The 133,973-nt window shown below is 41.9% G+C and overlaps 1 protein-coding gene across 7 annotated transcripts; it reads right to left on the bottom strand.

Moving 5' to 3' along the window:
- Window positions 1-47,431: 47,431 nt before the first annotated feature.
- On the bottom strand, window positions 47,432-118,734 carry mef2cb (myocyte enhancer factor 2cb). 7 transcript variants are annotated; one of them, XM_080499321.1, is made up of 12 exons: window positions 118,483-118,734; window positions 111,448-111,579; window positions 86,829-87,053; window positions 76,670-76,873; window positions 62,312-62,455; window positions 61,967-62,104; window positions 59,574-59,751; window positions 58,701-58,748; window positions 53,818-53,990; window positions 52,214-52,343; window positions 51,703-51,838; window positions 47,432-51,313 (listed from the first exon to the last, which is right to left on the bottom strand). In XM_080499321.1, exons 3-12 carry the CDS (start codon window positions 86,880-86,882, stop codon window positions 50,965-50,967), a joined length of 1,554 nt encoding a protein of 517 aa, XP_080355447.1. In that variant the 5' UTR covers window positions 86,883-87,053; window positions 111,448-111,579; window positions 118,483-118,734; the 3' UTR covers window positions 47,432-50,964. The 7 variants fall into 7 exon arrangements, with proteins under 7 accessions (XP_080355447.1, XP_080355445.1, XP_080355451.1 ...); XM_080499319.1 differs by having other exon boundaries at window positions 59,574-59,754; XM_080499325.1 differs by lacking the exon at window positions 62,312-62,455.
- Window positions 118,735-133,973: the final 15,239 nt, after the last annotated feature.

A 133,973-nucleotide genomic window follows, 5' to 3' on the forward strand; every position in this document is an offset into this window, starting at 1 on the left:
CTTTTGTGATGTGATGATTACAGAGGAAGAAGGCAGAATGCTAACTCACCAATGTTCTTTAAAGTCAGGAGGACACAGTGACGTATTATAGCCAAACAAAGGTCTCGTGAGTAGCACTCTGGCGTCTCTGCAGGAAGATCCCTGGTCCAGTTCCAGCTTGTATTTTCTGTCTGTGTATAGTTGGGTTTCCTCTGGAGACTCTGGTTTCCTCCCACAGTTCAAAGACAAGAGGAATTAGTGTTTCTATGTTCACAGTTGATGCGACTGTGTGGATGCACTTCCTGTGTTTGCTCTGATGAACTTACGACCTGTTGAGTTCAAACTTTGCCTTAATACAATGTCAGCCGGGTATTGAACCAGGGATGTCCAGTCAGGAGAGACAGACGAGGCCTGATTGGGTGGATTAGATAGTTATATGTATTCAATGGTTTGAACTCTAAATTTGTATTCCATTTAACTTGAACAATTTTGATTGTTTTTCTAATTAAAAATGGTCAGATTTTCACATTTCCTCGTCAAATGTAGGGAAGAGACGCCTAATGCGGCAACTGCAACTTGAGCCTCACCATGACTTGCACAAACTGTGTTGACACGTCATGCAATAAGAGTGTGCCACTGTCTCGGCATGTCACCAAACAAATGTTTCACACATTTTAATAGATGCCCCCTGACTTCCTATAGTTTTTCTGAGATTTATGATGTTTATTGAAAACTGTTTTATATGTTCGGTGCTCAAACAATGGCAGTGAAGACATGCGAGATGAGGCAGGGAGTTCTTCTGCCTCATGGTAGGGGGCACTGCTGAGTTCAGAGATTCTTTTTCTACAATCACCAAGTTAAGAGCGGTTCCATTTTTTTTCACAAACTGTGACAAAAGATTAACTCACATTTTTGCCCAGAAGGATAGGCGTATGGACTTAATTTATAAGTAAAGGTCAGACCATAATAACACAAAAAGGACCCAAAGACCACTTGGACTAGCACTGGAGACATCCTCAGTGTGATGACATCATCGTTTTCCCCAGCTGTTTTCCTCACAGCTAAACCGATGTTTTAGAATTTCCAAACTCTGGAACCAGCTTAAAAAAAAAGACTAAACGAACGTTGTCGGGCTCCTAAAACGCTGTGCCGTGTCGATGATCGGCCAAAGATGTTGCGTTTATGCGAAACGACGTTCTCGTGTGGACAGGCCCTCAGTTCTGTTGTAACAAAATACATCATGAACGTCCCATCGTTCTTATCATTTCTGAAGAAAAAAGCACATTGCAAAATACTCTTTACCACAGTGATTCATTTTAAATTTAGATTTGCATAAAAAAGACTGCTGCTTGTTTAGTTGTAAGATTTTTGCAGCTGCCAGGATGCTTGTTTTTACAAACTCACACTCAGAATTACTTTCATGCTAATGCTAGTTTGTTTGGATAAAGTTTTTTAAGCCTCACTAGGGCATTATTTAATTTATTGCTGCTATCAGCTATTCAGTTTTGAGTGCCATTGTGTTGTGAGCTAAACTGTGGCAACATATCAAGAATATCAATTTCCTTTTGTTGTTGTTTTTTGTTGATACGTGAATAAAAACAATTTTTCCTGCATTCAATCATATCAAATGTAAAGTCTCTTTAACCTCTACCTTTAACCTTGACTAGTGAAAACAAACTGCTATTTTAAAATCCACACACAGAAGTCCTACATTTTGTAGCATTGAAACATCATGCAACTTATAGCAATGCTTTTCAGGTCTTTCTTTAAAAAAAAAAAAAAAAAAAAAAGAATTAAATGGAGTTAAATGCACAGAGGAGGTAGTTTCAGTAAGACCTCATTTTTCTCACCGTGAAGTTTCCAGACTTGGAGTTCTGTATCTTGCCGTCTGCAGGGATCATGAGGTGGATAGTACTTGTGAATCTTTTCCCAAACAAAATAAGATAACACAAAGTCCTGCTATCTGTAGATAAAAGTGAAATACTGTGCCGTCGAGAGGAAAAAGAAAGAGGGGGACAAAGGAAGGAGCAAAAAAGTTCTCACACATAATAGAGTTTAGAAGTTTTATTTTCCCCACTCACCAAAAGTTCCCAAGGTCATGTTCACGGGCCAAGAAAATCAAGATTTTTATCAAGTTTTGTGTCAATAATGGAATTTGTTTAAGAATATTCACACATTTGTATTCATTTTTTAAATATAATTGGTGACTTAGCCAATGGTGCCTATTGACAAGAAATAGCTTACGGTAATTCTAAATACTCAATATACATTGAAAGATAAAGACAGCTGGCTTTCAGGAAAACACTGACATACACTTCCCCATGTCTGTTGTCACTTTTAATTTTAAATCCGAGAGTAGGAATTCATTCAGCACTAAATTTGATATAAATTCATTCATCTAAAATTCTCTGCACCAACATGCACACTGGCCATTGGGCTGATACGTTGTGCAGTCGAATGTGATCCAGTATCACAGCTGTGCCATTAAGTCTCTCTTCACAATTGTTCAGGTTTGCTTGAGATTGTCATCGTTTTTAAATTTTATCCGAGTGTTTATGTTTGAGGCTGCAGTTGAAGTGATAGTAAGCAGACCTGCTCCTCTCATGTGTAGTGATGAAAATGGCCAAGATATTAGAAAGCAGATAAACTAATGCTCTCCAACTTCGCATGCACCACAAACAACCTGCAAATAACATTCTCCCCAAAAAACTGTGGCATTGAGACTGTGGAAGTGTATCGAATAAAGTTGCCAGTGTGTATCGTTAAATCTCCCTGATGAACTTGAGCAAAACGAAAAAAATTTTACCTTTATGAAGGTAAAATAGCACAACACTGTTACTTATAATATGAGAATATGCTTAAATTTGTTGGCTGGGGAATATAAACAGATCAACAACACCATATAATGGAAACCACTTTGTCATTGGATTGCACCTTTTTACAGAGATCTCAGAGAAAATCATTGAAACTTGCACATTTGACTTCTATGCGTGTCAAGTATTAAGCAGCATATGAACATCTGTCCTCAAAGTTGATGCATTGAAAGCAGGACAGATTAACATGTGTGATGATTTGAGCGAGTTTAAGGAACACCATTTTGCAGTGACTGGATGACAGGGTCACAGCATCTCCAAACTGCAGCTGTAGTGGAGTCTTCCTGTTCTGCACTGATCACAAGTGGTCCAAGGAAGGAGAAGTGGTGGACGAGCAACAGGGTCAGTGGAGGCCAAGGTTCACAGACGTGCATGGTGAGGTCAGTCAGTGTGGTCCGATCTGGCAGAAACAGTTAAAGTAGCTTCTGATAGAAAGGTTTCACAGAACATGATGCTTCCCACTGTGTTTTATATAGGGAGTAAATACACTGTATTATGCTCTTTTTTTTGTAATGTTATATCTGTCTATATATTCCTAATAGGACTACTTGTGCAAACTTTTGTCTGATAGTAAATGCACATAGAATGATATCTTTTTAAAGAGAATTTTTTTTTAATTCTAATTAATTTTCTATATTCCCATCGGTATTGCTTTGACTGCGTGCCATCATTGTACTTTGAAGGCATAATATTAACGTTTTTTTTTTTTTTTTTTACTATTTTGTCAGGATTAAGAGAATATGATCATGATCATGAAAAGCTATCGGCTTTGTTACTATTATTGCTATACAGTATAGTGATATTATTCTCGACAGAAACATTTCTGCCAGCAGCAGGAATGACTAGATAGCTTGCACTAGGTTTCGTGTTGTATCCTTTCGGTTGATGCCAAGACAGGTTTGAGCTATTTTAACACTCCTGAGACACTTTTTTTTTTTGTTGAGACACTTTTTGTTGACATTCCCTTTATTTTGCAAGTTACCTGTAGATGTGACACAGCTGGCTCCAGGGCATCCTTTGTCTCATCACAAAAGCCACTAGCAGTTGATACAAACATCATTGGACACTCTTGGAATACACACCATCTCACCTGTCACACTGTAGCAATCACCGGCAATGTGCTGCAAACATGAGGTGCAAAAAAATGTACACAGACTCAGCCATCAGCTTGAATTCACGTCCCATCTGACCGCTGACGTGTGTGTGTGTGTGTGTGTGTGTGTGTGTGTGTGTCTGTCTGTCTGTCTGTCTGTCTGTGTGAGTGGATGGGTGGAGGCCATCTTTCATCTCTTGCTGTGATCAGGTATTCTACATGATATGATATGATAATACAAGCCCAATTAAGGGATGGGGCTGTGTGAAAAATGTGATGACAGGGCAAGCGGAAGACTAGACTGTGATCTGACATCTGAGAGGGGGAGAACGGCACAAGAGAGAGAGAGAGAGAGAGAGAGAGAGAGAGAGAGAGAGAGAGAGAGAAAGAGAGAGAGAGAGAGAGAGAGAGAGAGAGAGAGAGAGAGAGAAACAGTAAGGGAGGTAGCAAAAGAATAGATCAGGCGAGGGGAGGGGAGGACAAGCAGGGACAGATGAGCCTGGGAGACAGTTGTAGGAAAGAAGGGAAGAGTGATGCTGGGAAAGGAAATGAAGATGGGAGAGTGAAGAAAAGAGTGAGAATGAATGTTAAGTAGGGAGGGACAGTGAGAATTAATAAGATAAGGAAGGAGAAGGGAAAATGTAGAGGCCCGTAAAGATGAATGAAGAGTAATAAAAGATAGAAAAAGGGAGAAAAATTAGGATTTTTTTTCACGTAATAAAAAAAAAAGTTATTATCCTAATTTTTGCACTCCCGAGTGTGTGAATACGATTTTTGTGCAACTTTGAACCAAATAAAGATTTCAAATTCTCTCTAGAAGAAAGGCATCTATAATCTGTAACTTGCATGTACAGTTACATTTCATTTGACAGATATGGAGTAGTACACAAAAATTGCACACACCAAGGAACTGGAGTAGATTTTAAACAAGAAGCATTGCTCATGCTGTCTGAAATTTGTTTCCCTGCATTTCGTAAGTTTGTCTGGAAAAGGTACCACTGTGTCAGGTGTATGATTTTGATCAGGAAGTGAGGCGCTTTGATCACATTGCCTGCTTTTATCAGCGTGCATGCTCTTTTCATAACCAAATAGGACCCAAATATGTCAAGCACATTGTTCTCTGCCTGGAGTGCCACAGGACTGCACAGAAAGGAGGAAATAACTCACATTTAAAGCGTCACTTAAAGGGGAAAAAAATAGTCTTTATTTAACTGTCAGAAAATGTAGCAGTTCGACTCAATCACTTACATGAAATAAATGCGAGTTTTCTAAAGCTTCGGATATTTTCATGTTATCTTGGGAAGTGTTCTTCCATCGAAAAATTTAAAAATAAATACATTGAAGCCTGTTTGAACAAAGTCACAGCAGGTGTTGAAATGACTATTTTCAGGCCTTTGCTGAGAGTATTTGTCAGGTTTGGTCAACACTCCCATCAAACTGGTGGACAAAAATACAAAAATAAAGATCACAGTGCAGGTTTGAGCCTTGTAGGAAGATGAAAACATCTTGAAACTCTTGCTCCGTGGATGTCTGGCTCCTTTCTGCTTGATCAGATGAAGTCATCCACCTGAATCGGGAGAAAAAAACAACACAAACGCAATTTAAATATTTGTAATCTCAGCTGATGATTTACACTGCAATACATTTTATTACAACAGATACTCTTGTTTCATTCAAAAAGAAAAAAACAACCACAGCATTGCAATACTGTGAAACATACACCTGACAAGGGCGCACGAGTGTTAGCTAAACTCTAACCACAACAAATGCATGTCATTGCAAAAGTATGAAGGACGGCACTTCTTGTAGCATTTCATCACATTCCAAAGCACGTTCTTCGAATAAAAGGAGCTCAGTGAGCTGTGAGTTCCCAGTGTACTTGAATGCGACAAAGGCCTCAGCAATATCCATTGACATTAGTCCCCCTCATATCACACTGCACTTTCCTCCCATTGTTCCCTCTGCACTTCTCACATGTATTGTCTTACATGATATCCTTAGAACCTGATAAGACGCCCAGTGAAGGTTTTTGTAGCTGAGGACACAGGCCTGGGAGTGTCTCAGGGTTACAGCTGCTTATTATTCTCCCATAGAGGAGACTGGAAGACTGTAGGGTCTGGGGAACGCCTTATCGGCTCCCCTGTAAACTCAGTCGTACCTGAGTTACCTGCATTTCCAGCCCTTCCTCCATTACTCCTGCCATACCTGACACTCCCTTCCTCCAAAAGAACATTATGCTATTGCATTTCCACTCAGCTATAAAGCTTGTTGACAAGCCTGAGAGGTATCCTGAAGCCCAATATGAATCTATAAGCTGTGCAGACCAGCTGTGGTCATTTGAGACAGTAAAGATGGCAGACTGGCTCAGCTGAAATGTGTCGTACAACAAAGACAATGTGCCTCTGTAAGGTCCCATGACTTTTACATAGGTTTGCTGATCCAGCGTGTCAGAAACTTAAAAGCTGAACATTCCTTTACAATCTCCCATAAGTCAGTAACTCGCTTAGTTTATTTATTTATTCATTTTTAAAGCTGATACAAGACTACTGTTTTGCTTGGCTTTCTCCTTCAACAAACTTTCCCTGGCTGACAGTACAGTACAGTTGTGGGTTGTCGGGGGTCCCTTGGCCATCACCAGAAAAACTCGGCCCAACTCCAAAAGAAGAAGGGAGGTGGATTCGAACAACTCAGACAGACCACCCTGTCTTCTTATAGCAACTCGAGGGCACATACTGGCTGTGTTAATATGTGTGGCAAAAATAACTGTGCCTCTCTATGCATCCTCCTTTCAGTTGAATACCTATATGTCTGGATGACGTTTCTGTTAGTGGCCAGTTAAGATTTTAAAAAACACACAAAGGAATATACAATTAAGTCATTGCAAGTTAAGAGGTACACTTTGCAAAACACAAGACTTATCAAGATGTAAAATTAAATGCATCATTCTCCCAAGCTGCTAAAGTCTTTAAAAAATGTGACAGAGAAATGGCTACATCAGTCAATATGCCTTACAAAAAGTAAGTTTTCACATGAATAAATGTGTTTGTAGTATTGACTTTTGTTCTACCAGATTTCATCAGTTTAATAAAAGAGAGATCCATAATTTACAAAACTGTTAACCAATTGTTTTTTTCAGTGACTGAAGACACCTTTCATATTCTGAAGTGGAGGGGAAAAATAGAATTTAACACAATATTATTAAAGTGTATTATATCTTGTTGTATTCACATAGTATTCAAACTTGATGTGTAATATGAAAAGAGCCTATAAAATATTTTTAAAATTGTAATTGTGGGTATTCTTCAGTGCCAGTGGACCCAGAAATCCCAGAACGCATCTGCAAACATGGATGGTTGTCATGCACTTCGTCACAATGCGCATTTATGTGGAAAAATTGTTGGAATTTTTGGGAGTGCTCTCCCCTCATCCACAAAAAAGGATTTCATGTCAAAGTGTCCCTCAGGAAATTGACAAAGGCAGAAAGTAGTGTCTGGTGTTGCCCCAAGTCTGATAACAGGGTGGAGGAGTTGTACGCCTTTGTCTCCTTCTGCTAACTACTCCCAGGAGTCAGCAGCCAGATGCCTCCACTCTCCATGAGGGGGAAACTGATCCTGCTGCTGTGCAGAGAATCAGGCTCGATTGAAGCCCATCACTACTTGAAGTTACAACTCTACACCGACTCAGCTGCAGGAGAAACTTAATGCACATATATACATGAGCAAACACTGAGGACGACTTTTTCATTTTCATTTTATAATCTAGGACTGGATGGGTACACATAGATGCCAACAAAGAAAGGCTGGGGGCACCAAATACACACACACACACACACACACACACACACACACACACACACACACACACACACACACACACACACACACACACACACACACACACACACACACACACACACACACACACACACACACACACGCACACACACACATATACACACATATAAATGCACATAGATGAACACCGCCCCTACACAAGGATGTGACACACAAAACAAGTCTCTCCACAACCCCATTCTCTGTCTCTCTATCTTTCTCTATCTATCTCTGTCCATGCTTCTGAACCTCAGGGAGACATATTCTTTTTCATCTGTCAGTATGGATGGAAACAGACATGTTCAAAACACACAACAATGGCCTTGCCAGCACCAAGGAGGCTCTATGTTTTGTATGCTTGAAGCACTGCATTATCTCCTAAGTGTCTAGCAACCCCAGTATAGTAAATAATGGATGCTCCTCTTCCTTCTGAAAAACCCCTCTTTCACTTCAGGGACCAGTCATGGTTTACCTGTATAAATGCCCTTTCTGTGTCTTTGGAGAAATGGATAGCACTAAAGGATGTGGGTCAGACGATTTCATTAGCACAGCATTTCTCTCTGTGTCTCCTTCAATCAACTATTTGACAGAAGCAATGTCACTCAAAATGTCTTACAGACACTTTCATATGAAATTCTCTGAGAAAAGGGATGCAGAGACTACTGATCCAGAGCAGGAGTTTGTGAAATATAGTCCACGTAACAAGAGGGCAGAGACAGCAGAGCTCACTCACCTCTGCCATTAGCTGAATATCTTGGCATCTGTGGTGGAGACACGACAGCCCAGCTGCTTATGGGTTGCAATCGGTGACGCTCATCCAACCTAAAAACACACGAAACACATATTGTTTAGTATTGTGATAATACAAGCATGCACATCACTCAACACATCTGCATCGTGCTGCATGTCATGAAACTGTGCATCTTCTGATACGAGTCGTGTCTGGGTAACAACTTTTTGACCTACTTGTTTCCCTCGATGTTGTATTGTATTGTTGATTCAGACTTTAAGTAGGTTTGTGCACGACTACATCGTGCCACATAACTAAGTCTCTTTGGTCTCCCTCCCCCGTTCAATCTGAGGTTACATTGAAAGAGTTTCAGCTTTTGTGAATTATTTACTTGATTCGCCATTCGGCCCTTTAACCCTTCAGCAAATGCACAGGCAGTCAGGGTTAAAAATACACTCCCACAGGATCTGAGTTTGAGTCTTCATCCATATATGTGTGAGTGTGTGTGTGCCTGTGTGTGGACGGGGAGGTGGATTTAAAAACAGTATATAACCTCTGTCACAAAAAGTACCCTCCTCTTACTATTATTATCTCTCAGTTTTTACACACACACACACGCACAGACACAGACACAGACACAGACACACACACACACAACACAAGTTCTCATCAGAGCATCATTATATGGGTACTTCCTGCGTGAGAATCCAGGCCGGCCCAGATGGGATTATTATAACACAGCTTGAGCTGTCTGAGAGCTATGAGTGTGATTTTTGCAAGCCTGCGCTTGACAGTGTGTGTGAGTGCGTGTTTGTTAGACAGTAAGTTCGCCTGACCTCAGTGAATGTGGGGGCGAGTCTGTCTGTGTATTTGGAAGGTATGCAATATATAGCATTAAAACTGTGCTGTGACAAACCATTAGCAAGAAGGTGTTTTCACTGACAACTGTGTCAAATGCAAAAAAAAAAAAAAAAGCTTCGATGACATGAGAACACGTGTACAGAAGATTCAGGTTATGTTTGCGAGTCAAAGGACACAATGAAGGTATTGTAAGTAGTTGGGGATACAACAGCTACTGACTGAGGCTTCCACAGCTGCCTTGTCGGGCTGAATGAATATTAATGTCAGAGAAATGTGGCTCTTAATGGATTCACACACACACACACACACACACACACACACACACACACACACACACACACACACACACCCCTCGACCAACTTTGGTTGGCCATGTTGCTGTGGTGTATCCCCACATATTACAAGGTTGTCATGGATACACCCAGACACATCCGCCATCCCATAAGCGGGGGGATGCTGAGCGCTTCAGAGGGGTTGGCGCCGAACACCCCCCACCCCTCCCGAAACCCTCAGTCACCCCCTTCCCCCAAAATGAATCCTTCCTTGTCCCTTATTCTCCCTGAAAATGAGCTCAACATTAAAAAAAAAAAAAAAGCTGTCAGATGGGTAGACCTGGATGCACGCCGCTCTTTACAGAGTAGTGGCCTTCTATACTTTGGAACAATGAAGCCAGAGCTTACTATAAGCATAACAAAAAATGTGGTGGCTTTTTACTTTTTCCTTCGAAGAAGTCCTCAAAGGATTGAAAAAAAAAAAAAAAAAGCCATATTAGACCAAGAAATTATGTCTGCTTTTGTGCGTGCGTGTGTGTGTGTGTGTGTGTGTGTGTGTGTGTGTGTGTGTGTGTGTGTGTGTGTGTGTGTGTGTGTGTGTGTGTGTGTGTGTATGTGTGTGTGTGTGTGTGTGTGTGTGTGAGTGTGTGTGTGTGTGTGTGTGTTCAGCCTCAGGGCTGTGGTTAAGCCTGGAGTTCATCCTGAACTGATCCTTTTCATTAGCCATTATCAATAATTCAACATTGCACTTGCTTTAATGGTTTAATGTGGGCAAACCTTCAATCCAAACACATCCACACTGACACGCATGCACAAACGCGCACACTATGCTTAATAGCACTCACTCTCTTGGCCTGCACCTTGTGCCACCTAGGTGGATATAGACATGTTAACGTGCACATAACACAGTCAGTGCACCTAAAGCTTTCAAAAGGTAAAATACCCATCAATCAGAAACACCATTTTGCACAACCACAGAGTCACAGGATTGCTTGATTTAGAGAAGAAATCATTTATTATTTCCCTACAAAAGTCTCTTTTACTGTATCTCATGTTATATTTGCAATAAAAAGGCACATCAAATCCTCTAGGCTGAGATGAGGAAATGAAAGGGTTAATCTTTTATGACACCCCCTCCTCCTGTTTCTACTCTCCTTGCCCTCCCTTTCATATTCTCCAGTATGGCAGTGTTCACTGCCTGCACATATGCTGAAAAAAATAATCCTCTTTGATTGGAAGGCTAATTTGAAGTGTCAATTATTCTTATGCAAATGAAGGTACAGTTTCTCACGTCTGAAATGGCTTTGGAGCACCAGTGTGTGTGCGTGTGTGTGTGTGTGTGTGTGTGTGTGTGTGTGTGTGTGTGTGTGTGTGTGTGTGTGTGTGTGTGTGTGTGTGTGTGTGTGTGTGTGTGTGTGTGTGTGTGTGTGTGTGTGTGTGTGCGCGTGCGCGTGCACTTGCATACATACACAAATCCCCCTCCAAAAACATACAGCACTTTTCTACCCTCCTCCAACTCTTCATCTATACCTCTTCAGGAAGAAAGCTGACATACAAAGAGAGCTGGTGTAATGGGACGAGGTTATTTGCATGTACATTGTCCAGCCCGAATGCCAAACGGATCATACATTTTTTTGCGTACAATGTCAAAACAGTAACAAATGCACAGAAGTGCAAGTCAGCTCCCAAAACATCCAACAATGCAGCAGTGTGGTTCTATGTTGTAATGTAAATAATGAAATGATGTTGGGTAAACAAGAACACAACAAGAGCTTGGATGTGTCATGGGAAGTATTGTGGTTGAACAAAACAATTTGCTGAAGCTTTTGTCATCCAAACACTTTCCGGTATTGTTCTACTTTGCTATTGCCATGCAAGACTCGCGAGCAAGGAATATAATGTCGGTGTCTTTACAGAGGTAAAATATGACCCTGGTAAAATAAAAGAAGGGGAACAAAAGGAGAAACAAAGTGCAGCAGTGTGGGCCTTAAAACATACATTTCTGTCTAAGTACGTGAATAAGTGTGCGCTCCAGTCCATTGTAACTAAAGGCAAAGGCTTAATCATAAATCGGGATGATAAATTTAGACTGACAAAGAGTTACAAAGTAAGGATGGGGAAAAAGAAGCGCATAAAAAATACAAACAGACTGTTGTCTGACCCTCTCAGCTGATGTAGCAGTTCAAGTAAGAAAAAGGCTTTTCAGGCCCAAAACAGGATCAAACAACCTGCTGTAGAGTCTAGTTACACCATAACAATGGCTTACATTCACTCTCAGCCTCAACACACAAGCTTTTACCTCAAAGGGAGCGGAGTAAGTGTGGTGAGAAGGGTGGGTTCATGCGGGTATAGAAGGGAGTATAGCGATATCTTAGACGATAATGGTGCTCAACAGATTAGATGGTATCAGCCTACCATGTTTGTTTTCAACTTCTGCAGCTCTACTGAGATGTATGGTCAACCCTGCAGGCACTCTCAATCTCATGGAAACCTTTAGATACTGTCGGAGGAAGTGAAATACACTGATAGATGGAAGCTCTGAGATGTATAAGACAGCTAGTGATGCGAGAGCGGCTCAGGAGAGAGTGTTTTATATCAAGTGACATCCTTTGGAACCGGATACCCTGCATTTTGAAAATCAGTTCATTTCAATTGGTCACGTGAAACATTTCATGGACTTTAATTGACTGGCGAATGAAAGACATTTTTTCAACATTGTTTTATTTTCCTTGGATGATGATGAAGGTGCATTGACAGATTTCGAATAATCCAATGCAATCAGCTGCAAACGCTAGTGAAGACAATCTAATTATTGGCATTTCCGTAATAGACAAATACTATCTAGTAATCAACTAAGAGCCAGCTTCTGGAGCCACGAACAGTAGCCCTAGTAGATTTGTATTTGTTTTACATTGGCTCAGTAGCTCGAGTGAAATTAGTATGCAGTGAGGGATGGGAGGGCTTGTCAAGATCAGGAAGAAATCTCTACCCACCCACTGGGTGGATCTACATTCATGAACAAGGTTGACAAGAAAGCTGACTTGTGTAAAGACAAGAAGCAAATAAAATGGCGGAGAACACCCGGAATATTCTTTTTCATATGAGTGCACTGAGAACACCATCATAGGCAGGCCTGCTCTCTATCTGTCTGTCTGTCTTGTGTGTCTGTTCATCTGTCAAGACTCTTGCTGTCTCCCTTTTTCTTTCTTACACCCTCTAGCCCCTCTTCTCTTTTCGAAAACTATGTGTCATGCACGTCAAAATGCACGGGCCAGTCCTTTTGAGGGTGTTCTGCTGGACCATGGAGCGAATAAACATCCATGGCAGGAGAAAGCGATCTGGGGCCCTTCTCTCGCTGAGCCCGAGCTCTCCTGGGAAACACACAGCTCATACAATAGATAGAGGAGGCCTTTTGTTGAGTCTCTGGGAGCTGCAGGGCTAGCTCTGGATCAAACAAGAGTTTGTGTGTGTGTGTGTGTGTGTGTGTGTGTGTGTGTGTGTGTGTGTGTGTGTGTGTGTGTGTGTGTGTGTGTGTGTGTGTGTGTGTGTGTGTGTGTTTGTGTGCGTGCGTGCGTGCGTGTGTGCGTGTGTGTGTGTGTGCGTGCGCGTATCAACTGCAGTGACAAGCGCACACCTTTGCCCACACACACAAAATCACACGCTTTCCTCATCTGCTTAAAGTCAGTGTGACTAAGTAAACTTCTTCACCCTTTTGCAGCGGACAGGAGGATGAATCTGAAATGGGCGGCGGGAGAAGAGAGCAGAGACAAAAGGGAGAACAGTGACGTTAAATCAGCGTTGCGTAGATTTAAACTGGTTTAGTGTCAGTCCAAAGGGCCTTTCTATTGCACAATGTACAAATCACAGCTCAAAGCTTGTGGCCAAACTCCCTCGTGGAATCTAACATGGGGACATTTGCCATGAATGTGTCTAATGCTTGTGGGCATCCTATGTGAGGCAGTTGTTTATCATATAGGCTTTTTGACGTTTCTCAAATATATGAGCTCATACTGGCATGAGTTAATGGCAGAGGGCCACGGAACTGTAACACAAGAGAACAATAACTGCACACAAGATGCACATTATGGACATCAGCTGTTATGTCACTGTCTGAAAACTGTGTTTATGATCACTGAATAGTATGATTAAATATGGTGACAATGCAGACACCAGAATAGAAAATTGCTACAGTTCCTCCCTTTACCCCAGAATACATTTTAATAAATTTCCATTGAGGGATGCTGCCTTGCTCCTGGCCGTCCGCCCCTCATTTTCGATCTGTGGGAATTCTCCTCACAGAAATGAGCTCACACTGTCTGACCCTATTCATCCCTAAGACTGCACTTTCTCTTGGGCTCCCCCTTTTCCAGTCCCCCAGTTTCCCATAGACCCCCCCCTCTCTCTCTCTCTCTCTCTCTCTCTCTCTCTCTCTCTCTTTCTCGCTCTCGTTCTCTCTCTCTCCCCTCCAAGTTTCTGCCGTGCTTTCAACTCCAATTTTGTGCACAATGAAGTTGTTCTGGCTGACAGTTTGGCCAGTAGAATACGTGTTGTTTGAGCCTGCTGTGTGGCCCTGTAGTTGGCCCATTCTCCCCCTCGCTGGCTCAGTTACTGAGAGCCTTGTTGGTGGGACACGGAAGATATCCATCCCATACTCCCACCCTGACCCTGGCAATTACACTCAAGTTACACTGATGCTCCCTTGCACCTTGTCTTTTTAGTGATTTGTTTTTCATATACTTGTTTTTTTTTTTTCTTTCTCTTTAACAAAAGCAGTTTTTCTTTGAGTTGGAGGACTGCACAACGTCTTTAAAGTTCATGTCGTCCATGTGATGAATTCATATTCTCTTGCATCTGTGGGTGCAGTTATTGCTACACCAAAGCCAGGTTGGCCTGATTTACTCAGTTACTCCATGTCTTGTAGGATGTGTCAGAAAGGATTCTGTATTGGGGTCAGCTGGAAAGACAAAGCCTGCAGCCCTCTCTCCTCTGTCGCTTTCAGTAAGCATCACCCAGTCTGCCTTTCTCTCTCCTCCCTCTGCCCCCCTCAGTCTCTCTGTTTCTTTCCCACTTTTCTCTCGCCTCTATGTTCCAACGAGTTATTGAACAAATACAAAAATGCACACTATAAATATTCTCTCTGTGTGTATCACATCTGATGGGCGCACACAAAAGAACAAACATCCATACAGAAGCCAGGACATGAGAAAGTGGCTGGGAGAGGCCCTGATGGGGGGACCATATGTCCAGGCGTTGTATATCAGTCGGCTCGCCCCCAGCACTCTTCCAGACCACCATAACTTAGTTTGTCTTCAGCACAAAGTTTGGTCCAAGCTTGGCTGGGTTCATTAGGAACCTATTCTCTGAAACCAATGAAGCTCAACAGACCTCCAACAAAGGAGCTAATCACACCCACTGACCCCCCCCCCCCCACCCCCTCTCTCCCATCCTCTCCCCTTCTTTACCTTCACTTTATTTCTATCATTTACAGTCTCATTCTTCTACAATGCAGACAATCACAAATAAATCATCTATTAATGCCAAACAATGCTGCAGAAAAGAAACTTGATAACTGAACAGCAATTTTCCAATAAACACACCTCATATTCTTTCCCGTCTGGACAGACGATAGTACAAAACCAGAAATGGATAATTGTATCTCCTGTGAAGTTTCACACATGGAGCTGTTTATTGATGTAAATGGGCCAAAAAAGTGTCATCCTCTCACCTGACTCTGTTTTGACATTTTCTCAAATTTCTGTGTCTGTGTGTGTATAAGGTGAATTTGTTGCCTTGACTCTCTTATTTGTGAATTTGAGTGCATGTGTGAGTAAAAGGATGTGGTGCACTGACAATGGAGAGCCCCAGGGTGCAGAATACTTGAAATGACCTTGAACCTCAGCATTCTCCATTCCCATGGCTGCAGGGACGGTGAGCATGTCTGTATATTTCTGCAAGTGTGTGTGTGTGTGAGTGTGTGTGTGTGTGTGTGTGTGTGTGTGTGTGTGTGTGTGTGTGTGTGTGTGTGTGTGTGTGTGTGTGTGTGTGTGTGTGTGTGTGTGTGTGTGTGTGTGTTTGAAAAGAACAATGAAGCTTTGCACAATTTTTTTTACACGCACAACAGCTCTACCAAAATCAACCCGATAATCTATGGAAGCATATGTTGCTCATATTTTTTGCTCAAGTGAAAGCTGAGACTCAAATCATCTTGAACAAGAACGACAGTTTATGACCGATCGTCATCAGTGAGGTTTCTATTGTCACTGTTTCTCTCTCCTCTCAGCTTGCAATGACTGTATTTGCTCACCCTGCATCCAGCAGAGAAGGAGGCTTGCTCAATACCATGTCCCCTACTGTGCACACAGGCTAAAGGCAAGCATGAATGTGGTTGATCTGGACATGGCTTAAACACACAGACACTGCTCACACAGGATGGTCCCAAAGCACACAAACACACCCACAAACAGACACACACCGCCGTGAACGCAGATGAAGAGGACTTGGTGGGTTAAGAGCGTTGGTGGGGGGTACCGTTGGTGACGGGAGAACCAGCGAGGGGTGGTAAAGGCCAGGCCGCTTGGACACAAATGTCAGCAGCATGACTACCTATAGAGACACCCAGCAGTGAGAGAGTGCAGCAGATGATCAAGGACAATCTGATAAGGAGGAGAAGAGTGGACATTACATCTCAGAACAGGCAGACATTCATGAAGAAGAAGAACACTTTTATAATATTTGGAAACTTGGAAGAAATATATCCACAGAAGCCACATCCTATGGTTTTCTATGAAACCATGTTAATGGTAATATCTGTAACTTAACCAACCACCTGAACTGACTTCAAATTATTCAAGTAACATGCATGCTTGGGGACTTTTTTCACCTTCAGTCAGATAAACAACTCAAGTAAACTGAATAATATGTGCCTCATGGTGCCATTCCCACTCCACATTCATTCAGAAGTGAACATTTGAAGAAGTAGAGAGAGCACCATGCCCTCTTCAACCTAAGCAAAGTGAAAACATCATTGGGATATTCCAGCAGATGCAAACATAGAGGCAACACAGAAATATACAGAAAATCTAATGTTTTATGAAGTTCTTCTTTAATTTTTTTCAGATTGAAAGGTTGAAAAATCAGAGCACTTTGAAGGCCAATAAAATACTTCTATACAACTAGCCAGTATTAAGGGATAAAAATCCACTTCATATCTCCTCTGGTAACACTGGAACGCATACATTGTGAGGTCGTTTTTGTTATTATCATTACTTCTGTCAAGTTTGTGAGGATTTCGAACCCAAAAGTATATAATGGTGCAGTGTAATTAATGTGTATGCATATATTTATGTGAAATGCTAATTAAATGAGCTAAATGTGTTTCGTGGGAGTCATCAACACAAACAATTATTAGTAGCATGGGTCACAACGCACAATGAGTAAGAACTGCATCGTATTCTGCTCTTATTTTAACATAAAACATCTCATAATGAGATTTTAAAATAAAACTTCTCATAATTACAATGGCGAGAAGTATTGAAAAAGGCCTTGCAGACTAATCCTGACTCACGAATGAAACATGATGTTTAAAGCGTGTCTTTTCACTGTTTCCTATGCAAATTCACTTCTCGTAAATACTCTTAGATAACTGACAATCAAACATTTGTGTTATGTCGTGTCATTCATGTCACTGTAAACACAGTTTCTTCTGTTTGTTGACATAAACCTGTGTTTTCATCAAAAGGACTGACATCTAAAGCAAATTGACATTGAAAAATCATGTCACTTATCTAGAAACCTTTTTTTTCAGGAATCTTCTTGTTTTTCCCACCTATTTTCAGTGATGTGATGAGCTGAGTTCATTAGCTTACACAAAAAGTTGATAATATATTGTGCAAAATACAATAAACAAGCAGCTGACAAACAAGGCACGTACAATAATGCTGTATGTACTTCTCTACTTGTTTAAAACTTGCTTTGATAATAGAAAAAAAAAGATGTTTTCCATAAATACTTGATCATCACTGTGCAAGTTATTTATTGTCCAAAGTTTGAGACTAAATTTGCAGATCAAGATTCCCCCATTACTGAGTAAATAGCTTTTCTATTTGACAACTAAACATGTACAATTGGTATATCGGTTGTAAACAATTCTGTGAGATTAAGACAGAAAACATAGCACATTAGATATAGTAATTCCTTGTTTAGGTGAGAAAGTGGTTAATGAATATGACATATTTCAAACAACACAGAATACACACAGACATGCAGTGTGAAGAGTATGAAGGCAGCAACAGCAGACTTCCTGAACCCAAACCCGAGGCCATTTTTCTCACTGTGTGCTCTCAAAAAAAATAGAAAGAAAGGAAGAAAACAACCAGTCCGGCATCTTGACGCTTAATACAATTTTTCCTTTCTCCCCTGTTCCTTCAACCTCTTTTGTTTCCTCTATTTCCAACGTCTGCCTGGAATCACAGCAACAATCCTCAGTGAACGCAGTCAGTTCTTCTCATCACAGACACTTCTACAGATCCTCAGCCAGACGCTGGTGATTTGTCCCTGTGTTAAAGCTGAACTACTCCTTCCCTTTTCCACAATAAAGATTGCTGCCATTATCTGGAGCCATTCCTCCAGATGACACGGTAAAGAAGAGGAAAACATGGGAGGAAGAGGACGAAGGAATTTCAAACCAGCCACTGTATGAATTGCCGATGGAGCCTGAGTGACAATTTTGTATGCAATTGTCAATGTCACTCACAGATTCATTGTCATGTTTCGTTCCCATCTCTCGGAAGCAAAATTTAGTGTGCGCAATGTGTCATCATCTTCAATAGGCCAGTCAACATCACACACATTTTAAAGTTATAATTAATGAAGGCTATTGTGGGATTAGCTTTGCTTAAAATAAAAGAAATAAAAGCTTTTTGCATGTATTCATACAAACGTGTGTATACACATTACACACACACACACACACACACACACACACACACACACACACACACACACACACTTCCGACTTGGCTGGGATCTTCTGCTGTGGCAAAACCTGAGTAACGAAAGTCGAGTGAATGTGGCAAAAAATGCAAATTCAACACCCTCCCCCCCCTCCCACCCGACCCCTTTTTCGCGTTGGGTAACGAAATCATATCTTTTGTGGCCACTGGGTATTGAGGGTGGGAAAAAACAGCAAGGAAAGGGGGCTTCCTTCGACCACTTGTTTGGGCTGTGAATGAGCCAGTGCCCAAGCACGAAGGATGGTGTGCCAGTGGTGTGCTCCCTGCTAATTGATTGCCTCTACTAACAAGAGCATAATGTATTCTATTGTGATCATCCTCTGCTCGTGTTCATTAAGGCAGGAAGCAGCATAATCTTTCTTTTTGTCTCCTGCCTCTTTTCTCTTCTCTCTTCCCTTCTCCACTCTTCTCACTCCCTTCCAATACTCGCTCTCTCTACCTCTCTCTCTCTCTCTCTCTCTCTCTCTCTCTCTCTCTCTCTCTCTCTCTCTCTCTCTCTCTGCTGGATAGAAAAGGTGATACAAAGGTGATATGACAGGCAAAACATCCCTCACCATCCCAAATGCAAAAAAAAACAGAAGAAGAGGAACAAAGGACAGATGGGAGAAATGGAGTAGATGGCTGGTAGGAAGGAAGTATCTCTGAAAGGATCTGTGGAAAATACGGGGAGGAGAGGAGTTCGAAGGCAGGAGGTTATGGAAACAAGAGGAAGATGGTGAGAAAGAAGACACAATGAAGTGCGGAAAAAAAAAGATCAGCATCAAAGAAGCATCGCTCTCCATACCTCTCTTTTCCTCCACTTCCCCCACCCACCCCATCTTCTGTTCCTGCCAGGTTCCCACCTGCTCCTGCTCCACCACAAACCTCCTCTTTCACCCCTCCCCCTTCTCTGTTTGTGCCCCTTTTATACCCACTTTCCATCCCCACTTCTGCTCCTCGCCCTATCTCTGATTCGGCTGTTAATTAGAGGCGGCGGGACAATGGTGCCATTGTTGCCCATGTTTGGAACCATAGACTGAAACAATCGCAGTTTATTCAAGCATTTGCCCGACCTGCATCGTTCCCTTAGAACGGGGCCAAGTCTGATTAAGTCTCGACCGCAAGTGCAACAATGAACCTTCAAGCTTGCCACTAAGACTCATCCGCTCTCCTCTCTCTTCAGCCATAACTTCAGCTGCTTCCAGTTTCCAGCTTGCGTTCCCCTCTCATTAGCATATCCACTACCAACGACCAAGAGAATCACATGTTCTAAAAGAGAAGGGGAAGAGATATCAAAGAAAGAGAGAAGGCAAAAGAAACAGAGACTTGATGTAGAAAAGGGACAAACTATTTTTTTTAAAATCATTTGATGAATCCGATCTATTTTCAAAATGACCTTCTTAAACGGGAACAAAGATAATTTCTTTATTAGAAATTCCCACAGGGGTTGTACATGCTGCAGGCACAGGCAATATGACTGACTGCAAGAAATAGGAGAAAGCTCTCTTTCCATAATGGTCTCAGTTCATAAAAAAAAAAAACGGGCATGGAGGTACTGTTATCAAGCTGATGCTTGTGGCAGCGACACGCTGAATCAGTGGATTGAAAGCCTTTTCACTCAACCACATCCCTCAGCTCTGTGGCTTGTAGCAGAAGTTGCTACCAGCACTATGCAAAACAGCATCATGAATATGCGTAATTAGGTGAGACTGGTGTAATTTCTCTGGGTTATGGGATGTGACATTTGTGGGGCAGGAGCATACATCAGTGTAAGCACGACTGACAAATGCAAATCCCTTTCTCCGCAATGAGGCACTTTACACTTTGCAATACAAAAATATACAGATTGCCTTTATACACATAACAGCTGCATGCAAAGTGCAGAAAAGCATTCAGATAAACATGCACGCAGGCACCACCCATCCATACAGTCATGCAATCATCAACAGCGCCGCTGGATATATATGTAATAAAGACACTCAAGAAAATCATGTTGTAGCGCATCATGTGCATTTGAACACAAACAGAAGCTCTGGATCAAAGTCCACTTTTAGCAAAGCTGTGTAGAAGTCACAGAAGACACAGACAGAGGCAACATTAATGCGTATTAGCGGGAAATAATGTATTTAATTGTATTTAAGGGTAGTAAAGGCATGGGTGTATTAGAGAGGAATATTAAATGTTTGTAAAAAAAAAAAAAAAAAGAAAGGGAGGGGGGGGGGGCTGAATAAATTGTAGGGCTTTCAAAGGCACAAAGATACAAAAGACTGCTTTCATCAAGCAGCAAAATTATCAGAAGGTAGAAACCAAGAATGTTTGACATAACATACCACGAGGATATGAGCTGGTAATGAGATGGTTAGACGTTGGCAACCAGCACAGGCTCACAGCAAATGCCTCCTCAATGGACAATTCTGTCCTGAAATGCATGTGAATACAGAAATATCTTAATATTTTGGCCTTTCATTTGAATGATGTTCAATTTCTTTGCATCTGGTAAAATCCGGTCTGTTTTTGTTTTTTTGTTTTTTTTTGTTTTTTAAATTAGTATTCAATTCAGGCGAACCTTCAAAAGGACTGAGCGCATGAATTCACAAATAGGGACAGGTACATGGTCATGGGTACACTGCCAAAAGCGTCTATTAATAATTGGATCATATTCTTACACACACACACACACACACACACACACACACACACACACACACACACACACACACACACACACACACACACACACACACACACACACACACACACACACACACACCCATGCGAGCACGCACACTTTCAACACACCTTTCAAGCTCTTCAGAGAGAACCAATTTATACATACTGTACTGAACCCCCCCTCACCACCTTTCGTTTCTCTCTTTGCCTTGCCATGCCCCTTTCCCTTTTCCCCATTCACCCATACAGGCACTGACACACACTCACACACACACAGATGCACGCGTACACACATACACATGCAGGCACACTCATGCAAAGACCCACACGTAAACACACCGGCACGCACAGCTCCCTGCCACAATCCACCACCCTGCCACACATATCGAAGGGGAGGACACATCCCTCATCGCACCCAGGAAATTAACTTGACATTTGATGCAGACAGAAAAAAAAAGGTATTTTGGTGGGGGAAGGAACAAAAAAAAACAAAAAAACAAAGTGTACCAAAGCAGAGATAGCATAAACCCATCCCTTGTTCCCCCTTCCCCACTCCACCCCCCTTAAGCCCAGGGACGCATTTGAGGGGGATTTCAGCGATCTGCAATGCAGACGCCACTGGGTGCCCATGAAAAAATGAGCTTCATCTTTTGCCTGTCCTTGTCAGTGTATGCTGTCTGTCTCTCTTTGTTTCCATCTTTTATGATGCTGGCGCTCCATTTTCATATCCACAGTGCCTATGTGAACAGTTCTAGAGAGAGAACCCGACACAAAAATAAATAACACCAATGGAGGACTACTGAAGGGTGCACGTATTTGAAAATTAAGCCACTCTCTTAAGCCACTCCTTGCCAAAGCATCAATTAATGATGATGTTCAACATTTTCAGACTCCTGAATGCCGAATCTTTGCTGATTTAATAGAAATATAAATGTATTCACTCTTAAACTAATAACATATAAACATGTCCCCCTGGTATTTTCTTTTTTATTCAGAGCAATAACAATTCAGTGACTCCTTTTAGTGAGATTACAGTGTACCTTCTCTTTCATACAAACAGTGGTGTAAATCAAACGCACTGGGATCATGCATAATATTAACGATCATATCAAAGACCTTGAAGTAACCACAGCGAGGAGCCCAAATACATAATGAGAGCCAGCTACAATTAATACATCATTATGCTCTACTACAGTTTGCATCTGCCAACACATACAAGATGCAGTGAGACCACAGACCAGCTAGCGTCTGTCCCAATATCCCCGGCATTAGACATGCAGTAATGTTAACATCATTATGCACAATTGTGAGTGTCTGTCTGTGTGTTCCCTCCCCCTTTTTCTCTCCTACCATTTTATGTCTGGGGGTTGGACCATGTGTGTGCCTGAAAAGGGGTGCTGTGATTTAAATATGATTGTTTGCATGACCCTTGAAACAAATCGCTGATTGTTATATGAGACTCTCCGAATATTGTGTTGAGACATCATTTCTACACTTTTTTTTAAAAAACACGTTGGGTGTGGGAAAGAGGTTGATGCTGCAAAAATATATTCTGTGCACAAATGTATATGTTTATACAATGTTTACATGTATATTTGTACTATCCATTGCAGGATATATGTCAAAATTAGATCTCAAACACTGAATTGATCAATAATAAAACACACACACACCTGCTATAAAAATACTGCAAAAGTGTGTTAATCCTTAAAAATGACTTGTATTATTATTATAATTATTATAATTATTATTATTATTTTCATGGGGGGGGGGGGAAGACCTAGACTGTTCATGGTCATTAAAATGTAATGTCTGATAAAGTGAAAGTTTTTACTTTAGGTGGTAATTTAGAAGTGGTGCATTTCCCTGGCAGTGTATTGCATCATCTTAAAACACACACACACACACACACACACACACACACACACACACACACACACACACACACACACACACACACACACACACGTACGCACGCAATCAATTACAGTAAATGCAGCAGCATGCAACGTCTGTTTGCACTCATTGATTTTAGGGCAACATCTCCAATATGAACACAGAACACTTTAAAGGTATGAATTAAAAAAAGAGTGCATTACTGGAATAATACAAATTCACATATTTTTTTGACAACGTGTGTAAACTGGTGCAGAAAACACGTTTTGAGAGGAAATTCCAAATCACATTCAAAAGAAGTCCATTTTTGTTGTCTCATAGAACTTAAAAGAAGATTGTAGATTGAAGAAGTGCTGTATACAAAGTACTTGGCATCCCTCTCTTCGTTTACAAACCCTCCTCCTGCCAGCACGTTATTTCTTGCTACCAGCAATTTGCATGCATTTGCATGATTTTTTACGATGTGCATATCCTTTGTTCTGAGTGTATGATGATGCAGAAGAAACCCTCCCCGCATCACGCTGCTGCACACACAGGCTACTGAAAGCCACTTGGATAGAACACATCAATATAATATGAACTCAAACTTTATATGTTTTAATTATATACTGATCAGACAGGATTCGCTGAAATACCAAACATATCTCCAGATACACTCATGATAATGTAGTGCATCAGAATGAGGGGGACGGGATGGGAGGGGTTGGTATGAATATCTTATAGTTTTGTGGAATTTTTCAGCAACCATGGAAAAGACATATTGTGCTATCGCTAAGAGGCATGAGCATCTGCAATATATAGCATGGGGAAAGGATTGCATCCAAGCATGAAATATGGAATTACTTGACAAATAGGAAATAGGAAAATTATTGATGGAAACTAAATCACTGAAAAGGAAGAAAAAAAAATCATATTTTACCTTTTTTTTTCTGTAAATAATTCACTATTTTCTCCTTCTGTTGCATCTCTGATTTTAGTCATTTGCAAGTGTGTTTATTCATATTACATGATTATAAGGAACTGAGGCTATTGTCGTCGCTTTGGTGTTTGTGATTATACCTACTGCCTTCCAAGATGCTAACATCTTTTGTTCCCTGTTGTTGTTTTAACCATGCAGAGCAGAGAACACACACACACACACACACACACACACACACACACACACACACACACACACACACACACACACACACACACACACACACACACACACACACACACACACACACACACACACACACACACACACACGCACACACACACGCACACACACACACGCACGCACGCACACACGTTAGCACCCTTTAATCATATAGACACATGCAGATGACTTCATTAATCGCTGTGAGCAAGCACTGACGATACAGAAGCCGGCCCACAACACTGGAGGGTTTATATTCACCGAATGCGGGGGCCATATTATAAATACTCACTCCCGCTGGCAACCTAATAGTAACCAGCTGTACCGCAAATCTGCATGTCTGATAGATGATTATGAGTATGGCATAGCAAATGAGGTGATACAATATAAACAAACTGTTGTGTTTAGTAAGCATTGTGTCTTTTCCTTGGTGCTTTTTAAAAGCACATTTTATTCTGTAAATGTTTTTGTTACTGTTTGACCTATAGTTTGATGTATTTCAGTGGATATCTTGTATGCAACGAAATGTATACTAAATAGGCAACTCACTGACTATCACAAAACATTTTATTCAAAACTTTTTAAGGAGATTTTTTTTTTTTTCAATTATTTGTTATTTGAAGCTACTGGCCTCGTTCTAGTATTGAGAAACAAAATTGTAAAGTTCGAGATAAAAACTTCATCTTTTGTGTTTTTGACTATGTGTTGTTATTGTCTTTGGTCTTGCTTGATTAGCACTAACCAAAATAGCCATGGCCTTATATGGAATATCACAGAAGCACAGTATTGAAGTAATGTTAGAACAACAATGCATATGCATCAACGTCCCCCCAAAAAACCCAACAAATTCTAAGTTACATTTGGTTTGTTCTGGAGGCAGAAGCATTATCTCTGTATAAAAGTGTAATTTCTCAAAATGTACAGGCTTTAATAGACACTACTAAAAAAATCTATCTGTCTATATTCTGGTTGCAGAGTTGAGCATTGACTTCCAACAGCTGTCTTGCTCTGCCCTTCTAATTGGTTCTTTTTGAGAAGTTCACCCAATGTATCTGAGTACAGGGAGTAATTAAAACCAGTAATACCACAGTACACTGAGACCCATGGGTGCTGACATATCAACCCCTTCTCTGTCTTTATATCCCTTTTTTTTTTTTTTTAATCATCACCAATAAATAAACTTTTGACATTAAAAACCTGAATGCAGAGTATTTTCAAGGAGGTCACGGTTTCGTTTTCATAAAATTAGAGTTGATAATGATGGTTTGGGTATCAGGCACGACTGTATATTTTTGCAGATAGTGACCCATGTCAACCATTTCGGTCCGTTAACAACGCATGTCTTGTATATCACCATATCTCACACCACTTAAACCTCTCAGGTGATCACAGAATTTTGAGGAAAAGAAAGGCGTCAAAGTTAAAGTAAAGAAAGCCGAGGTGAAAATCTCAAAGCTGTTTCCAGCTACTGTCAGCAGTATTTTCTTCCTATGAGAGAGCACTCATTAAAATGTTTAGCTGTCTTCAATAACATCAAATGTCACATGTAATAATGGCGAGAGGTCTAATTGATGGAGCAAGATGCATTGCATGCAAAACACTCTCTGTCAGTGTGCGAGGCAATTACTGCCCTCCACTGCATGGCGAGAGGAGATTTTACAAAATCACTTCCTGGTTGTTGTGTGTGTGTGTGTGTGTGTGTGTGTGTGTGTGTGTGTGTGTGTGTGTGTGTGTGTGTGTGTGTGTGTGTGTGTGTGTGTGTGTGTGTGTGTGTGTTGCTCTGGTGATGAATACTGAACAGTAACCTCTGTTTCCCCCATGCTCGTTGTCTTTGGTATGGACCACGGGGCAAAGAATGGGTCATGGGATTTGATATTGCCCACGATCACATCGCCTGAGCTCCCTTCAAACCGCTGTTATTCTGTTTACTGTGTCCTCTGGACTACTGCTAACATCTATGCCTTCATCCAACACACACGGGCCAACTTTGCTGCAGGCGTACACACACACACACACGCACACACACACACACACACACGGACAGAGCCTCACACATTATCACATGCTACCACATTGGCCAAAAGACTCAATAAAAAACACCTGCCAACAAAGAAATTTTCCATTTTCTGTATCCTGCTCATCCACATGAAAATCAGATTCTTCATAAGCCTAAAATATATGTAATAGACCTGTAATAATTAGGAGAGCGTTTGATTCTCGGTAATAAAAAAATTATAAATAAATAAATCATGCACATGCTTTTGCTGAGATTTTTCATCCTTGAAAAGCTAAAAGTGAGAAAAAAAATGTTTTGTATTGTAGCTTCCATTAAGCTGCATTTCAGGTTTTGACATTCTCTATATTCATGCATAGAGCAAGCAAGTGCACCAAAACTAAATGGGATTTCAGATGAGGCCAGCAATGCTAACCACACACACACACACACACACACACACACACACACACACACACACACACACACACACACACACACACACACACACACACACACACACACACACACACACACACACACACACATAGTTGGTTAGAAACCGAAGCTCACCTCATGGGGGTCCAGAAGAGAACAAAATCCCAGAGATCTTAAGTTGACCTCTACTTCCTGCTGCCAGCAGTTCTTCACAGTTTTCCTTCTCCATCACTGCAGTAATGAAACACACACACACACACACACACACACACACACACACACACACACACACACACACACACACACACACACACACACACACACACACACACACACACACACACACACGCACACAAAGCAAAGAGTGAATAAGTTTACAAGGTGGTAACATTTACATGTTGAACAGCTCTGTGAGATATTCACAATTAGGATGTATCCACCAGAAAGGAAGGAATGACAGGTAGCATTTGCCAAAGCTCAGTTTGCTTCACATTGGCAATAACTTTGTGCAAATGTCTTCTCAACCTTTACACTCTGCTGCCACAAATAGCAAGTCAAACCTGGAACCTTTGCAGAACATAAGCAGATCATTTGAAGGTCATGAGAGGTCGTTTTTTCATACTTCAAAATATCAATATGAAACTTTGCTTAAAGGTGAAGAATATACATTTTCTTGAGGAAAAAAAACATTATCAATATCATTCTAACTTGTCCTGGTAATAAACTTCTGCAGTGTGCCTGTGCTGTCTCAGCATGAGCGTCATCGTGTCTTTTGAACTCATGTGCCCTTGACCTTTGGCTTGTTCTTCTATGTCAAAGGACAAGTCCATTTAAAGTCCAAGGGAATCATTAAAAACTGCAGCAGCGTATGGTTAGTGTGTCTCTTAGCTTGTGACCTTAAACAGCAACATGGCTGCAAACCTTCATGTTCTCTGAATCCATTTTATTTCTTCTTTTTTTTTTTCACATTTGTATCCTTTTACCCTGTGAATAAACCTGACTGCTGACATTCTCCTCATGTGAAGAAAGATTTGAGAGAACTCAGTCAAAATCTGGTCAGATGTCAAAAACACTGCTGCTGAACAGGAATGACAAAACATGCACGTTTGATCTCAGGAGAAAATACTTCTTTTTGTTTTGTTTTTTTCTAAATTTACAAAAAAAAAAAAAAAATCTTCTATTTTTGATACTCATGTACTACTTATACGCATTTGGGAGACCTATACAATATATAGCCCACAGTATATACTTTTCTTATTCTGGCCTGCTTTGCTGCTGTGCTCCCAAGTGGTTGTGAGGCGCTTTCACTGTGTCAGTATCAAACTGACTGATGCCACATTTTATTAGAGCTCCATATGAAAGCACATGCACGCATGGAAGGACACACAAACACGCACAGGTGCACGCACATTCTGTCAAGATGCTATAAGTCAGTCATTAATAATACAAAAACACAACATTCTTGAGTTTTCCTTTTATTTCACTTTTTTATTTTTTTTTATTTTCATTGAGTACAAGCTCTGGAAATGAAATGAATCAAGAAGAAAATTGAAGACTCCATCACATAGCTCTAAATTTAATGAAAACCTTACATAAATTATATTGGATAGCCTATGAAAACACTGAGAGTATCTTCATAGAGGGCATGTTCTTGTTCCCCCCGTTATAATGTTCGACATACTGTGGTTCTGTGCATGTCTTGCGGTTGTGTTGCAATCCAGTGTGTGTGTGTGTGTGTGTGTGTGTGTGTGTGTGTGTGTGTGTGTGTGTGTGTGTGTGTGTGTGTGTGTGTGTGTGTGTGTGTGTGTGTGTGTGTTTTTCAAGCCCTACGGCAGAGTTTAGGGTAACTATATAGCACCCGTACCCACCTACCCCCATCTCTCTACCTTCACCCCCGTTCCCTTTGCGGCTTGTGTGGCTTGTCTCATCCCATCTCGATCCTGCTCCTCTATCTCCCTTCTCCGCTCTGCCCCCACCCCTCACCATCACCACCACGCTTCCAGCCTACGTGTGTGTAGGGTGGGTAGGGGGATGGGAGGCCTACACTGGCAGCAAGCGGTGCCAAGATTCAACCCCTGCTTTCTCTAAAGCAGCATTGAAATGATGCATGGAATGCTAAATGTAATGCAAATTGCATATGTATGCATATCACACACAATCGCACACACACACACACACACACACACACACACACACACACACACACACACACACACACACACACACACACACACACACACACACACACACACACACACACACACACACACACACACACTCACGCAGGTAATATAAGATAATGTAGAGAGGAATATAAATAAGCCATACAAGGATTATTGCACGCGGAAAAGTAAAGATTATGTTTAAGTGAGCTGCACTGATCTGAAACGGAGTGTAATTTAAAATTGAAAAAATTACATGCATCTTGACTAAAGCGATGCAGTACTGTGTTTTTCTCGAATCGTGTGACTCCTTACCAATTCCACCTACCTATATGACAAAGGAAAGTAGTCACAGAACAAAAGCATTTCCTTTTTGAGAGGTGTGTCTTCTCTCCACCCCGGTGGCTTACAGTTTCATTATCCAAAGTCGAGGTCTGCTTTGCCACCCAGCTCCCCCATGCTGCCTGTCTCATTTCCTCTCAGTAACAATCCATTAGCCAACGCCAGGCTCAAACTCACAGCCGTTTAATTATTCTCCCTTCATTGGCAGCACGCCGGGGCGTACCACTCATCAGAGGAAACAGGGAGGAAGGAAAGGCGAACAGCTGATATTGTGTGTATATGTGCATATAAAAAAGGGACAACAGGCTGACGATGCAAGGACACAGGCACACATTCAAGTAGTTCGAGCTCCACATACATGATCCCACATGGCAAGAACGGCGACTGAATGAACACATACAACACAAGAGTTATTTGACAACCAACCCAAAAGGAAAGTTAATGTAAGATAAAATAAAGCGTCTTAAAGCGTGCATGTGTGTCTGTCTGTGTGTACGTGTGTGTGTGGGAGACGGCTAGAAACTGGGATTGATGCGTGGTATAATTCATTTTGAATAATTTCCTGCACACTCTTTTCCATGCTCAGGAGCACTTCACGATGAAAGGGAATGCTAATGCTGTGTCTGTAGCTCACCGAACAATGTGTGTTTGTGTGCTGTAAGTGTGGCAGTGTGTGTACGTGCCACCTCGCCAAGCACATTTATGATAATTAAGAGATTGGAGAGGTCAGCTACAGTGTATGTGTGTGTGTGTGTGTGTGTGTGTGTGTGTGTGTGTGTGTGTGTGTGTGTGTGTGTGTGTGTGTGTGTGTGTGTGTGTGTGTGTGTGTGTGTGTGTGTGTGTGTGTGTGTGTGTGTGTGCGCATAAGGATTAACATAAACCAGCACTACTGTCACCAACTTTCTTTCTCTGCTCGGTGGATATTGTGTTGTTGTTTTTAGTGCGAAAGCTTTAAGAAATGTACATCTATACTCTCAATGCAAAAAGTCTGTTATCCAGGAGGTGAAAAGCATACACTTCTGTCCTGAAGGTTTAGTTAAGTGCACTGACACGTTTATGATACCTACAGTATACAACTTTTAGACAAGCATATGTGACAAAAAAAAACAACATAATAATAGCAAATGAAGAATATTATTACAATGGAAACTTAAATTCTCAACAGTTCAAACATGAAATACTTTGTGTTCCTACATTGCAGGGTTTTTTTTTTGCCAGGCAGACCTCAACGAAGGCCTGAAAATTGTCTCTTGGGATGATTCAGCACAGAAAAGATTCCATATTTGAATTGACAATAAATTAGCAATTAAAGACTTGAGTTAGGAAAGCCATGGGGCTAAGTCTTAGCGCTCGTACACAATGGGCGGCGAGTGATACAAAGCTAAGCAGAGGCCGATCTTATAAGTGACAGTAATCGAAGGAATTAATACATGCAAATGAAATGCTCAGCATGCATCGCGGCCGGCGACAGTAATTGAATAATTGACTTCCAGATCTCTCTCCCGTCTACATACATGCGCTGAAATTCGTATGCGTTAATGTGCATGCGTGTGCGTGTCTATGCCAGCGGACATTTTAGGTCTACCCTCCCCACACTCTCACTACTGCCAAACGCCTTAAGATGGTGGCACCTTGAGGCAGAGAGAGACACTCATACAGAAAGCCAATCTCCTCCTCCCTTTCCCCCTTCTTCCACCTCAGGTCCTCACGACAACACAGGACAGCCCCCCACCCCCCCCACCTCCCACCCCCACTAACCCTTAGCCCCCCTAATAAATATTTAATTCATCCTTCTCTAATAAGGATATTAGGCGAGTACACCCCAGCCCTGGCGTATATGCATGAGTCCTTTCTCATCAAATTTACATAAAAGGGCCAGATGCTAATGCGAGCAGAGCAGCGACTGCTCGCCATTCTATATGCACTGGTCCTGGCTCTCGAGTCCAAGTGCCCATATGATTTAATTGCCGAACAGCATATATTTTTCAAACGATTCGCCATATTCAAATTGTATTCAGGCCTCAGTACCGCACGCTTTTCAAAGACCAGAAAGATGGGCGTACTTTAATTGTAGTGCAGACACGTCGACGGTGTTTATGCTTATTTAATGTTTTCTGAAGCCCCTCCTTGATTATCGAACGGTCCCTTATACAGATCGGCTTATGCATAGTGTGGAAAAAAATAAAGAATAAAATTCTTGATGTTGAGACAGAGAAAACAGGGGCACTGCCATTTACAGAGTCAGAGCGAGTACAAACAATCATTTCCATTCAGCGTTAAAAGCCAATTAAGTTTTGGAAACTGTTGACGTGAGCTAATAAGAAACAACAATTAGCATTACGATGCCGTTATTGATAGATCACGGGTGAATACACACATTGTGATGTAAATAAAACAACAACTTCAAACCACTTAAATGTAGAGTATCGCATAAAGCATGCAGGGACGGAGGCCAGTGTTTGTAATTAATAAAGGATGAATAATGCAGTGACGCAAAATGTATTATTTACACCCTTTCATCTTTCGAGGAAGCATTTCCAATGCAAGTATACTAATTCATTTATAATGCATAGCATTTACATAATCAAAATCCAGCAGAGCTCAGAAATCCAGGCAGACAGGCTGACAGCCAGCTTCCGACTTGTAGGGCAAAAATAGCAATTGTGCACACTGCTGCCGCCACTGCATTTACACGTAATCATGCAGCCATGAGGCTGGACGTATGCTTTGTGAATTGGATATTGTCGACATTTTTGGAGCTTTTTGAACATTGTTATAGGCAAGCACAATGTCTCTGTCATTACATGTTACACGACATATATTGGTTAAGATGCACCAACATAAGATAACCAATATGTTACAGATCCCAATATTCAATTTAATAACTGAATGAAATGGCTTTTTTTTAAATCTCAGTGACAAGAAATCTCAAATTTGGATTACCCTCCCTTATGATCTCATTGTGTACTTTTGTACAAAATAGCATTTTCATGTGAAACATCATTGTGAAATACATGAGCATAGTGATGGTTAGAACAATGGTTTGGGTATCAATATGTATTTGCTAGCAAATGTTTTTCTTAACATTTATATATCTGCTGCCTGTGTCAATTAATTTGTAACGATTCCAAAGAGACCAAATATATCTTCTGGAATTCATAAGTCATTTTAGAGGATCTGTCTTGAATGTATGAATTCTCCAAATTTAATTTTAGCTTTTTTTTTCTTTGTGCCACTGGATCTCAATAATCCCATAATTCCAGACAACAGGAAATCTATCTTATGCCGACGACATTAACTGCCACTTACAAGAATTACAAGCCCGATCCGCTCACGTTACGTATATGGACAGGAACGCAGACTGTTCACATAAAATAAGGTGCCTGACTAATGTGTTAGCCATGCATATCCGTCCCCACAGTTAGCTGAATGGGAGGGCCATACAGTGTAGTAGAGCACAGCATGCCCGCTGCTCCCCACAAGACGCTCAAGTGGCCATGCATGATGTCATTAAAAAGGGCCGAGCCATGACATTCCTGAGTGGATTATTGGAAAGTTATGGCTGGCTGGTCTGTTATGGTAGGAGGTCGATCAGATCCCTGTTAATAAGCAACGACACCATTACTAAAGGTATTGATGCCTTTTATATGTATGTGTGTGCGTATGTGTGTGTTGGTATGTACATCACACACCAATGGACAATTTCAGACAATGTCATGTCTGATCACAGCTCCAGACTATTTGGAGTTTCATATGCAATTTGATTAACATTACGACTTTACATTTATGGCGATACCAAAACAACCAAAGTGAATCTATTATCCTGAGCATGTCCCTTAGCCTTCTACCAAACCTTACAATATGCCTGAATGCTGAGCCAGTGATAATGGTGGTGGGTGGTGCTTCAATCCCTTGCCTATAGCATCCTATATGCACAGCAACACACAGAGCTCGACATAGAGAAACCAGGAAACCTGTCCTGTACTGGTGGGGACCGGCGCTGCCATGCGCAAGGTGATCTCACCTACCGTTGCCGTGGCGACACCAACCAGAGGGAAAAGCCTAGGTGTGTGTGCGCATGCGCGAGTGTGTGTTTGTGCTTGTGATTGTGACAGAAGCTGGAGCTGCAGGAGGAGAAGGAGGAGTAAGAGAAGGAGGGCCTGCTGGAATTCACATTGTGGATGGATTGTTTAAGGTTTATGCTTCATTCACTTACTACCCTTTTATCAAGGGAAATACTCAACTGGCCCATTCAATTATACAGGCAATAAATCCAACATGGCTGTGTTGTTAAAATAGCGAGTCGGTGCTTTATTAGAGAAAGAATGAGAATAAGGGAAAGAGAAAGGATGCATTGTATGCCAGTAATTTTTTTTTTTTGCTTCACCGCAGGGTAAGACAAGGATAAACAGGAAAACATGGGGGGCTCCATGCATACATGCACAGACCCTAACAAGCACACATGTAACCACCACTATGACTGGCACGACATGATTTGTTTTTTGTTTTTTTTTCCTGGGAACAGACAAAATGTGCTCCCCAACTACCAGCTGGTATTGTTGAATTCTATTAGTGATGAAGAGCTAACGCAGACTATAGGGGTCATCTGCTCATCAATGGGTGGTGCTGGCCTAGGCTTGCTCCACAGCCATGAATGCACTGAATTCATTACCCCTGGTGCACAGATGGTGTCTGGCTGCCTGTCTCAAGTTCAAGTTCATGTCCAGGAGACACACACACTAACACACAAAAAGAGTGAGACATGACCCAAGCCAGACAGACAGACGTTGTTGACTGAGACACAGCTATTGTCCCCTTTCATCAACATGATTGTGTTTGCGTCACTAGCTTATCAAGCAGGCTGGGTCACAGAAACCCACAGACAAATGCACAGGATATACACACACATGCCATGACGGACATAAATATGTACAAGGAGTCTTTTGCAACATGACAAACCTGGGCACAGAATGAAAGTAACCCTGCCCTGTCAGCAGGGATATCACAGGCACTATTGCTTTCTAATACTGCAAATGCTACTACATGGAACCTCTGAGTGCAATCGCTTTTTCAACTGTAAAGGAAGCCACTAACTACTTTGTTATTGCAATCCAATATGGCAGTCGGACGGCCACAATGAATAACAAAAAAAAAAAAAAAAAAGAATTGCCATGCAACAGATACATAAGCAAATGGCGCTCACGTGGCAGCGATTTTCACACTCTTTGTCTGGCACAGATATTATTATTACCCTTGGCCGATGCATATTATAAACCGACTACAGCACCTGCCATCCACAGCACGAGGGGATGGAGAAATCACATAAAAATCCCAGACACACTCGCATAAAATATGCTTATTGCTCATCCAATGAATATAAAAACACCTTCTATCGTCGTCATGGTTGTGTTACTCAACAGATCACATGACAACAATGGCTGCAGTATATTGTATGCATATATATATATATATACATAAATTACAGGACCTTCCTGATTTCACCTGTTCTCCTTTGAAACATCCCTGCATGTGTAGCAGCAACACTGCCATAAATAGCTCAATATAAAAGCATCCTTCTTTTGGAGGTCTCATCATACACTACATGACTCTATTCAGTGCCATTTATGCACTCACTACGAAAGAGAAGAAATGGACCTTCACATTATAGGATGAATTAGAAATTCAGGAGCCCAAGTCACTATTAAAACAGAGAATGAAGGGGGTCATTTTAAGATTTCTGGCAGCAGTATTTTATCAAAGCACTGGTCACCATAGTCCTATTTAAAAGCTACAAACATCAGGGAAGATAATGCCAGTAACACTGCAACTGCAACCTATACAGTGCAATACATTTGTAAAAAAAAAAAAAAAAAAAAGAAGCTGTAAATCAATGCAAGCCTGGTTTGTAGCAGTTGGAGATGGAGGATGCTTGCATTGCAAATCACACACACACACACACACACACACACACACACACACACACACACACACACACACACACACACACAGAGAGAGAGAGAGAGAGAGAGAGAGAGAGAGAGAGAGAGAGAGAGAGAGAGAGAGAGAGAGAGAGAGTTTAGTAAAGTGTGTTATCGTATATTTTAACAGACTAGTCAACTTCTTATCTAAAGTTCTAAAGGAAGTATAGTCGGCCTAATACAATTCCTTTGAGCATTTTGAGGCAATTTCTTGTTTGAATGAAAGAATATCAATAAGCACCTGTTCTGAACAGAAATAAGAAATCTCACACAATAATAATAATAACAACATCAACCATAATACCCAGAGTCTCACTGCGAGTATAAAGACTGGTTAATGGAATGGAAGCTTAGTTACAGACTCGGTTTTTTTTTTTTCTTCTCCCTACTTTGGGTTGACATTAGAGTGCCCCCTAGACTTAAAAACACTGTTTTCTTTCATGAAACTAGACGACTATTTCAATCGACTTATCCGAGGACAATAAGACTTGTTTTATTCACCACTGCTTGGCCCAAATTGTGTTCTCAAATTTCTTTCGGGCAAACGACCTGGCATTGTATGCAGTCTTTGACAGGGGTCGGGAACAAGAGACACTAGTTTTGTCTGACGGTGTGAGAAAGTCTGCAAGAGACCTTTTCAGCAGAGGCAGCGTGTTGAATTCAGCCTCTGTGGCTCTGTTAAACACTGAACGAGACTAATCCACTGTTGCAATATGGCAGATTTCTGCACATATGCTAAACTTCAACTATGACTTCATCAGATGTTGTGAAACCCGGAAAATCCCAAAGACATGCATTGCAATGAATGTGCAAAAAAAATAAAAAGATTAAATTAATTCGCTGCATTTCTGGAACACGTGGGCAAGAATCAAACAACCACATATATTTCACGAAAAATGTGTGAACAAGTTAAAAAATTTAAAAAGTGCAAAAGATAGTTTTTTGGGTATTTTCTTCATATCGTAGAATATCAAAATGTCATATAGAACATTAAATGTGTCAACTGATAACTGTGTCAACCTACAGTTTTATCTGTGCTAATTATAAATATATTTTTTTCCCTCAAAGTCTATAACCAGACTTCGTTCACGGTCAAGTTCAAATGCAAACAATGTGCGGAGTTGTCGTCTATTCAACATATTTACGGCGTTCTCAGGACTCCTCTATCCGCGCTCAAGAGGGGGCCATGCGGGATTAGAGAGTTGCTGCACGTCTCTTTTCACATTCATAAACCCGCATAGTTTTAAGATAATGACCCCGAGTCCTCATTATCAGCGCACAATTGACGAGACATTAACGCATTCAGGACCGTTACTACTCCAAGTTTAGGAGCGCCGCGTCGGTCTGGAGCTGGGAAACGTCGCCTCTTTCTTTGGGGATGCAGATGAGTCTGGTGCACTTGACGTCTTTTCATGACCCCTGTCGTCCCCACCCCCAATCCCACACCCACACCCCCACACCCCCACCCCAGCCCCTCCAGGCCCTCACGGCGCTGTCTGTCATATTGGGCCTGGGCATGGCATTGCCACTTGCCCCACCGAGCGTGGGAATGGGATCGTCCAGTCGTTCACATCTCCTGCACTGCGGTTAACGGAATCAATTAAGCAGGGCCCGACCCCCCGATCCCCCCCCCCCCCCCCCCCCCCTTTACCCCAAGCATCTCCCCGATCCCCATACCCCCTCCCTTCCCTCCTCCCTGTTCTGTCACCTCCCTCCTTTCCCTAACCCTATTCCCACATCTCTCTCTCTCTCTCTCTCTCTCTCTCTCTCTCTCTCTCTCTCTCTCTCTCTCTCTCTCTCTCTCTCGCTCTCGCTCTCTCACTTTTTTTTGTGTCAGTTCAGTATACGTCCTAATTATTACTGTTTGGGATGCCAGCGCCGTTTCCTGGCCGGATCCGATCATGCTGAAATAAGAAGCATGAAGGCACACACGTGGAGCCGAACAGAAGCACTAAATGTCATCCTTACATTCCTGTTTAATGCACCTATGACGACGAGCCCATATAGGAGCGATCCATTCGGAGAGAAATACAAATTAAAAGCATGCGTAATGTTTGAAACGCAAAGAGGCTATAAATATTAACATGCTGTATGTGGCCTGGAGGGTGTGTGTGTGTGTGTGTGTGTGTGTGTGTGTGTGTGTGTGTGGTGTGTGTGTAAGAATAGATGAGCGTGCACGCATATACAACAGTGATTCGGCCTACTTAATACTATGCTATTAATTAAATTATTAATAAAAACATTTTTTTTTTAAAGTGTACAAACAAAAAGTATTTTGCAAGTGAATTAAAAAAAATATAGCTACTTATAAAGTTTTATGCGTAAAAACATGACAACGCAAATAAAATTTAAATCAATTTCTAGTCATTTAAGTGTGTAGCACCTATAGGTCTCAGGTCCATGGGAGAACTGGGTTGGGACATGTCGTCCAAAAGTCCTCGACGAGTCTGGAAGTAGTTTTTACTTTCGGTTATCTAGCTTTATGACGAGCAGAACACTCATACAGCTAGATAACCAAAGATAACAACCCACTTCCCAATCTTCAGTAATAATCCACATGTATATATCTTCTGGTCTCCAAGTTTCCATGTCTCGGAACTCAAACAAACCAAAAAAGTAATAAGTGTCCTTTTTTTTTTTTTTAGTAACATCGTGCATCATATCCCTTATATTCCCTTCTTGCCATGGAGGGCCACTACAGCGCAGCCCGAACTGTTTAACACCCGGTGTAAAAGACGACAATTCTTCAGAAAAATGATATATATTCCCAATGTTAATGTCATATTCACTTGACATTAACTAGTATTACTGAGTTGGTGTAGGCCTTGGAAATCGCGGTAAGGTGCAGTCATCCTTGCACAGGGGCCCTAATTTGCAATGCAAATAGCTTCAATCCCACAAAAGGCTCTTTCGCCTCTATTAAGTCGTTGTGGCAGGAGCAATAGATATCCTGTGAGGCCGGCGGAGAAGAAACACGGTAGAGAAGGAGGGGAAATCCGGTTTCCTGTGGAAAAGTGCAATAACGGCACAGGGAATTACGACGCAAGTGTTTCGGATTATGAAGACAGCAGTTTGTTTTTGTCCAGTAGTGTCAAGTTGTCCGTTCGCATCCAGCGTGCACTAAAGGAGAGATTTAAAAAAAAAAAAAGAAAAAGAAAAAAGAGCCGATGACTCTCAGCCAAAGGGGTCCGTTCTGCAGCCTGCATGGTCGATCAGTCTGGAAAGAGTGGGGGAATAAGGGCCATCCCCAATGGATAGGGGGGCTGGGGGTGGCCAAAATATGGACCAACCCCGGTGAGGTCAAAGGCCTCGGACCACCACAATGTAACTACGGTGATGTCATGAAAAAAAAATCGCAAATGCATCCTCCTATCAATGCACAATCTCCATCCATTACACAGCGCGCGCTGGAAGAAGTCCGCCTTGCAGCGAGCGGTCCGCACGCCTCCTCTCTTTACAGGGATGCAAACCGATGGCAGGGAAACCACAGGCTTGCTTTTTTTTTTTTTTTTTTTTTTTTTTTTTTTTTTTACACACATTCAAAGCGATTCAGCCGTTTTAATGGAAGATGCAAGCAGCAATAGCACATGCTAAGCAGTAAAAACGAACAACTGAGGAGAGCATCCCGGAGCTGCCATCGTCCTCCGTCTATAAGCTGTTTTTTTTCCTCTCTTCTTTCTAATCGCGATGACATCCGTTAGCTTATTGCTCTCATGAGATACAACTACAGGAGTTAAATCGCTCTCACGCAGTCGATTTTGCGTCGAAAATCCTTAACAGCTCCTTGTGTGGGGGGGTTTTGGGTTTTTTTTGTTTTTTTTTTGTCATCGTCGCATCCGATGGGTAGAAGCACAGTCAGGTAGGCTTGGCGATGTCGCCTCACGCCAGATGAAAAGCCCCACAGCGCTTCACCGTGCGCACGTTACAGCCGCTCACTTTCCCCCACGGAAACGCAAGTAGTTAACCGATAGCTCAGCAGAAATGGGTCAAAATATAGGTTGTTTGTAACTGAGTCAACAATAACAAGCAGCGGAGCATGTGATGGATCATGCGCAGGAGCGTGCAGCTGCAGGTTGGCCAGTGCCTTAAACGTGCCTGGTGCACAACTTTGATTCTGCTCGGACCATAAAACAGCTCATATTCAGAGGGAAAAGTTAGCCTCGGGGTGAGGTTGACTCTTTTCATGGGTGTATGGCAGAAGAAGAAAAAAAACCAAAACATCCAAGAGATAATCAGGGGTTGACAAATTAACATAGTATCGTATGTCAGTGACATTTTTCTTTTTTTGGCCTCAGGTGCTCCATTCACTTGTTCTGGTTTGAGACCTGCTTCTCAAGTTTACTCTCGTTTCGTGGGTGGGAGGGGCAAAGCAGAGGCGTTTTAATGAGCAAATATGTGTCCCAAGGCCTGTGCATTTGAAAAGAGATGACTATACACATGGCTTTGGTGCTTAAATGATGACACCAACAACTAGCAGATTCGTATTTCCATCTTTGTATTCTTAAAACTTGGGCCCCACCACAAATGACACGCACTCACAGTCTGAAATCACCCAAGTGACATCACTATACTTTGTAAAGATATTCATATTATACATTTTCACACACAAATTATTGATCGCTTTATTCCCTGCAATGCGTTGTCAGTGATCGCGCGGCCACAGTCACCCTGCTCTTCTCTGCGTAAAGCTGATGAATGACAAACTGTAAGGCCAACATCTTGTCATCAAGACCAGCTTCATACAGCTCACCTGATTAGGGCAAAAGAGGCTGCAGAATAGGCCTCCCACACACAGGCCAGGCTTTAATTACCGTTCATCCATTTTAAACGTACAACCTGCGGATCCTTTTCAAATTACAATACCCTGTATCTCCGTAAAAGTTAATGGCACAGTGCCAAGAAACCAAGAATATCATAAAGTGTTAAGCGGTTTTCTTCGTATTTTTAATCATATCGTTCGCATCAGCAGTGGATTTGTGCGTAATAACGCGTCTGGTGAATGCGTTGCCAAGTCAGCTTTATACATAGTGAAGATTTCGGTGACGGTATTCAGTCAATGTGAAGTAAACTTTCGACGTTTCATTTCAACTCGTTGACAGAAAAATTATCTCGGTAAATTGTATATTTGATCGTTTAAATATGCAATTTCATTTGTTTTGGAAAGTGTCTCACACACAACGCTTCCGAAATCATCTTACACTTTATATAAATTACACCAACTACCGCCTAAGATAATGTCTTCACCTGTGCTTGATTCTAGTATTGTAATTTCAGGCCTCGTCTTTTTTTTAGGAAAGAGCTCCAAGTTAAGAACAAAAGGAGATAATAGCAGACGCATCTCTGCTTCTAAAATTCACTCTGGGGGAAAAAAAAACTCTCTAAAGACCTCGTATTAACAGAAGTCTGAATTAGTGGAGATCAAGTTTTTTTTTTTTTTTTTAAATGTGAGACTTGGTTACAAAATGTATCATAGACTCTCAAGTTTCCAAAAGTGCCGAAAGGATCTCAGCAATACGACCGAATTCAAAGTCACAAACATGACTTTTCACTCCAAACACGCGATTTCCTTGACTGAACATTTAAAAACAAATGTTCACAAAACACCGAAATACTCCCAACAAATTCTCGCCCGTGCACTTTTCAACTTTTACGCACGAGCAAGCCTTCAAAGCGGACACAAAAGTTGCACTTACTTTCCAAAGGAGAGTCAAATCTCTGCAGAAAGCGTCCCAGACCGGTGAAGAACGAGCTCCGGGAGCAGGTGATGTGGTATATGTCCCCCTCAAATATCCCAGCAGAATTATTTGTCGGGGGGGGGGGGACTTTAAAATTGCGCTAACACTCTTGGAGCATGCATTAAGACGCGCTATACAGCTGCTCTGTGCAAAGCGTGAGCACATCCCGAGCACATGACAGAAGAAGAGAGGGAGACAGAGAGAGGGAGGGATGGATGGATGGGGAGAGGGAGAGAGACAACTTTCCCATAACGTCTACAAGCACCAACTAGAAAAAGTGCATGCACAGTTGAGCTCTCAGAGTGTGCAAGTTTTTTTTTTTCCCCTGTTGATCGGTCGGATGAGGAAGGGGTGTGTGTGTGTGTGTGTGTGTGTGCGTGGGGGGGGGGGGGGGGGTGACGATGATGATGAAGAGGGATGGTGTTGGGGTGGGTAGGGGTGTGTGTGTGTGTGTGGGGGGGGGGGGGGGGGGGGGTAAAGTCCATCCTTCTGTGTGAGGAGAGTACGTGCTCTGAAATTCAAACAAGTTCCCTCGGTTCTTTTGTTGCACGCACGAACTGAGGCAGCATTGTTCGCGGTTTGGCGTGGACCTCTCCCCTCCTCTTCCCCTGGCCAGGTTGCGAAGTGAGCCTCGCAGTTGGGTGGTAATGAATTTGCTGCAGGCGCTTCGCTAACGCGCTTTGACAAACGGAACGCATTTACGGTTCCCAGACATGGGGTGGGGGTGGTGGGGTGTGGTGGTGGTGGTAGCGGCGGGGGGGGGGGGGGGGTTGATTTGCTACAAGCAATTCCCAAAACTAAGTCTAGAATGGGGTCAATAATGAAAAGCGAGCAACGCACTTTAAACTTCACTCAAAATGCTTTGATTGGATCTGTGTGTGTGTGTGTGTGTGTGTGTGTGTGTGTGTGTGTGTGTGTGTGTGTGTGTGTGTGTGTGTGTGTGTGTGTGTGTGTGTGTGTGTGTGTGTGTGTGTGTGTGTGTGTGGGTGTGTGTGTGTGTGTGTGTGTACAGTGGATAGGCCTCCACTGGACTTACACCTTCCTCCCCAAAAGCTCTAATAAAAAGTAATCTCATAACACACACACACACGGAAAGAAAGATGAGAGAAATGTCTTCCACAAAAAAAGTTAGAGAATGAGGTGACCTACTTGTCAGTATCCTACAAGTAGCCCGTGTCTTCACATAATTCTCATGGTGATTACACACTTTTTGTTTTTTGGTTTTTTTTTGTGTGTGTGTGAATATATTATCATGCTCCCATTTATTCAGTAAAACTGGGCTTCAATTCGTGCAGAATATACCCAATCCCCATAGTTTTGCAAGTACCCGACAGGGTTCCGGCTGTATTATCGCCACTCTTTGCAAATAACCCTCTTTTCATTCTTTTATATCTGTATAGTATATAAAAACCCACCACGTGACTGAAAAGACAGTGCATGCAAAGAGTGCACCAAGCATCCTCTCTCATTTTAGCCCCCCCAGTCTTGCCCCTACCCCACCCCTCGCCTAATTGCAGGCGTACCCATTAGATTCAACCGGATTCACGTTTTAGTTTAACAGCTAGGGCACGTTCAATGACGTAGACAAGCATATCAGCTACGTGCAGCCATATTTAAATACATCAAGGCAATTAGCGCATCAAAATATGCAAATCCCTCTTACTACATAGTCCGCCCGGCCGCAGTCGGAGTAATTTCCCCCCAGCCTGTTCTTCGGTGTTTGATTGCCGTTTTGAAAGCCAACATAGCTTTTGTTTTGTTTTGTTTTTTTTTATTGTTCCGAGAAGCTTCTTTTAATGTGAGCGGGACAGAAGGGGAGACACGGAGAGAAGAGAAGGGGAACCGCGGCTCCGGTGTGGAAAACCGCCCATGCGTAATGAGACGACCCGCTCCTCCATTCTCGATCCTCCAACGCCGTTGGCTCTGGTGTGCGTATTATTTTTAATATTGATGCATATTCAGTGGATATATTTGCATTCCATACTTAGTGCTTACTGCTTGTCTCGACCGGATTCTGCTTGATTTTGCGTGTAGACATATGCAAAGCTCCGCATGGATATTTTCCTTAAAATGCAGTCTTCGGATTTAAAATATACGGCTGATGCTCAATAGATTGATCTGACACGGCTTCACGGTGACGACAATTACAAGAATCTTTAATATGAGTGACGTAAATCCGCGATATATTTGTATACTCATATGCAGCGTGCATGAACAAAGAGCTCTCAGGTGGACAAACAATGGAGGAGGATTCGGAGGAAATACGGAGGAGGTGAGACTTTAGGATCCATGTGGCTGGATCACAACAAGAGAACCAGGTCTGTGTGAAAACTAATAACCAGAAAGTCTTCTGCCCAGTTTGTAAGAAATCCAGTGACGCAGCGCTGACATTTAGGCTGCAATTGCTCGGGACGTGTCCGTGCACGCGCATAGAGACGCAAGGACGAGCGCGCGAATGCAATGACGGTTGCGCTGTTATAGAAAACCCTCAAAGATCACACAACATTCCACTAAAAAGAAAAAAAAGATCTGATAAACTCCATCAAATGACGTCAGCTGCCTCCTTTTCATTTATGCATCAGTAAATGTGTTTATCTTGTTTCTTACGATCACCACAGAGAAACCTCGAAATCATAAACTTACCTCCACTTAACAAAATCTTGCGATGCCCACTGCTGCTGTGACTCATTGTGGGAGTCCATCAAGCTGTTGGGACGTTTCCTCGGAGGGCAAACTTTCCTCAGGCAAAGGAAGACGCAGTCCGCACAAGTCCCCTCCTCATTGAACCTTTGCTCTCAAACTGCTCGTGGCTCAACTCCAGTGGTCAGACTGACTCACGTAAAGATATTCAGAGCCACAGGAGCCCGTTACCCCACCTATACCAGGCTCCTCTCGAGAAGGAAAAAAAAAAAAAAAACGCCTGCTTGCTACTTCTTCCAAAATTATCTCGGTAATCATCCGAAACATAAAGATTAGGCATCCTTATAATAAACATGCCCAGGTTTATAAATGAGAAGCAAAAAGCCAATTGGTCATTTTTATGGGACTGGTTTTAAACATATCTTCCAGTAAGTTGACCTTAAGAAGGGTTTGAGTTAATATAACAATCTGAGTGACAGTCATTTGCTGTTGAGGAGTCAGGATTGTATAATTCGTTAGACCGCCAGCATAATCTGTCTTGATGAGAGGTGGAGGAGGTGGAGAGGCTAAACTCTGAAACACTTCTTGCTCTTGACTATTCACTGTATGTCCAGATTTTGTAATGAGGGTTGAAGAGGAGAGCTGCGTGCTGTACAGTCGCTCTCATTTGAATTGTGTACAAAAGAAACACATCTGTGATTCTCTCCCTGTTCCTGCTAATACAATGGATAATGCAACCATCAAAACCGCACAGTGGAGCCACAATCCAGTTTATACATGAAAAAAAAAAAAAAAGATTAGATCAGACTGGCACATGATGACACAGGTGTATTTAACGCATGCTCAAACGATATGCAATATGAGGCCATAATCCAACACTTAATCAAGCGATAATTTAGGAATGAGTAACAAGCAATGCGGCAAACACGCGCAAAGGGCTGGATTATTAAGCATTTGAACGTTTCAGGCCGGATTATGTTGCAGTTTATAGTAACGGGGGTGAGAGACGTCTGGTACATGGAAACGGTATTTTGAAATCGCTGTAATGAAACATCTCCAAGTTAAATAAATAACTTAACCAATACAATAAGCAGACACGTTTTCTTTTTTTTTTTATTTAACAGTACTGTATATGTGAGTCGAAGTGTAGTTATGAACACTGTTTTCGTAATCTCTTGAGGTAGAAATTATTATTATTATTATTATTATTATTATTATTATTATTATTATTAATAATAATTATTATTAGTAGTAGTAGTAGTAGTATGTTTCTATTGTATTGACAATACAGTACAGAGTTTTTTGTTGTTGGGTTTTTTTTTTTTTTTTACCTGTTACCTATAATTTATTACTAAACAGCCCTGTTTGGGTCTGATGGTGTTTTGCTTTAGTGACGTTCACCTTGAATCAATAATGATGGAACAGTGATTAAAGCACACTGGACCATTCCGGTCCAGCTGCTTTACAGCTTTTGGAGGACGGAGGATGATGAGGATGAAGGTCGAGAGCACGTCGACCAGACAGGTAAACGGCGCCATCTAGTGGTGAAGATAGAGAATGTTGTCCATGGGAAAGGTGGGCCACCTTCCACCACCGGCGGGACAGTGAATAGATGCCTGCGCACTCAGCCGCCTCGGTCCGCTTCAATAAGAGGAAATCTGTTGTGAATGAGCAGTTAAAAAATAATACAGTGGAGTTCTGTCCTCCTTTCGAAAGCTTATATATTTAAAGATTATTTCCACTTGTCTACAGGAGCTTCAAAAGCGCCAAGTGGAGCCGAAATTAGATATAAAATGAATTTAAATAGGCTCCTGTTTGTATTAAGGTTCCTGCGTGTTTATGTTTGTTTGTTTGATTTCACTCCAAGTAACACTTGAAGTTTGGTCATTACCTAATTCATATTTGGACATTCTCAAGTTCTTTTAGTGTTTATCGCGCGCACACGCGTACGTTAAATTGTTTTAAGAGCGAGCGCAGTTTTAACTCTGACGCGTTTTACGTCAATGTGATATTTTGTGAAACTGAACGGTTTGAATGGAGTGTTTATGTCCAATAGACATCATACAGTAATGTGTCGACTGTGACTATGAGGTTTGTTTCACACAAGCTGCAATTAACTTCATTGTTAATAAAGAATTGCTACTATAATGTCAAAAATAAATAAATACCCTTTCAGATCCTGTGGACTAAAAGTGGCTTTTTCACATGCGCATCAACTGATTCCTTCCTCACGCCCGAAGTAATACAGCAAATGAAATGTACATTTACAGTAATGCCGTAGAGTAGCATACATTAAGTCTCACTGTGGGTTTTCTTTTTTTTTAATTTCCAGCTTTTTTTTTCTCGGAACAATTTACTATAAAACGCGCTTTCGTCCTGTGTATTGCAATAATTTATAATTGTTCTGTATTCGATATTTTCACGTTTAGTGCACTCGAAATGATTTGGTGGGATTTGATAGTTACGTAGAAAATAAACAAGATCCAAAAATGTTTTGAATCTCTATTATTTCTGTCATTATTTTTGTGTCACGCAGAGAATGTAAAAAAAATCTTTACGAATGGTAAAAAAATAAATAAAAATGAATCGAAAAGCCATATGGCCTTCAATGGAACGAAAATCCTTCTATAACCTACAACTTTACATTCTGTTTCAAATAAAAACATTAAAAAAACAACAATCAATTGAAACGAACGCATTATTTGGATGGATCTTTCATGTCGGCTGCGATTTACACCAATATGATCCAACACACGTTTTCAACTTTTTAGTGCGATAACGAATCAGAATTATTACATCCGAGGAGACTCACGAGTTTTGAAAGGAGTTATTGGAAACTAATCGTTCCACACACATTATATGTAGATTCAAGAATCAGACACTCACGTTTGATCATTTTCCTTTTCTGTCAGTTTAACAACAAAAAGTGAGATGAAGCATGGTCTTCAATTCAAAAAAATCTTCGACGACAATAAAAAGAAACGTAATGCACTGGGAATTATATGGGAAATATAAAAATTCTCATTAAGTTTCCGGGAGGTTAAATGTAGAGTATATTGGCCCGAAAGCTCTGCAGCGAACCCCGGATTAGGTTTTAAAAAGTTCCATCTTTTTATTTTCTTCCATTCTTTTTTTGTTTTTGTTTGCAACGCCATCACGTGGCCCAAAAAGCATTTTCCGTAATTATTGTATTAATGTCAAAGCTGTATAACAATCAGAAAATTATTTTTCATGAGATGAAAAAAAAAATAAAGTTGTTTCTTTCTTGTCAGTTCTTCTTATGAACAAATGAGTCAGTCCTGGGCTGGGCCTGGATCATGTGTTCATCAAGGGATTTGTATTTTTCTTACTCATGTGTCTTTGAATTGTCACCTTTTTTCATTGTTAATGTTTCAAGTTAGAATCTGCAACATCTGCAGTACACATTTCATGTATTTCTGTTAATCTATCACCAAGAAAGCTGATGCCGCTACAGATTTAACTGAGATAAATGTCTAAGCTTTGAATGTCAAATAGATGTGAACATGAATATTTATGTTGAAGTGTCAGATTTAATTTGCTGTATACTTTTAAATAAACAAATGTAAAATGTCAGTGTCAAAATGTCAGTGTCATGTTTCTAGTTTACACTCTGTTTAAGGTGAAGTTGCTGTGGGAGCCACTGATTTCATGAGATTCCCCTCTTTTCATCTGATTCCCCCCCCCCCCCCCCCCCCATGCACCCCCCAAGTCTGTGTGAAAGGACACCGCTGGCTGTTTTGGGATGCACTCAGAAACAAGTCGAACACAATGAAATCACACCAAGTCACATCAAGATAACTAAGAAAGCCAGTAACTTTACTGAAATCTCTGCAAAATACAAATTGCCTTTCCCTCCAGCAGAGGAGACTTTTATTTCATCCCCATTCGTGTTCACTACATACAGCTGAATGAAGTCCCTTGAGTTACAGAGATGTCATCTTAGTCTCAAGTGGCGACAAAGGCCAGCTTATGCCGCTGAAAGCCGCTCTTGCGTTCCCGAAAAACATTAGTTCCAAACTTCCTCCATTTTCAGGTTTATACAAGCTACATTGATACTACAGACTGACTTTTAAGTATTTTAACATATTACTCTTTTTTTTTCTCCCATTTTTTTCTTTAGAAATTGTTTTTTTTTTCAGCTTTTGAGTACAACTTAAATAAACCACAAACACAGTGGAGCAACAAAGAATCCCAGGTGAATGTTGGGATGTTAAGCGATTGTATGTTATTACACATGGCTGTACAGGTGTGTCTCCCCTTTGCACTGCAGGTGACTTATCAAAAGATCAGCTGAGGTACTGCTTGGGTCAGATTTTTGAGGTACCAACATTTACGTCTTAGTATTGACAAAAACACAACTGATCAACAGATGCTCAGAAAGAATGGCTTCAAATTCAACAAACACGCACACACACGAAGGAAAAAAAAGAACACAAAGATATAAAGACAAGTTTTTCTTCATGTCTTTGGTTGAAACGTCTTGTCAAAACTATAGGGCTAATTTCCTTGTCTGGACTTGTTGGCATTGTTTCATTCAGGGTATAAAGTAGCGTGATAATCAGCGTGTCTCGTGGCTTTGCATTACACATAATTAGGCCTGAATGATTAGATTGAGTCAAGAGTGAACAACAAATTGCATTTCCAAAATAAATCTTTGCACACAAACAGGCAACAATACAGGTAGATTCCTATGTTGTTGTTTTTACATTTTGACCTCAAATTGAAATGTGAAAACAATTGACATTTGAGCAAATTTCTTTTATTATTTTGTTTCAATGCTTGCAAAAACCATAAATGAATGTCAAATAAAAGTTGAGTTTACAACACAAAAAAAAAAAAAATAATTAAATAAAAATGCCACTGGCTTTGGTTTCTCCACACTTACGCTGCCTGAAACATCATGTTTATTTTTTTTAATTTTCTCAGCCTTTTTGTATTGAAGTTTAAAAAAAGAGAGAAGAACATTGTTATAGAGGCTCTGCCCCGTTTGACTACACAGACTGTATACAGTAACAACATAGTGAACCTGCATGAAATATGCACATAGAAATATAACACTTAAGTGACAGCAGATACAGGAGTGGGAGTGGCAGAGAGATATGTGGCTAGTTTCATTGTTTTAAAAAGAGAAACTCAAAACAGCAATTCATCTAAAATAAACAATTGTGCTTCTCCCGTATGATCAGGTTATCCATTTGTATCTTGAGCTGAACTGTCGGTGATATGGTAAATGATGTGGAACCCTGTTCTCAAGACTGGAAGAGGAGGAGTGGCCGGACGACACCGGATTAAATTAGGTTTGCAAATGACGAGGGATAATTAATCACAACGCGCAGGGCCAAACTGCATTGCATTAAAATGATTCCAAAGCAAAGTGTACAGATTGAATCTGAGCTGGAGCAACATTTGGAAGTTACGACGGGAGGCAGAAAACTGATAATGTCACAAATGTGTTTTTATGAGATTAACTGCAATAAATTAAATAATTTGAATCCACAATGGAATATGTGATGCATAAAAATGCATCCGGTGACTGAGGGTCGGCCATATTTCCTCATCAGTGTGACAAACATGTGCATCATGCATCAGCATTTGTTTGCGTGTCTTCCCCGCTTCCAGTCTTGTGACATTTTCCACGAGCAGGATGGTTTTTTTGATTTAATTTTTTTTTTTTTCAGCATTCAGGCCTGTCTTTTCTCTGTCACACAAACCCTGGCAATGCTTTCCAGCTGGTTTTTAAGGTTAGTCTAAATACACCCCTGAACAGCACTGTTCAGAGTTCAAATTAAAACAAACCAGACAACATGTGCAACTGCACATAGAAACTCCACTAAGAAACCAACGAAAATCATTATTATATATATTTATATATTAGAAAGCTATACACAAGCATGTTAATTTCACAGATTTTTTTGTTTTTTAAAGATTCTTAATATTACCATTATTATATATAATTAGAAATACACGTTTAAAAACAAACCTCTACAAAGATAAAACAGTTCAGCAAAGCATTGAATCTCAGTCTGTTTTTCATGGCTTAGGACTCTGAAGTCCTGTCATTTTCCCCTCGGGGTGAACTATCCATCTCTTATTAGCAAAGCTATCAAAAAACACATTCTGGCTTATAGAAACTACAAAAAGCCACAAAAATGCTTTGCATTGTATTCCTTTCATATGAAAATAGAAGCAAGTGTATCGTACAATTGTTTTTTTTTTTCCGTTTTTTTTTTGTTTTTCTCGTTTATCAATACTGAAGAGTTAATACTAGATCCAGAGTTTTTCTTGATTACACCAACGTAGCGCTTCGATCAAAGGGTGGTCCTCGCTCCGTTCTTTAAGGGGAGCGCTAAAATCATCATCGGGTCCACACGTCTAGCATTGGGTCGGCCTGTTTACCTGTACAATCCTTCAAATGTTGCATAATAGCTTTTCATTTAGTGAGTAAATAAATCTTGTAATGTCTGGCAACTTTTCGACCCCTGCCCTTATCCCCCCCCCCCCTCCCCCGTTTGCCCACTATTTACATAAATACGTTGAACCTGCAACATGACATCATCTAATGTTAACACACATTTTTGCGAGGGAGAACTGCAGAGAAGGTATATAGCAATGAAACCGATACTGTACACGTGTATTGTTTGTCCAATTCAAGTGCTCAGGTGTTTTCCACTGGACACACTCATTCTTATGTTGTTGTTTTTTTTTTGTTTCTTTTCCTTGTATCTAGTTACTGATATATCACTGAGGCAAATTGTAAGTACATTTCATGAAAGAGAGTACCTGACTATTTTTTTTTTTTTGTCGTTTTGTTGATATGCATATATGTACACATACACAGGTGTAAAGATATATGCATACGTGATTCTTTTTATCCACACACAATACAATTTATGCATAGTTCCCCAACAAAAATTGCCCCGGATCCCGTCCTAACCAACGCCCACCCACCCGAACCCCTAATACAACAGCCCACGGGTTTATATAATGTCAATATGTATAACACACACACACACACGCACACACACACACGCACGCACACACTCAGCAAAATAAAATAAGAAAATAAAAAAAAAAAAAGGGAAAAGAAATTACAAACAGATTTGTGAAAAGGGCATCCCTTTTCTTTCCTTCGACGGCGAGGAGATAAAAGTAGGGAGGCCATGGATCTGGGCGGTGAGGGACTCGTGATATCGAGTGCGAGGAGAAAGGGGGGAGGAGGGGTGGGGGGGGGGGGGGTTGAATTCGGGGGCATCGAAATGCTGCATTGTCGGGGGCTCAGGGCAACTTGAGAGACTGCCGAGGAGGGGGGCCGAGCCATCATGTGGCCCATCCCTCTGACAGGCGCACCCGCTTGATGGAGGGGCTCTCGCGCTCATCCAGGGCGGGCCGGGCCAGTCCCAGAGGTGAGTGGAACTCATTCCTGTGCTCATCCCGATCGCTGCCCTCATGGGAGCTGCTACAACTGCTCAGGCTATCGACGGGGGAGCGTCCCGAGTCCTGGCGGGACGAGGGATTCTGGGGGGGTGGCACCCCGCCACCGTAGCCCCCCGGTGTGCTGCTGGTGCGATCTCTAGGAGGAGAAACAGGTTCGGACTTGATGTGCAGGCTTTGAGCAGAGGGCAGGGAGAGATTTGAACCCTGACATAAGTGAGAGCTAGAGCAATTTCTGTTGGAAGGAAAGGGAAACGCAAAGGGGTTACAGAGTTACAGAGCAAGAAACAAAGTGATTTTTTATTTATTTATTTATTTAATTTTAAAGTAAGTCTATCACACACACACACACACACACACACACACACACACACACACACACACACACACACACACACACACACACACACACACACACACACACACACACACACACACACACACACACACACACACACACACACACACCTAAGAACAGTGAGGTGACGTCTGTGTTGGACATTGCAGGTGCAGATCGAGAGCAGTGCAGGTGCTTCAGATCTCAGTGTGTAATAAATCATCCTCGCTAATCACTTATGTGTGACATCATGCATATTCCAACCACACCCGAGTGAGTCCACTCACCCAAGCTGTCCCAGGGCCGAATGCTGCATGTTCTGAAGGTGTTGCTGTTGCCACCCACTCATTGAGCCGAGATGTAGGGAGCTGCCGCTGTTGAAGCCAGACAAGGAGGACAGGTCTGCGCTATTCAGGGAATACTCTGCGGAAGGGAAGAGGAGGGAGTAGATAAAGAGTTGTTCAAAGAGGTTCAAACTCGATTGTGAAAGACAAGGCTGCACGCTGGCAACAAGAACATTTTCCACAGTGGAGGGTGGAACAATAACACCCTCTGCTGTTATACTGGTTGTATAGCAAGACAAAAAAAAGAAAAAGAAAAGCTGAACACCTGCAACTGTATGAAATAAACTGCACAACAATTCAGAAATGATTGGCTTAGGCATTTGGATTTGATATAGAAAATGAAAATGATATTGCATTATTGAAGGCATACACAAAGTGGTGATACAGAATGAGCCACTGAATGAAACAGCCTCAACGTGTAAAGGTCGCATCGGCGCCACACTGTGATACGTACCGGTACCATAAGAAGTAGAGATGGCGGATGGGTAGCCGCCCATGCCTTGTCCTGGTAAAGTGGGAGTTGCTACTGATACCACAGGGGTGGCCAATGACTGAGCAGACTGGGAGTTGTTTATTCTCTGGTTCTGTGACAGAGGAAGGGAGGAGATCGAGAAAAAAAACAAAAGATGGGAGAGGTTTGAGGAACATGAAATTAACTCCCAGACAAAACAAACACACACACAAAAAAACTGCAATAAAATAAAGTTGTCCCCCCCCCCCCCTTTCTTCTTTTCATTTCTTTCTTTCACCCAACAGATGCTGGGAGAATGAATGTGATGCCAACTTCTGGGGAAATTAATCACTTGACATGCGGCACGGCTGAACCCTGCCAACCCTATCATTTACCACCCTTTTTCCGAGGGCCCGCTGTCGCTATAGTAACGCCACGGGTTTCCACAGCAACGCAGGGTAGCAAAGGCAAAAGCAAGGCACTTTACTGGCAGAGGGGTGGTTTGTCAGAAAATAATGAAGGTTTGATGTTAAATGAAAGTGTACTCCTTTGCTGCCCTTCATTTTCGAAAGTCTGAGAAATCAAAGCTGCGAGCTGCACGTGTGCAGCACAAGATCCTAAATGCAGGTGAAAAAGACTGAAGTGGAAATGGGAGGAGTAAGATACACAAGGGCTGTGCTGGGGGGGGGAAACAACAAAAAGAGGCCAGGCTGTTTTTACCCAAACACACCACATGATGGCACTATGTGCCCTCACAAAATGTCACATGAGGTGACATTCATGCCTTCAGCAGAGTCAGCAACAATAAAGGTGAACCTAACTGTGGAGTCAGGGACACGTTTCTGAAATAAATAATAAATAAATAAACAATCCTGCAAGAATAAACCCTGGAGTGAAAACTTGATTTGAATAAGAATGCTCTGAGGCACAGGAAGTTTATAGTCTGGGCAACTGTTTTAGCCAGTTTCTGGTCAGAAAAAGCCAAAAAATTTCAGATTCTTAAGACCCGTGGGTTTTGATTTTACTTCTACAATTGAGTGTCAGTCTGACTTACCAATAGCAGATCAACATCCTCTGACTGACGGCATTGAAAGGGGAGGGCAATAAATTAAAATTAGAGAGTGTGAATGAGCAAGTAGTGGCTACGCGTACATCTAAGGGAGGAAGCTGCCTTAGGAACAAAGCTAATGTAGAGGATGCTAAACATCTATTTAAACTACGCTAATTCATTACTGTTTAATTTAAAGAGATGAGATACCAGGGCGTGGAGTATAAGTGCCAAAATACACACACAGACACAGCAGGGGAGACGTATCTCACAGTAAATCAGTCTTGGGCCAGAAGGGTATTTTAAAGAAAGACATTTTTTTTTTTTTTTTTTAATGCTGGTAAAGCTCATTGGAAAATAATACAAATGTCAATCACAGACATAGAGTCCTGACCCCAAGCCTGATAAGAAGAGAATAAAGAAGCAGACGACAGCATATACAACTCAGAGACTCACAGTAATTGAGGTAGGTCGCTAGGCTACAGCCAAAGTGAGCAAGGAAAGGGAGAATAGGATTTGGGATACAAAAATGTAAAACTTTTTTAAAAAAAAGGCTCACAATGGATGGCATGTTGTTCTTGGCGCCAGGAGGTATGAGCACACGTAGGTCAGGTTTGCGGTTGTTCATGCCCAAGTTCATGGGTGGGGGTGATTTAGCCTGCATGTTCTTGTTCATGCCACCTGGAGAGACCAGCAGACCAGGCGAGTTGCGGTGGTTTCCATATCCATTTCCTAGGAGAGCAAGGGGAGAGGGAGAGAAATATTAAACAGGCCCATATGCTTTCTGGTTGAAACAGAGACACAGATTTGTATTATTAGACCTTTTTCAAAGGTTTAATGAATGCTGAAGCTCCCGCTGTCCATGATGCTGTACTCTAATTAAGAACTACAGGAATCCATTTTCACCTTGTGCTCCTTTTCAGTGTTTCTGTCTCGTCTTTACTTCCTGTGGTAGGAATTTTATTATCGCGCCAGTTTGAAGAGACTAATAAACGCTGCTTCAAGGAAGGAGAGCGCAGTCAAACACACTGTGGTCTCTTAACCTTTTCCGATCACCTTCATTTGTTTGGGAGTCGTACGATTAAAGCATCCACACCAGAAGACCTCACTACCTCTGTCACTGTCAATAAAGGCTACATGTTCCCTGCAACAGCCAGTGGAGCTTGTAAAAACATCTAATTACTGGTAGCAAGACCACAGATGGATCATTGGGGCATCTCTGGCTAAACACGGCCCTGTGGTTCTTCCAGACAAAGACCCTGCCTCTGTGTTGTCACTTGATCTGCATTTGCCCAGCGTAGAGGGCCAAAAGCAGCACCCATTTCTCCTTCAGAAACCAGTGGGGGTGAAATTCTAGTGACATCATTGAAAGAAAAAAAAAGAAAAAAAAACTGAAAGTGGAGCTTTCTTGCAAGCAACATAGTCTTTGTTTCTAACCCAATCCCGCAGGCTGTTTTTCCCCTTACTTCTCCTTCCTTCTTCCAGGGAGGAGAACACAGGGCACAGTGTGGACCTTCCCACTTGAAAGACGGGCAGGAATTATACGTTAGACATAAATGAATTTCCTAATCATATACTCCGGGGGAAAATGAGTTGCAGATGTCTTCCTGGGCAATTTCCCTTGCTGATCTTTGTTTAATTTGAGAGCGAGGGTTTTGTTGTTTGGAAATGAAAAGTCTCAAAAGCTCAATTTGAACAATCTGAAGAGTAAACTACCGCGAGCGGTGAATAAAAAAAAAAAAAAAGAGGCCCTCTGATGGAAACGAGAAAAACTGTGTGTGCTACTATTGGTGTGTCTGTGTGTGTGTGTGTGTGTGTGTGTGTGTGTGTGTGTGTGTGTGTGTGTGTGTGTGTGTGTGTGTGTGTGTGTGTGTGTGTGTGTGTGTGTGTGTCTCTTTTGGCATGTGTGATGTGTGAGCAAGTATAAGCCGATGTCAACATAGACTTTGAGTGTCATTTTTTGTCTTGTGGTATACAATTTTGCGTGTTCGTGAATCTGCACGGCGCCCGCTTTCCGTCGCATGTGCAAAGTAAGACTTGAGATTCTGTGAAACAAGCCATACGCACTGCTTATGCACGAGCCGCGCATATGGACGCACATGTGTGTTTTGTATTGGACCCTCTTAGATTCAATGTCAATCCCACATTAGCAAAAGAGGCAGCTGCCTCTTCAGTTTTCCCGCTCGCTCATTCTCATCGCTGGCCCTTTGTGAGATGGAGTGGGTGCATGTGGAGATAGTTGAATGAGACTACACACATGCGCGCGCACGCTTGCACGCTTGCACGATTGCACGATTGCATGCATGCACGCACACACACACACACACACACACACACACACACACACACACACACACACACACACACACACACACACACACACACACACACACACACACACACACACACACACACACACACACACACACACACACACACACACTTTAGTAAATAACCCAGCAGGAAGTACGCCAGTGTTTCTGTACAGATGAATAAAAAAGACACTGAGCTACAGAGAGACATTAACACACACTTTGGTCAAGATAACACTGACTACATCTCAGTGACGCTTAATCAGACATCTGTGTATTGCCACCCTGTGGAGATGGCTGCGGTCCAGTCAATTATATGCTAGACGACTATAATGATGAGTGGCGCGGGCCAGTCCTTAAGCACTTCAAAAGTAAAATCACAAGCCAATTAAGCTAATGAAGCAAGAACTGTGAGTCAATTTTTTATTTTTTTTTCATTCAATGGTGAGATCACTCTGATTTTAGGATGTTGCATTCAATAGAGACCCACTGGCTCAAACACGCTATCTTGTGAAGACGCGATACCGGTCCTCCTCGAATGCTCCTTTGCACAGTCGAGCTGCAGTCTGGCGTCGACTGTTTAGAGGAAGTACCAAAATTAGGTCCTTTTTGCAACCATGAAAAAAAGCCACACTGAGTGAACAACATCTGATCTGAGATTAAGATAAATAGTGTATTGCTATTCCTGAAGCAAGGGAAGGTGGGGGTGGTCAGTTTCAGGTGAGAGATGAGAGATTGTGATCTGTTTAATTATAAATGCCACGGTTCATGAGGATGCTTCAAGATGCATGTGTTTGGAAAGACCCCCCCCCCCCCCCCCCCCACACACACACACACACACACACACACACACACACACACACACACACACACACACACACACACACACACACACACACACACACACACACACACACACACACGCACACAGAAAGGAGAGGTGTGGTTTTACATTTTACGGTTACTGAACAAATTTCTGATGTCCTGTTGTGGTCTAACAGGCGCACTCCGTTCTATTCCCCATACACAGACACACACACTCTTCCGTTGCGGTTTCGCCAAATGTACAATTCAACCCCGAATCCTCCAACTGAACTAAAGGTGTCATGCTCAATACTTGCGCAGCTGATCTGAGATGTTGCCAAAACAGAGTTTGTGGGATTAGATGAAGCTGACTTTTTGTCTGTGGATATTCAAGCCCATTTACGCCGACATTTCTCTGTGATTTTGACCACAATGGTTCTGAAGGTGTATTCAAGGTGTATTCAAGGTATATTTAAGGTGTACCTTAAATATACAAATTCTTGCGATTCCTTGTCTTGCTTTGGTGACAGAATTGCTGATCGGAGTATAGATGAGGGGCATTCAATAGCACAAATGGAGGCAGAAAGGTTTTCACATACTCATGCCTCGATGGCTCCCATATACAGCTCTTTCCCTTTTATTTTTTTTTACATACTTTCGATTTCCTCACCTCATACTGTGTTATATCCAACAAACGGATTGACAGATCGAACATACAGTGTACATAAACGAGCAAACATACTCATGTACACTTTTTCCACAGTGTTTCCATAGAAAGGACATGATGAGTCAGCCTTTCTGCAATGTGTCCTATTTACAGTGGACTAGAATCGCCTGGGGACTTTTGTGGTTTTCGGTGAGGTGTGTGTGTGTGTGTGTGTGTGTGTGTGTGTGTGTGTGTGTGTGTGTGTGTGTGTGTGTGTGTGTGTGTGTGTGTGTATATATATATAACGATCAGTGAACTATAAAAGCCAAATCTGAAGGATTATTACCAGATATGATTGAAGTATATATAGATTTTATCATTTGCAGCATGTGGCACAAATGAAGTGTTGTGCTTATGTCCATGTCTAAAACATTTACAGACACATGGACAAGGGTCCGGTTATATTACTCAGGCTGTGCTACTTAAGGCGCATACACTGAGCTGACAGTTATTTGTGCAATGTGCTTATCAAAACTTACAACGGTACGAAAAAGGAACACGATCGCGTTCTCCGGTGACACAGGGCCACCTCGCGCTGATGCTGGAGGAACATCATTAAAATGTCCGACCAACTTTTGCAGAACACTTCCATCTGTGTTCAGCCACTGTTTCTTCTTTGCACACATGCTTCCACCATTAGTAGATATTCATCACTGAGGTCCCCCCCCCACCCACCCACCCCCCGCAACACGATCTTTTTTTCCCCCCCAGATGAGATTTAAGAGAGCGTTGAATAGAATCTTTCAGCTCCCACATGACTCTCTCTCCACGTTGTGTTTTTCGCCGCTGCTGAGCGACGCGCCGCTCTCACAGAGCGCCTCTGTTCCTTAAGCATCGTGACACAAAGGCTACATTTGAAGCACGCACGGCCAAGCGCCGTCAATGGAACACACGCCACAACAAATGGTCCTGTTGTGCGTGCGTATGTATTTGTGTGCGCGATCACTGACCAGACAGAGAAACCAGGCACTGACCCCTTGTGACGGGGCCTCAGGGGCCAGACAAGGTTGCCCAGCTGTGCCCCATTGACGCCCCTCCCTAATTCTCAATTTTTACACTCTGCACTGTATGCTGAGGCTGTAAAATTTAACCCTTTTAAAAAGAGAGTTGATTTGCCATAAACTTGGTCCTGACATGTCCTCGGGGGGCAAACCCACAGACAAACAAGAGTTGTCACATAAGCATGGCTTCACGTGATTCTCAAAAAGCAGTCGCTCCACTCTCCACGGGATCGTTATGGATAGAAAAGCAAACTCTTAACCTTGATTCAATTTGGTTGCAGGCGAATATCTGCAAGGTGATACAGATACAATTCTGCCTTCTCTCCTCAGGCAAGCCGCTGCTTCAGTATATAATGCGATTTTATTTCAGTTTCCCCTCACTTGTTCTGCCATTTTATAGCTGAACATAGGCAGGATGTGTCACAGACCAGGCACTGAGCAAACATTCCCAGATGAACTCTACGACCACTAACTTCAGCACATCATGAACAAAATCTCCACTCGGGTTTGGGTTAGCGTTAGTCATGTGTTTTATAGCCCCAAGTGGGTGAGTGGGTGCCATGTACAATGTGTATGTGTTAGCAGACATCTGCGTGTGAGAAGATGAGGCCATTCTTACCAGCACTGGTGCCTGCGCCAGTGGTGAGGTCAGCACCCATGAGGCCACCTGTAAGATGAAACAGAGAGCAGAGCAAAAGAGAGAAAACCATTAGACGATAGACACCCACATAACGTCCCCCGTGCCTCCCGTCTCCTACTCAATTTAAGCACAATGCGCTCTGTGTGTGCCAGTACATCATATGCGGACTGATACGAGAGGCAACGCTGCTTCCCACTCGAACCTTAACAAGCTGGACACTCCAAGTGGATACATTAAGCTGCAGTCCAAGACAAATGACACATTATTATTTTTAAGGCATGTGAGGTGGAGGAGTGGGAGGGCCCAGAACGTGTGCGGTTTGGTGTGGATGCTGCGAGCGCCAAAACTCATATTTAGTTTGTGCTGGCGTTTCTAGCATCCAGTCGTAATGACAGGGTGAGGGTGTGGGCAGTAGCCTTCAGACCGGAGGGACAGAAAAAGGACTTTGGACAACAATAACAAACCAACAGGCCCAATCTGCTTATGTCACCAGCAACTCTGTGCCTATACATAGCGCCAGACATCCTATGAGTGGAACATCGTACTAAATCAGTGAGACTGCGGTGTGGGATTTGAATAAGCATTAAATCATCAACTGACTTTAGACAAAATCCTGAGCCGACAACTTATGAATATATGCCGAAGAGGAACAATTTTCTTGAAACACTGCAGAATGAATTGCATCGCCTTGAGGTGGAATAAAGCGGGCAGCTGTCAGAAAATAAATCACACGTTTGATGTGTGTGTCAAATAGCACGGCAGACAGGTACCGGCGCAGTTGAGAAGATCGGCAGATGGGCTAACAGCATGTACATGGGTGCATGAGTGCATGTGAGGCTCTACCTGTATTACCTGCACTGGGGGGTCTGTGAGTCACTCCAGGAGACATGCTGTTTCTCTGTAGGCCGTGGTGTGCCAGGGGCAGCAGATTGTGGTTGCCTAGGGACCCACCGGGATGGCTGTAAATGAGATTGTTCTGGTTGCTAACGGGAATGGACACAGGCATGTCGTAGTTGGATGGGGGCACAGCCTGCTGAGAGAGAGAGAGAGAGAGAGAGAGAGAGAGAGAGAGAGAGAGAGAGAGAGAGAGAGAGAGAGAGAGAGAGAGAGAGTGAGATTGGGGGAGAGAAACAAAGGTATAGCTGTGATTAGACTAAAAACAAAAAAACAATACATGAAAAAAAATACACTTTTGAGGAAGGAAAAATTCACAGGGAAAAAAGATGGATAGCTCAGGAATTATTGTACTCAGGTCGATGTATTTATTTTGCTAAAAAACATTCCTTATTTATTGTAATTAAAAAATCCTGAGGCTATGGTTCAATGGGAATGAAGCCAGTGGTGTCCCGCCGTTCAAAGATAATTCAGCCTGTCGTCACCTGGCTAAAAAGCTGGCAGTATTTCTTGTAAAACTTGCTTCAGGACAGAAAAACTGACTGCAATTAGGAATAATTTATTTTAGTGTCACAAGGAGCTAATGCTAAGTGTTTAAAGTGGTAGACGCCGATCAGTCAGCAGTCTCATCAGGAACATGAGTAGAGGTATCTTGACAGCCCCAGGCATCTAGTTTGTCATGTTTATTGTGTCACTTGGCAGAAGGGCTTAACCTTGGGAGCGCCCTGGAAGCGGTTGATCCTGCAAGTTAGCTTTAGGAAGTATAAAATAGGGCCTTAAATTACTGCCATGTGTCTCGGAGCCACAGGGAGAGTGCATCAGGGAGATCATCAGCCTGACTCGCGTAGAAGTGGGATATGTTCTTTAGCACTGCTTTGGCTACTTCATTTTTGTTCCCTTTTGCTCATGTGCTTTTTTGCAAGCCAAATATTATTTCACTGTACGATGATAATTATTGCAACAAAGTTTCATTGTGGGCCTCAGCATGTTTGACTTTTACTGCAACTTTACACAGGAGTAGACAGGCCAAAACCCACGGATGCTGTCTTTTATAACCACTGAGGGGTTGCCTCTGGTTCTATGTCATTCATTTACCCACCCCATAATTTCTTCCATTTTAGACTTCTTGCCAGAGTTGTTACAGTTAATGATTCTCTGTTAATGTTTGCAGTGAACAGGGAAGCCAGCTCTATACGTGCACAGGGTTGCGTGTGCACACACCCCACCATGGGGTGTAAATGTTCATCTGTGCGCTGTCCCTTAACTGGTGCCATCCTTCCTGTTTTCATTCATCTTCCTCCTCCGCCTCTCCCCACGCTCCCCTCAACAGTCCCCAGCAATCCAGAGGCCCAGTGCTTGGCAGCCACCCTGACCACACTCTGAACTGCCACTTGTTGTGTGCAGTCACCCACCCACAACCCCCTCAAACACCCAGCTCCACCCCCATCCCCACCCTTCTCTGATCCCAAACCCAACCGACCCCAGCAGCTCAGCAGCCCCAGCCTTTATTTCTAACCACATCTCCTGCTGCTCCACATGGCTAAGACTCTACTGTTCTTCTCTGAATTATCTACCGTGGAATTATCTCTGTCTGTGTATGGCCGGAGCACTAACCATTTCAATATGGTGCGCTCTGAATGAGCAGCAGGCTCAGTTTACATAGAAGGAAGCCCCTATTTTGTGGTTTTTGGCAGCTGGAAATAGATTAAGTTCGTCTGTAACAATTAATGCAGCACAAAATGAATCCACTAGTTGACATGCTTTAATATACCAATCCAGCAACAGAGATAGGCAAATAGAGATGACATTAAACTATTTCAGTAAGGTGGTGAGATGACTGTGTATTGCGAATTGGGGAAACACTCTGAACAGTTTGTGGACGTCTGCTGCCGTTTCATTGCCTCGATGTCTGTCCCCGCTGTATGCGGGTGACTGCGCACTGTGTTTCGGTCCAGGAAAAGGAAAAGCGCATGCAGACCACACCTCCCCTGAGAGGCAGGCAAGGCATTATGGGTAGCATGGGTTCAAGGTGGGAACTGAGCGAGGTTAAAACTTGTCTTATGAGAAAGTCTGCGAGTAAAATAGCAGAGAGAGCCTGCTCGTTATGGTTACGGTAATACGCCAAATTAGAGGACTGTTCCTCATCTGTAAGCAAGCAAAATCAAAGGACTGTAATTTCTTAACTCTAAATACACTGTATAATGTCACTCTGGTGAGACTCTCACTCTCACTTTGTGTAATTAGTTCAGTGCCAAACAATGGTGGTTAGCCGGGTTAGCTAAACAGTTGCTTGCCAGTCAGCATTTTGTTAGCCTGCTGTGGATGCAACATGGTTTCAACCCAGTACTTACAGGTATCCTATGTGTTTTAATCATGTGATCAAACTCCTCGTTAATCTGTTTGTATTTCTCCTCAGTGCGTGGGGTGAGGATGAGAGAGGACTCGAGCTCCGGGCTCTCGCCACCTTTGTTCTCCTTCTTGTTCAATGCCTGCCAGGTCCCACAATCACAGAGAAGGATGGTGGGAGACACACACACGCACACACATGAAGGGACGTACAGATGGGTGGTGGGAACAGGTGACAATGACAAGGAGACGAGAATGAAGTGACAGGAGGCGTGGGGAGAGGGGAGAACAGGGGAAAGAGAGGAAAGAAAGGTGAGAGGAAGGCTCTGGGTTCAATGAAAAGTACTTACACACAGTCTCTGTCTGCTGATCATCAGATCAATGTCCTCGTTTATTTTTCTGTACTTGTCCTCAGACTCAGGGCTGTGGCCAACCGAGTCATCTGCGTCGGGGTCTGGGCTGTCACAGCCGTTTAGGCCCTTCTTTCTCAATGTCTGCAAATAGAGCATTTGTACAACATAGTTGAAGGGCTTGAGGGAACAGCAACCCAGGTGAACAGCTTGGAAGGGCAAATGGTGATGACATTTGGATGAATGTGAACAAAAGACAAGTTTGAAAAACAATTTAAAGACACAGTGGAGTCATATCTTGAATTTAAAACACAAAACAAAACATCATTCTGTTTCATGTGTTTGACAGAAAAAGTTCTACAGTTCAATCTTGAAGTTTGTCAATGAATCATATCGACACACACAAAGTTGGGCTTATACTAGGACACATTGGCTGCTTTGTCAGTAAGAGAACATGCAGCACAACAATGCTAACAAATGGTACACAAGGTGACAAGACATAAGAAATGATCACGATCCACATGAGAAAATCATGGGGCCTTAAAACCTCAAAATTACACAGCGAAACGGAACAGTTGTAAAAGTAAAAGACATTTTATAACCATAATCACCAGTAGGTCATGAAATAAAATTAAAATATAGCAGAGGCGCACCAGTTCATGACTGCGGTATGTGTACTATTAAATGTGGCAGTTTCTGTTTTGGCCACCTGATGGCCACCTGCCCCCATTAGAGTGGCCAGAAAACAGCAGACAGGCAGAAAACCACACTCTCCACTGGCTCACCACTCCCTCCAACTGGAGGAGAGACACAAAGAGAAGTGAGGGGGGGGGTTGTGGGGGGGTCGAGAAAGAGAGAGGGAGAACTGCCTCTGTCCCTTTTTTTTTTTTTTTTTAAGTTATTGTTGACAACCTTAACAACAGGGATAAGTTTCAGAGCACATTACTGTGTGTGATTGCACGAGGGTATGTTTGCTTGAGCAAGCAGGCATGCGACGATAGGTGCGGTGTTCATTTGCCTCGTAAAGTGAGAGACAAAGACAGAGCGGGAGAGAAGAAAAGTACAGTAGCTGACAGTTAGAGATCTCATCAAAGACACCCCCTCCTCCTCCTCCTCGCCACCCCCATCCCCCCCTCCTCCTTCCCTCTCTCCTCCTGGCTTTAATAAAGGGAGATTAGTCTACAGGAGGAATATCACGGGCCTGCTCCTGTCTGTGCAGTCGTCGCTTCACACTGCGCTCTCCTACTTTCATCTGAAGCTCCATATCAGACAGACGTAATTAAATTTACTTTAGCACACCCTGTATTTGATGCTGATCAAGAGTGGGTGCGTGCATGTACGCCAGTACGTGTGTCTGTCAGTGTGTGTGTGTGTGTGTGTGTGTGTGTGTGTGTGTGTGTCCGCTTGTGCAAGCGTGTGCGTGTGTGTGTGTGGGAGGGGGAAGAGGGGAATGAGTATGTTTGTGTGTGCATGTGTGGGTGTGTGAGAGTAGGTGTTAGAGTCAAGAAAAAAGAAAGAGAGACTGAGCAGGGGAAAGAAGGAAGATAGATGCTAAGATAAGCTAATCTCAGTGAACTTCTTCCTCTCATTTGTTTGTCTCTGTCAGTACTCACTCACACAGGAGATATGAGTGCTAGCTACTCAATCACATCCAGCAGCAGAAATGACAGGGAGCGATCTGCCTGCTTAGAAAACAAATAAAAATCCAGTCATCTCTCATGTCAGCACAACAAAGGCCTGTTTTTAGTGTGGTTTTAGTGAACTTACAGGGCTTCTTTTGTGCGTGTGATAACTGTTTGATTCCTGAGGCGTCTCGTGGCGAAGCAGCTACTGTAAGTGTGTCAACATTTGCTGGCTCTCCTTTTCTCTCTCTGAATCCTCACTTGGCCCCTAGAGTGGAAATCTGGAATTCTGAATTTGAAAGCATCTCTCATATCTTTGACAGTCTTCAGGAAATCACACCAAACAAATCAACCAAGGCGATGCAGGGGATCTGACTTGCAACAGACCTACAGTGATTCAGGCACTCTTGCTCTATCTGAGGAGGATGAGTCAAAAGAACAAAGGGGTTGTAGAGGTTTAGGCATGTTGTCTTTTTTGGCAAAGGCGTGAAATGTAAAACTTTTGCTATTTCTTTTGTGTAGTTTCATTCTGGCCTTGGCGATGCATCATATCGAACTGACAAGAGCTGAACCGCTGGCCTTTCTCTTTTCACATGAGAATGCAGGCAGGGGAAGAAGAAGAAGAAGAAGGAAAAAAAAAAAGAAACACAACAACTTTTCTTCCTACTTGCAGAGATTTCCACCTACTGCCACCAGCACAAAGTGCATGAGAGATTCACTTCCATTCTAGGAAGAACAGCAGTGGAGCATTACTGGTAGAGGAGCATGAGGGCTGGGCTAAAGGTGACACCCATATGGGGTAACTGAGCTGGTGGTCTGTCAGGGGGTTGGCCAATAGTTGCTTTGGGCATTGATGGGGTGCAAGGCAGCCAGGGCAAGAGTGTTATATGACTATGAAGCATGTGGCACAGGCTTAGCTTTCCAGCAGGGCTCAGCATATTTAGAGTGCAGCACAAGGATGCTATGCCACTTATCCCTGTTATGCCCACCTGTTTAAAGACATCGCACCTGTTGCCAAGAGCTGACACAGGACCCAACATCCAATCAGATCTGTTGGAGCACACACATAGCCCTAAATGGGCTTCTCTGTCTTGGGCTTTCCACTTCACTGCCCTATCTCCATCTTATGCATTTTAGCTTAGTTTAATAGTTCATTTCCTGATCTGCCCTTTAAAAGTATGTATTTCATAGCGTTGTCTCAGTACTGAATCAATTTATCATCATTTTAAAAGCATATCCAGGGCCCGCACTTCAGCATAACTGGAGGAATACTGATCATTTGAATAAAAGTCCTTGTTCTTATATTACATGAGGAAATATAGGGGTATAGGTATGAAAACCTAACTTGACAGGATTCTCTGGCAAATACAACAATGGGATGGGAATTAAAGAAAAAAGATGCACATAAATATTGGCTAAACTCTTCTGAAAATAATACATTTAATGTTGATCTAAAATTAGAATTATTAAGCATTTGAACTGCTTTATAATTCCAATTTTAGTTTATCAAAGTGAGGAGCTGTTCTTACTCTTTCCTTTCCCCACTTCATTATGATCTTAAAAAAAATAAGTTCTGCAAAATGTCTTTTTTTTTTGTAACATTTTTATTCAGGTCATTGATATGGTTGTATAGAGGTGATTTTTTAAATATATTTTTTTAAACCTTGAGTACTTTTTTTAATGTACCTTTGATGTATTGGTGCAGCATTTTTTTGTACGTACAGATATTTAAGATGTTTATACTTTCTGCATTGTACTTCTATTCTATGGATACGTGTGTGTCTTTAATAAACTAACTAACCTAAACAATAGAAAACCAATCAGGCCAGAGTATTGCATGGAGTGAAACACCATTTTAAAAGAGGGAAGGACTGAAAGAAAGGCTGGGAGACAGAAATTAAAACCTCCAAAGGCACAAACGGCCAGAGAGTTGGGCTTCTGTAGAGAGACGCTGCAGGGAGAAGAAGGAGGAAAGTATGACGAGGAAGAAAGAAGCAAAAAAAAAAAAAAAAAAAAGCTGTGTCTTCTTGCTTGGCTCTGTGTCTCTGTGTCCCCTTTGGAGGCTTGCTCCTAATTAAACTCCTTCTTCATGATGCTCCCTCATGACTCGACTCACAGGGCCTGAGTGAAGCAGGCACAGCATAGACAAGGTGTCCTACATACTTGAGACACCCGTCTCATTGGTACCCGCAAGTGCTGCACCCTCAGCTAAGCTGTCCTGGACTGGGCCGGTCTAAGAGAAACTACAGAATTAAGGAAACTTTGGTAAGGTAACCTGTGCTTGAAATAATCAGAGACCAGCATTAGTTACGACGAACAGTGATTCACATTGTGCTGTTTTTTCACTGCAGGCGGGAATCTAGCTTTTTATTCTTTTCATAGTTTGGGGTGTTGGTGAAAACTTCATGTAGCTCTTGAGAAAAACAGTGGAAGGCATTTGGGTGTGAATTCTGGGTGGCCCCAGGGGGTCTGCTAGGGACAGCTGACGCCTGCCCAGAGCTCCCGCCATACCAGGACCCGTCTGCTCGGCATTCTGCCACCCGGCTCACCCTCTATCCGTAGTTTTGCCCCTACGTTTCCGTCTCAGTCTGCCGCTCAGTCTGTTTCTGTCTCACTACCTCAGTCCTATTTGCCTCATTTTCTGCAGCGACTCCCAGAAACGGAGTCAAAACACTGTTGGCTTTATGGAGACATCTTTATTTCTGATAGTTGATGGGTTGTGTTTTGGAAAAAGCTGCATTGCTGACCACTTCCCTCTGCAGTTATCTTGGCAGTGGCTGAAGGGTATGACACATTCAATATTGTGTTTATGGCTATTGGCGACAGCCAGGCCAGTGAATGCTTCTCAATGTCTTCGACTCAGTGACTGACAACATCAGTGAAACAAAAACACAGATTATAATGGTGCTTTTATATCTTTGTCAACACTGTCTGGTCTTTGTACGCAGAACCAAGGCAGCGGACAATATAGTACTAGCACCCCCCCACCCCATAAATGGACCATAAACGAGTAGTATAAGTAGTAGGGAACATTGATTTATTCTTGAATATCAGACATGGCTGTTGAGGACATAGCTATACGGATCTGGATTTCAAAGATCCAAATCACCTCGCATGAGTATTTATGTAGGATGGGTATAGCACAGAGTGCACCTACAGAAGGCAGTGCAAACTTTTCAGTAACTCATTTAGGACTCAAAAGTGAATTGCAATGACATTTAAGTAGGTTCCTAAATAATCTCTATGAAAATGTCATCCAAAGCTATGGACCTCAGTAATTACATCGCCTTTTTATTCACACAAAAATTGGAATGCAATGCAGCAAAGGTTAATGTAAAAAATATGTAGCCCATTATCTTTGCGTGATCATTATATGAACTTACAAATCTAAGATTTGGATCACAATCACTTAGGGGATGAAAGTTAAGAAAACCAAAAGGAGCCTCTGTTTGCTTTTACATATTGACAATCTAATATTGTCGGAGCGGGCTGATTGCAAACGTTGTGGCTTAGTGTCAGTAGAGGTGAGCCGAGGAAGAGAAGCATTGTCCCTTTTCTATTAAATAATAAGGAGGTAGTCACAAAGTAGACGCACAGTGGATAAGACCTGCCATCACCACTGCACAATAAGCACTATCAGGGTGGCTTTCCTGGCAGTCGAGGGGTAATAGTATGTTTGAAATGTGCTCTCATTCCCCTTATTTCTCCTTCTTTTTTGACCTGTCTGGCTCATTCTCGCCTGCTCTCATTTCTGTCTCTCTCCCTCACTCTTTCTTTCTCTGAGTGGAGGGAACATCAGAGGGATCAGGCTGGCTTAGTTTATTGGAAGCAGATGGCAGACCAAAGGCAAGAGGGCCACAGTTTCATGAAGCGTGGCTTGAACATGCCAGGACCATGTCGAGGGGCATGCCCATGGATGATAGCTACACAGTGTGTGTATGTGAGTGAATGATTCGAGGGAGAGATGGTTGGGTTTGTAGGTTACCAATGTGAGAAATGGAACCCCTAATCAAAGTGTGTCCCAGCCTGTTTTAATATTTTTTTATTTATTTTTTTGTAGTCATCATCTGCGCATCGCAATGCTTTGATTGAAGCAACTATAGCATCAATGACTTGTCAGTGATTTTGTGGCTTTGAATTCTCTAACCTCTGGTGTTCTGCTGCACTATAATCAAGAATCAAAGCCTTGTGCCCAAAGATCTATCATTTCTGGCCAACATAGTGGTGTTTTCAGCAATATCTGTGATTTGTAGATTTCTACAGTCTATGATGAAACCTAAATAATAAAAAAGATAGTGACTAGTACAGCAGAAAATAGAGAAAAAAGTGCTAAGAGTCAGTGAGCGAGACACAAAAAGTGAGACTGGGAAAGGGTACTGTGCGCAACAAGGTTCCTCCACTTTTCTCCAAACTGTGTCATTGTGATGGTGCATGTGCTAAATTCACTATTAAGAAGGGCCCACTGCAGACGAGAGCCCACTCACAGACACACAATCTTAGCAAGCCAGTACACAGCAGAATACCAGATGGTGCTGTGTTTCCCATATGGAAGAGACACACACTAAGCACATGTCAGAATCCAACACTGTTTGCTACAGCAGCATCCCGGCCCCGGGAACAAAGTGGTCATTCAGACTTGTCACTACACTGTATAATTAGCCAGATAGACATTATGAGACACAATGCCAGCTCAGTGAAACTGGATAAAGAGGGCACTTATGTCTACACCCTTAACCTACCCATCTTTCATCCCAGCTACACTCCAGTTGTATAATACTTCTTTCTTTCAATGAAAAAAAAAAAAGGAGAACATCTCCATACGAGTTTCTGATGCAACATAAAAATCTCATCAATCGATGAGGTTGAATTGTGTATATTTTCCACACAGAGCTTAGCTTTACATGCCTCCTACACTGCTATGGCATATGACCCGTTTATGTGAATATGTGACTGTATTGACTGCACGTTGCTATCGATCATTTTTTATTTGCAAAGTTGACCAGTTTTGTTTCAGAGACTATCAGGCAGATTATGACGATTTTCTTGAGGCAAAAATGGATTAATATTAATCTGATCAAAAAGTAGGTAAAACTTTCAACCCCACTCCAGGCCCCCTGTCATTAATCTCCTTGTACCCACCAAGACCACCCCAAATTGTCACTTAGCGTCTTTTGTCTCTCTGTCTCTTATCGCGTGGTGCCACAGCAGGAAAAGGCAGCCTGAGGGAGGCCTTGAGTAACAATGACCAGCCGGCTGACCTCTATACTGTGACCTTGAGTTTCCACACCCTGCCCAAAGCAGAAGTCATGGCAGCAGCGGGGTGGGGCCACAGGGGGAGCGCGAGGCGGAGCAGGGAATGCCATCTCTAAAAATAGATCTTCATTATTCAGAATTTTCCACAAATAGTTTCAAAGAACAAGGCATCATTTCATCTTAATGGCTGGCATGAATTGTTTTGGGTTGTGTAGTGGAAAAGGCTTGCCTTTTGGCAGCATGGCTTCAGAAGTGGCCTGCCTTTCTCACTGCTCCTCACCACAGGGACCACATATTGGCACATTTCAAACAGTCTATTTTTAAAACCTCCTTTTGTTGTTGAGTGAGTACCTCAGACTTCCGCTTTAGTATTGACCTTAAAAAACACCTCTGACAGAGATCCAAGTGGTATAATTTCTTGTCTGTGGTTCTGCTTTTCTGGTCAGTGGGCATCTGATGTGGAATAAAATGCTGAGCTTGTAAATCGTATATATTATCTGCCATCTTGTTTTTAACGTCTCTTTAAAAGTGGGAAAAGGCATATAGTCTATAAAATAGGAATTTGGGAAGCTTCCTCTCTTTATGTTTGAGGCTGGCGCCCCAGACATGTGTTCCCTGGGTTTGAGACTGGTAACCGACACAGACCTGCTCAAAGTACTTGATTTTAATAATAGTAATAAACTGGAAAGCATATTTTTCCCCCTTTTTTTAAAAAACAAGTAGATATGAAGACACGTGGTAGAGATTAACACGAGAATTAAATGAAAGACTTCTTTATTCAAGGTCTCTGATATTTAAAGGCACCGCAGGGTCCCACACCAATGATCTTATGCATGTGGTCTCCAGAAAAAAAAAAAAGAGAAAAAGAGAGAGAGAGAGAGAGAGAGAGAGAGAGAGAGCGAGAGCGAGAGAGAGAGAGAGAGAGAGAGAGAGAGAGAGAGAGAGAGAGAGAGAGAGAGAGAGGGCTGAATGAATACCCTGACACTTTGCTTACTCACTCCTGTTTCAAAAACACCCCCTCTCCTACCCAGTTTGAAACACACGGAGGGTGCAATGAAAGGGCGGAAAAAAATGAGAGAGAGAGAGAGAGAGAGAGAGAGAGAGAGAGATCCCAGTTCTATTCTTCTATCCTTTCCCAGCAAGTACCACAAGCCAGGCAACTATATTTAGCTTCACCACACACTATTTTTAGAAAAGTACTACTTTTTGAAGCACTTATTGGAAAAAAAGAGTATGAGAAAAAAGATGGTTGTTTATGGGTTTGTGCTTCATGCAATGATTTTAATACAATATGCCATATTGGAATATGCTAACTGAACACATAGACACTCATATAGATACTTGTGGTATAATATATATCATCCATACTAACCCTAACCTCTATAGACAGAAAAATAGATTTTTTTTTTCCAAGCTGAAATGACTATATACAGTTGTTTGAATAGATCCTGTTTATAATAAGCAGGCAGTGACATGCTTTAGTTTGTCAAGGTGTGGGAGTCGTTATTGAGGTACAGTGAGCAATAGTAATATTCAAAATGTCATAACTTAATGTTTGTGTTTCAAAAATAAAAAACTTAATTTATAATGAATGATTTTATACAAAGTAAGTGAGTCACCTTGTTTGTAAGGAAGGAAGGAAGAAGAAGAAAGAAAGAAAGAAAGAAAGAAAGAAAGAAAGAAAGAAAGAAAGAAAGAAAGAACAAAAGAACAAAAGCAAGCAAGCAAATATGACTTAGTCAAACTTGCAATTACCATATTTTATTTCCTTTCTTCTTTAGATGATGTACGATGACATACACACTGTCACGAGAGTCTTTGTTTTAACAACCTGCTATACTATTAGCTGGCCAATGTCATAAGGTTAATTTACTTAGTCAGTCAAAGTAGTTTCAGATCTTAATCCCCAGCTCAACGGGAAAAACAAGCCATGCTGTTGATCACTTCATCACTAGTAAACACTGAGCCACTGTGAATGCTGTGACAGCCCCACCCCTTTACCTCCACCCCATGCAACACCACATGTACCCTATTTTAAAACCACGAAATGACTACGAACAGATTTACTGCGAACAACTGAAGTGCTGAAGATAGGATATGACCCCTTTTATTTCTCTTGGATGCTGACACGTGTAAAAGTAATAGAGGATAAATTACATTCAAGTCAAAGTAATTATACAGTGTTTGAGAGCCATGAGAAGAAGTCATTCAGGGAGCTGATCAACACAGAATTCTCCTCAAGGCTAATGTTCTCTGTGCTGTTTAGAAACCAAATAAGCACACGGAATAGCGCACATGCTGGAAAACATTTTCACAGGAGCGAGGCAGAACATGAGCACGCTGCTACTTCAGGGGGAGATCGCATGGCTTGATGACGCCCTGGATTATTATTTAAAAAAAAAAACTAAGACAAAAGATGATTAAATTTCAAATGAGGAACATTTTCTGAGTGAAATGACAGTAAAATGTTTTTTTTTTTTTGGGGGGGGGGGGGGGGGGGGGGGGGGGATTTGTCCTTTATTGCCAAATTCAACATTGTGCAAGGCACTCAGTGAGCCGGTGTGAGTACACTTCCTCCTCCAGGTACCTGTGCGATGTACTTTCCCTTTATGTTTCTTCATTTACACCCCTCCATCACCACCCCCTCCCTCACACTCTCCCTCCCCCCAGTGGACTGTCACTGGGCTGAAATCACACCTGTGCTTCTCACACGTCTCGGCACACGGGTGAAACATACGCAGGGTGAAACATGGTGAGGGAGCTTTGCTGAATCTCATTAGCCAAGCAGGTAGTCATTAACAGAATGACCTTTGGAAATAATTACCAGCCTTCCTCTCTCCATCTCTCTTTCCCTCCCTCCTTCTTTTCCTCACACTCATCCATCCCTCTGTCTCTCAAGTCCTCCGCTCATTCAGTGGCCCGTCCTCGGTAAGGACGGCGGGGAGGGGAGGGAAGGAAATACGAGGGGGGGGGGGGGCAGATATCAGTCGAGGGTACGTGGGGAGTCAGGTCCCTGCTGCTGCTGTTTAAGATTACAGGGTGAGCTGAACTTTCAGATTAGGTTAATCTGCTAGAAATGGGATTGGCCACTGGCCTGCCCTGGCAGGTAGGCAAGCAGGCACTTCAGTACTAAGAGACATGTGCCGCTACATGTGATTCTTGAGCCAATGGCATCCGCGTGTGCAGTCCTGGCTGAGGTCATCACAATGCCGTTTCCTCTGCAGGGTTCGAGCCAATTGTTACTGTGCATTTACACTCACACACACACACACACACACACACACACGGACCCATGCAGTGCGCACGGTGAGGGCTAACTTAGAGAGGCCAAACAGGCGACGGCATAAGCACATATATAAGCACAATAGCTTATATGATGTACTGTATTTGAAGAAGGATACTTTCCCCCCTTAGTTTTTATACACATTAAGGGATTGTGTCTCCCTACCGCCGCACACTCTCTAACCCTTTAGTTGTTTCACAAACCTGCATTCTTTGTTTCAGCAGTGGGGAAAACAAGCACATTGTGGAGCGGGGATTTGGCAAAGCCCAAGTGTGTTGTTGGATTTTGGGCAGTTGAATCACAGCAGAAGCCAGCCAACGCCGCTTAGGTTTGGGCTAGATCTGCAATCATCGGGAGGGGAAAGAAAGGACTCTTTCATGTGCTTTTGCAATTAACAACCTCCATACTGGAATAATAAATCTCCAATAACAGCTCAAAGTGATTGTTCTTAAGCAAGAATAAAGCAGGAGAGAAAAGGAGAGATAGATCTATTGTCTTCTCATTTCCCAACACAGCTCACTGATTCTCCTCTAATGCCGTTCACATGTACAGGAAACTGGTCTGGCAGACAGTGAGTATAGGAAATCTATCTGCATTTTTGACTGTTTTATCTGGAGCCAGACTCGGAGTGTGCTGTAGACCTGCCAGGACGACACACTCGGACCCCGCATGGACACCCAGTGATGCAAGATCTGCCTCTGCGTTTGCCTTTCATCAGGCTACGAGAGCCGAGATGAGCTTAGATGTCTCTTTGAACACTTAGCATTAATTAAGTGGACTCTCCCTTTTGTTATTGTGAGAGCTGACAACCGTCTATATTGCATTTTTTATAACAGTGACTGACGGAGCCAGTTCATATATCATTATCATACGTGGCATAAGATTAAATGGGAGCATTCAAAAACATATCCCACAATTTCAAAGCCCAACTGTATTCATTCCAATAGTATGGGTGTCCATTTGTGATGCATTGTGAATGCACAAATGATGTACTTTAGCAGCTTTGATTAGCAATGCATTTTTTTGTTACGCTGGTGCTCAGAGGAGTGCGAGCTTGGTTTTACTGGTCTTTTCCTTTCACATATGTCTGAAGAAGTGTCAGTCCCAAATGAGATGGGTTTCAAGTGAGTCATCAGGACCCTTTTTTTTAAAACCACTCTTCTCTCTCCATCTCTTCCCTTAGTTCTGTTTTTTACCGACCCATCCATGGACTCAATATAGTGTGAAAAACAACCTTAGAGATTCTGTGCATTCAATGAAAAACTGGATACAAAAAAAAATAAAGATAGCGGTGGAGTGAGAGAGGTAGAGAGAAAAGCCCTCCAGCCTCTTGTAAACATGCTGTTGCTAGAGAGGCTGTGCAACGCTCTCAGTGCCACTCTCTCAACAACGCTAATTATCAACCAAAGACATGCTAATTACATAGAGCTTTATTGCTAATGTAGCAGGCCTCTATGCCAGCCGCCCACACTGTGAGCTCCGCTCCCCTACCTCTGCCTCTCCTCCCACGACACCTTCAGGCACAGCAGCATTACAGATAAAGAGATGCATGGATCTCAGTATGCGAGTGAAGACAAGGCTTTCCTATATTCTAAACATTACTTATGACACGTACCCAACGTCAAATTTCAGATTGTCAAGTCACTCCATGGGAGAATCTTAACTTAGAATCAACCCTTCCATCCATTTCATGGCGTCCTCCTCATCATGTTTCTCCCAGGAAGTGCGCTTTTGCACACTTTCCCCCCTAAACTCAACAAACACGCACCCCCACACGTACCCGGCTCTATCCACACGCCTTCCTCCCACCACTGCTAAACGTGCCGGTGTCAACCCTGTGGCCAATCCCTTTAGTAAGCTGCAGCTCAGGCTGAAGGCCTCTTCGGATCAATTTCTCCAGCTGTGAGTCGCTCAGAGAGCGCAGAGCCCGAAGAGCCCGAGTCCTCCGGGGATCGCAGCGTAGGTAGTGCTCCACAGTACTTTCCCCACTAGGATCTTTAGCATCTTCCCCTGACACGGCTGTTTACACGTTAGCCATCCTCTTTAATGGAGACACAGTGAAAGAAGGAGCTTCAAAGCATGAAGCTCTCTTCACTGGCACTCGCTGAGATGTGTGACAACTCCCTTCATGGGCTCAGATGGCGCGCGGTTATACATTACAGTGACTGAAGGGCTCGGTGGATAAAAGATATCAGTGCTTACGGGCACAGTTGTGACAAAAAGTATGAGCTAGATTGGCTGAGGAAAAATTATACAATACATAATGAATTGTTTCTTAATCCTTTTTCATATAAAGTGATTTGCGGAAACTGGAAACTCATTCACAATGGACACTTCATAAACATAAATAGGCCTACTCTTTCTTTAGTGCTTTGAAGTTGCACATCTTATTGTAACTAACCGGACAAACTTACAGCCTTGAGCACATCAATAATTTGAAAAGGCTCAATAATGTGAATTATGGAAAGGAAACAAGAGTACCTATTGTAATACAGTACACGGTAATGCACCAAGTCCATTGTCTTCTGTTTCATGATTAACATTAGTCAATTGTTGAGTGCTGCGCCACTTTATGTATGGACTACATCGATACACTATATATATTTGACGGCACCAAATGGAAACTGCGAAGGAAGAAATGCAGTAATGACCCGAGTAAATGACTCCTCAGTCTGGAATATGTGGCAATACATTTTACACATGTGCTGTTTTTAACCTCCAAATGTTAAGGACTTACGTGAGGTAAAATATTTAGTATCATAACAGTTTTAATATTACCATGTACATTTAAAGGTTTGCAATCAGCTGCAGAGTGCTATCCGGATTTGTAGGCAACTACTCAGTGGTCATCTCAATCGGCGGGTACAGATCAAGCTCAACAACATCCATATGGAAAGATAAAAATATGCTGTTTGATCCTGTGTTTCATCTGGACAGTCCAAAGGGATGTGTGTAGCATTTATTCAATACATCTCTCAGAAGCTCTTGTATCTTTTTGGTATATTCGATGTTTTTAAATGCTGAGTTCAAACATTGATAGAGTTCTGGATGAATTATGACCCAGATGACCTCACCATGCAGTCAGGTTAATGTCAGTGTGTGCAAATGATGGAAAACAATAAGGTCCAGGTTTAGACTGACTTCGGCATTTTTAATGAATCTACCTATATTGAATTGAATTCAAGTTTAATCATAAAACAGTAAAATACCATCTGAAGTGAACTTATTGTTCCACTGGTATTTAAAATATGACAAGTGGGATAATGGGTGAAGTCTGAGCTGTAAAACACAAAAATGTAAATTGTCGATGACACGCATACATTGTAGCAAGTGCATCATATACATTTGATCTAATCAGGATGTGCATCATTTACATACTATAAGCATTACGTGGCTATAAGTCAGTCATGTCGCTATAAAACTAAAGAGCAGAGAATAAAAGTGTGTGACATTTTCAAACTTATGGAAAATACTTTATTTGCAATCATTTTGTATGGAGGGTATAGTAAAAGCAAAATGTGGTCATAAATGACTGATAATAGCAAGAGAAAACACTGCACAAATGCATTTGTGTGAGTGTGTGTGTATGCATGTGCGCGTGAATCCACCAGCTCCACCAGAACTCCGGAGAGAACGTTACATAACAGGTTCACGTTGAGAGCTTAAGGATCCAGGAGGGTGCCAGCGTCATTTCCTCCCTTATCTACCTGCCTGCTGGCTTGGCTGAGAGCGCTGTTTAACATCGCCTTGAGCCACTTTAGCGACATGTGTCCAGAGCAAGTCAGATCAACATCCTCCTCTTAGAGGCACATCGATGGTGACAAGACACCGAGGGCAGGGGGCGGTGATTACACGCCACAGGCAGATGATCTTAAAGGCCTGGATCAATGATTGGCTCCCTCTTTTATGTTGCGAAGGAAAAACAAAAACAAGGGGGTAATCTAAATAATCACAATTACTTGTAAGTTTATGACACATTATGGGTCTTAAAATACAATTTGTAAAACGTGATTGAGATGAGTGCAAAGCCTTTAGGGAAGAGTGGCAAACTACCAGAGCCAATATTTAGGTGTGAAGACAAAAACAGGGTTGCTGAATGAGTCACAAGTGCTGTAACCATCTGTGTGCCTGTGTGTTTGCATGAGTGTGCATGTCCATGTATGCATTATTGTACTTTTCGTCCATGTCCTGTTGTCTTACCTCCACAATATCAGAGTTGGTCCTGCTCTCGTGGGGCTCGTTGTACTCAGTGTATTTAAGCAGAACCTTGTCCATGTCTGTGCTGGCATACTGGAACAGCTTGTTAGTGCTGTTGAAGATGATCAGTGCAATCTCACAGTCACACAGCACGCTCAGCTCATACGCCTTCTTCATCAGGCCAAACTTTCGCTTTGTAAACGTCACCTGTGTGGGAAAAAAAAGAGAGAGAGAGAGAAATTAGAAAATTGCAGATAAGGAATTGCTCAGGAAAAAAAACAAACTGCATTGTAATAATTATTTCTGAGAAAAAAGGAAGACATATGAGAACCCAGGGGAAATGTGTTTATTTCTTACAAACACATGAATATATTCTATATGACTTGCAGTAAATATGAACAAATATCCTCCCACTCTCATTCAGCTTTATAAATTAACAAAACGGAAACCTCATCATAGCTCTTTCTCTTTAAGATGATCGGTTCCCTGGGACACCGCATGAAAGAAAAGTGCAGTGCAGTGCAGTTACTGATGGTTCAACACCTCATGACTGTTACAGTCCATCCACTGTACCAGGAAAAGGGAGTAAAAAAAAAAAAAAAAGCTTGGGCTTGCATTTAAGGAACTGAAAATACTCTGTCTCAGTCAGATAACGGTAAAGAAAATCAGTTATTGCTTGTCCATCAAAGCACACTGGGGCACACCGTGGTACATGTGTCCCGCTAAATGGCTTTGCCTGAATGTCCTCACACAAAAACGTATGCATAAATTTACCCCAAAAAGTTAATGATTTCACACGGTTATGTTGACACACCACGCTCCGTTGCCGTGTTCCCCAATTAACAACCTCTTGTAGTGAACAACAAGCCATTGATATAAATAACAGACGGGTTCCTTGACTGCGCTTGAAGCTGTTTGTCAGTACTCAAACGGTGGCAATGCGCAAAATTCAAACCACAAAAAAAAATCATATCCTCTGAAGCGACCCCCCCCTTCACTTTTCCTCTCTATTTGTGGGCATGTGCATGTGTAGATTTATGTGTGTACGTTTGCGAAGCCCAGGACCAATACCTTTAGTAACACATACAAGGTGCCCACATTGTCAAAATAGAGCAGCCTCTATTCCGCTATTGTTTGGATCAAAACTAGAGCAGTGAAAGTGAGTTAATTCCAGTGAGCTGCACCTGCTTTCTTTCCAAGCCATGTGTGCAAACTCTTGGTTGTATGGGAGAGAAAGAAAAAAAGAAAAAGAAAAAGAAAAAATAAAGTGCTACTGTCAGGTTCAATCACTGAGCAACACTGCATGTTTTTATTGAAATTACTTCCTTTTTTTCCTTCTTCTGTCACTGTGTTTGTTATTTACATTGGAGATCCGTATTGACAAAGCTTTATACAGAGAGGAAATAGTGCCAGGATTGTGCCCAGCTGGTAGCTAACAATCTGAGTTTGTTGATTAACTGCATGTTTTCCTATTCTCTTCAGACACTTAAGAGGGCCAATAAAACACAGAAGGAAAGCAAAATTGCTTTGAACACAATAGAAAGAGAAGCTCCATGTGTTAGATCTGGGAAAAAAAAAAAAAAAAAGCATGAATAGATTTTTGGCATTTATCTATTGTGCACTGCCCTTCACATTTTCTCTTTACAACTGAAAGAGAAGATAGGGTTCACTGGATATTGATAGATAGTTTTGGATTTCCTGAAATAATATCTCCCAGGATGCACCAGGGAAACTGAATATTCTCATCTTCATCCTGTCTTTCTTTTTCTCCCCCCCCTCTCTTTTAAGACTGGGTGGGTAAGACCTTGCATGAACTGCCATATCCTGGACCCCCCCACCCCCCCACCCCCCACCCTCTCACTCCCAACCAGAGTGAAAAACAAAATTCAAGTGATGTCACAGCATCACGCTGGGCTATCTGTCACTCTGCGGGGGGCTGAAACCAGAGACACGGACAGTGCTCTAACTCCTGACAAACTGGTTTGCTGTGTGCCTTGTCAGGTTGTGTACAACGGTACAAACACTCATCTGATTCACCGGCGACACAAGGAAAAAAATGCTCCCCTGGGCTCTAAATACCATGCTGACATTTTCACAGTCATACTGAAATGAGAGAAAAAAAAAAAAAACAAGGCTCATTCTTACAGTGAAGGATCAAAAGGTATCCTGTGACAATAAGATTAATTGGCATAACCATACGCAACTGTGAACTGTGTCGTCCACAGCTGAAACACGGGCAGTAGTGTACAATATACAAAATGTTCATTAGCAAATAAATACAATGAGGGGAACATGGAACGTAAGGTCGTAGCGTAGGCTTCGGGAGGAGGACAGGTAGAGTGTTGTCTTCCCCTGTGTTTTTAACTGACGGTCACCAGGGGCAGACGCAGGACGCCGCGAGCTGCCGGGCCCCGCTCCGTTATCACCCACTCACTCAGTGGCTCACTCTGCCGAGGCCATTAATGTTTCAGAAGGTGGCACGTGGTGCCCGCTGTGAACTGGGCGTGAGCGTCAGAGGTCCAGAGCTGCCAGTTTCAAAGGGGACTTCCACATGCAGGCTCAGATCACCCACATGTTAATGAATCGCTCGCCCACATCAGCATAAAATACAAACATGCCAACATATCGGTGTCGCAGGCAATTTGTAGGATATTAATTTGGTGCTTTCAACTTGTAAAAAAACAAATACAAAAAACAGAAGAGCACAATCTAATCAAAGTTGTCTTAAACTTCACACATTAATGAGGAACTGCACATGCATTTCCCACATATAACAATTCACACATAATCTGACTTTAACAACACCACAGGAAGAGAATTAGTGTGATTATGAAAAGCCCGAACTGACCAAACAATAACACCTACATAAATATCACACCACACCCCCGTATCTCAACCTGTCACGTACAACCTGCTACCTCCAAAACACGCATATTACTAACGACCTGCTACCTCCAAATCACATACTGTATATTATTAACGATATGCTCATACAACCACAAATACATTAGGTCTTACACTGTGTGCGCTTGTTTAAGCAAATGCGCACACACACATTTCAAATGGCAGTTGGCTTGTACATGAAGGTTGTCTTGATCGTGAGTATCAGTACAAACATCATGTGGGATGTGGTAATTTATACTACGTCTCCGCTATACAACTTTGATCCTTGGGATTCGATTCCACTGCTTGAGGTGCATCTGTCGTGACTTTGTGGCCTCACATGCTGCCATCATGTGACTCTTTTAGCCTATTGGCACACAACGAAGTGATGTCACCACTGGCCTTTTCCTGTGCGAGCTCAAAACAGCTCGAGCGGCCCACACGGCAGCTGCAAACGGGAGCTCCGGACCCGTTTGTCGAGGAGCTACTGTTCAGCACCCTGCGTGGGTGAAAACAGACGCTGTGAAAGACACACCTGACCTGCAAACATTTACTGATACTTGATCACGAGTTTCCCATAAACTCAAAATCCATAAAAAAAATAATAAAATGCTTAAATCAGAGTAAAATAGCATAATGCAGAGTTATCTTTTGTATCAAGGGAAATTTAATGATTCTACAGAAATCATGGTCATTCTAATTTATTATACATTTTCAATCTAAATATATCACAAACACCTTTAATTGTTCTGATGTGGAGCCTGTAATGTTAACTGGGTTATTTGTATTCGAGGTAATTTCCTGTTTTATTTTACTTCTTTCCCTCTCATTTCAGGTGTCTTGAATTTCCTGCCAAGTCTGGCGATTACAGTTCCTTGATTGTGTCTGTTCTTGTCTTGTGAGCTCTTTCTTTTGAGTATTCAAGTTGTATTTTTTTGTGTCTTGTTTGCCACCATGTTATTTTGCATTCGCCTTTTGTACATGTCTGGTTTAAGTTTTGCAAGATTCAGGCTTTGGTTTGTATCTTCGAACACTTCTTGGCCTTTTGTACCTTTACTTGTCTATAGTTCTTTGTGCACCACTTTATATCACATCACAAATTTGTTCATAAACCTAAAGTTATATGTGCCTTTGACAATATCAGCTTTGGCAACAAAGCTGAACAAAACTGATTTATTTCGCTGAACTCGCACTGTCTCTTTGTTGTTAAAACCAAAAAGCTACTGTTAGCCACCCATATGTCAGTGTGGGTGTAATCTTTGTTTCCTTGGTCAGTGGGTGCTGTTAGACGCACCACTATGTTAATAACAGAGAGCACGACATTACAGCACTGTGTGTACTGGTAAAAGCGACCAGCGTAAGTATGTGAGTGTGAACCCAAGTGTGCCTTTTCACAGTATATTGGTAACTTGAGTGTGAAACCTTTCTTTGCATCCACAAAAACATGCACACAAACACACACACACAGGGAATTTTTGCAGACCATTTTTGTCCATTTGTGAGTTGTATTACAGCATTTAACTTTAAAACGGTCATGATAAACTTCTGGTTAGACTACGTTCGTTCCTGTCAAGTGGTTAGAAATAGATTTTTAATCTAGTGCATCCAGTCATACCATAAAAATATGCATGACGTCTTAATCAGGTTCAATCCCGGTGATATCTCAATGTTATTAATTGTGGTACCAAACCTACGGTGAAAAATTACAACAAATTTTAGACGCAAAGTCTCCTTGAATATTTGTGCTCGGAAAACTCAAACATCAACACTTACTAAATCTCACAACAACTTAACCTTCTGAGAGATTACTCAATTATGGAAATTATGCACTTTTCCTTTAAAGTTTGGGATCTTTTCTCTAACTGTGTGAAGGAGACCAAAACATCCCCGCATGCCTGTAACCCCATATCTACTTGTAGCTCCAGGCAATTATCTACTCTGAACCCTCACTAATAGGCATATGAAGAGTGAACAAACAACGCAGACTCACAGGAACTCACAACTTATGCATTCACCCCTATCCTCCTCCACAACCCCATCCCAGGAGACAACTACACACACCTATAAACACTTAACCATGCCACCCTCACCTCCTTTTATTAGAGGTTACATTTTGGACTTTTTTCGACAACACATCTTTGTTTCTCTAATTTGTGTTATTTGGAATTTATATATAATTATATGTATACATAAAAATGAAATAAAAAAAATCTTCTGAGCTCCACTTAATTGAGCTGTCACACATTCTATGGTAAACAAGCAGAAAAACACCTCTGATAAACAGAGGGACACGCGGGGCAAAAAAAAAAAGGAGGGATAGAGGCTGATTCTCTGCCACATGGGCGAGAGAGGGACGGGGAGGGAGAAAAGAGGGGGCGGACGCACAGGAAGCACATTTGTATGCATTTCCTCTCATAACAGGAAGAGGCCAGTGGCTTCCCCTTCACAATGGCTTCGCTTCTGCTTCCCACCTCTTGCCTGCTTCCCTGGGGGAGGGAGGAGGTGAGGGGAGAGGAGAAGTGGAGAGACAGGCACCAAAAAACTGCTGCTTAACAAACCAAACATGGCAAACACACACACACACACACACACACACACACACACACACACACACACACACACACACACACACACACACACACACACACACACACACACACACACACACACACACACACACACACACACACACAGATGTCAGTCACCTATGGAGCAGCACGATTTGTCTTGAGACAAACACTTATCCCATTGTCAAGAGCCAGGCAGGAAGACACGGGCTTACGCAAAAGGAATAAGAGGAGCCCAAGACCTTGGCCTGAACTCTGTCTCACAGCCAAAGAAGCTGTTAAGAGCGGCATTACGACAAAAGAGGCTTTGTCCCACTTCTAATATATGCTATGTTCTTCTCTCTGTCTCTCTCTCTCTCTCTCTCTCTGCTCAAAACCTCACTTTATCATCCTTCTCCAGCGTGAGTTGAGCTCCCAGAACAGTAGGAGCAAGTAAACCCTAAACGTTTCAATCTGTAAACCTCACAGAGTGGTGTTTTAATTATGGCAGATTTCATTTATAGATGTCCCAAAATCCATGCCAGTTCGTATTGTTCTTCCTACCAAACCTGGTAATTACATTTCAGTGTAGGAGTGAAATAGCTGCGCTCCTCAGTATGTTCCTGTTTATGTTGAAAAACCGCAACTGGAAAAGGATATGCTCTGTGACTAAAAAAAGTGGATGTTACATGGCGAGACCCGAGTGAGTGGTCAGAAAGACAAAAATAACTTTGTTGTCATTCATTTGGGGCGTATAAACATTTGGTGTGTCACAGACAGAGAATACACAGAAGGACATCATTATTTTCACTTTCTGAAGGATTTTTAGACACAAAAAATACATGAACTTAAAGTAAAAGTAATTATTTTTCTACAGATTATGTATCTAAATGTGAGATTGTTGAAGTGTTTTTTGATGGTCCCATTAACCTCTATTTCCAAAAACGAATAAATAAATCAAATCTACCCACAAAAAGGCAATGTGAAAAAAAAAATCACATTTTCTTGGGGAATTATTTTTCACATATATCTGCACTATTCTTTTTTGTCAAATTTCACTTGAAATGACTTTAAAGGGGTTTTAAAATGAAGAAAAGTACCAAATAAAAGAGCATAAGAAGGAAAATCAATATAAAGCATTATGGCTTTGTGGTGAGATGGGGAAAAAAATGCCCTAAAGTGATAGAGCACCAGGAGCCATATGAAAAACATGCAAATGAAGAAAGGAGAAAATAGAAGTCATAGCGAGGATAAGAAAGGAAAATGCAGCTGAGAAAAGGTGAGAGCTTGGCAAGCCCTTTTCAGGTGAGGTCTAACCGTGCTGAACATACGTCTGAGAGTGCCACTTGCTGTGGTGAAAGAAAAAGATGGTAGAAGGTGGGAAACAGGGAATTAGAGAAGGGGTGCAGGGGTGAGGAGCTACCCTGTGGGCCTCATTATTTTCCTGCTGTTAATTTCACTCACACATTTTCTCACCCCGGTGCTGTTGATTGGAGAGAAGAATGCTTTGTCGTCGAAACAAAAAGACCCCCCCCACCCAACCATTTTTTTCTCTTTTCAACGGCAGTGAGCATAGGAAGTGGAGGGAGAAGATATAGAGATGTGAAGATGCATTTAAAAAATAAATAAATCTTATTCCAGGCGAGTATGCCTTGGGGTCACTGTTGAGAGATTCTGTTGTTTTACTTCCTGTCACTGATGACCTGATCCATGTTTAACCTTCGGCCCTGGGTCCCTTTCCCCCCTTGGAATCCACATGTCCCACACACAAAACAAACACACACACAACGATTCGCACTAACAAGTCATCCTAAATTAGGCCCAGCGAGCGAACTGGCTGGAGCGGTAACACTAATTAGAGCCAATTGCAGTAAATTAGTCGATCCCCAAGACGGACTCCAGAGAGATACATGTTTCAGATGTGTGAATACAACCATGCGCTTGTCTGTACTGCGTCAACAAAGACGCTAAATGCCCCATCTAAGTATGTGTCTGAGTGTATAATTTGCTGTTTCAAGTTCCTGCCAGTATGTGCACACGCAGACACACACATACCTGTACATTGCATCTTGTACTATAGTGGTGTGTGCCTGCCTATCAGTGTGCGTGTGCAGGCTGGATCAAGAGAGCCTCCTCTCTGTGTACAGCCTATGAGTTTATGGCACAGGGGGCTCTTTCATGTGCCCGAGGCTGGGAGAGGGTCTGAGTGGCCGGGCGGCTTGGAGCCAGGGCTCACACACTGCTGCCCACTGTCCAGAGCTCTGGGCAGCCAGTCAACGCCAGGGAGGCCTGGCCCTTCTGCCACTGCTCTGGGGAAGTGTTTCAGGGCCTGGGGGTGGCAGCCCAAAGTGGCCGCCCAGAGAGAGCCAGGCCCTGTGCCCAATGTGATGCCGCTGCCGCACGGAGGGCAGGCAGTATAGCTCTGTAGGTGGCAAGGCAGCGTTGACAGCTAACACAGAGTGGTGCCACTCAAAAGAGGGCTTCATTATGAAGTGTGCAATAATCACGGGCATGTTTCAACAGATCTATATTTTTAGAATGATGTGGGCCTTGTACCAAGTTACGTTTTTTTTTTTTTACAACTCTTTAAGTTGTTGGACATTCATATTAGGAAATTAATATTGGGGATGGATATGGGAATTTGTTGAACAAAAAGAGCTTTGAGAAGATGGCCAAACATATATAAATATGTAAAAAAAAAAAAAAAAAAATGTGAGGTCGACAGTGACACTATACAAAGTCATCTGGTGTTTATTTGACTTGAGTTCTCGGATGTTTCCTCAAAAAGGAAGTGAAAATATGCAAAGCCAAGCTTCTGTTTTTTTTTTCCTTTCTTTCTTTCTTTTTTGTAAGAAATTTAAGTTTCTGTGTCTCTTTCCATCCCAGTCTTGTGACGCTCGCCTCTTCAAACTGCATTATGTCATTTATTTAGGCTGTAGGTTGAATGACACTGAAAGCCGTATGCTCCACAGAGCACGTGCTGTCTTCCACATGACTTGATGATATCATGTTAGGAGGACGAATCATTTCTCAAAAGCGACGACTGAATAAGTAATCTATCATTTTTAAAGATCAAAACAACATAATCCAGTGATATATTGATTTTCCTTTCCGTGAACCCTTTCTCTCTCTGCTCTCTCCTCTTCTGCCTTCTCTTCTCCCTGTAAGTAAAGCCCGGATATCTCAGGCATCGATTCCCCTCAGGTGTCCTTCCTGTCTCGCTCTTTGCCTCCTTATCCTCAGGAGTCGGAGAGCCTGGTTGCAACTTGCAGGCCCGGGCTGAGGTGGGATGAGAGAAGGGCTGAGATAACAGTGAGAAGGAAGTGTGGGTGCTGCTGCAACATGATAGTTTCAGCCCTCATCTGAAAGTCTGTGACCTCCTACTCGCTCTTGCTCTGCCTCTCTGACTGTGCACCTACTCCACTTCCAAATATGTGAATTTTGAATATGGAGGCAAAGTAATATTCTATTAAGTACCTTTGTCTTATTGATATGTCTTCTATGAACTCCATATGTCGCTTTGTTTACCCTCTCCTTCCTGTGCTGCATCTGTGATGTATTTGCCACAAATAGCTGTGCTTGATAAAGCACCCTATGGACTGGTTCTCCAGCACTATTGTAGACGTCAGACCATAAAGATGTCTCAAAAGCAATGAAAAAGGACTGTGTTCGCAACGGTGTGTATGTGTTTGACCTGTGATCCAGGGGCCACATTAACAGCGTATGGATCCAATTGGGCTGCCAGGAAGCTGACAAAGTGTCAGTGGTCAGCTGTGGCACAGGAAGTGATCGATTGTGGGCCTCAAGGGCAGTGAGAGAGCTCTGTCTCTATCTATTTCCTGCCACAGACGGCAGTGTCTGCTTGAATCCCGCTGTCCACTATTTATTATGTCTCACTCAAGTAATGCCAGGTGTTGTTACAACATGTCTTCCAAGAATTCCATTATTGCTTGGGTGTGTGTGTGTGTGTGTGTGTGTGTGTGTGTGTGTGTGTGTGTGTGTGTGTGTGTGTGTGTGTGTGTGTGTGTGTGTGTGTGTGTGTGTGTGTGTGTGTGTGTGTGTGTGTGTGTGTGTGCGCGTGCGTAAGAGCGCCTGTGTATTTGTTATTTAAAAACACATCTATTGATTCACGCAGGGGAATGCTACAGCGGCCATACAGTTACTGATTTAGCTGTTTAAAAATACTCATAAGTGTTTGTTTCCCTGTGTGTTACTTTAGACCATCCCATCTCTATTTGGTTGTTTGTTTATATTTTTCCCCACCCTGCCTCTCTGGTGCTGCCACTCTCTCAGCGGTAATATTCCACTGGCAGGGCTAAACTGGGTGGCATGGTGAGAGGTGCTGGGTGTGTTGAGGGTGCTTCAGCTGTGTGGAGGCTAAAGCCCTCACATCGCGCAGTGATGTGCAGAATAGATAAAAAATTATAATTATTTCCATGTAATTATTATATTTTGGAAAGTTTTACACATTGTTTTTTTTTTATTATTATTATTTTAGCGTGAGAAGAACAAATATGCCATTCGAGACTAATACAACTCTTTTACCCAAAGCAACAACTGCGTTTCCCTGCATGCACTTTTCTGTCCCCCGGTTCACGCATTGCCCAGACTCCCTGAAGACCTTCATTGTGGAGGGCTTTGTGGGGTGCAGGGTGTTTCTCCTTCCTCCCTCCTCCACCCGTTCCCTCTCCCATCCTCACACTCATCCATCCTCCCATCCCCCAGGGACTTACCTGTCTGTTGCGTTCATCCATAATCCGCGTGATCTGAATCTTTTTCCTCCCCATCGTCCCCGTCTCTTTCTTTCTCTCCTCTTTCTCAAGAACTTCAAGCTTTCTTCTCTCTCCTCTTTCTTCTTCTCTTTCCTCTTTCTCTTCACTCTTCTGCTCTTCCTTTATCTGTCTTTTTTTTCTGCTTGCTATTTGTTCCAATCAACTCAAAGATTCCAGCATCTGTACCTGCAAGACAGAAAGGAGGGGGTGGGGTGGGGTTGGGGGGGGGGAGCAGAGAATAAGCATTAAATGAAATGAAATATGGCAAAATACTGAGAGAAAAAATAATAAAAGTGGCATCACGGCAGCCACAAGGGAGGGTGAAGAAAGACAAAGAATCTGTCAACAATGTTGTGAGAACCGCTGTGTTTTTCACTGTCGATATCATGCAAATCAGTTTTTGCATTTTTTTTTTCCCAGGCACCGACTATGAGAGGAGACAGCGCTGTCAGGATCTCGCCTCGTTCACAGAGAGTTTGACAGTGTTTTGGAAGTGCCGCTAACTTAAACGCTCTAATCACCAACACTGTAACATTACCTCCAAACTGAGAAATACATTTTGTTTCTTCCCATGGAACTGCACTGTATTGACAGTGGAACTGCCAACCACAACTTTTTTCTACTCTATCTGCAGCTCTTCTCCAAAATGGCAGATGTGAGCTGCAGTCGCGGGTGCACGTGTAAAACTGTGATTCAGTTTTTCCATGTTCTCGCAAAACAAAGCCAAAGTAAAAATGAGACACAACGTGCCAAGAATGATCTGTTGAAACAAAGATCATAATCCGAATGGAGATATTGCATGTGAGCGAGAACATCTGAGTCGCAGGGACTACGCGCGTGGGTGAGTTTGCCTGTGTGTTTACGTGTACCTGTGTTTGAGGAGTGGAGGCCAGCTGCTGATGTGCTGGACTGCATGTAGCAGGAAAAAAAAAAAAAAGCTGCACTAACAAAAGTTTGCATGAGTGAGTGACTTTGTGTCCGTGCGTGTGTGTGCGTGCGCTCGCGCGTGCGTGCGTGCGTGTGTGTGTGTGTGTGTGTGTGTGTGTGTGTGTGTGTGTGTGTGTGTGTGTGTGTGTGTGTGTGTGTGTGTGTGTGTGAGAGATCTTGTGAGAGCTTGGCTAAGCCAGTGCTCCAGTGCGTCTCTCCAGAGTGCTAAAGTAGGCCAACCCAATCTATCTCAGGGAGGAGCACAAGAACTGTTGTTGTGTTTTCTTTTGACAGTAGAGGTGATAACGTCCCTCGTTATGCAAATGAGCATCCCATTATTTAAGCTCAGTGCAATGCAGGGGAGCTGTCAGTGCCGTCACATAAAAAAAAAAAAAAATCCTCCATCTACCCTGCCTTTTTTTTTTTTTCCGCTACTTTCCCCTTCTTCTCTCTTCTCTCCTTTCTGAACCAGATTTCCGGCACCTGGCAGCACAAGCATCAGACATTGATGTGGAAGACGACACTGCTTCACCAAAAGACATGTCAGTCTCAGTCTCTCTCTCTATCACTCTCTATCTCTCTTTTTTCAAACACCCTTGCTCTTTTCGTCACTCTCTCATATTCTCTCCTCTGCAGACTCCCGTACACAGACCTGCACATTGTAATGCACTTCCTTTCTTTTTTCTTTTTTTTTTTTATCTTCCCTTAACCTGAATCCATGTATTTATTGAGTAACATGCATGAGGAAGCACAAGAAAGACCTAAACCCCTGAGGTGAATGCAGCACATTGCTATGCACTTGACCTTTTTGCGCCGCACTAGGACATTGATAATGAAAGCTTGTAATAGAGACAACCAGAGATACTGTGGCTTTTAGTGAGAGACCAAGGCCTGTAGCAGTAGCACATGACTGCAGATCAGTACAAGTGCAACAGAAATGGAGGCATTGTACGAGACACTTTTTTTGCCAGACTAATAGTAAAGAAGTTTTGTCGGAGCTAAGAAAAGACAATGATGTGGGTCTTCAAGTGTTCAATAAATATATAACATTCTTAAAGAGCCGCCCGTCTATATTGATGTATTTCATTAGACGGTCTGCCAAAAACTGCCAAATGCACAAAACTAAAAACAAAGTGAGACAATGCAGTCTCAAAAATGATGAAATGCATGACAAAAAAAACTTCCAGAGATGATGGTTTGGAACACACCCACTTATGGAAAAACTGAGATACGAACACAAATGCATCATTTGGCAGCTAGGACAACAGCCGAACTGCACCATCATAATAATAACAAGATCTAAAATAACTCTGTGGCAGTTCTGAAGAGGCTATCCAAAACATTTTAGCATTGCTCTGTGCAAACACACCCATCCATAGACAGAAAAACAAAGCACTGCCCTCTGGAAGAAAACAAAAAAGGATGTTGTCAGACAAACTAGGATTACAAGCCAACACTAAGGCGCTTGGCACAAGACAGCCAGACAAGGATATCAATCAAGCCGGCGTACCTCAATCACTGGCTGACAGCATCATCTCCTCCCAGTCTTTGTACTCAACACTACCCAGCCCGGGCACAGCTCCAAACAAGGAGGCGTTACCTCCATGATCCCTGCCTCCTGGCCTGCACCTCCTCCTCGTTCCTCCCACAGCCCACTGAGCAGTGCTGAACCTCTCAATGTCAACACCCGCTGGTGCAACACCTTAGGCCTTACGTAACATTAACACTAAGATTAAGCCTGTGTCCTGAACATTTAATCCCTGCTTTTGGCTCCCAGCACCAGCCAACACTCCCCGAGGTGAGGTTCTGCTGCCGCTTAGCCCGCTGTTTGTGCCGTCGCTTCCCTTCCCTCCCCACCCAACCCCCTTTCACTCCTGCTTCCTCTACCTCCTCCTACACAGCGACGCAACTTGCCTTCCCTGCATCCCCACTCTCTTGTCACCACCCCCCCCCCATTTTTCCTCACACTCGCCTCCGTCCCATGTGAGTGCCAGGCAGCTCCTGGATAAGAACCGAGTGCCCACCTCCTCACCGGGCTGCTTTCCCTCTCCCTCCCTTGTAGTGGATAGAGCATCAGTTAACTTAACAGATTACCACTGAATCACTAAATCCAATTTAGCCTCATGACGCTAAGACGGTGAAATGAAGGGAAATGCATGAACCCCACGCTGTGTAACAAACATGGTCAAGTGGCTCGCGACAGTAGTCCTCAGCAGGAATGTTTCACAGAGCGCCGACAGTGACACTTGACTTTAGGAGGGCAAACAAGGTGACAAAGTAACAAGAGAAAAATCTAAGTCACACAGTGCGAGACAGAAGAAAGAACTAACAAGCTTGCACACATTAAGCCAATTTACTAATCCCCAAGTAGGGGAAGAGGGAATCAAGCTGTGTAAAATCAGGAATACACAAAGAGATTTCTACTCTGTGGATTCAGACCCACGGCGTGCCTATATTCACACCCGATTGGTAACTGCACGGAGGCTGGGCTGGGCATTTGCTCAGGTCAAAGAGCACAGTGGCACCAAGCAGACAGAAGGACATCGGTTGTTCCTCCGCTTGTTTTATGTCTTTGACCTCTGCGATGGAGAGGTGAAAATGAAAAAAAAATAAGGAGAGTGGTGAGAGGAAAACAGAGAAATGGAGTGAAGAGATGGGAAATGGAGTGAAGCTTAAAGAGGGATCTTTTGAACAGGCACCAGGCCTCTCCAGGGGGAGAGGAAGAGCTGTACCCACGACCCTCCCATCTGTTAAGCAGACGGATGGGGAGAGAGAGAGAGAGAGAGAGAGAGAGAGAGAGAGAGAGAGAGAGAGAGAGAGAGAGAGAGAGAGAGAGAGAGAGAGAGAGAGAGAGAGAGAGAGAGAGAGAGAGAGAGAGAGAGATATGAAAGTTGGGGGAGGATGGGAGAGATGGAGAGGGAGCAGCAATTCAGCACATAGATCTAATGAGCATTTTCTCTCTGTGTCTCAGAAGTGAAGCTGAGAGGACAATGAGAACATATACACTCAGTGCACCACAAGGCTTGATTCTAGGTCGCCTCTCTCCCAAGTGTTTAGTCACTAAAAACTAATATACAGCACATGGTGCTTTTTCACATTCTAATACACGTCTGTTGGGTGCTTGTTAATGTAGATTTGTTATTGAGGACACACAGTCAAGATGACTCCTTTGAACCAACGGGGCGACAAAGAAGGAACTTTACTTTGACTCATGCACGGGACTACTTCATCATTTTGAAAGACAGTTGCAGAGTTTTGCTTCTGAGAAAGAATGGATGTGACAAGAAGGGAATAGAACCTACAAGAATCCTCGTTCTAAGAACAAAAGTTGCACAAGATCACTTACACTATGAGTTGATTTCTGGATTCAGAGAATTGTGAGGAAGAACTGTACAAATGAAAAGAGAAGAATGGATTTGAAACCACGATTTTCTGATTTGGATACTCAAGTCTTAATTCTATTTGGGGAAGGTGATTTATCATGACCGGCAGGCGATGTTGTTTTTCCTTGAAATCTCACCTCAGCAACACAACAGTATACAAAACTCAGAAAAAAAATATAGATGAAAAAAAAGTAAAGTCAATCATTAGTGCTGTTCAAATGAATATAATTTTTAATAAGATTAATCACTGGACTGCTGTGGATTAATTACAATTAATCACAATTAAATATCATATATTTTAATCACGTCATTTATCCACATTAATGTGGCCCTGTTACTGCTTTTTTCAGCCAGCTACCAAGACTCACTTGTTGACACTGTCCGAGAGGAGAGCTGACCGCGTCTTATTTACAATTTTGCCTTCAATTGAGAACAGTCCACTGAATCCCCGACTAATCACATTATATATATATATATATATATATATATATATATATATATATATATATATATATATATATATTTATATATCCTATCCTCCCAGGAAATGTGGTTGGTTGTGAGGATTTGAAATAACATATTACACTGCAGTAAATAAACCTTTTAGGAGGTGTATGGTACATTAAATAAACACTCACTCTTCTTAAATAAACTCCCATTTCCTTGAAGAAGCGGATGAGAAACGTGCTTTAATACAGTTTTCTAAATACAATCTGGATGTCAGTACACACTTGCAGCGCTCCATTTTCTACGAGAGCACTGCTGTCATGAAGAAGATTTCCTTTTTTTCCTTTTTTTTTTTTTAAGATGTGTAGATTTTTGGAGGTTTTTACTTTGTGTTTTAGCTGAAGCTATGTGTGTGCTGGCTTGTCTAAAAGTGTCTGAGTGCAATGTTTTGGGTGTCTTTGCTTTAGGTCTGTAAATAGTGGAGCACAGCACTTTATCTCCTATAAGGGTGGATGGAGATATACCAACAGAAATGAGAGGATGGGAAGGATCAAGAAAAAAAAGAAGCTGAGATGATGGCCAGGCTGGATGGGAACAGAAAAAAATGTGTATCAGGTCTCATTGTGCCTCTAATGTCATTACAGGCAGTGACTCTTCTATGTGGCACGCCGCACTCCCCATCTGTCAGAGCGAGATAGGCAGGGTGACGAATGGCTATCACTGCTATTTCCCTCAGCCCCCTCCGCCCCCACCACCCCACTCCAATGTCTGTATCTTTTTTTGAGTGCTGGGGAAGAAGAGTGACCTAAACCTGGGCGGTAGCCCACACGTAGGTGGGCCTCTGTGGCTTTGAATCTCAGCAGATATTAGGGCTAATTTAACATGTTAGCAGCTAAAGAGATTAGCAACATGTACATCTGGGGATTAGAGTGATAGCAGTGGATCATCTCATAATGTGTTCATTCCTTTTTTTAAATGCATTTTTTTCTCCTCGCAGTGACAATCCTTGCTAAACTTGAATTTAAGAGACCGTGTTTTGCGTGTGCGTGTGCGTACGTGCAAGTGTCTTCATAGGTGTGTTGGAGAAGATCTCTTCACCTGTCTCTCTTTATTAGATCATGGTTTAGTTGGATCATTAGCAAGACAGAGGCAGTTTCACATGTATGCTATTTTCAATCTCTATGTGCTTTAGAACTGAGACACCTGTCTATTGATAAGGAGGAAAGTGAGCCAAAAGCCTGTGGTTGGCACAAGTTTTTTACACCCTGCCAAGCACTCATAAGTGTGATTGACACTATAGAACAAAGTATATTGTTATAAGTAGCAGCTCAAGTGCTGCAAGATGAACTCTAAATTCTTCACCAATCACAGTTTCACAGTTTAAAACTTGATTCTTCAAAATGAAATCCTAATTGATTTGAATGCTGATATGATTCTGTCTGTCACTCGTGTTTCTTCTCTTATCCCTGAATCCAGCTCCAGCCCATGGTCTTAGAGGACGGGAAGACAGGAAGCATGCACTAATACACACACACGCACGCACACACACACACACACACACACACACACACACACACACACACACACACACACACACACACACACACACACACACACACACACACACACACACACACACACACACACACACATACACACACACACACACAGAGCCAGGCGGAAGGATGTGACATCAGTCCAGACAATCACAGGTGCTAAAGGTGTTTCCTTCCCTAAATGACTGTGTTCACACAAACCCTGCTGCCACGCTCATCTTTTATCTCACTTGGCAGATATTAAGGACAAATAAACAAATACAACACGCATTCTGAATATAAAATCATTCAGTACTTTTAGTTCCTAAGACATTTCTACCACTTTTAAATGGCAATGAGGCCGGATGCTTGTTTTCTATGAATGTATTCAGATACCTCATATCTATTTTATAAAGAAATTCTAACTTTTCTCAGGTTTCCCACTTTTGATGTGACATCTGACATGATGTACTGATGATAGTTGTGCATATGTATTCTGATTAATTATGCAATCAAACTATGCAAAAGCTATATTTGACATTTTAAATGTGAAAGTATCAGAATAAAATATGTAGTATAATAAGTATATCGTGTAACTAAAAAGACTAATCCTAAAAAAGAAGTGTCATTTTTTTATGTAAATTATATTTTAACATCTTATTAAAAAAATGTAATTTATGATGTGTATTGGTATGCGCTCTCTAGAAAATTCACACGGCTAAATGTAAATGTGCAACGTGTGAGCACTATGTCTCAAAAGGATCAAACTAATATAAAATGTATTCAAAAGTATAGGACAAAAACTTGGAAATTAGATTGATGATTTAGTCAGGTGCATGTTTTCATAGTTAGACAACGAATGACGCTCGATCTTGTACTGTCAAGTAAACAAAACGTGTGTATCGAAATAGAGGCAGGCGAATGCAGAGGTCCGCCCTTCGTTTGGGCAGCTGTACGTCTCACTCAGCACCAGGAAACACAGGCCTTGGGCATTCAGAGCAGCAGTGGAGACAGGTAGCCATCCGTCAGAGCCCGTATGGAGACAGGTGAGAGCCGTCTTTCCATAACCCAATGCTGACTTCCCCAAGGACAAAATGACTTGACATAATGCGTCAACCCCCCTCTTTGAAAGCAGGCCAAGAGCTGTAAAGCTGCAGCTGCCAGGCCAAAGGCAGACGAGCAAGAGGCCACACGTGAAAGCCAGTCAACGCTTGACACACACAGGAATTGGGAGAACGAGTGGTGTTCCTTGTTCATTACGAACAGTTTTTGGTTGTGATAGTGGCTTGAAGCCGTGAGCGATCAACAAATAAACGTTGGGGACTGCAGCTCACCACACATATAGCCTTGTGCCAAACTGGGGAAAAAAATAGTATCAAACAAAAAGGAGAAGAGACGAAAAAAGCAGAAGCAAAGACGAGCCGCAATTTGGTGAGGCCCCGGAAAGGCTAGAATGAATCACTATTTAGTGGATTCATTCTTTCCATGGCAAGAGAAAAAAGAGGGGCAATGAATGTATTCAAGTGTGATGATGAGCTACAAAAGATAAGAGAAAAAAAACCCATCTTAATAGGGGTGATACAGCACAAGGTAAAAACAGGGTGAAATGTGGCATGAGGAGGGGTTAAAAGAAATACTGTAGTTGGTTTGTATATGGAGGTGTTGCTGATTTGGGGCATATGCAGACATTTGATATTTAAACACAAATAACCTTGATGAGTTCAATTCTATCAACACGGCCACAGATTGTTTCACTTCTTCCCCTCTCTAGCTCTCTCGCTCTCCTTCTCCCTATCTCTGTCTGTTGCTCTTCAGTCTGTTCAAACCACTGCCTAAATTCATATCTGGCCCCGTGCAGCAGCGGACCCAGGTGTAACCAAATGCTGACACTGAAAGTACAGGTGCAGAGGAATTAACACACACGTGTACATTGAACGCTCTCACGGTACACAGAGAGAGCAGTTCTCTGCTCGTGTTGCTTATGTGTTCACAAAACAAGCAACAATGCAATGAATAATAAGTCAATGCAGTGGAGTTGCAGTACAAACCCTTCAATGAGCGCACCCAGCCCCCACAGGAACAGCCAGGAGTCATGTCACTAAGAACACAAAGCACTGACATATTCACCCAATTATGTACTCTGCCGAGTATGACAATGTCTCAGGATGTTAGCAATGTTCTCCAGAGGGGGGGGTGTATGTGTGTGTGTGTGTGTGTGTGTGTGTGTGTGTGTGTGTGTGTGTGTGTGTGTGTGTGTGTGTGTGTGTGTGTGTGTGTGTGTGTGTGTGTGTGTGTGTGTGTGTGTGTGTGTGTGTGTGTGTGTGTGTGTGTGTGTGTGTGTGTGTGTGATTGAAAAGCAACGGTCTGTTGTTGAATTGGCTGCACCTTTTCTTAGGAATTATGTAAATAAAGTGAAATGGTGGTCAATGAAATTATGTGTGCAAGTTCACAGCTTGGGCCATGTCATCTACATGTTTGATTTGGCTCACTTTTTGTTTGTTTTTTTTGTTTTCTTTTTACACAGAAAGTCATTCCTGATGCAACCTGGAGATTTAGGGGTTAAGGGCATTTGTGACCAGGCAAAACACATTTATTCAATGATAAATTGATTATAATAAATATATAATTTTGGTCCATCACACTTCTGTTGATACCGAATGAATTAGTGTGTGTGTGGTTTTTTTTTTTAGCAACATCCAATTGTCTTTATTTCTGCCAAAGTAATATATGGGGTTGCACTACAATTTGTAGCCACCACAACTTTATTTGACTTTGGGTCGATGGAGGAGACCTGTATGTGTTTTTTTTTCCAGATTTAAATACTGAACAAATGTAAACAGCACAACAGTTGAATAACAATCACTTGTGTTTTCCACCACAGTAGACTTGAGAAAACAGCGGATGTGATTTCTCTGGGACGAGGTCGCTCATGCGCACAGAGCTGCATCTCCCCAGTCGTCGTCTGCCCCATCTCGTCACCCCACACTGTATCAACACCAGACATCATGGTTAAGACAATTCACTGATGATTTCATCACACCCCCCAACCCCTTACTCTTTCTCTTTGCCACAGTGTTCTAATCACCCTAATTAAAAGCTTTGTTCATTTAGAAATCTCTGATGACAATTTGTTTCACTCTACCCTACAGCAGTGGTGGCTGTGAAGAGAGGAGAATTAAATTTGATCTTGTGACAGCAATTATTAAATGCTCCCTCCTGGCCTCAATTAGGCCCTGCAGGCTAATGCTAACATGGCTAACCCTCACACAACCACAAGGTGCGGGGCAGATTTTTCTTTTTTTTCCCCCCACCAGCTTCACATTGCCACCCTTGTACATACAGTACGTACGTATGTGTTGGTGTCAATCTGCGAGCGTCTGTCAGCTTGGTGTCTATGGTAATGTGCATTTGCTTATGGGTTGTTACCTACTTTGCATCCTTGCTGATGGGAAGACTTAAAAATAAATGATTTCTCTTTCTGGGACTGTTTGTTGTAACTCAGTCAGCATGTACAGACCGGCAGATCAATGAGGAAGTTGTGGAATTTACAATTTTTTCCTTGTCTCGCTTCATCAGCAACTTTGATTTCTACAGTGATACTGTTACGTGACAGGTTTTTCTTTCTTTTTTTTTTTTTTTAAAGTTAAAACCATGACAAGCATGCAGCAAAGTTAATGGAACATTATTGGTACCTCCCCCTGTTGTTGGGACACTTCAGCAGCATTACACGTCACGGTCGCAGCCTTGCTGAGCTAAAATGAGCGCCACAGCACTGCTTTGAGCCCATATGCACAGTGTGTGGGTAATTTGCAGAGAAGTAGAAGGTTGCATACTTCAACAAGGATGTCCTTCATAGATTCGACCTTCTGTTTTTTTCTCTCTCTCTTTTTTTCCCTTCCTCTGGTCCCTGTGCTCTGCTAGGAAACCAAGTAACCTAGATCATAGAGTCGGGACTGAAAGGGATTGTGACAGAGAAATAGAGAGAGATGTTAAGAGAGTGAGAGACAGAGGTCTCAAAAGCAATTGAAGCGACACAGGGTCACATTATGACATGCGACCACCATCGGCACTTTAGAAAAGACTGAGGAACAAAACAATAGGTTTGGGTTGTTTTTTGCTTTGGTTTTTTTTCTCTACCACAAGCTGATTGTGCCGATTGGTGGGCATTATTTCCCTGTTGACACTGAGCATCATTAAACAGAGATTGTTCCACTTTTTACTATTTGTTTAAGCAAGACTGGTTTAATGTTTCCAGGCACTGCATCTTCACCGCAGACGTCTACACTTGCATAAATGTTAACTTTAGACACAAGTTGCGTACAAAGCGTCTACAGTTCATGTTATTCCTGTGTGATTTGGATGCCTTCAAACACAAAGAAAGTGAGTCAATAAAACCTTCTTATATATTAATGTTAATAAAGAAAAATCTCCGTGAACCTACAGGGATCTTATGCATATTTTTCAGCACAGAGTAATACTTTCAGCGTGTTACAGTTCCCCGAGGAGGGCTGGTGGTGGGACACGAGAGGCGAAAGGTTGTATGGAGTGTGGAGGGCGTGTGGCGACATACGGTACCTACAGATCAGCCTCTGTTTAGGGGAGTGGCCCCACTAAGGCTCGAGCGAGGCCAGACCCAGACCAAGCCTCTCATTAGTCATCGGCTGGGTGCCGCGCTCCTTTTTGGAGTGGTTAAGGGGGAACTGGTGAGGGTCTGGCAGTTCCACTGTACTCCACTCCCAGCACCATCACAACCCGACCTCATCAAAGTGAGCGCTCGTAATTTGTCACAGAAAGCAGGCAATTAACATATGTTAAGGGAGGAGGGAGGACGAGAAGAAGGGAGGAGAGGAGGAGAGGGCGAGTGAAAAAAGATAGCTTGTGATTAAAGAGTCTGCACAGCTGCACAACATCAAGATGGCAAAGAGAGGTTTGAAAGAGACCTCAGACCCAGTAATCTGATAAAGCTTACTGTTACTTAACCCCCATGAGCAAGCGAGGGGGAAGGAGAAAGAGAGGGAGAGTGAAATAATAGAGACAAACAAATATTAGATTACTGCCGCGAATCTACAAGCTTTGGCAGAGTGCCTCTGCTCTCGATATGTGGCTACAGTGAAGGCCGCTGTGTCACACAGCGATGACCCGTCCTGCCGAAGCGCTACTGCTGTTTGACCACACTCTATTTTTAGCTCCGCGCTCACCATTGTGCTCGACGTAGCGCACACTTACACTAAAATCTGCCAGTAATGTCACATATTTTACAAACTAATTTTATATTTTTTTTTTTAAATCATTCTTACAAAATGTGAATGTCTGGTACAGCGCAACATTTTAGCTCCCTTTCTCATGGAACAGAAGGTGCTGTTTTCATTTTTCATTTATTTTTCTGTCACAAAGTCTGAGACAAGTTGCTTACATTCTGACTTGTTTGTTTGCTTTCAAATTCTTGTTCCTCATGGTTGGTTTTTAACATGCTGTGTGCGGTTATTTATGCATGTGTGCATGCCCGTGTGTGACTGTATGACTGTTTGCGCAAGTGCATGCATTTATATGTCTGCGATTGTTGATGTTGTTGTTGTAGGAACATCTTGTGAAGTGAGTTGTGTGATATTTTGCCTTGTTGTTGGATTCGGTGGCAGGCTGAATGCATTAGCAGTGCATGCCGATGCCATTCTGTGTTCTGTCGTCTCTCAGCCACCTCTGCCTTGTCTCTCTCTACAGAAAGTGATCACACGGGTTGACAAGCAAGTTTGGGTCGTCGTCTGCCTCGCCGTCCTTAGCGACGTGGGTTTCAACTTTTTTCAGCGAGGGAAAATACGAGAGGCGGGGAAGAGGCTTAAGAACAAATTTGAGTGATTTTAAAATTGTAAGTCACGCTGTAGAGAAATACCCTGAACAAAAAAAAAGAGAGCTAATTAGACGAGTTCTTTCAGCCTAATAAATGACATGAAAATAAACTATTATGAAATATTACTGAAGAAATTATTCAGTTGTTTTGACTGAACCTCAGAGTAAAATGGAAAGTAAAACCACACATGGCTGGCAGAGAAGCAGACCCTGCAATGTATATAAATCATGTCTTTCTTTTTTCCTCCTCTTCCTCTCTCTTGCAATGTTATCCCTGCCATCGAGCACCAGTCGTCCTTTATTTATTTTTTGTCCTATTTGGGAAATAAAGGGCTGAAGCGGAGGAGTGAGGGAGCAGGGAGGTGGAGGAGCGGCGGACAGAGGGCGGCAAGTTGCATTTGGTTCGCAAGACCCGACGCTGGGCTGAATTCTTCTCTTCTCTGCTCATATGCTTTTCAAGCTGGTGGTTCAGTGAAGGACCTGGCTGCCTGGAGTCCCCCCCCCCCCCAACACGTCACACACACGCACACACACACACATGCACACACACACACCCCCCCACCCCTCTACTCAAATCCCTCTGCTGCGAGCACAGCTGCACCGTTCACATAACCTCGACTGCCCCCCTCCTACCCTAACCCCCCCCCGCTAATGATAGCAGAGCACGTCTCCTCCACAAGGCAACAGCTTTTTCCACTTCATGTACGTACACACAAACGTGGTGCGCACACACACAAGAGCGGTGGACACATGCACACACTAGTGGGCACAACACACTGTGTCCCTTCCCTTCATTTTTCTCATATCATTCAATTTATTTCCCGTTCTCCTCACCCTGAGAAAAATCCCCCAAACTTATGACCCAAGGAAGGCCTGAGAACACACGCACACGCACACGCACACGCACACGCACACGCACACACACACACACACACACACACACACACACACACACACACACACACACACAGAGAAACAACAATCATCCAAACCCTTTAACTACAAACTGCCAGTTCTTCTTCTCCCCCTGTGCAGCTTTGCCAAAGCAAGTGACCTGCATCACAGCTGTGTGTGGGAATTTATATGGGAGGGTGTACTTGTCGGAGGACTGACTGTGTGAACGTGCATGCGAACACATACCTGCGCACGTCAATGTTCACACCACGTATGCCGCATGTATATTTCTGCATTATTTGGCTGCGTTACAGGTTTGAGTGCATGTACGTATTTGCTGTTTGTGCGCGTGAGAGTGAGTGCGTGCTTGCGTGTGTTGCTTTGTAAGCAGTGTTAGCGGGGAGGTGAGGCCAGCTCTGGGCTTCTGCTGCACCTACTGTGCATTATCCCAAATAAACAACTCATTACACGTGTACTTAACCAAGGGGAACTGGCGAGCAGTGGAAGCTAATCCCCGTTATCGTTCCCAGCGTTTCCGATTAGGCTACAGGGAAGAGGAGCCCAAGAAGGTAGTCTGCTCAGTGCAGGAGGAGGGAGAGTGTGAAGGAGGCGGGAGGGAGAAAGAAGAAAAGAAAATCATTTGAGTTAACTTCCCACAAGTGCCTTTCTTACTTATAGTTTCCTTTCTCGCTCAATCTCTCGCTCCATCTCTCTCCCACTACCCTCTTGCCTTCTCTCCTTTCTTCTCCCTGTGGATTTTGCATTGCTCTTCCTTGTTTTCGACCATCTCTCAGAACTGGGTCATCGACAGATTGTGCGGCAGCATTTTGAAGAACACGCGAGGGGAAGAAGAAAAAAAAACATGTTCTTTCTATGAGAACAATCCAAGGTTTCTTTAACAAGTAGTCCGCTTATCAAATTAAGCTGTCAAAAGCACATTAATAACAGACAGCCCAATTCCCTTCACGGGGAGGGGGGGTGGGGGGACACATTGAAAAAAATAATTTTTCATTTGTTGTGTAAAGAGAGTTCACCAAGGACAGTCCAATTTTTATTTTTATTTTTTATAAGATTGCTCCTGCTCTCTTTGGTTTATATTATGCTCTATGAAAGTAGAACAATGTGCTGAGTGTTACTCTTTTAATGGTTGAGCAGTATCTTGGGCTGTGGTGCACCTCAGATGCATTTAAAGGAATTAAAGATAAGAGAGTGTCTCAGGGTGATGAGACGGCATCAAAACCAAACAATCAAATGGTCAGACTGAGGAGTCTGATGCCCAGTAAAATAAAAGAACAAGATTGTTATCCACCCACGTCATTGAAATATTACAAACGAGTTTGACCCTGAGTAATCTGACCCTTTCAATCATAAATAACTGTTAGATAGTAAAACATGATTCAATTTTACTCCCTGCGCTAACATCTTTTTATTGAGTGTTCTGTCATTCTAAAACTTTTATTACACTCACAAATTTCCAGCCAGATTGTCCCATAAGAACGTGCTAACTGAATGACAGAGAAACAATACTGGCTGGCTCGCCAGGGCAACGCTGGCAAGGTAACACTCACAGCGATGTTTAAATGACATCTGGTGGAGACACAGAAATAAAAAAAAAATTAACTTTGTAAGGGAAGAAAAAAAGAAAACACTTTGTGATCTCACATTAATAAACTAAAAGGTGAAAATCGCCACTCACATTTTCAAGATGTTCTCTTATGCTGTTAAATCTGTGTACTCTGCTCAGTGTTACTAAAGAGGGAAAAATACGCTGTAATCTGCGCTTAACAGAACCCGACAGTGTTAGCTCAGTCTTCTCCGGCTAAACTGCGCGCCCTTTTGTGCTTTACTCCCGAGACTGATTTTCTCACACCCTCAATCTGACTCCCATCCTGTTTGCTGGCCCCCCGAGGGGCCTGCTCTGCCGTGGCCCGGAGTGGGCCGGCGGTGGATGGATGTGACGTGGAGGAACTGGGACTCTGCTGGAGGGAGGCTGGAGCCACGACAGGTATCCCCCACACTTCCTCTGCTATTTATAATACCATGAGTCCAGCGCCGGGCCAAAAATAAGACAGAGGCCATTTTTATCCGTAATGGTAAAGACGCCATCACTCTCTTTTCCTCTTGGTTCATCACACATGCGTAAACATATTCAGAATATATGTGTTTAAAACAAACAGAAAAGTCCTCCTTATAGAATAAAACCATGTCCCCCTATTGAGCTGACACACACACACACGCACGCGTGCACACACACACACATTAACAGCAGACAAAAGTCAATATCAAGGCTGAGCTATTTCTGTAGAGAGCACTATTTAGGATGTGTGGGCTAGGTGCCAGTATTCTCCTCAGTATCGTCTGGCCGTCATTGCACTGCTGCTGTTATACAAACCAACCTCTTCCCTCGCTCACCCGCTCCTCACCCTTTCCACCCAACCCCTTGTTCCATTGTCACTGCTCTCTCTCTCTCTCTCTCTCTCTCTCTCTCTCTCTCTCTCTCTCTCTCTCTCTCTCTTGCTCTCTTTCCTCTCACACACTGTGTTTCTCTTACACACACACAAGGTTATTTGTTTTTCCACCGGGTCGAACCACAGTGCCAGGTGAAAGCATCTATTGGCAGGATAAAGAGAGTGGCTGGTGTGAGATCACAAGGCCCCACTCTGCCCAGCAAACCTTGAAGTGAAGCGCCGGGCTGGAGTTTCAAACAAAGTGCCCTCTCATTCATTATACATGCAACTGCACTGAAAATCTCCTTCCGCAACACCATCTCTTCTACCCCCCTCTTCTCATTCTCTCTATCCTCCCCTCTCTCTCTCTCTCTCTCTTCTCACATCGTCCCTCTTCGTTTTCTCTCGTTTTTTTTCCAGACAGAGCATCTATAAAGTATGAATAAAATTAATGACATCACGAGCTGCACTTTGGAAGAGCCACTGTAGGAAAAAGCCATACATCACGGGGCAGAAGGAGTTGGGCTGAAGAAAAAAAAAAAAAATGTACAGAAAAAAATTGACATAGAAAGAAAATGGGTGTGTGTCTGTTGCTTCACTGCTCTCCATCCTCAGGGCACTTTGCTGTATATTATCGGGTGATATTGGGAGTGAATGAACCTTATATTGAGCAGGTGACCATAAGTGGGAACATTTGTTCTCTCTTTTATGTAATTAATAATTGTCAATATATAGACAGTAATAGAAAACATGATGAAGTAGTTCTGCTAAACGTTGAGACGGTAGTAGAGCATGACTTCCCCTCCGTCAGTGGACCTGAGCCATTGAAAATATCAATACAGCCATATTTAGGATTATTCTTTACACATATAAGTGGGACAGTGGTGCTCAATAGTGTGCAGCGTTCAACAGAAAGAAGTGTATCCAATTTAGTACATTTTAATGAGTTTAATGCTATAAAAGTGCTTTAATTTTATCTGTGTTTCTGAAGAAAATTAATTTCTTAAAATGTCCTTATGAAACTCCTTTCATGGTTCTTTTTTTCTTCATTAATGTGTCCTGCTCTTTCTTTACTTTTGGTCAGCAGTGTTCAAAACAGCTCTTTTCTGCACATTATTTTATAGGCTGGCCTTTGGTGTGGGAATGGCACAGATGACAGTGGAAAGAAACAGCGGTGTGGACTTTGGCAGGACACCGCCTGGTTAAACGCTGCACTTGGCAAAATAGGGAAAGCACTGAACATGGATTATCATGTCCCCCCCTCAAAAAAAAAAACCCAAAACAAAACAAAAACTTAAGACAGCGCTTACAGCATTCTTAAAAAAAACACAGCCCTCCTTGGGGTAATGTGCTGTGTCTCTTGATTGGACAGAAATTACCCAGACACCAGAGACTGGAGGGTGAGAAATAACTATCATATTAAAAACTCTAATATTGTTCCTTAAAGCTGAAAAAGAGAGACAGACATATTAATCACACTGTCTATTGTTGGTAATTTAGTGTCACATTGTTTTATTACAAAAAGCAACATCACATAAAAGCCTGACTGGATGAAGAAAAAAAAATAATAAAAGAAGGCCTTATTCGTCTGAATTCAGTGTGAACACAAGATCTGCTAAAAATACCCGATAGCAATGTGAAGCTCAGCAGCAGCAGCGAAGATGGGGAGCAGTGGCGGCAGCAGCACAGATTGTGGCAGCCGACTGAGCAGGAGTTTCAGATGGATGTGAGCTTGTGTGAGGCCAAGGCACAGAGCTACCTCTGTGCGTCTCACTGGACTCTGTTGCAGAATGACTCGGCTATGTTGCGCTTGTGACAAAGATAAATTACAGCCACTGGAAAGGAAAAAAAAAAAAAAAAAAAACACGAAATTTTTTTCTCACTCTCTCCTCCACGCCTCTTTTCTTTTTGTTGGCATTGGGTGTATTCCAAATGTGTCCCACACCAAAGGGAGCTGGTGGAAGGGGGTATCTATCTGCAAATATATTAGGGTCTGAGAAGTCACACTCAGCATTTACAGGTCAGGTACAGTGTTTTAACACCAAACACTCACGCTGTCGCTACCTTTGAACGTTCATTCCTACCGTATTACATAAACAGTAAAGACGCTTTCCTCGAATGAACTCCTAAAACTCACTAAATTCCCTCGGTGAGTCTTAATGACGTTGCCCGCGTTTTCTGTAAAGCTGCATTTCGTCTATGTCGCTGTAATCGAAAAGAAATATTTCAAATATGTTATGAAGGTAACTTAAAACCAGTGTCTGGTGGGAAAGTTGATAGGACTGATTCACAAAAAAAAAAAAAAGTCGCTAATATTTAGATTTCATTTTCACCTTTTAGCATTGGAGGGTTCCTGATCTGAACCATCCAGCGCTTGAACAAACAAATCCAAATCAACCTTTGTTCCAATGTAAATGTTTCTCTTTGTCTTATCAACCGAAGTCCTGCACTCCCTGCACTCCTCCAGCCTCCTCTCGTCCCAGGACCGTCTCCCTGTCCAAATATTTCAGAGAGCGGGCCTCAAGTATGGTGAGGTGTTTTGGGTGTCTCTTTAGGTGGGCTGCTGCTGACGATATGATTGTGTGGTCAGCAGTGCTGAGCGCAGACCACCCAGCAAGCAGCTGCTGTAATAATGGCCAACAGGCCAGGCAGGAAACAGGAAACAGGATGAAGAAGGCAGGACATCCTGTTCATCTAGATCACTGTGTTCGGCATGACATCACAAAAGCATCACGTTTTTTAATAAAGAATGCCCGATAAGAGCCCGACTGCTCTGTTGTCGAGCTTTTAACTAACCTGAGCTCAAACACATTTCGGTCTACGTTTTCTCTGCGTGTGTCTTTCTCTGTTTTCACGCGCATCTGTCTTCTCAGTTTGCCTTTTCAGCCCTCACATTGACACTGTTTTCCAGACTGCTCCATCATCCCAGACATCAAATCCTACCCTCTTCACTGTGAGAATAAAGGAGGAAAAGAAAAACACGCATTTTCATCTGAATATACACCAGCAACAACCTCACAAAACTCAGAGAAAAAACAAAAAAACAAAAGAAAAAAACCAAAAGCACAAACATCCCGACACACAAATACAGAAACAGGACACAAACTTGAAGACGCACAACACACACACACACACACACACACACACACACACACACACACACACACACACACACACACACACACACACACACACACACACACACACACACACACACACACACACACATCTCCCAGACACACGGCACAATACTGACAGACAAACACACAAAGAAACAGCAAACACAAAGCACAGCACAGCCAGAAGTCTACTTTATGCAGAAATATTCTAAAGTGTGTTTTACAATACAATTAAACATCAAAGGCTGATATATTCCTCTGTGATCTTTAACACCCCAGTGAACAAACCCCATACACCCCCTTCCACTTACAGCGCACAGAGAAAGTTGCTGAACGTCACTGCTAATTACTAGATAGAGACAGAAGAATACTTTGCATCATTATGCAAAAACCAGGACATATTCAAATATGTGCATTCGATCCTCCATAAACCATTCAAGGACTGTGGTATTTACTTTAGATTATTTTCCTAAGTTTCATGAGTAATTGCCGCTCTTGTGAAGATACACAGACAGTGGTCCTGAGGCAGTCATGTATTTGGATAAACATTTCTAACGTGCACGACAGTTAGAACAATGAAAGTGAGGTCTGCTCCAAACGAGTAAATAAACACATGGCAAGGTTCAGCCCTACACTTCTGATTGGTACTGTAAAATGTATTAAAACATTAAACGGCGACTATTCCTCCCTTAAAGTAAAAAGATTGAACACCATAACATAACAATACCTTCATTCGTCACCTATAAACTTGCCGGAAAAAGTAATCTACTAATATAAACAAATATTTTAGCAACTGATGCAATATGTTTTGCCTCATGTTGTCTTTTGAGGCATTGTATCTATATGAAAGGCAAATACAGCTCTTAAATTACCCTCTTGTTTGAGCCGAAGGGCACGAACTCCAATTACAGCTCAATATCTACCTGCAGATCTTGGCAAGCTGCAATTTACACATGAATGTTTTGCTGGAGCTTAACTTAGCAAACTTAGCAAAGTCTTTCAAAAATATTTAAATCGTTAGTGAAATAAAAAGTTGAACGCAGAGAGGTTTTTTTTTGTGTGTTTTTTTTTAGTATTAGCCTGAATACAAATATACATTAGATGTTGACATTAAAGTCAACATTTTCACGAATCTGGTCACTTGTGCAGCTCGGAAAGTTGAAACTCAGTATTATAATTCCCCCCCCCCTTTTTTTTTAAACACACGCAAGCTCGTCATGTTTAAAAACGCTCAATTATTTTGGCTTTTTTGTGGTGATACTTGCCTCCGCCTTTCAATGAAAGTCATTTAAAAGTATTTAATTACACATTTATTGGCAATATATTAGACGTTTACGATTAAAGATATTAACAGCAGACTGTCCAAAGCTGATTCTGCCTTAGTAAGTTGGAAACACATGGCAAAAGCCTGACCATGAAACAGAACGTGTCCCTTCCCTTCACTTAACTAAAGCTTTACTGAGCCCTTGGTGTACAGCAAAGTGCCCTGACAATCGGCTCAATGCCCTGGCCAATCACTGAGACACGTGACCTTCTAATCCCTTTCTGTGAGAAGGGTAAGAGTGTGTTGTCACTGTTGGTTTTGTGAATCGGTCCCCCAAAAATCCCAAATGATTTGTCAAAACCAAGAGGTCTTAAGAGAATAAGAGAGACAAAAGCAGCGCAGGCCGGATTGTGTGGGTGTTGATGCGTGCATGTGTGCAAACGTGTGTGTGTGTGGAACCGACGGAGAGAGAAGGGAGACAGAACGTGTGTGCGTGTGCGTGTGTGTGTGTGTGTGTGTGTGTGTGTGTGTGTGTGTGTGTGTGTGTGTGTGTGTGTGTGTGTGTGTGTGTGTGTGTGTGTGTGTGTGTGTGTGTGTGTGTGCGTGTGTGTGTGTGTGTTTGTAAAGGGTCTCTGAGATTACAGGGCTTGGCTGACAGAGTCCTCTGTGTGTAATCGTGGGTCCACATGCGAGTGCTCACCTTCCTCTGAGCGGATTAACCTATCGCTAAATCCCAAGAGAGCAACAGGCCAGACAGGCCACACAGAACAACTTCATTGACGATGGTCAGAAGAGGGAAGGCCATGTGTAAAGTTTTTTTTTTTTTTGGGGGGGGGGGGGGGGGGGGGGGGGGATTTATTACACTCAAATTTTTAATGAATAAACAATTTGCAATAAATGTTATCAAAAGATAATAGATCTAAGTTATGGGCCCTACTTCATCTTCAAAATGTATCTGAAATATCACATATGTTTGAAATCAAAAGATTTTTTTTTTTTGTTAATGGGGCTAACCATAAAAAGCAGTCAAGCAGTAAATGACTACACAAGCACTTTGCAGAGATGCTCAGGCTGACATGCTGTAATAGACAGCAACACTTACCCACTTAAAAATAATACTTGTGAAGATTGAATTATAAATGTGTCATTTACCTACCTGTATTTTGAAGTGATTATGTCACATCAATCTCTAAATCTTAAATGCAATTTGTAAAAGTTTTTTTTAAATTCTACAATAAATCTAATTCAATTCAAATAAATTGCTGTTAAAAAGAATAAGAAATCTACAAGAGAATGAGTGTAGAACTAGACTTTTATAGTGATGCGCTTAATGAGAATGAGCCTAATGTCTACACCATTTATACATTCGGCCTGAAATAAAATGAAGTGTACTCTTGTACTTTAGAATTGTGAACTTATCATAAATGTATCAGCACATGCAATGCAAATGGGTCTCTGTACGTACACTTTAGGTAAAAATCTAATAATTCTTTTTTTTCTGCTAATGTAACTTGTGAAAGTTGCTACAAGTCAATTTACATGTTGTCTTGAAAATGTCTTACTGCAACAGGTTCAACTGAGCAACATGAGACTGAAACTCACCTGGTTAATATAGTCACAATACTTTAATAAGTCGGTCTAAATACATATAATCTCAATGAAGAAATTATAAGTGAGCCAGAAGATGTAGAAAATCCACTAAAACAAAGCTATTGGAGTGGTATCTACTGTGTGTGTGTGTGTGCACACTGAAGTCAAGATTTTTGGATATTATTTTTAAAGTGTAACACTGTTCAGTATTGTCCTTTAAACATATTTTATATGGCCGATAAGCTCTTCCTGACATTATTATGAAAGTTATCTTTATACATATTTAAAACCCATTAAAACTGAGTTTATTACTTCACCTTACTTTGGTATAAAGATGCACAAAACAAAGGACCAGCTATTGTGCAGGTAGGTTTTAAGTCAACACATATTTCGGTTTTATTTAATTTTTCTTTGCTTTTAAAGTTTATTTCGGAAGCGCAAGGAGGAGCGAAAGTATATAAGACAGTTTGAATCCTAGATATTTATACTGCCAGTTCAACTTTTCATGTGACATCTCAGAGCGCAAAGGACGTGATGCACTACGTTAAGGAGAGCAGGCAGCCTGTACACTTTCTGTGCGCCTGCATGTGGACACGAGAAAGCGACACAAGGTCGAACAGCACCGAAAACACCAGACCAAAGCGCCACTCTCCTAATAAGTCTATAAAACGGCTCGTAATTGGGCCATAATACACGCTTGTCACCGGCACAAGTCTGAAGTGGTCACTGCCGATCAATAAACGCAGTTGCTGGACTTAGTAAAGAGGAGGGAGGCAGCGCGCATCAAAATAGAGTCCTCAAGTTTCCATCTGCGCGATTAAAAATAAAAGAGCGCACGATGGCAACGTGTCTCGTGGATGTCGCGCGAGTGAGTCGGCCAAGTGGTGCGCGTGCGGTACTTACTTTTATTTCGCGTGAAATCTTTGTCCGGATGGAAGCCAGAGAAATTGCGAGGAGGAGAGAGAGTGGTCCGCCTGCCGGGTTGTTTGGTCCGGCCGTTTGACAGGAAGGTGGGGAAAGCCGCTCGCCTGCTGGACGGAGTTCGTCGAGACGCACTTAAAATCCAGGAGCGCAACTTAGCGAGAAGAAGACGGCGCCGGGAGGAGGGAGGAAAAAAAAGTAACCTACAGTGCGTGGTAGGAGTCTCTATAATGTCAGAGGAAACTACTCTCTCTCTCTCTCTCTCTCTCTCTCTCTCTCTCTCTCTCTCTCTCTCTATCTCTCTCTCTCTCCCCTCCCTCTCTCTCTGATCGGACAGTGCCTGTTCACGAGGCGGTGAGGACGCAGCGCTCGGTGTGCGCGCGCGGTGCCGGTGAGCGGTGAGGGACTCGGAGGAGCGGCAGTGGAGGTGGAGGTGGTGCCGGGACACTGCTGGACGTCTCGGGGGCTTGACAGTGATGTTTCGAGACGCACTTTCAGTTCCGTCCCACAATCAAGGTCTCTCCTCCTCCTACTCTCTCCTAAACTCTCTTCACTCTGCTGGTGCGAGGAGAAATAATCAATTTTTCTTTTTCTGTCTCCTTTTCTTTTCTTTTTTTTCTTTTTTGACTCCTGAAAGGGGGCGGTCTCACGTTTCCCAACTCCACTTTAATGAACGAGGCACGGCTCTTTAATGCTTTATTATCGCGTCAGCGCCGATAGACTGGACACGCAATTAAACTGCTCGCAGAGAGATGATGGAGGGATGTGCGCTTTAAGTAATACACCAACAGAGAGCACCCACTTTGCAACAATCAAATCCGCGTTGCATAAAGTTGATGGGCAAATTTAGACGCATTGTAACTTTACTCATAAAACTCAACTCAAATGGATGTTCTTGAAATCATCATTTCGTTATTTGTTTTTGAGACAATTAGAGATAATGAGAACAAATAAAAAAATCACCCCACCCAAGGAAATCTTTACCAAAAAAGGAAAGGCATGAGATAACATGCTTCAGCGATATCGACTTTCAACAAAAGTAGACTTTTAAGAGTCATTCTTACTTTGGATTACATGATAGATTCTCAAAAACAATAACGGTTCCTTGATATGTCTGCAGACGCTGCCTTCTTTCTCAGACACTTCCGACACTTTCCGCCGCCAATCATTCCCTGGGACCCAGCTATCTCCTCCAGATAAGCCCTGACACAGACAGTAAGCATGGGGGAATTACCAAGCCTTTATCCATCCAACCAAATGATTTCAAAACATCCACTCTATTAGTGTGAAGATAACAATTAGAACAGCAAGTTTGCCACTTCAGATAAGACACAGACAGGCAGTGCACTGGCTTTCTGTGCAAAGATGTATCCCAGATAGGCCTTGTAATACCAGGCTTCTATTGTACTCACATAATATGGCTGCCGTATCAATTAGAAGATTTTTAATGGCTATCCTGAATGAAGCCTGCTGTACTTCAGTGCACTATCAGGTCCCACTCTTGAGTTTTTATGAGTGCACATTCATGGAAAGAACATCAATATTATATCATCCTTATATTTTGGAGTAGATTTTCTTCTCCAAGTTTTAACAATTCACAGCAATCCATTATGAGGGTAAAATATATCTTAATGACTCTTTTTGTGTATCTGGGCAGAAATACTCACCTACACATGAGCTTGGGTCTGCATAACAGACTCAGTACAGTGTAAGTGGACACCGAGTGGCAACCTAATCTTTCTCTTCTTTTGAAGTTCACCTGTGAAGCATAAGTCACTACCCCCCCCAACCCCTCCCTAGTAAATCAGTCAGTCAGTCAAAGTAGGAAATGGCGGGACATCAGTTAATAAATAAATCAAGCTGGTTAATCTGCCTGACGGGTGGACATAGCACCCCGTAACCGTAGCCGCCGGTATCGGATAACTCTGGATACCACCTTCACATCACGTGACCTTTTAATCTTTAATAGCATTTCCTGTTGTCCCCAGACCTCCATGTCAGTCAATAAGGTAAAGTATGATCATAAATGCAACATGACAGACATCAGTGGCATTAGATTTCCGCATGTATGAAAGGTGTAGTACACAGATTTCACACTCTCCAAAGACCTTTTTTTTCTTCTTCTTCTTCTTCTTTCAGACGTCTTTGTGTGTAGAAATCAATAACTGCATGTATGGATTGCAACCGATGCTTAAGGGGTTGTACATACCACTTTCAATATTCCTTCAACTGCCGTCGTTCCTCGTCCTCCAGTCTTGTAACTTTCTGCGCTGTGTGTCAGGAGTTGATTGGAGAGGTCCTTTCAGTGTTCACAATTCTTAAGGTTGTCTTTGGTTGGCACCTGGGAGGAAAAGAGGAAAAGTAAAGCCGAGAGGCATGAGGAGAAGATGACGGATACAGCCGGTAAAACGGTTACTGTTGCACATAACATGGTGCGTGTGTGTGTGAGTGTGTGTGTGTGAGAGAGAGACAGTGTGTGTGTGTTTAATAGCCACATGAAATACAGAGAAATAAATTGGGGGAAGTGTATTGAATACATTACAATTGTGAGAAATCATTAAACGAGGCAAACACGGTCTCATGCATATTCATAAATGAATGTCTGACTCGTCTGCAGGGATAAACCTATGGCGAAGGCTCGTAACGGCCTCATTCAGTGCTCATACGTTTAATGCAAAGTAGGAAGGCTCGACTGTATAGATAGACTGTATACTTTGCTCTCGAGACCTCAGAGTGGGGATCTGCAGCTAACTCTAGATATGGGGAAGCCTATACTCAAAGCTATAGTCAGATTATTACGACACTGCATTGTGTAGTTCAAGGTGTATCACTGTATGGTATTTAAATGTGACAAAATTAGAGTTCAATACATAATAAGCGTGCGCAAACAAGCTGAGGAGGTTGTGACATTTGTGTTACCGTACGTCAAACTATTTTTCATTAAGCAAAATGAACCAAATTATGAGTTTCCCCAACAATTTTACAGTTCAACTTATGAGCCACTGGCCCACCTGAACTTGTGTTCAGAGGCTTGTGTGCACAAGGGTGAGTTGACAGTTTCATCAAAGCTTCGATGGAGGGAAAAGAAAAATCAGTTCTCCAGCTTGCCAAAACAATTATGCAATTTTAAATATGTCAGAGTGTGTATACACACACTTTAGGCTTTTGGACAAATGAAATTTCGTGAGGTTTGGCATCGGTTGTGCATAAAAAAGAGAAGAAGGGAAACTGCGACTGGATGTTAAGTCAAACACATAAGTGCGGTTTGCTGATATTGATCTTGCTTGGATTGTTTCTTAAGCCTCTCCTGGCAGTCACTTCACAGCATGTGTCACACACACGCACGGAGAACGGAGTGCCTGAATTTGTGTGTGTGTTTTTGGTAACAGGGAGAAAGAAAGGAATGCCTCTCCCTCTCTCTCTCTCTCTCTCTCTCAAAAAAAAAAGATAAACACAAACACATTTTCCAGGGCAAACAGGAACAGCCCGGGCTCGGTGCAATCTGTTGTCGATCATGCTCACGTGAAAACACAATCTGCCTGTCACAGTAGATGATGTTGTCAAGCACTCTGCCTCGCTGCTCCTGAGAATTAGCCAGCTATTACAGAAGGACTATGAGACGCACCGAGCATTTGTTGTACGTGGGATACGTGTGAGGATGCTCCCAGCTTTATTTGGTATTTACCGCTTTCAGTCAGTCTGCCTGCCTCACGTTCCCTAATGAATTTGAGAGACATTTGGTATTTTGACAGTACATTGACGCAACGTGATGTGACAAGCAAAGACTTCACAGGGTGCACAGAAAGACCTGCAGGCCAATTTAACTCACAGGCTCAGCTGGGAATCTATGGATTTCACTTTTACACATGCATATCGCATGTTTTAGGTCTGCGCCACTCCGTGTTACATTTAGTGTCTGATTCAAGGGCATGCCTAGACTGAAGCCTGATATTTCACTGGGAAGTCCTTACTAAAAACATGTTTTCTCTTTAAAATACGATGGCTGAGTGGATGAAAAGGATGGCATGTAAAATATTTAACATAATAAGTTTTAATAAATTCAGCAGCATTGAGTTGTTGGACTTGAGTAAAGAAAAAAAAACATACCTGCTTCAAAAGTCATTTTACACCTTGAAGGAGAGATGAGAGACATTTCCCTGCCGATCTGCATTGGGCTTTGGAGTCATTCATCCAAAGTATTATATTATACATGATTTTGAGCACCTTATTAATAAGGTTTGTAATGAAACTCAGAGGGCAATATCATCAGTAATTATAGTCTCAGGAATTTCATCGTCCTTTATAATTACCGTTGCAAAGGTGAGAAAATCCTATTTAATTAATTCAAATCATACGTCATCATATAACAAAATATATAACACAAAGAATTTCATGATGATAGGGAACTATTTATTTGTATACTTAGATGAGACCTTGAAAAATTAAGCTGTCGATTTAGATATTCTTTAAGAATTATACCTATAAAAGAAATACAGTAGATTAGTAGTAGTAATTGTAGTTTATATGGGATTATATACAGATTTGCAAGCATTTGTAAAATTACAGAATTGTATATATATCATCACTATTTCCTTGAATGGGATTACACTGAATTTTAAGTTTAGGGTTTTTATTTTCTCTTTTGTTTCACTTTACCAAAGGTGATAAAACAAAATAAACTGCGCTCTCACATGCTGCTTTCAGAGATCAGAAAGAAAATGCACTCATGATGGGTTTTTTTTTTCTTTTTTAAGTTTTGCCATGGATTACGGGCTTTGATTATTATCAGCAACGTTTCAAATAATTCAAAGCTTGAATGTCAATAACACAGTTTTTCTTCAGACCATGAACACATTGTGCAGGCATAATCTGCAACACTGTATTTACAGTGTGAAAACAGACCTAAATGTAATCATGAGAGCAAAGTTTGAAAGCCCGCAAAAGTCACATGACAAAACCTGACCATAGCTCTGGGAGACGGCACAAGGTGATTTGCATGTGTTGTGTTTAACCAACAGTATTCTGTGCGTACACCTTTTCTGCATTATGGATGAAGCACAAGCTGAACAACAAGCTCTCCTTTTGTTCTGCCTGATGCTCCGGTTACATCATAGGAAAAGCCCCATGGTCCTGCGACTGCACTGACTGGCTGGGACGCAGCGCTTCTGGATGAGCTGCCGATCAGACCTGTTGCTCCTCTCGACTGTCACGTGGACGGCTGCTTACAGACGCAGACACAGACATAGTTGCAAAAAACACATTTTCCAAATGTCTCATTCTAAAGCCAGAAAACATGTGGATTTAATTACTGAAATAACGAATAATTCTAATTAAAAACCCAATAAGATGTGATTATTTGCAAGGAGAAAAAAACAAAAACTGAGAGTTTAAATATTTCAGCTTGTTGCTTGCAGATTGACACTTGCTACAGGTTTTATTCGTAATCAAATTTTAATGTCATGTATTTTATACAAGCATACATGGCAGGTGCAATCAGAGTACCATCTGCCACATCGAGAGAGGAAAGAAAAAAAAAAAACAATTGTATACAGACATGCAATGAAGAGTGCTGCCTGTAGGGGAGTTCTGCACCAGGCAAGTGGTTCATCACATGGCTTAAACAGAGAACCCCCACCCTCCCCCCCAAAAAAATGTTTAACTGGTATTATTTAATCTTGCACAGTTTATTTGCTGGATGTCACTGTGACACTTTATTTTAAGGAAATATCAATATATTTATTTTTAAAAATGTTTGTTCTAACCATGACATAAACATTTTTTTTTTTTATCTTCCCCCCCCTTTTCCTCATGTGTCTTGTTTTCTGTCTCAAAGTTCCCTTTGTCTCTAATAGATTGCTTTAAAAGCGGGGCAAAAATGGATCTCACTTTCTGCTAATGATTTTTTTTTTCTCCTTTTCAATGGTTGGAAAGTAATTCCCCACAAACTGCTCCAACACAGGCACAGTTATTTCATTGTTCTCGTTGCCCTTTCTCTAATTATGCCCTTAATGGGAGAGAAGATGCCAGTGTTGATTTTTGTTGTTGTCGTTTTTGTGTGCGTGTGTGTGTGTGTGTGTGTGTGTGTGTGTGTGTGTGTGTGGGTGTGTGTGTGTGTGTGTGTGTGTGTGTGTGTGTGTGTGTGTGTGTGTGCGTGTGTGTGCGCGCGCTTGCGTGCGTGTGTCGGATCACAAAGGTGTCCACCAGTGTTTACCAAAGTGTTGCACAAGCTGTAAATATGCAACAATGGAGCAGATCCCACATCTGAGCAGGTTCCATTGGAAACATGAAAGAAAGAAAAAATTACAAGCCTGAATTACCTACATTTACAGTGTAAGTTTGAACCACAGCACTGTGTTGGGTTTTTTTTTTCTTCTTTTTCTTCTTATGGAGCACTGAGGAGAAAATGATAACAGCCGTGGCTTGTTTGAATGCTTGGAATGTTTAAGCTCACCTGAGAAAAAGTCTGTGATTGTACGATTGGAGGTGACGAAGCAACATGGTGGACTTAGATTTGGCACAGTCATTTATTTTCACCTGGAGATGGGTTTTCTTTACACCACAGTCATGATTGTTTCATGTAGGATCTGTCAACGCCAAGGTTCAGATTAAATTTTTTCTCAACCCCTCAGTCATCACTGTTTCGAATTCCTATGGCAACCATTACGCAGCAGAAGTCCCTCCTGCAGCTGTTGACCCGAGCCAATTCTCTCGACGATTAAAGATCACTCAGCATGGCTGTGCAACTTCTCCCACACTCTCAACAAGCAGCTGATAGCATCTCGCTGTGAAGAAAAGTAAGTGGAGTGGAATACGATGTGTGTCTAAATGAGGATTCCCCGGCTCAGATGTGTGATAGCGAGGCCGAGCGACCATAGGCGCCGGCCCGCGCTACATGCCGGAGCTTGGCAGACGAACAGCGGCGTCTAAAGCTCTTTGTGCCTCCAGGATCACCCCCCCGACTCATTCTTATTCAGACATGATCAGAGGGGAGGCAGGCAACTGAGATTAGCTGCAGATCAAAAGAGCTGCCGAGTGCCAGCGCTCGTGTTTTGTAGATTTAGGCGGCACCGCCGCACAAGCGTTGTATCGTGGCGGCAGAGCGTCATACTGTTTTCTGGCCTCAGAAGTGCTCAGGGGGGTAGGAGGAAAAAGAGTTTTCATACAGGAGGATGGACTGCTGCTGGAAATCTTCCAGAATTAAATAATAAAGATGAGAAGGGAGTGAAAAGCAAAACGAAGAGAAAATTTACGATACTGTTACTGTAAGCCATTAAAGAACTGAGATACTTGTGCTTTCCATGCCATCGCAGTTTAAACTACTCCCATATGTGTAATTGGTCTTGGTTCAGTTATAATTTGTTTAAAAAATGAAATGCACTTTCTACAGTAACATAGTTTCAGTAACATAAGAGCGCCGGGATCAGTGGTGCCCACCAAATAACCATGGAAACTAACTACTCCCATGCATTCTGTCTGCAGCCACGACTGAATAACATCACATCGGCAAATTACTTCTACGCTGTTTCTTAACCTTCCACTTAATTCAAACACAAACAACAGTGGAGACCTCAAAAAGCATATCTGGATTGTATTACACTCCCTTAAGCACAAAACAATTGGAAACAACCAGAAACCAGAAATCTACAATCAAGCTCAAATCAACATTTTGTATTATGAAATGACATTAAATGTTGAAAGTGTGCACGTCACAGTAAGCAACAGAAAACAACAGTGAAACTAATCGCAGAGTTCAAAGTTGAAAAGACAGGATGAGGTGAATTTCAAAAGCCGAGAGGCAACTGCGTAAGCGCGCTCACCACCCTACGGAGAAAGAAAACAACGCATTTCCTCAACTCGGCTGACCATCAAAGCCGTGGAGTTCAGAGGCGGAAAAGCCACTGTGTGAGGACTGAACTGTTCCTGTAAACTGGACTGAAGCTAAGGCCATATGGCCACAAGGCCAGCAACTCTCTCTGTTTCAATGATAAAAAGAAAGTGAGTGAGTTCATGTGGAGCCTTTAATGCACCATATCTCATTTCATTTTGTGTCTGTTCAGCTGTATTTCACTTTGAAATGGATGGTTACAGTAAAATAAGGAGAAAACTACATTTATTTATCATGTGCTTTCATTGCTTTTGGAACAGATTCCCAAAATAAAATGAAATTGTGAAGAAATTTAAAAAGGCATACTATTAACTCACTTACTATATAAAATGTTGAAAAAAAAAACAAAAACCCAGATAAAACAGTCATTTATTTCTCATTAAAATATAAATAAAGTCATTTCTTTGGTATGCAATTCCATTGGGCTGTTTTGGGATGAATGCCCTACAGTAAAGACCTTTATCAAGTCTCCTGTAAACCCATTAAGTTAAGAATAACTCTGACTGTTCTTGTAAGCTGACAGAAGTTTCGTCTTTGTTTCAAAAGTTTTCCCTGTATGTCTTACCTAAACGGCAAACTGCATGACACACATTGTGACTTAAATGCGTTTGCCACTTAGGTAGCTACCTTGAGGGGATGAGTCATTTCTGATGCGAACAGCACGCTAAGGCCATGCTCGCTTCCCTCACTGATAATTCCAGATTGTGCATAGAGATGTTCTGAGCAATTACCCTTAAAAGTGCCAGTAACCCAAACTGACTGTGAAGAAGTAGAAACAGAAAAACAACACGACATAAAGTTCCACTCAAGTGACTTAAGCCATTTGTCTGGCCTTAGAGGAATAAAAACGTAGGCTCTTAAAATTAAACTCTTGCAGTTTCAGGAGTTAAATCAGCGTTTCCCCGAGAGCTCGACGGAGGTGACTGGCAACAGCTGGGACCTGATTCCTCCTTCAGCTCTGCGAGAGGTTCTCCACTGTCTTCCTACTTTGTCAAAATGGGGGAAATAAACTCAAAGTAAACTGCAATAAAGAGTATCTTTTCGCTCTTTATGAGTATGGTAATTTCTCTGTTGGGATACACGACAAAGACATGATATAAAAAAAAAAATTTAAAAAAAAAAATCTGCAAAGCTTTGATTAAACAATTAGGTAAAAGCGGTTGAAAATACATTTCAGAACGGCTCAAATTGAATCAACTTAAATCTCAAAATTATGACTTTAATCTATTAAACATGTCATGACCCGCTGCGCTAAGTAAGGTTTGAAATCCTGACAGACGCAGGTTTACCACTGACAGAACCAGATTCAGACGAGAAGGGGGGGGAAAGGAAGGAAAAAGGTGTACTGTGAAAACTCACCCGTGCCTTTTTCTCTGCTTCCCCAGGAAGTTACACCCTGCAGCACCAGCTGAGGCCCAGCTCAATTGAATATTAAAAAAAAAAAAAAATTGTTTCAAAAGAGAGAAAAACAAAATGATTTGACAAAAAAAGAAAATAAATAAAGACCAACAAACTGCTTAAAATAAATGTCCTGCATGTAATTAAGCCAGACCAGCTGGCTTTGAATAGAAACACCCCGATTTGGGTTGTGTCTTTGCCCCCGATCTTCTTCTGAACTGAAAACAGGACTGGTGCCTTCCAACCACCCCCACCACCGCTGCCCCCCCCCCCCGGCCCAGCTGAATCCACCTGTCCCTATCACTCCTGGGTAAATTTAGCCTTGTGAGGGATCAGTGTCACCCCCACATCACTGATCCACACACGCACGCACACACACACACACACACACACAAATACACATACACACACACGCGCGCCAGACCTTTGTCAGCACCGGCATATGTGCCCCTCTAAGAATGCTGCCATCTTCACAGGGGCAAAATAAGACTGCGACCCCCCCCCCCCCCTCCTCTTTTTGTTTTTTGCGCCTTTACACATCTGCAACTCCAAACTTTGCAGACAACACTCCTTAGATTAGCTGTGCACATTTGAAAAAACCCAAATAAGTAACAACAGAATTCACACAAACTTCTTTGAATTTTCTTTCCCCAAAAGTGACACTGTAGAGTTTTGAGTGGGACCTTTATCTGAGAGCTCCTTTGAAATGATTTCATGTCCCTAATTTGATGATCTTGGATCTTGCAGCTATAACACCATATTTAAGAAAAAGAATAGAAAGAAAACATTAATGTGAAATACTTTTAGCCTTTTCTTAACCACAACTGATATCATCTATGTGAATCATAAATGAATTAGCCACTGGAAGAAAACAGGCAACATTGATAGCAAATGTGAAAATACCAGGTGCAGTGGTATACACCTATAATTTGGTAATTATAAGCTCGTTTAACCAAGTATATCTATGAAACAAATCTGCCTGGACAACAGTCAGGAAATGACTTTTGATAAAAATCATGCATCTCTATCCAAAAGAAAAAGTTTCCCTTAACTGCTGGCATCTGCACCATGAGCCATTTTCCTTCTAAATGATAGATTAAGTGTATACATTAAAGAGCGTAAGAACCATCAAGCTCAAATTGTAAAATCTTCAGTGACTGTGCATTGGCAGACTTTTGTGGGGGTGGCAAAGGGTAATTGTAATTTTATTAAATGTTTTCCAGTCATGCCCTTAACACCTAATGCCAAAATCTAATGTCGATAATGACTCAGGGCGATGCACCCAAATTAATGTTTTATTTATCCCTTCTTAAATCAACCTTTTTCCTAATGTGGAAGATTGATGATGTGAAGGAAAGATGAGAGCAATATAGATTGGTATTTTCCCAGAATACCTCCAAAAGAGTGGATCCAGTGCGAGAGGAGATAAAGCAGAGGTGTTCCCTGGATGATAGGTGTTCACACTGCTGACAGCAAAATATATTTTGCATTGATCTAGTTGTATTGTTTACATGTTTCTGGGCACAGATAATAAACTAATCTGTTTATTTTGGGGTAATTTCTGTCACCATGACTACCTGTGCCCCTATACATTGAGCGATCGGTGTCTGCCCTGCCTGGTAATTGTGATATGACCTCATGGACAGGAATCCAGTAATCTTTTTAAGTGGGAATCGGGGTGCAGAGTGGTCGAATGGATGCCGGTATGGGTTAATTTAATTATGACATACCTACATGAGGGACGGTATGCCAGTATTGCATTGGGTTGTGTATTTCTCCCAAAGACACCATTTTGTTAGAAAGGGGCCTGGTGAGAGGGCATTTCAGCTCAATCTCCCAGCTAATGGAAGTGGGGAGAGGCTACGCGGAGGACCAAAGCCTGGCTGTGTTTTTATGAGTGCGGCAGGGTCAAAGAGAGGAAAAACAGAACAGCGTGGCAGTTTGTGGCACACTGACAACCACAGGAACCAATAAGGCGGCCGTACAGTCTCTATATTTTGAGAGTACATCCTGTCCTAATCAAACCAGCACTCGCCAGTCCACATACAGTCTGGTTCGCAGGGACAGAAATACGGAGCCACCTTCCATCTTACTTCCAAAGTGTTTTCACACACGGCTCTTAAAGTATTTTGAAAGAGAAAAATCATTGAGCTTCTTTTTGAGGTTTTTGCATTTCACTCTTTTTAAAGTCACGTTCATCACACAGTAAAAACAACAGTCGCATAATTAAGTCATAATAACCGTGAGAGGAAGTGTCAACACATGTCAGACTTGAACAACTGTGAGAAACAACTTTTTGAAGTTTACTTTTGATTACCCTGGGTAAAAAAGCTTGGCGAAAGCCAAAAATCATCCCAATGAATTGTCGAGTTGCATTTTCTGCCACAAGTTAAGTCTGTGCCACCTCCATGTTATTGTAACTCGTTGCTGACAGGACGCTCAAAACAACCACAGTGGGTTTTTTTTTTGCTGTTGTAAAACACTCTTTAGAATACAAATTAAAATGCATACAGTCCTGAACAGGCTCTCTTTTTGGTGTATTCTGTCGGCTCTGGAATTCCCTGCCAGAGGAGCTCAGACAGGCAAACTCACTATCCTGTTTAAAGACAAGTCTGAAAACCCATTTTTATCATTTGGCTTTTAGAAACTGAAGTTCTTTTGTTGCTGTTTTTCTGATCTCTATTTTATTATTGTCAATTTCATTGTGAGTTTTAATGCAAAAAGCACTTTGTAACTATCTGTTTAGAAAAGGGCCATACAAATAAAGTTATTATTCTATGGACTAGATATTTGCTAAATGTGCCACTTATGTTGTGCATTTTCATTCCTTCAGCAGCCTCAAAGTGTTTGAAGGCTCCGACAGACTGTGTAATACTCGCAGTCTTATAAGTTGATTAGCTGCTTCACTGACTTGGATTTCATATACAGTGGAATGACAGCAAGCTTGATTGCAAGATGTTGCTTTCCTCTGAACCAGACGTACTTCAACATGCAAGAACACACGGACGACGATATCCTGTACGCCATCGACACATACAACCAGCTCCTCCAGGAACTACATAAATGTTAACAGAGAATGGAGTAAGTGTACGACAAACACGAAAGGCTGGCTGGATAGAGAATGTGTGCGTGGTCCGACGTTTTGCCAGTTCGGTAATCTGCGACTTGCCTTGATCGTCACGTCCTTTCCTGCTTCGTTTCTATTGGTTGTTAGTAGCTGTGGCAGTCACGCTGTGTGGCGCAGTGAGACGGCAGATGTGAAATTTGGGACACGAGGCAATTTCTGTCTGTGGACCCTTCTCACTTTCCAACACAAGACCTCAGATTTCACAGCCATGTTCCAAAACATTGTCCCGATTGTGTTTCCTCTGAAACGGCCAGAATCATTGCGTGCGTAGCCACCTTTACACCCGTTACTGTGTTTGAGCTCCATTGTGAGCAATTTGGTGTTCAGTGTCTTGCCCAAGGAAACGTCCATATGATGGTCATTTGCACTTCCTTCACATTATTTGACATTAATGATACTTTCTGTGATAGCGTGTACGTTCTTTTGTAGCCTATATACTGTATTTATTGGTCCTCTCATCCCTTTATAAATGATTTTGACTAATCAGTGTTTATGTGTGTGCTTTCTTATAAAGTGCGTCTCACCGAGGCTGAGCTGCTGTGTTGTGGCTCAGAGCACTGTGGGCTATGCCAGTGGTGGAACACATCGTGTTCTGTAAGCTGAAAGGTGACAAACACCCAACAGGAAACGTGGCATGGCGTCTGTACTGAAAATGGCTTTCACTCCTTTTTATTTTCACCCCCTTTTTTTTTTTATTTTCACAATTTTCACACCCCTTTTTACTTCTTTTTTTCTTCTTCTTTTGCTTTATCATTAAATCATCAACAGAAAATTAAAATAATTATTGTAATGAACCCACTGACAGGTTTATGTAACTCTGGGTGGATTTATGAGCGCTTGTATAACAACTTCACAGTAGTCTGGGGCAACCCTGCAGTCTGGCTCCGAGCTGATGACTATGAGAAGAATCCTGCAAGAACACAAGCATCGCATACGTGTCAATGTTACTTTTATGCATTTTCTATGACAATCATGCAGCTTTCCACACTTTTCGGTGAGAGTGTGTGTGTGTTTATGAGGGCTTTTGATACTATACTGGTGGAAAATCTATAGTTAAGTCCCCAGAAAATGAATGCAAGTCAATGCTTCTGGAAAGTGTATATATTTTTTTTATGTTTTGATGGTTTTAGATAAGGAGGTGTTTTGCGGGTAAGCGTTAATGCAAGTTAATACTCAGCTGAATTTAGATTAAATCTAAGTCAATGCAATGTCCTACAATGTCATTGAAATACAACATGTGTGTCTGTGCGTGAGAGCGTGCGTGTAATCCAGAGGGATCATTTCTCCTTGCGCCAACAGTACAGTGCGTGGCGTGAGCTGACTTCAGTGTGTCTGCCCACCCTTCTGCTCCACACAAGGTCGCTCTGTGTGTGTTCGGGCTTCGGAGAATGAGGGAAGGCCACGGCACACAATCACCACTAAGCACATACCTTTCTGCCCCACAGCCCCTCCGGCCCAGACACAAACCTATGGCTGTATGTTTATCAAGCGTCTCGGGGTGAAGCTGCTGATTTAGGATCACTCACTCAGGTGCCTTCAACCGTAGTTTTCATCGCAAATCACTCTCAATAAAAATAATTTGAGGTGCCGGCTTAAAATCAGCACTCCAAATCTGATATTCTTGATAAATACCTGTTGAGGCCCTAACTCAACCAAGACCGTAGTAGATTAACAAGGGTTGACCAAACTTGTTCTCTAGAGCTTTGTCCTGATGAGCTCTGTTGGTTTTATAAGAGGCCCCCTATGACAGGATCTGATAAAGCACAGCAGGATCGGAGTTTGTAAGAGAACTGGAAAGTACAAGAGAGAAAGATTGGGAGAGACAAGGACGCAAAAAGATTGAGAGAGTGTGAGAGTGAGAGAGCGAGTACACACCTCAATCCAAAAACAATATTTTGACTGAAACCTTAGCCTTTCCATCTGGCTCTTTTGAAGGGTGGATTATGACTAGTGCCATGGCTAACTCTTTAGCCCACACTGTTCCTTCTGTATGTCCAGCCTGACATTTTTCCAAAAGGGTAGTTGTACAGGAAATAAATGTGAGTCCTGTTACTACTGTAAGGAATTCAAAGTATATATCACGCACACTATGAATGATCTTTAGGACTGAAATACGGACACGTATATTTCTTTCAAATGCCAAATGTAGCCCAACATCTTATATGAAGAGACTTCTCACAATCGCCACCATGTCATCATAAAGGAAATCAAACAGCATTCACATTTAGTGAACAACACATTTTTCTCCCCATGTCCTTGTCTACTCATCCTCTCTTGTGCTGGAGAAAAACAGAAAGCATTTTCAAGTGGCCATGGTAACAAAGCGAAGCAATTTCCCCTTGTACTTACTGCTCCATGTTTGCCTTAACTTCCACATAAATCTCGCTCGCATTTCTCTCACCCTGCTTTCAGGGGCTTGAGCTCAAATTAGCACAGGCAGTGTTTTTCTTGTCATTACAATCAATGAGATATATAGATTTATTTATTGTATCGACAAGGATTTTTGTGGAAGGATGATTCCATGCACCTACCGTGAATCACATTGTGCTGATTTATTGTCAAAAATAAAAAAAATAAATGAACGCAGGGAAAATCCATGCCTCTGACCTGCAGATTTGCACTTATGTATGTGAAGTATTCATTTTTTTCACAGACTTAAAAGATAAAACTACTTCCCCCGTCTTTGATCACATACTATGATTCAAATGATCCAAAGGCACCGTTCTTAAAGTGACGACACTGCAACTGAAAATTCAGCCCCTTAAGGGGAAACGTCAAAGACAGAAGCAAACGACTCATAAAGGGAAAAAAATTGAATGACTTCCTGATTTTCTGCATTTCATATTCTTTTGCAAGTTGATTTGACCAACTCACAGTATCGTATAGGCACGTAATTAGTATTCATACATTAAGTTTTAATCACTTACAGTGATTTTACAGTGGCTTTTACATCAGTTTAATCTCAATACTTCAACTCTCCTTTGCTCCTCTCTGAGCATTTTCACCCCGAAGTAAACCCCTGTGGCGGATGTTTTGACTTGGAAACCAATAGAGACACGATGAACTTGTGATGCCATTTGAACCCTTCTTAACTACATACGGTATCACATTCAATAATACCATATTAACTCAGTATAGGTTCCAGACTTGCTTTGAAAACATGCCAAGCAAGGACTTGCCCGTTAGTGTATTCTTCAAAGTTAATCTATATTTAGCTTGGCTGCATGAGGAGTGGATCATGAGCTTGTTGAATCAGGGAAGTTAATACTCCATTATAAAGCTTGATATGCCTGTTTGATCAATACACTTTACAGCATCCTCACTAAATAAATCATTTCATTGTATTCTTTGTAAGGTGAAGAAGAACTTTCAACGCTGTAATATACGAACAATTCTGATTTCCAATAAAGGTTAGGCGTCCGTGCGTTAAATAAAACCTGGATGCAATGATTTAGAATTGTCATAGTTATTGATACTGAGAGGTCTTGCATGCATCTTCTAAATGAAAAGAATACTGTGCTCTGCATTGTAAACTACCAACTTGCAAACAAAACACTCGCTTAGCCTAAATTGATTGCTCGCGTTGATAACTTGGAAGGTTGCCGTGAGGTGGGAAAGGTTACAGTTTCTTCTGTATCACCGTAATTTCCGGACTATAAACCGCTATTTTTTTCACATGTTTGAACCCTGCCGCTTAAACAGTGACACGGCTAATCGATGGATTTTTATGGGTTACTGAGCTTCGTGCCTCTGATCAATTAATAATCATTGATTCCAGACAGAAATTTTTTTTCTTTTTTTCCTTGGAGGCTACTGTGTCCTGACTTAAATTCATTATGGTATGTTAGGGGTCCACACTAACAACTTATATGCAGCAATTAGACACACTGAGACACACACAAAAGACATTGAATGTCAGAAATAAGGAAAAATATGACAAAACATATCAGAAGTAAAGTTAAATGGAACACATTAACGATCTAATGCACATTTGAACCAATATTGTTTTTCTGTTGATATCGCGATAGTATCGGACATTTGATATTTTTTGCCCATAATAATCTTGAAGTGAAAATCTGCTATTACACTTCCACTGTGTACATTTGCAGTTTCCACAGTAAAAAATAAATAAAAATACTGCTTAAAAAAAGACTGCTTCTATGCTCTCAGCATTTTGTGACTTTAAAAAGACGGTCTTGACATATTTTCTACAGTTGGGGAGGGGGAAAGGTAATTTAACAAATAATTATGTTTAATGTGCGTAGAATGAGAGGAAGCTAAACTACTCCTGATGTCTGTGTGGATCACATCATCGCTCGTCATGGTCATTGACTTCCTCAACGGGAAATCATTTGTTGCCTTCTCTTCTCCTTATTACACACATTTCAAGAAATTCACACTCTTTCAAGTCTCCTAACCTGTTATTTCCTGTTTTTGCAGTGATATATCACTTTGATAGCTCGTTTTCAATTTATCTTAAGTATGTGTTCAGTCAGTGAGCCACCAACACCAGATTCATTTATCTCTATCAACAGCCAGTGTCTTCCCACTTGCTTGGATATATTTGCTTTCATTAAGAAATCACACATCTCAAACAAGGCGGATGTATGAATAGGAATGTTTCAGCTGATTGAAGGTCCCCTGGAGCTGAAACCAACCTGGGAAAAAAAAAATGTTAAAAAACAATCTGAACCTCGGTATGAAAATAGTTTTTTTTTTTTTTTTAAATGGCTTCAGAAAAAAAAGAAGAAGAAAAAAAGAAGAAAAAACACTTGTTGATGTGAGTTAGTATGACTTTTGGGTCAAAGTTTATTATTGTAATGGGCTATTGAGAGTTTTTTTTATGTAATTTGTTGACTCGCGAGGCATATAGGCTTGCAATGATTACGCATAAGAAACATTTTACTGGTAAGATTAGTAACCAAGTAACAGACATCTGTCTATGAATCTTAAGAAATCTGAAAGAGATTTGATAATATTCTATTTCTGACTCTGGTAAATACTTAAATTACTTCACGAACTGTAACATGCAGGGATTTTTTTGTCAACAGTTGTAGTGAGTGCAGAAATCTGCTGAGGTAGATCCATAGTGTGCTACACCCTTTGAGGTTATGTCAAATGTATGACATGACAGAGTGCAGTTATACAGCCACAGTCTGCCGCTCGCAGACCAAAGCCTGAGGGAGTACAGTGCCTTGGTGCCCAGGGAAAACAAAGTCTCAGGCCAGAGGTTTAGGGTGTTGCCTGACTCCTCTGTCAACTGCATTTAACGTGACAGAACACAACTCTGAGTCAGACCACATAGATAGAAAACGTCTGACTCTGTCAGGGGAAAAAGTGATATGTCAGTTGTTTCATTGTGGCGTATGTTGCATGACTGCCACGCATGCAGTGGATTGGAAGTCATAAAGCGGTTCAATGAAATAAAGAGAAAATCATTTTGGATTTCTTTGTAAATAAACTATTGTGTTTTGAAAAAGGGCAACAGTAAAAAGTTGTGCTTTCTCCTCACATATGTGTCATTGATTAAGAAAACAAAAAATAACAACAGTTTTAGTCTTTGCAGTTGTGGTGAGTAATCTCAACAAATTATAAGCACAGCTGCTAACTTCTGAAACCAACATAACCTGAAGACCGTTACCACTACAAACACAAGAATGTAAGACTGCTTGAGTAGTGAATAAACATTTTGTTCATGCAAGTTTTACTCTTCAACTACTATTGTCCATTACTTCACATTATTTCCAGTGTTCTTGGGAAGTAGCAATCACTCATTGTAAGCAACTAAAGGAAATGCTTTGAAATTGAAAGATTATTGTGAAACATTTCATTTAGTTTTTGTGTGTTTTCCGGGATTTAATAAAGCCAGAAAAAATTCTAATACAAATATATCCCATTCATATTTGATAAAAAGCCAAAGCTAATTTCTCTTTTAAAACGATTTCAATGCAAAGACAAGTGAAGAAAGGAATAATAAAAGGTGAGGAGAGAAGGACCACCAGTCCAGACCGGCGGTGGTGGAGGAGGGTGTTAAATGGCTGAAAGAGAGAGTAACCAACTCTTGGCCGGCCGGGCGATTGATGTGGTGTTGGAGAGGAGGAGGGTTTGTGAATCAGAGGTTTCAGAAGGCGGATTAAAAAAAGCTGTGTTGAATTTTGAAGCACATGGACACGCAGGAAGACAGAACACTGGATGTGGAGCAACGGCAATGAAAATGGCAGTCAGGCGAGTTTGACAGCATGGAAAAGTGGGAGAAAGATGTATATCCTTCTAAAGTCAAATGCCACATGAGATCCTTTGTTTACATCGCTAAATTCAATGAAAAATCCAATGATTATATATCGCATTGCAATTTATATTTCTCAGACGTACATAATTTTTTTTAATAATAATGTGGAAAACAATATGTATTTGTGAGTTATCATTATACACTATCTTACATTGAATATATATATTCAATGTAATTGAATATATATATATATATATATATATATATATATATATATATATATATATATATATATATATATATATATATATATATATATATATATATATATATATATATATATATATATATATATATATACATATATGATTAATATTACTGAGAAAAGTGTGATTTTTCTTGAATTAACTTGCTCATTAAAAGGAGCATTTTTGTTTTTCCACATTAGACACTGTCACGGTTGATGTAAATCCTCTTTGCTTGGTAGAAACTACGGCTAAAAGGCTCTGTAGGGCTCGTAGACCTGCCTGCCTGCCGGCCATGTTGCATGCAAGTTCACACATCTAGATGAGCATGTGCAAACCCCAGTACACACGGACGATTATACAACACATTTAAAAGCTTATATGGAGCACATGAACCATACAGGGCTTGCACATATACAGTATGCATGCATTCTGACGGTCTCGGCATAGGTATGGGTGGGGGTGGGCAAGAGAGAGAGAGAGAGAGAGAGAGAGAGAGAGAGAGAGAGAGAGAGAGTTGTCATCCACCTGTCAGGAGCAGTAACAATTTCAAGTGTTTCTCTCTGTAGCCTCTGCCACACGCCCTCTATGTTGAACACTGAAGAATAATCATTTAAATGTCTCCCAATCAGCCCTTTTGCCATCTTCAATTACACCTTTCCAACCTTACATTTGTATAATTTTCTAATCTAGCCGAGGCGCAGGGCTGTCAAATGTGCCAGGGAACGCAGCAAAGCACCAGCAAAGACTGACAGATGGATCCACCAAGATGGAGAGGCATGTCTCTCGATCTTCCATATGCCCTGGCACTGCTGGTGGATTATGGTCACATCCGGCTGGATATTTGCAGTCATTATGGCAAGCATTCGGCATTGTCTTATTGTTCGTTAACAACCACATATTTTATTTGACGATAAAAGCAAAGCCGAAATTCCAAGCATCTTCTGAGGAACAATGCTCACGTATAAAAACCGTTAAATAGCCACTTGCACACTAACCCTGCTCCGCATTTGACAGCAGGTTTAACAGTTTTACAGGCATACTAGTTATTCCCATGTAATTTATAATTTGCGCTTGCAGTCACTCTGTCTCGTCTCGGTATTGATTTTTCCGTCAGTTCACAAGTCCAAAACTTCGTAGCTTTGTGTAGAGCCACAAAGGGGTAAAAGCATTTTCAAAGGGCAGCTTTTGGTTCAGCTTAGTTTCTGCTAGTGTTGTTCTGAATAGATGGATGTGGAGTGCGAGTATAACCCTGAGTTGTCACCCATTACAGTGTTTTAGGTTAAAGTGCCCAACTGCCCACCACTCTAAAAGAAAAAAAGAAAAAGAAAAAAGACCTAAAAGGACAGTGAATGGTGCCAGGCACCCACTACTTTCTTCTATTTCTTCTTCTATAAATGAAATGATAGAATCATGGAACTGAAAAATATGTGAATATTGCATATGAGCACATCACATTTTCTCTCATTGTTGAAAACAAAACTCCCAACACTGTGGTTCACACTTTTGTCTCCATTGTCTCAAGTCTGGGCTTGACGCTTTCTTTTTCTTTTTCTTTTTTTCATTTTCTCCAGTTTCCTCACAGTCAAAAACACATATTCAAGACTAATTGCTCACGATGACATTGGTAGGAAGTGTGAATGTGGCTGTTTGTGTGATTGCCTGTGATGGACTGGTGACCTGTCGAGGATGTACCCACCGTCAGCTGGGAACGGCTCCAGGACAAGCGAGGATGGATATTTACACTGTATATTCACAGCAAATGAAGAGCACATATAGTTTTTGTTTTCTGCCATGTACTCTATAAGAAGTTACACTTATACATAACCAGTGCAATTGTCTGAGAATGACAACGTAAATATAATTTTAGCTGCTTTTCTAAGGACAGAAATTAGTTCATTAGCAACGCTGCTACAGTAATAATAATAAACAAAGCACACTCAGGTATGCACACGCACGCACGCACGCACACACACACACACACACACACACACACACACACACACACACACACACACACACACACACACACACACACACACCACGTTAATACATATTTTTTATGAATAAATGTGACGCTTCTCTTGTACTATCAAAGCAAACAGGTTTGGCTTGTAGTTTCAGACTCATAAAACATCTGAGTTCTGTTAAAATGCTCCACGTGTCCTTGGTTTTAACTCACATGCCTGAATCAATCTATCAATCACCTCAGAAGGAGCCAGAACCAAGGCCTGCACAAGAAATTTAAGAAAAAAAAAAGATAATCCATGTGAATAATGAAAAAAAAATCCTTCATCTACCACAATTACATTGACAGCACGAGGAGAGACACACCTGACAATACAGCAACATAAAATGTATCATTTGTATTAACCAAAAACAGAATCAATATGTTGTGAGAAAGATATCTGCAAGTGTCTATATTCTAAACAATCCACAGTATTGAAAATAAAAAAAGATAGTGACAACAAATAAGAAAGAGTCTCTCGAAAATTAGGTTTCTACACTAAAAAGAAGCCTATATATTCTCTTACTATTTTGAATATCAGCTGTCTTTGAATGTACGTTTCACAGAGGAGGTCAGGTTATTTTCTCCTGTCCTGTGTCTCAGTGTGACGCTCTCAGCTACTGGGCTTATACGGTACAATTTCAATAACATCAATAAACAATAATTCTCATTTATTGTCCTTATGATTTTATTTTTTAGAGATTTTATTTCTTTGACTAGTTATCTCTGCGATACGATGACAATATCAGCATGTTATCATGACTATATATTTATATCCAACTGTCAAATCACTGCTGCATTATGACCTGAGGAGCACAGAGTCCTGTTTATATGTGCAGTAACAATTTCTTAAGCAAAAATAAACACAGCCAACATAACTTTTTTATTTTTTTATTTTCCTAATGTGATATTTTTTTTATAACACTGACTATTGTATCAGGATAAGTTAATCATAAACAGCAAGAAATGACACGCAAACACAGGTGGAATATTGTGGCCATTAATCTATAGGCGTGAAAAAGAAAAGAAGAAACACAGACATGAAGTATACTAAACTAAATATCCTCACATGCCTTTGATGGTAAACCCTGGGCAATAAATGACTGAACCTCTTATGTGTTATGTGCAACTGGGCTTGGAGCTCAACTCATTCTCTCTGCGGAATTTTGTGTATGTGTGTGTGTGTGTGTGTGTGTGTGTGTGTGTGTGTGTGTGTGTATATACACACACACACACGCATTTTATAATTATTATTCAGTTCATAGGAGAGGATGACGTTTGTAGACAGCCACCTTTCGGCTGATCTGCAGTCAGAAGTGATGATAAGAGAATCCAGCAATTCATTTAAAGTAAATGTCTTCTTGCCGTAAACGTGTTTATTTTATTGATTTAATTCTTTCTTTCTTGGGAGCTTGGTTTGAGTCCCAGTTTAGGCATTAAGGCTATTTAAACATGAAAACTGGCCAAGTCTACAGCACGAGTTGCAGTGAGTTGCTGAGGTGAGCCACGTAACAGGAAGCAGGTGAATACTTGCTTAGTCTGGTCACAACTGAACCTGCTGGTCAAGTTAAAGGCATTATGAGACCCTCCTTTCTGTCTCGTTCTCTAAACTCTATTTCCTCATGACTTTGATTACATTTCAAGAAGCAGGGCTGGCTGCAGTTTTACAACACAGATGTGAAAATTTATTAAGGAAAAAACAGAGAACAGCCCTTTTTTTTCCAAGCCATCTGTTTAGAGTGTTTTGAATACTCCATGTCATATGTAGTGTCCTCGTTGTTCCTCATTTGATTTTGCTGAATTTATGTCGGGATTGTCTGGCTTTTCAAGGCAAGGTAAACGAAACAGCGAAATGCGTTATTTACATGGCTATATACAAACATAATACAAACAAACAAACAAAAAAATAGAATGCAATTAATGTTAATGTCACCAATCTTTTACAGAAATCCACTGAGTTTTCTGAAAGATGGTGAAATCTTTGGAGATATTATTCTATATAAAAGGCATATAGTCTCAAAGTTGAAAATGTCTTGAAATTTGCTCTTTTATGAATGCTTTTTAATGACATTATACGTAAAATAGCTTTGGTTAGAGTCACAAACAGAACGGCAAAAATGCTCTTAATTCTTCACAGATCTCATAGTCTGTTCTGGGGTGGGCTGGACAACATTTTGAAAAGTTTACTTTCAATTGAACATTATTATAAAACAAAAATCACAATGAGTTGAACTTTTTGAAGATAAACAAGCTCAATTTTAACAAAGCCTTCTGGTACCAAATTATGTTTTTCATTTCTTTTCAGAACATTTGACATAAAAAAATAAGCAACAAATTACTTGAAATGACTTGGAAAAAACCTGAAATCCTTCCTGTCTTGTTTCTCTTCACACTGATATCGACTAAAGCCCTGCAAGGTTTCTGCAGCTTTCAGCGTATGTGATTTTACCCCCCCCCCCCCCCCCCCCCCCCGCACCAGAGCATGGCTTCGACGATATCGCTACTTTCACCACAATAATGTCGCCAGCTTTCACTGCCGCGTCACTGATCGTGTGCTACATCCTTTATTATGTCAATAACAGCGCTCCCCTAGTGGAATAATCAGCTGCAGTAGATACTTTACACAGAAGATTTATAGTAATTCATAATTGCAGTCTGCCAAAACATCTGGATTCCCTCTCATTGCATTACATGTCCTCAAACCCTGAGTACTTACTCGCTTGAGTAATAAAACCCAAAAAATAATGCCTCTTGTCGTAAGATGTTCCACGTGGAACAACTTTCTGTTTGTGGAGCTGCTCAGACCTTCCCGGCTGGACTTCTGACAGATGCTCACACAAACAGAAATGCAACACCTCTGCAACAGATTCCTCACCACGGCTGAAGGGAGGAGTGAGCGAAAGAGTGGCACAGTGTGTTCAGAACTACACAGCAACACACAAACAAATAAGACTATATGGATGGATATAAAAACTCCACAGTTTAAAAAAAAACAACCCAAAACAAACAAAGAATGTAATAATCTGCGGATCATGTCAACTCATATTTTAGTCAATATACAAATATGGACAAATGCGGATTTACCCTGTCGACAAAGGTTCTGTCCAGTCCTGACACCTTGTTGCCCCACGTCTGACTGACTGGGACAGAGAATGAATGCGTTGGTGAAACCGATCGTTTCATTATTGAAGACAAGTTGAAGACAAAAGAGTTGGGACAGAGCCAGGTTTTCTGTTATGTATCATCCTCATTGGGTTGTGACAACGTCTGTGAAGTGAGGAGACAGATTGTGAGATTAAGAAACAAACGTCCAGTTCTTTATCTGATATTAAGATTGTAGCTGTTCAACTGCTCCTGTTTTTCCCCGTTATGATACTCGGACTCTTCTGCTGTTGTGATGGCTGCAGTCCTCAATGTACTTCATCACTGGCAGTGTCCTTCCAGATGTGTAACAATATCAATACCAATAATAGGAAGAATGGTTCCTTTCTCCTTTAGTCCACAGATTGCATCTACGGTCTCCAAACAATAGAATAAAGTTTGATTCATCGACCACAAAGAAGTCACCCCCCCCCCCCCCCCCCCCCCCCCAAGAAAATGGCCGTGATTTAATTGTGTTCCGACGTGGCTGTTTGCTTGAATTATACAGGTTTAACTTGTATTTATAAATTGTACAAAACACTGTATGTACAGACAATCATTCCTGTGCTGCCATGAGCTTCTCTCTCTCTCACACACACACACGCACGCACGCACACACACGCACGCACGCGCACGCACACACACACACACACACACACACACACACACACACACACACACACACACACACACACACACACA

The sequence above is a fragment of the Blennius ocellaris genome (assembly GCF_963422515.1).
Source record: "Blennius ocellaris genome assembly, chromosome: 7".
In the NCBI taxonomy this organism is placed as follows: Eukaryota; Metazoa; Chordata; class Actinopteri; order Blenniiformes; family Blenniidae; genus Blennius; species Blennius ocellaris.

Bases quoted from the DNA above. Each gene is read 5' to 3' on its own strand.
- mef2cb (XM_080499319.1), bottom strand. From the start codon at position 86,882: ATGGGGAGGAAAAAGATTCAGATCACGCGGATTATGGATGAACGCAAC. The intron at 62,105-62,311 runs GTAAGTACTTTT...GGGACCTGGCAG, and splicing joins TCAGCAGACAGAGACTGTGT to GCATTGAACAAGAAGGAGAA. The intron at 53,991-58,700 runs GTAAGAATGGCC...TTGCTCTCCTAG, and splicing joins TGGCGCAGGCACCAGTGCTG to GAAATGGATATGGAAACCAC.